General features: G+C 30.8%; 12 protein-coding genes, 2 long non-coding RNA genes and 1 pseudogene across 24 annotated transcripts in view; 7 read left to right on the top strand and 8 right to left on the bottom strand.

Moving 5' to 3' along the window:
* The window catches only part of LOC100779005 (sulfoquinovosidase), a 5,486-nt gene extending 2,414 nt beyond the window's left edge, over nt 1–3,072 (bottom strand). The window contains exons 1-4 of one of the 2 annotated variants that reach the window (XM_006576717.4): nt 1,740–3,072; nt 1,453–1,585; nt 537–752; nt 113–235 (exon numbers count right to left, since the gene is read on the bottom strand). In XM_006576717.4, coding sequence (XP_006576780.1) covers nt 113–235; nt 537–752; nt 1,453–1,585; nt 1,740–2,764 — 1,497 coding nt within the window. In that variant the 5' untranslated portion in view covers nt 2,765–3,072. Of the gene's footprint in view, nt 1–79; nt 236–536; nt 753–1,452; nt 1,586–1,739 lie in introns of both variants that reach the window. The other variant, XM_003521080.5, reaches the window with a different exon arrangement.
* A 4,932-nt stretch (nt 3,073–8,004) lies between these two features.
* On the bottom strand, nt 8,005–15,221 carry LOC100798643 (pentatricopeptide repeat-containing protein At1g80270, mitochondrial-like; annotated as a pseudogene).
* Nucleotides 15,222–16,482: 1,261 nt separating this feature from the next.
* On the bottom strand, nt 16,483–17,269 carry LOC100798114 (calmodulin-like protein 3). Its single transcript, XM_006576716.3, has one exon. The coding sequence runs from the start codon at nt 17,120–17,122 to the stop codon at nt 16,664–16,666; it is 459 nt and encodes a 152-aa protein (XP_006576779.1). The 5' UTR covers nt 17,123–17,269; the 3' UTR covers nt 16,483–16,663.
* Nucleotides 17,270–22,014: 4,745 nt separating this feature from the next.
* Nucleotides 22,015–25,530, top strand: LOC113001166 (uncharacterized). Of its 5 annotated transcripts, XR_005890722.1 has the most exons (11): nt 22,015–22,982; nt 23,065–23,134; nt 23,380–23,709; nt 23,807–23,881; nt 24,109–24,183; nt 24,283–24,304; nt 24,485–24,560; nt 24,669–24,738; nt 24,852–24,993; nt 25,145–25,198; nt 25,303–25,530. It is a non-coding gene; the product is annotated as an uncharacterized lncRNA (long non-coding RNA). The 5 variants fall into 5 exon arrangements; XR_005890723.1 differs by having other exon boundaries at nt 22,018–23,454; nt 23,555–23,709; XR_005890724.1 differs by having other exon boundaries at nt 22,015–23,709; nt 25,066–25,198.
* Nucleotides 25,531–29,334: 3,804 nt separating this feature from the next.
* On the top strand, nt 29,335–31,532 carry LOC100797585 (F-box protein At2g26850). Its single transcript, XM_003520443.3, has 5 exons — nt 29,335–29,787; nt 29,910–29,971; nt 30,315–30,490; nt 30,885–30,959; nt 31,339–31,532. The coding sequence occupies exons 1-5, from the start codon at nt 29,368–29,370 to the stop codon at nt 31,530–31,532; spliced, it is 927 nt and encodes a 308-aa protein (XP_003520491.1). The 5' UTR covers nt 29,335–29,367.
* A 6,019-nt stretch (nt 31,533–37,551) lies between these two features.
* On the top strand, nt 37,552–40,465 carry LOC100797044 (F-box protein At2g32560). Its single transcript, XM_003520442.4, has 5 exons — nt 37,552–38,061; nt 38,139–38,200; nt 38,366–38,538; nt 39,521–39,595; nt 40,272–40,465. The coding sequence occupies exons 1-5, from the start codon at nt 37,642–37,644 to the stop codon at nt 40,463–40,465; spliced, it is 924 nt and encodes a 307-aa protein (XP_003520490.3). The 5' UTR covers nt 37,552–37,641.
* A 5,820-nt stretch (nt 40,466–46,285) lies between these two features.
* Nucleotides 46,286–48,526, top strand: LOC100795992 (F-box protein At2g26850). 2 transcript variants are annotated; one of them, XM_014773731.3, is made up of 5 exons: nt 46,286–46,943; nt 47,045–47,112; nt 47,411–47,583; nt 47,727–47,801; nt 48,070–48,526. In XM_014773731.3, the coding sequence occupies exons 1-5, from the start codon at nt 46,476–46,478 to the stop codon at nt 48,288–48,290; spliced, it is 1,005 nt and encodes a 334-aa protein (XP_014629217.1). In that variant the 5' UTR covers nt 46,286–46,475; the 3' UTR covers nt 48,291–48,526. The 2 variants fall into 2 exon arrangements, with proteins under 2 accessions (XP_014629217.1, XP_003520488.1); XM_003520440.5 differs by having other exon boundaries at nt 46,295–46,943; nt 48,109–48,526.
* Nucleotides 48,527–60,695: 12,169 nt separating this feature from the next.
* On the top strand, nt 60,696–64,061 carry LOC100778469 (F-box protein At2g32560). The gene is made up of 5 exons (XM_003521079.5): nt 60,696–62,483; nt 62,714–62,793; nt 62,981–63,153; nt 63,317–63,391; nt 63,685–64,061. The coding sequence occupies exons 1-5, from the start codon at nt 61,800–61,802 to the stop codon at nt 63,876–63,878; spliced, it is 1,206 nt and encodes a 401-aa protein (XP_003521127.1). The 5' UTR covers nt 60,696–61,799; the 3' UTR covers nt 63,879–64,061.
* A 10,924-nt stretch (nt 64,062–74,985) lies between these two features.
* Nucleotides 74,986–83,398, top strand: LOC100777938 (ubiquitin-associated domain-containing protein). 2 transcript variants are annotated; one of them, NM_001255805.3, is made up of 8 exons: nt 74,986–75,108; nt 75,255–75,355; nt 75,895–76,035; nt 76,358–76,424; nt 80,136–80,287; nt 80,376–80,477; nt 82,355–82,480; nt 82,915–83,398. In NM_001255805.3, exons 1-8 carry the CDS (start codon nt 75,084–75,086, stop codon nt 83,080–83,082), a joined length of 882 nt encoding a protein of 293 aa, NP_001242734.2. In that variant the 5' UTR covers nt 74,986–75,083; the 3' UTR covers nt 83,083–83,398. The 2 variants fall into 2 exon arrangements, with proteins under 2 accessions (NP_001242734.2, XP_040869721.1); XM_041013787.1 differs by having other exon boundaries at nt 75,009–75,148; nt 82,915–83,373.
* A 1,616-nt stretch (nt 83,399–85,014) lies between these two features.
* On the bottom strand, nt 85,015–89,398 carry LOC100777410 (protein ARV 2). Of its 4 annotated transcripts, none has more exons than XM_006576713.4 (10): nt 89,243–89,398; nt 88,308–88,497; nt 88,152–88,199; nt 87,972–88,061; nt 87,276–87,321; nt 87,067–87,149; nt 86,877–86,971; nt 86,230–86,296; nt 86,022–86,097; nt 85,015–85,421 (listed from the first exon to the last, which is right to left on the bottom strand). In XM_006576713.4, the coding sequence occupies exons 2-10, from the start codon at nt 88,392–88,394 to the stop codon at nt 85,261–85,263; spliced, it is 753 nt and encodes a 250-aa protein (XP_006576776.1). In that variant the 5' UTR covers nt 88,395–88,497; nt 89,243–89,398; the 3' UTR covers nt 85,015–85,260. The 4 variants fall into 4 exon arrangements, with proteins under 4 accessions (XP_006576776.1, XP_003521125.1, XP_040869948.1 ...); XM_003521077.4 differs by having other exon boundaries at nt 88,308–88,470; nt 89,243–89,395; XM_041014014.1 differs by having other exon boundaries at nt 88,308–88,467; nt 89,243–89,377.
* Nucleotides 89,399–90,797: 1,399 nt separating this feature from the next.
* LOC102668317 (uncharacterized) lies at nt 90,798–94,161 on the bottom strand. The gene is made up of 4 exons (XM_041013943.1): nt 94,051–94,161; nt 91,875–92,171; nt 91,129–91,692; nt 90,798–90,947 (listed from the first exon to the last, which is right to left on the bottom strand). Exons 1-4 carry the CDS (start codon nt 94,159–94,161, stop codon nt 90,798–90,800), a joined length of 1,122 nt encoding a protein of 373 aa, XP_040869877.1.
* Nucleotides 94,162–95,795: 1,634 nt separating this feature from the next.
* Nucleotides 95,796–100,391, bottom strand: LOC100776877 (dual specificity protein phosphatase 12). The gene is made up of 6 exons (XM_003521076.5): nt 99,797–100,391; nt 99,649–99,701; nt 98,332–98,396; nt 98,160–98,238; nt 96,845–97,150; nt 95,796–96,382 (listed from the first exon to the last, which is right to left on the bottom strand). Exons 1-6 carry the CDS (start codon nt 100,201–100,203, stop codon nt 96,228–96,230), a joined length of 1,065 nt encoding a protein of 354 aa, XP_003521124.1. The 5' UTR covers nt 100,204–100,391; the 3' UTR covers nt 95,796–96,227.
* A 16,919-nt stretch (nt 100,392–117,310) lies between these two features.
* On the top strand, nt 117,311–120,237 carry LOC121174594 (uncharacterized). The gene is made up of 3 exons (XR_005890720.1): nt 117,311–118,191; nt 118,352–118,720; nt 119,790–120,237. It is a non-coding gene; the product is annotated as an uncharacterized lncRNA (long non-coding RNA).
* Nucleotides 120,238–125,065: 4,828 nt separating this feature from the next.
* Nucleotides 125,066–128,221, bottom strand: LOC100794930 (transcription factor bHLH106). The gene is made up of 2 exons (XM_003520439.5): nt 127,765–128,221; nt 125,066–127,087 (listed from the first exon to the last, which is right to left on the bottom strand). Exons 1-2 carry the CDS (start codon nt 128,071–128,073, stop codon nt 126,647–126,649), a joined length of 750 nt encoding a protein of 249 aa, XP_003520487.1. The 5' UTR covers nt 128,074–128,221; the 3' UTR covers nt 125,066–126,646.
* Nucleotides 128,222–140,190: 11,969 nt separating this feature from the next.
* Nucleotides 140,191–143,041, bottom strand: LOC100820506 (auxin efflux carrier component 1-like). The gene is made up of 6 exons (NM_001280563.1): nt 141,907–143,041; nt 141,006–141,276; nt 140,824–140,909; nt 140,571–140,728; nt 140,383–140,459; nt 140,191–140,257 (listed from the first exon to the last, which is right to left on the bottom strand). Exons 1-6 carry the CDS (start codon nt 143,039–143,041, stop codon nt 140,191–140,193), a joined length of 1,794 nt encoding a protein of 597 aa, NP_001267492.1.
* Between the last annotated feature and the right edge of the window lie 1,138 nt (nt 143,042–144,179).

Raw genomic sequence — 144,179 nt, 5'->3', positions numbered from 1 at the left:
TGATAAAATACAGTTTATTGAAGAGAACAAGTAAGCGAGTACAAATCTACAACATTTAAGTGATTCAGGGATGAATTACCAGAGCTAGACAAGGATTGCAATACGTCATAACCTTTATATTCTGAGAGCTAAGATCTTTGATAAGTTCCTTCCATCCCCAATACCTTTGTGCATCCACTTCCCAATTCCACCAGAGCTGTGAACCAATCAATGTTTCTCTCTGCCCTACCCAATCCTGTGCAGTTGCCACAAGTAAACAATGTAAATTTGAAACAGCAAAAAATTGCAAATTGTAATAGTTGCAAGTTTGAACTTTGAAGCCAAGTTTGAAACAGCAAACATCAGTCAAAAACAAAAATACACCACTTCAATTCTTGCATATTCTTGGTTTAAATCAAGAACATATAATGTCTATAGAAACAAACTGAATTGTGAATTACAAGTTTGTTGAAACTGCTGAGATCCAGAAAGTATATACAGCCTTGAAATACTTGTTTTTGCTTTTCCTTTTTTTAAGAATAGGGTTGAGGGATTACCTGCAACCAAAATGCTGAGACAGGAACGTCATAAGTCCTTAGTTCATCCCAAATGTGACGTACAGCATCTGTGCCACCCTGCATTCCAACTATAGCACCTGATATTATCCACTCTGGAAGCTCAGGTAGCCTTCCAATGCTTTCTGTGGAACGTTCAATCAGTTCACAAGGTGAGTTCCCATGCAATATCCGCCCTTCAACTGAATTTCCATGTATCTGCAAGCTCCAGTGTACAAAAAATTTGAATCTATACGCTTTAATTATATATATATCTGTAAAAAAAAAGATTTAACATTCAAGTCATGAATTCATTACATTATAATAATTCAGAATATTCTTGTTGGAGATCTCACATCAACTAATGATATGACCAAAATAGTCCACATAAGTAGGGAGCAATCCTCACTTTACAAACCGATTGAGTTAGACCTAAACCCAAATTCTAAAATAGAATTAGAACCTATTCTGCTGACTATTATTGGGTCTATTGGGCCACCCATTATTGAAATAGTTGCTGTCAAGTCCTACAAACATCTCACTCAAGATGTCCCATCTTTGACGTGAGGAGTGCATAAAGCATTTATTATTTATTTATGCACAATTATCATTCATAGCTTAATTTACTCGCTTTATTAATTAAATTCATCAGTCATCATATATCAATTCCTTTAGCTTTCAGCTATAATAAAATTTACCACACTTTTCGTGTGAGACAAATACTAACCAAAACACTGTTACTTTATTTTCATAAAGATCCGTTCATCCTATACGCAGTGCTCAACATTTTCCAATATTCACTACACAATTTCAGAATCTCTTTGCACTACTTACTCTAATTTTGAGCAGTTCATTCATATAGATCAATCCAGTTAACACAAAAAACTTGAATCATATCTCATAATTTCAGTAACGTTACCTGTATCTGTACTCTGTCAAGTCTAGTAAGATCGAAGACAGTATAATCATACCCTTCAAGGCAGACAGACCTCATTTTTGATGTTATGTAGAATGGAGAAGGAGCATAAGTTGTACTCCAATCACCTCCTGCCCTGCCAATAACAACAGAATGTCATCACTCATCACTTATCATTCACTATGTTGTCAACAATATATATATATATATATATATATATATATATATATATATATATATATACACACACAATGTTGAATTAGGCTTAAGAAGCTATAGCATTACCCTACCTGTAACTGATTAAGTTAGCAGCCAAGGTAATAGGTTGATCTCCTCTGCCAATACCTTGTTCTTGAACAAAGATTGGCACCCTTTTGCCCTTGAAATTCATGTGAGAAAACTGCTCACCAAAACCGTAAAACCTCTCATTCTCATCACTTGCATATGTCAACCACACTCTATTGAACTCTTCTGGTTTTGGAATATCCAAGTTTCCTATCTCTTCCTCCACTGAAGAAACTAGCACAAACCCTCTTGGCCTTGAAAGGTACCAACACCAATCTAGTCTCTTTTTCCTATTACTTAGCCTCCTCTTAAAGCCCTGGTACACTCCTGAAGCCTTTTTGGAAACTTGGTTGCGTGAGACGAAGTTCGGTTTCTCAATCTTCACTTGAAACCCAACCTCATGGTTGCCTTTCTGATTGAACAAAACCCAATACCTTGCATACACAGAGGGCCCTTTTGCTTCAAACTGCATAGTTGCTTGAATGCCATGCTTTTGAAACCTTTTACTCTTCTTAGACATATTGAAAAGCCTTCCAGTGATCATCAAAGTAGGAAGATGAATCTCTTGTGCATCACTTTTCTTTTCCAACCCTTGTGACACACAAGGAGAATCTGCAACTTCACATTCCAAATGATGATCAAATTGACTAATATCCTCAATCACCCTAATATCCTCAATGGTTTGGTGATTGCAAACCAAATGGACATCTTTGTCTTTGACAAGAAAGGATCCTCTACTTTCTTCAACTTCTGTGTCAACAAGTGCAGCTGAGACAAAAGCCTGTCCTGGAATCGTTGACCAAATGGGTCTGGTTTGATGAGAAAGATGAGAAATTGAGAGGTGTCCTCCATTGTTGGAGGTCCAAGAAAGATGAAAATCAGTGCCAATTGAGAAGGTTTGATCCGAAGGAACTCTTTTGGAATTGAAGAAGAGAGAGCCTTGGACATAGGGGATGGTGGTTGAAACTGAAGAAGGGAAAGGGTTGTTGAAACGCTTGTGGTGTTTTTTGGTTATCTTAAGGATTGCCATGACACAGAATATTAAAAAACTAAATGTTTGGTTGAAAGTGAAACCTTAAAATATGAGTCCTTGGGTTCTGGAGATACCTTTGAAGCTTTGCATAGAGTTTGTTCCTTTGAAGCATTTTAAATGGGAAAGTCTTTTGGCGTGTTTTGTATAAAACGGTCTTTGGTATGGTATGAACCACTGTGTTTGACTTTCCTTGTATTACACAACAGGACACAAAGCTTCAGCAACCAAAATTGTTTGGTTTCACAGCGGAGAAATTAAGATCCATTTCCTTCTTTCACATTTTGTTTTACCAAAATTGTATTCTCTCCAGAGAAACGATAATTGAGAAGCTATATCCTCTACAAATTCTCTTCTAATTTTTTCTAATATTTTATAAATAGTATTAAATGAAAAAAGTAAATCTATTTATAAATGATATTCACTTCTTTTTAATTTTTTTTATATTGATCTGTTGTTAATTTATTACCTATAAATGATTGCTCAAGTTCATCATCAAAGTAGTTGGCATTTACTTTTCTCGGAACATCATACTGTGATATATAAGAATAGTTTATACTTTTCTCATAAAACTATATTGTTTTTCTTTTTCTCATGCACCGATAATTATTCAAGTTAGTTCTTATCCAAAACTATTCTCAAAGCATATTTGATAATTTTCATTTCTGTTCTTAACCGTCAAAATCACAAAAAGGTTGGATAATAGGATTCGAGATTGTGGCATCTATGTAACATTCTATTTATATTTTTATAGAAATATTAGACCTCAAAATTTTGCAGCCCAAGAATCGTAGAAAGTAAAAATCTGTATCATTCAGCACAAGTCAGCTATATAATAATCGAGTTTATTTATTTATTTACTTTCTTTTTTTGTGTGAATAAATACCAGTTATATTAAGCTCTACCAATTATAAGTGTATTTATGCAACTCAATAATTGAAGGGGAAAAAAAGGACAAGTTAAAATAGCGGGAATAACGCTTGAGACATGAAATTGAATCTACCCTTCATTGTGGAACTATTCTTACTATGAATCTTCTTCCCACGTTATGGACTATTCTTAACTATGAATCTTCCCTCAATGTTGGAGAATGTTCCTAATACAGCATCTAGTTCTCAAAGGCACGTGATTATCTTTTTTCTGTTTTTTTGTTTGAGGTTTGAGTAGGGACGTTTTGTTCGGTATTTCCCTCTGGTCATTCATAGTGAATCTGGTCTTGTGACGAAGAAGATTCAACGTTTAATGATTCGACTTGAACATTGCGTGCACCCAAACAAGTCTTAGGACAAATTATTACAGACAATAATTCATTTAATTCACTTAGTTTTTAAAAGGAGTACTTTAGCCTATTAATAAAGATTTATACACGTATATTTACATATTTTTTAAATGGAATATTTTGAAAAGTTACCCCTAGCCTAAAGTGTATTTTAATAAAATTAAAGTTATGATTTATTACAACACTCATTCTTAAAAAAAAAAATATGTCGGGTGAATGTTAGCAAAGTTAATAGATTTTGTGAAAGTAAATTCACTTATCTTTTAAGAAAAAAAGTTATTTTTAAAAGTTATACTTCTGGTTTTTTTTTTACCAAATTAATCCACTTTGCTTTCAAAATTATTAAAATAGATTTTTTTTTTTAAATAATTAGCAACACTGAGTACGACTTCCTTTCATATCTGGTCATTTGTTATTTGTTAACTGCCTGAACAAAGTCCTACTCCTGATGTGCTGACTTATCCCATTCTCATATGTGTGGATTATTTGAAAACTGCATTTTTAAAAGCAATTTACACTAATTTGGCAAAAAATCCCAGTTTAGTTTAGTTTATTTTGTTGCAAATATTTTGTAAAATGAAAATATAGAAATACTGAAATTTGCAGAAAAAAATATAGAGATAAGAATTTGAAGAAAATAGCCATTGAAATTCATAAATAAGAATGTCTATTTATATACTTGCGACCGATTTAAAATTCCTAGAAAATTCTAACTTGTTATCAGATTTATTTAAAATTTAAATTTACTAATGAAACGTAACATAAAAGATAAAATCGGCAACAATAAAAAAAAACTATCTAAAACCTATTAAAAAATCAAATTCCAAATAAGAAAAAATCTCATATCTCCAACATATTTAGAAAAATAAAGTTATAATTTGCTAAAGAGAGAGTCTTTTTTTTTTTTGTTGAAATTGTATGAGTCGGTCTAATTATATTTTGGAATTAATAAAATGGTAAAATAATCATTAAAACGGTAAACTATCATGTGATGGCTTCTCCAGCAGTTGAATCATATCCACCACCAAACTAGAGAAATTTGGTCAAATTCGTCTTTCTAACAACATTAGATGACATCAATTAATGAAGGGACTAACTTGATTGACAATTTACAAATTCAATGTCCATTTTACCATTTTGTTCATTTTAGGGACTACTGATTTACATGTACAATTTCAAGAACTATTGTGACACACTCCTTTCAAATGTATTAAACATGAAACTTTGAAAAAACAAAATTATGGTACAAATTAAAATAAACATTGTCCTTGATTGTATATCGAATAACTCCAAAACTCTCAAATCATTCATTATTTGAATGTCCTTAATGATTTATTTGTGATATTAGTGCAGCAAAAATAATAACTAAATAAAATTTCTAGCCGAATTGCAATAAAACTTACAATTTTCTTCCAAATAAAATCACATTCTTTTTGTATTTATGTTGAAAGTCCAAATTATTTTTTAACACATATTTTTCAATATTTTTCTATACTTCTTTAATTATTAAATCCATAAGCTCATTAGCATGCTTGAAACAATATTATAACATCACGTCCATTTTAAGTTCACGTCAATGATGCCGAAGCTACTTGTTTTTGCTTCAGATGAATATAGAGAAAGAATAGTGTGGTTCACATAGCAAAATTCATTCCAAATATGTACTATAACACTCACAAAATGCACAGGTTTATATCCAATTTCACAAACTTTACGTACCACATCATTTTTATTATTTTAAACTTGATAAATTCTTTACCCCAGTCAAATAATTCTAAATAATTTCTTAAATAGATTTCATAACCTACCCTACAGTTTTCTAAAAAAAAACTACCATAGACATATATCAACTGCGCCCAAATTATTAAATAATCAGTGAGACTGATTCATAATGATAAATAAGTTGCTAAGCAACCGAGATGCTCTCCAATCGTGTAAAACATGTATTAAAGTTGCTTTTGGAGTTGCTAATAGAAGAGCAACTCTTGTTGAAAATGCACTAATTATAATTGATTTATAAGAAATCTTCAACAACAACAACAACAACAACAACGCTTTATCCCACTAAGTGGGGTCGGCTACATGGATCAACTTCTGCCATAATGTTCTATCAAGTACCATACTTCTATCCAAATCATTAAGTTCGAGATCCTTTTTGATAACCTCTCTTATAGTCTTTTTGGGTTTTCCTCTGCCTCGAATTGTTTGTCTTCTCTCCATCTGGTCTACTCTCCTCACTACACTACACCTACTTTATTCTCATGTTGGCTCTTGACCGCCCAACATTCTGTTCCGTACAAAATATTTTAACTTATTTATATATTATTTGTATAAGAAATCTTTACATTCCTTTTTTTTATATATTATTTTAAAAAATAAAATATTTTAACTTATTTTAAAAAAATATTTTAGCTATATTTTTTTATATTTTAAAGACTTAAATATATTTTTTATTCTTTAAATTTGAATAATTATTCTTTTTAGTTCTTCATAAAAAACATTTTTATTAGTCCTTCAAATTTTTTAAAAACTGTTTTTAGTCTCTCATTCTTTGTGTTAATATTATGACAATTTGTAATGATTTTACACCATCAGACATATTTATTTTTCTAATTTAATTTTTTTTAAATAATTTGTGATAGTTTAAAACCACCAAAATATGTAAATACATTTTCACATTCATGTTTTTATTTTTCTTCTTTAAAATGTCAGAATATAAAAAGTCACCAAAACATACCAGTAAAATATTTTGACGGTTTAAAATCATTATAAATTATTTTTTAAAAAAATTATAATAAATAAATTTTGGTGGTTAAAAATGATTACAAAGTGTGAAACTATGAATACAATAAAGGAAGAAGGACTAAAAATAAATTTTTAAAAATTTGAGAGACTAATAAAAATATTTTTTAAGGACTAAAAAATAATTATACAAACTTAAATGATTAAAAATATATTTAAGTCTATTTTAAAAGTAAATTTTTTATTAAATTCTTATATTTTATTTTAGATCCAAAGCAAACGAACCCATTTACTCCTAAGCATTCTTTCATTTCTTGATGTAGTTAATTATTTTGCTACCAAGAAAGCTGCAGAAAATTTGGGTGGAAAATAGAAGTAAATTCATTAAATTGCACCAAACGCCGTGATCACAAGGCTTCGTTAGGATGTCATTAATACCCTTCTTTCCTAGTGTGCAATGTGCACGACTTACATAATGCAATTGGTTAGTCCAAGGAGAGGATATTTTCACCTTCAAGTAAAAATAGTTGAGCTGGCTTCAACCCAATTTCTAGACAGGTGTGTTAGTCATTAATTTATTATTAGATTTTGTTAGTGAAAGAATTTAAACCCATGATTTCTCCCTACCACTTTTCCCATCAACAAGCATCTTCTTTACAAGTTTGCATTTCAATCGAAAGACGAAAGATATAAGAAAAATAACAAATCAAGCAATCACATACATACTTCTTAAAGATGAGTTTTTCTAAAAAAATTCAAATCAAAGATACTTAAATATACTTTTTAGGCAATGGAGTGGGACAAAAACAAATTTGATGTCACACGTCCCCATCCCCTATTCTGAATACCATCCATGTCAAAGAGGACTAATTTTTTGCATCCGTCCCCGTCCCTGTTCGATGTCAGGTATCCCCATCCCCATCCCCAATCCAAAATTCTATTTTTTTTATAAAAAAAATACAACAAATTTGATCAGATTATCATACCTGAATATGCATAATACAAATACAATAAGTGGTTTATAATTATACACACAAGCTACACAATGATAGCAATGTTCTAAGTAAATACTTGGCCAACCATTGACATTACAAACAAGATTCAAAATACCAATGTAGATAACATACTTTGCCAAGTGAATGACATTATAAGTTTATAACATGATTCATAAAAAAATAAAATCAAAAGTCTGTAACAAAAGTTTAGTTGAACAAAATGATAACATTCAATAATTTAGACAATCTTTATTCTCTTTACTTGTGTAACTCTAAGTAAGATTACATAAGTAATTTTATGTATTTGTGACTTAAGGGGGCAGGTAACGGGTACAAGTACAGCAAAAAATGGTTACCTGTCCCTGTCCCCATCCCTGAAATTAAAACTTGGGTATTACCTGTCCCTGTCCCCATGTCCAGTCAACTTGATTATTATCCGTCAAACTCGGACCGGGGGTATACGGTTACCGACAGGTAGGGGATTGCTTGCCATCCCTATGAGTACTCTTTGACTAACAACAGTTGCATGTGTATGAGTAGAAACAACACTGGCGCAAGAATCTGTTGGCCTCCTCAATCAAGCAAATCGCAGACTGGATTCTTCCTAAATCCATCAACTTGAACCAATTGGTTTACCAAATTTCTATTGGGATATATGCTATCAGCTTTCAACCTGTCCCTAATCCCATAGGCTGGAACCTTTGCATTTATATAGGCATTCATTAGAACTTGGTACATCTTTGCTTTAGATGTATAATCAGCTTGTTTCATTCTAAGGAAAATCTTCTCCGAGTTATGGATGTCACCCCTCTTAGCATACTGCTCCAAAATAGTTAGGTAGGTAGAAAACATTGGCTTCATCTGGCTCTGCTGGGCTGCCTTCTGAAGAACAGAATCTGCCTTCTCTACTTCCCCAGTTTGGACATAAAGTTTCACTATTGTGTCCCAGGTCAATGGGCCTATTCGGCACCCACCATCTCCGATTCGCTTCATAAGATCCTTACCCTTCATTAGCATCTCATTATTTGCATAAACCTTCAGCAGTATGGAACAGGTCTTGGAAGAAAGCTTCCATTTCTTTACCATCATCTCAAAAACTTTCTCTGCTTCATCAATTTTATTCAACTTTCCCCAAGCTTCAATTGCCCCCAGACACTCATCATACCGAGGGTTTGTCTCACAGACCTTCCAAATTCTTCCCACTTCATCCACCTTTCCTAGGTTTGCATAGAGGGGAAGCAAAATTCGGCATAGCCACCGATTCTGTTTTAAGTTTTCACCTTCCATCTGCTTCAACAAAGTTTCAACTTTATCTTGAAGCCCAGCTGAGATGTAATGCCTAGCCAAAACAGCCTGTGTGTTGATGTCTGGTTCAATGCCTTGAGCCTTCATTCTATCAACAATTTGATCCATTCCACCAATATCTTTGGACTGGCCTTTTGTGTCTATTAAGATTGAATAAGAATGACGAGAAGGTTTGATCTTCTCATTTTCCATCAACAATAACAAATCAGCTATTTTCTTCTTGTCATTCCTCTTATACAGAAATAGCAACTCATTGCAAGTAAATACTGTAATAGGCAAATCCAAGTCCTTCATTTTACTAAAAACTTCCTCTGCTTTCTTCACATTGTTCTGACTGACACAGTTAGCCAATAAAGTCCGGTACATTATCTCTCTACTACAAGATTCTGGAATAGTCTCGATGTAAACCTCTGCCTTATGTAAGCCACGCAATTTGGCAATTAAATCAAGCCGACTTGCATAATCTCTTTCAATAAATTCAAACTCCTTTTTTGACTCGAGCCATTCTGAGAGCTACATAACCAACCAGAAAAAAAGAGTAAATTTGCATTACCAAACATTCTCGTGTGAACTAGAAAATAAAAAAATATAGTAAATATATGGAGGTTTTAAATTGCAGTCACACTGTCCCAGAGACCTCCAAAAGCATGATATTGAAGCTACAATTGCACTTGTGGACCACAATTTAAAACCACACTAAGTTGATAACTACCAATCATTAAAAAAAATATAGAATGCAAGTCTAGAAAAATAATCAATGAGACAATAATTATATCTAATGACTGGTGAAAAACTGAAAATATGACCCAAAAAATATGTCTGCATTCTCAACAGAAGAACAATCCCCCATTATCATAACCATTTGTAACTGCTCAATATGCAAGACATGGATCTTCCTCCCTCCTCTGCAGCCCTGAATACTAAATAGAGTATAAATAATAAATTAAAACTAGGAACAATTCATGCTTCATCCACATCAAAAGGAAGGTTATTCCAATTCCATGGCTAATTATGTGGGAAAAAAAATAAATAAGTATAGCACTAGGTGAAAGAAAAAGAAGAGCACCAACAAGATTCTTCACAATAATCAGTATCAGTTCAGAAGGGAGATGGACACACAAAATAAAGTTGAAAGAGCACCTGGAAAGCCAGTGGCCAAACAACTGAAACAAGCTACTAATAATTTCTATGCTTACGTAATTTGAATATTTAAATCACATAGCAATTATCTAATTTTCCTCTCTTTTATTGCTTCTTTTGTGTTAAAACATTAGGAATTTAGCTTCTTTTGATTTTTTGTCCAGTAGATGTTAAAGTTAGTTAATTTACAGTGTTTTAGGGTGTATTTTTTGTAGAATTGCACACCAGGAGACCTGGAAGAGGGTTGAAGAACTGGAGCAGCGCACTCAGCACGTCAACAACCGCTCAGCGCGAGGAGCCAACTTGGAGGCCAAGCTTAGCGCGCATCTGGCGGCTTAGTCCGCATTTTGCGGGTTAGCCTGCATTTGGCGGCTTAGCGCGTGATCACTTATGCCAGCTGGACTTTGCATGCACGCTTAGCGAGCACATGCACGTTTAGCGCACAGTCAATGTTAAAAAACATGATTGTGTTGCATTTTGAAGGGGGAGAAATGAGAGAGTTCTTTTGGGGGACCAAAACAAGAAGCTAGAGCACGAGAGAAGAGAGAAAATCACTCACTTGGGGATCCTTTCCTCCATTTCCTTCCACACCTCTTGTTTTCTTTTTGTATTAGTAAGTCTCTCATTGTCATGAGAGGCTAAACCACTCATTATTAGGAGCTCAACAACCATACACTCTTGATGTAATAATTCTAACTATCTATTTAATGTTATTTTGATATTATTGTCTCTTTTATGTGCTTAATATCATGTTTATGGCTTGATCACCCATGCTCATGTAGTGTTATAGGATTTATGCATTGAAAAATATTTATCTCCTAAGAACTTGAAAAGAGCATCTAGATAATCCATGTCTAGGGATAGAATGATATTATTTAGCCTTATTTATGCATCTTTGTTCTTAAAGCAAATTATTTGATGTAGCTCTTAAGGGATTAGGAGTGAAATTAGGTAATTTAGGCTCTTTCACATGAGAGATCATGAAAAGGATAGGTTAGTGGATGAAGGCAATAATCGAAATAACGTTAAATAGTGAAAAACTCTTAATGTTGCATCAAGAGTAGTTTCGGTAGGCTGAGTCTCAACACATTCCGTAATTCTACTTTAACCGACAACTCACCCCTGAGTGTTTGTATTCTATCTCTTTTATGTGCTCTGCTTTTTTTTTTTTGCTCAGCAAAAATAAGTATATATATATATATATATAAATGAGTACCAGAGGTACTATAGTACATATAGATGCTATGAATACAGCAGATTCAGAACACTAAGAATCTGTCTGAAAACATAGGAGAAAAATACATGCCCTGCACAGATAATTGAACCTATTACACATATTATCACTCCCTAGAATTAGAAAGCTGCTTTGAGCTGTGAAGACCAGGAGCTAAATGGCACTGTGAATCCCTTCTCCATAACCTTGAGCCATGACCAAAATAGAAAAATGGCATCATCCATGACCTTGCTTCCATCAAAAGAGTGGTTATGAAATACTACCCCATTTCGATGCTTCCAAATGACCCATGTGAGCGCTACCCACCAACACTTCCACCTTCTAGCTCTTACTCCATCAGCAGAGCTGTTGTCATGTTGCAGAAAGTGATCTTTGGGATTATGTGGGAATGCACCCAAGGAGTTTATCCATGACTGAGTTTCCCACCATAGAGGTAATGTTTTTGTGCAGGGGAAAAATAGATGTGCTGCGTCTTCCTCCAAGCTATTACATAATGGGCATCTTGAGTCGTTTAGCTCCACTTGTCTAACCCGTAGGTTTGTCCTTGTTGGCAAACGATCTTTAATGTACTCTGCTTAATTATCTTCATTTATGTCGAATTTTATATTCCATGTCATTATTTGACCAATATCGAATTTAGTTCATTGATTGCTTAAAATTGGACATATACAAACTTTGAGTACAGTCAAAGTCTCTGTGGACTCGATACTCAGTCTTACCATTTTAAATATTACTTGGACAAATTGGTGCACTTGCCAATGAATTAACAACTACAAATCCAAAAGTTAAGCTACAATGCTAATTCTATCTAACATCATCCTTAATAAGTTAGAACTGATAATCTGGCAAGAATAGAAAAAAATGTTTTCAAGCAGTTATTTGCTAAAACTTAAACCATGTAAAATAATTCTTGATTGAAGGAACTGGAATATCAAATCTGCGTCAAGGAACATTTTTATCATTAACACTGAAAAACTTCACCTAGCAAGTATAAATAAACCAAAATAATTAGCAGTTGACGAAACCCCACTAAAAAGACCACGAGCTTCACACCATACATGCTAAATGCCTAATCTTATCTACAGATCAAGTTATGTACCAAAGAAGCATCCATAAACATAAGAGTTATGCTCCAGCCAAATGCATCAAATTGTAGCAAAGGTTGTACATTGGAACAAAAATATGACCTCTATACTATAAGTTATAACAAAACCATGAAAACTGTTGATACTTGACATTATGGGGTTGAATTATACATTGTGATGATATGTTCATATCATAAAACTTAGCACTAACCCTTTTTTATACTCTAATCATAATCCTAACTAAATTGGAAACAAATCATGAGATAAGGAAGTATGGTAACCAAATCATGAGATAAGGAAATATGATAAGTCAAACAGTAATACAGTATAATTTGAGACAGTATAATGATGGAATTAAGATGATTCTCTAGTATTGCCACAGGGTCAGTTGATCCCTCTGGTAAAGTCGTGTGGCCAGCTGATACCTCAGAGAAAGCTGTGAGGCCAAGCCAGCATGTTTCTGTGATCTCACAGTGTAAGATTCATCCATAAGGAGACAAATTGGAGTACCGGAGGTCTTGGGTCAACAAGAGAGTGAATAACCCCAACAGATCTTGAACTGTAGACAGAGGAGGCAAGAAATGAAAAATGTAGTGGCAGATTAAGAGTGAGGATGTCGAGGCAAATTTGGAGCAGGTAACAGCCGCTAAAAATGAGGCTCCACATGTCACGCAGGACGGGGAGATGCATTAGAATAGCTAAACAAGAAAGCATGTGCATTGTGTATGTAAGGGTGTGTGTAGTGTCTATTCCACTCAAGATCATCAGGGCTTAACCAGTCTTGATGGGGTGACTTAGATACAAGTGTTACCAGCTGGTGGTGGACAGTGGCAGTTGTCTGAGGCAAAGATGTGGCCGAAATGACATCACAAAAGAGGAGGATCAGAAGCGAAGATGAAGCCAGCAGAGGAGATGATCAGAATAAAGAATACTCTTGTAACTGCTAGAAGGTTGGCACAACAGCCAGAAAACTGTTTAAAACACGCCAAAAACAAAAGCACATAAGAAATCATAAATCAAAGAGAAACATAGGTGTTATGGCTCACCAAAGATGTCACAAAGGTGGATGGTGGCTGAAATGGACAGAGAGTGAGTGACAATATTTAATTGCAACAAACTAAGAGCTTAGTCAGGTTTAGCTTGAGGATGAGTGCTGGATTCTGTTAGGACTTAAGAGTATGATACAATAATTAAGCATGCTAGATGATTCTATTAGGAACTTGGATACACATCATATACTACCTCTGGTCCTTATTATAGGCAACAAGTGTAGTGTAACTTGTTGCTTATAATAAGGACTGGAGGTAATAATAAATAATTGGCCCAGGCTCGTGCCTCATACTAGATGAAAATGTACTTAATCTTGATTATTAGTATAAATAGGAGTATAAGTCTTTTATATCAAAACAACATTACAACTATTCATAGCTTCAGCAGTTAAATATATTAACTCTTCCTCTTTTCTATCACATACAGGGCATATGAAAGTCACTACACTTGGAACAGTCAATCAAAACAAGCATTGCATAACATTGAACAACAGCATTATTTTGCTCAGATTGAGAGTCAAGGAAATGATGGTTTGAAAACATGTTTTCAATTTTCATTTTCTGTTTCCACTTTTAATTACAAAAAGGCCACCCTGTTTTTATTTTGTTGCTTGTTTTCAAAGGTTTGTATAGGAAACAATAAAAACTTGTTTCTCAATACAAATCTTCGAAAAGAGAAAACAAAACAAAAATAAGATGACACTATATGATTAAAGGTTAAAACAAGAAACAGAAACAGAATGTTTTCTCAAAGTAAACAGGCCATCGAATATCCATTATCCACAAATATAAGCAATGACCAATGACAATTTAAGTTAGTAAATCAATTTCAAATTTCAAACATCAAAATGCATAATGTACAAGCAAATTCAAACTTAACCCAATTACCAGCAAAGCTCTCCCAAACAGCTTACGCTTCCTCTCTGGTCAGCTCATTCCCTTCTTCTAGCCACTTTTCCAAAACCAAATGAAGAGAGGTACACTGCGCATTCATGATCTCATGGAATAGCTTCGATTCAACCCTTCCACGACGTGGTCTTTCTTTCTCCTTGTGTGGCTCCTCAACATCATCCGATAATAGGTCGGCATAATCAGAAGTTAACAGATCGTCACATTCATTTCCATCGCCGGCAGGTGTCTCGAGCTCGGAAAACCCATCCTCCAAATCATCCTCCTCTTACGTCCTGCTCGAAGAAAGCGCGCGTTTCCCGACAGTAAAATTAAGCGAAGCGTTATGTCCCGAATGGTATCGCATATTTGGCGACAAAAATCCGCCATACGTCATTCCATTAGATTCATAGATAACAACACTCTCTTCTTCAACAGAACTAGTTCCCGCTAATTTGACCCTCGGGTCCTATGCAAACAATGCACAATAAACAATCACTTCCAAGCCTTACTGATATCAAATAAAGTATGAAGTATGAACTAATAAGATAATCTATGGCACGGACAAAATAGGTTAAAGAATGAAGAATGTAAAATTTCGATTGAAATAAAAGAAAATGGGGAAATCAAGTTTGGTTTGAAATGGAGCAGTTAGTGAATGAGTGGTGAATAGAGAGGGAACGTTCGAGAAGGAGAAGGGGTTACGTGAGAGGAACCGAAGCTCGACGAAGAGCCCACATGGGAGATTACGCTACGAAGGAGAAGAAACAGTGAAGCAGTGATAGAAGCGCTTCAACCCTAGTTAAAAAAAATAATTCAATCATTTTAAAATATATACTGTGATTTTAAAATAATACTGCAAACTTTGGATTATATACTGTGATTTTAAAATAATTTTATATTATAATTCAATCATTTTTAGATTGTTAATATATAATTTTTCTTCTCAATAATCATTTTGGTTCTTTAGCTTTTTTTTCTTCAGATTAATTCTTTTATCTTTTAGAAACTATTAAAATCTATTTTTCATTTAAATAAAATACAAAATTCATTTTTTATCCTTTTTATATATATTTTTTCTCACAATTTATAATATGTTACTTTTTTAACTAAGAGTAAAGCTTGATCAGTATACCATGACTTTTCACACAAGTCAATCTCTTATGGAACAATACCCAAGAAGATTGCAACGGGCTAGGCACGACAAGGGCTTATAATCTGAAATTGGATCTTGAGGAAGACATATTAGACATATACACTTGAAATAAATGTTTTAGGCTATAGGTTTCTCATTTCTAAGGACAACCTATATGAAAACACCAAGAAAGTTGCATTCCCTTGTTTACACTAATTTTATTCTCATGCTGAAGGATGGAAAAGTTATATTCACTTTTTTAATCCAACTATAACTTTCATTTTTATTTTGAAATCTACAAAATTATAAAAGTTAAGTAGTAAAATTTACAAAATAATAAAAATTTGATGGTAAAACTTGCTATTAAGTCAAGTTAATTACAAATTGTACTTTGATAAAAAAAAAAAGGTTTCATTGATGGAGGCGAATTTTAAAGTATTGGTTATTTTTTCTTTGAATTTTTTTATCGTCTTACCAAATTGTAAAACTTAAAATGCTGATTCAATTAATAATTCACGTATGTGTATATAATGAAAAACAATCCAACATATATAACTGGATTTCTTATAGTTTGCACGTTTTTATTTTTACTAGTTAACGATACTTGTTAGTTTTTGTTTGAATGTTATTAAGAGGATAATCTTTCAACTTTTCTTTTTCAATCATCAAATCAACCTTATCATTCTCAAAATAAAACTTAAAATATGCATGTGAAAAGCCACAAACTCGTGGCAATGGAAAAGATTGGTGTGACAAAAAAAAAAAGTCTTTGGTGGATGCGGACAAAGCAACTTTCATTTACACAACAACAGGATATATAGGTTCATTAGATTGGAAAATATTGAGGAATAACCAATATTCAACCGTACAAGATCGACTTGAGAAATTCTCATCAAACATATTCACCAACCAAGAAACCATTCCCCCAATACATAATATATTCTACAAAGGGTATCTTGATTATTTCTTCTTTTATGTGCAAAACTCCACCTATCCATAAAATTAAGAAAAAATGACTTACGTGCACATCCTCTAGCCATGCATGCATCAACTTAACGAAGCCGCAGCAAACCCCCCAGCCTTCATCATTTGCTTAAACTCTCTGTAGTTAACCATTCCATCACCATCCACGTCCACTTTCTTGATCATGCTTTTGCAATCCTCTATGGTTTTCCCATGCTTTAGGCCTAAAGAACACAACACCGCGCTCAATTCTTCTCCCGTGATGAACCCATCTCCATTTTGATCAAACACATTGAATGCCTCCTTCATATCCTCCTCCTCGTCTTTCTCGTCCATTATTGTTTGGTATAATTCGCCAAACTCGTCCATGTCAACGAACCCATCTCCATTTACGTCGATCTTCTCGATCATTAGGCTCAAATCTTGCTCCAAGATGGTGATTCCAAGGTTTTTTAAGGAGTCACTAAGCTCTTTTCGCGTGATACGGCCATCCCCATTTCGATCAAACATTTGAAAAACTCGTGCAAGCTCTCCTTGATCCATCGCTTTCAAATTGTAATAGACAGATTTAAATAGAGATAAGGAGGAGGAGAATATACGGAAAGCAACAATTGTGACAAAAAAAATGGAAATTAGGATCAAGAGAATTGAAGACGCTGTAAAAGGCTAATGTGTTATGCCGGTGATAGAAATGTGGGGGGAAAAAAAAGGAACTTTAGCCACGAGGGGGCAAAGGCTAATCAATATCAACAAACTTTGAGCCAAAGATGCTGTTGGACGTTGATGACAAATCCTTAATTGCGTTAAATCATTGGTTATTTTTGGTTTGTTATTTCAAAGGATGTTCCCTAAACGGTTTAGGTCCTGGGATTGGCTTATAGCCACGTAAAAATAAAAACAAATATATATTTATTTTAATAATTTTTATTTTGTGCATTTTTTAATTGGTAAATATATTCTTAAATTCTTTTTTTTAAAATATATTTCATTTAATTAGTATATAACTATATATCGTCGTAAGTCCCTTCCTAGAAATAAATTGCTTTGAGTGTTGAGAGAACACCAAATTTAACATTAGAGCACTCAGCACTATACATCTTCTATCTATATGGTTCATAAATACTACTAAATAGAGGGAGAAAATGTCTGAATCTGCTATATATTGCAAGAAAGTCAGTTTAATTTGAGTTTTTTTTATATATATATATACATAACCAGTAGAATTTTGCTTCCTAGTTCCCCGTGTAACCTTTTCCAAAATAAACCAAGAGATCTGCAATGACAATTTAGACTCAAAAACGAACAAGAAGCTTAGAAATTATATATAAGTTTTGATGTTCAGAGATAAAAAAACGTTTTACCTTAATAAATAAATATAACATACTTATATCAGAGATTATATATTGGATTTTAAATATATAGTGAGAGGAGAGATCTATTTATTCTAAAAGTAATTCTTCCATTTATTTTTTTAAGATTTAATGATAATAATGAGTAACTAATCTTATTCATTAGATTTCAAAATAAAAAAAGATAAAAAAAGAAATGATGAGAATGAAGCATAAATCTAAAAAATTATTCATGAATTGGATTCGTCCATGGCTAGAATTACTAGTTGAACTATCTTTAATTTATTTTTAAAAAAAATTAGGAAACACCCAAACTCACTCAATCAACATTTTAAAAAAAATGAAGATTGTCAATTAGGTCGCATGTATAGATATACATATATTATTATTTACTTACAAATGCTTTGAGTCTACAAGGACAAGCAATTCTCAGTTTTTTTGGCGATTAAAGAGTTAATACTTTAAATTATTAATTACATTATGTTGATGTATGCTTAAAGTCCACTGTTAAAATTGCATTCAAAGTGTGAGTTGTATGGTTGAGCATTGGCATCGATACTTAGTAGAGACATGAATGATATTTGGCATGTGGTGAGCTGTAAACCAACACACAATTAATCGGTCCCTTTATCCATTGATTAGTAGATCGATTGGGTTCAATCTTACCGTCATCCCAATAAAAAATCTTTTCAAGAACATTAACATTTATTTAGTTATATATATATATATATATATATATATATATATATATATATATATATATATATATATAAAAGAGAAGGAAATAGAAAATACTGAAATACCCATACTTAAAAGCTTGACACATGTACACTTGCAGTTGACAAAATTGGAATTTTAAAAAAGTTGAAAGATTGACAGGTGAAGTTTTATTTTTTTCATATAAGTTGCCCTTTCTCCTTCTTCAGCCCATCATTTATTTTTGTTGCTTTCGTCACATGTCGCTTCCTAATTGGCGGATTTAATGGTTGATTTAATTGTGCTTAATACTCTTTCTTTTCTCTCCTGAGTTTTCTCCATACGTTGCCCTTCCACCTTCTTCACTCCATCATTTTTTTGTTGCCTTCGCCACATGTCGCTTGCTAATTGGCGGATTTAACGGCTGATTTAATTACGCTTAATACTCGTAACTGTGTGTGTCTTCTCCATTACTCTTTCTTCTCTTTCCTGAGTTTTCTCCATTATTACGTTTTCTCTCTCTGTGTTTTCTCCCTCAATTTTCTCTTTCTCCATCTTTCTCTTTTGAATCTTCTTCTCTTTTCTTTTTATTCTTTTTGTTTCTTCCTTCATGCAGGCGATTCCGACTCCATGCCCGCAAGTTGCTGAGGACGAGTTTTTACGGCAACACATTGACCTCAGGTATTTCCTTCTTTTTTTCTTTTTTTTCTTTCACGACAGCTTGTATCTAATTTTTTTTAAGCTTCCTTTTCTCTGCGAGTATTTTCCGCTATGGCCAAAGAATTTGTGAATGGCTTTGTTCATCAAAACGGCATCGCTGTCATAACCGACAATCCCCCCAAAGGTATTTTCTTCTTTCTTTTTCTTTTTCTTTCACTGCAGCTTGGTATCTAATGTTTTTTTTTTTGTGGTGTTGTTGATTTGTTGTTTAAATAAGAAAATCTTCCCATATTGCATATGGGAGGAGAATATCTGTTATTTTGTTGTCTATGCATGAATATGATGGGAAGGGAAACATCACTTCTCTCCTGAGTTTTCTCCATTATTGCGTTTTCTCCCTCTGTGTTTTCTCCCTCAGGATCGTGCTACTCTTAGAAAGCAATGAGTAATCCCTTTGCAACGTGCTCACCAAGTGTTTGAGAATATCAACCCAAATTCACGCAGTGTGCCTTGCATGTCCATCAAGGCTGATTTGAAGGTTTATTTTAGTACTGAATCTTATTTAAGCAAATGGACAAAGATTGAATTAAATTATACTCATAAGATTTTAATGAATTAATTACATCAATATATTTCACTTCAAAAAATTACATAAATTATTAATGAAGTTACTAAATTTTATATTTGAATGCATGTTGTATTATTGGTTGGAAGCACGAGAACAAAATTGTCAGTTGTGGAAGTGACATTACATTATCAATAATGACATTATATATACACTCTAATTTATTCAATATTGATTAATTTGTGTACTTTCTTTTTGTTGATTGAAAATCCTACTCTAAACTTTGTTCCTGTGGCATTTGTTTTTACTATGGTGTGCAGTGGCCGAAAGAGGCATGGATTCTAGGTCAAGATGTTTCTGCCAGGTTCACTCCTAGCATGTATATTATTCTTTTCCCTCACTTCTGGCTCCCGCTGTGTGCTTTGCTTCACACTACTGCCTCTCATCCACTCCCTATCGCTGCAATTTGTAACTTTTCTAACTGTATTGTAATTTTGTTCTTAGGATTCCCGCTAAATGTTATTGTCTCCTATACACTGCATTTGTTATTAGTTGATAATTTACTCAATTCTTTATGAGATTGACACTACTGATTTTTATCTTGACATGATCCATGTGCATTTCCTAGGGGTCTATTTCGGTGTGAAGTATCTTGAATAGATAAGATGATTCAAATTTAAAAGTAATCATAATGCAATACCTTTTCTTTTGTTGAATTATGCCATACATAAATAGCAGTTGTATAAAGAATAAATATATAACTGCTCAGTGTTCTTTTACAACTTGATGAATAATAGCTAATAAACAAGTACCTTAATGATCCCCTATATAACTTTCTACTTTCAATGCGTAGTATATTTGTCATTTTGGTTCCGGCCTTGCCTCTTAAGCCTCTTAAGAGGGACAAGGTAGGCTATCTCCAATTTCTTTTATTAATTGACTTTTTTTTTATACTTAAAATTGCTTCTAAGTAGAATTCTTTTATACTTTTTTTGGCTTATGTTTCTACTTCTCTTATGTAGCTCATGAGTAAAATTGGCGTATCTTAATGTCCTGTGCTTATTTGGAGCCAATTATGGCTTGCACAAGTTGCTCACACTTCCATGATCTATTGGAAATGAACTTGCCAAGCGTTTGATGAAAGTGTGGTGACATAACAGACGAGGTCTAAGAGGTCCTTGGAAATTCAACAATTGAGGGAGCGTAAGAAAGAGTATGACTTGAAGACAGCAATATCTTTGGTTAAAGAGACATCTAAAACCAAGTTTGTAGAAACAGTAGCAGCCTATTTCCGCCTCAACATTGACCCTAAATATAACGATCAACAATTAAGAGCAACAGTGAGTCTCCTGCTACTTGCTTGATTAACTAAATTTGGATTCTCTTATTATTATTATTATTATTATTATTATTATTATTATGATGATGATGATTATTATTATTATTATTATTATTATTATTATTATTATTGAAGTCAAGTGACCATGACTATGCTAGGGTGTTGCCTAGGATATTTGTGTGATTCAAATTTGTCACCATGAGCAGGTCAGGACAACCACAGGATTTGAAAAAGTAAGTGTTCCTCTTATTTTTCGCTTCAATTTTATTTTATTTGAATTTTTCATGCTCTGGCACACTAACTGATCTTTTTTGTTTTTGGAATTTGGCAAGTACATGCACAAGGAATTTCAGAGTAAGTTTGTTTTTTTCACTTCAATTTTATTTTATTTTAATTTTTTCATGCTCTCTTACACTCACTTCGTATTAATTCGTAATTATCTTTTTTGTTTTGGGGATTTGGCAGACACATGCACAAGAAATTTCATAGTAAGTCTGATTTTTCACCTCAATTATTATTATTATTATTATTATTATTATTATTATGACTACTGAAGTCAAGTGATCATGACTATGCTAGGGTGTTGCCTAGGATATTCCCGTTATTCAAATTTGTCACCATGAACAGGTCAAGGACAACCACAAGATTTGAAGAAGTAAGTGTTCCTCTCAGCTTTGTAAACATTTGTATGAGTATTTCTTGGTTTCAATGGTTGTGTATTTGAAAAATGTAGCTATGGAGAGTATCATGTAATTTTGCATCTATGATTTACAAAGCTAACGGAACTGTTATTCTACAATCTGATTTTTCACTTTAATTATTATTATTATTATTATTATTATTATTATTATTATTGAAGTCAAGTGACCATGACTATGCTAGGGTGTTGCCTAGGATATTTGCGTGATTCAAATTTGTCACCATGAGCAGGTCAGGACAACCACGGGATTTGAAGAAGTAAGTGTTCCTCTCATTTTTCGCTTCAATTTTATTTTATTTGAATTTTTCATGCTCTGGCACACTAGCTCATCTTTTTTGTTTTTGGGATTTGGCAAGTACATGCACAAGAAATTTCAGAGTAAGTCTGTTTTTTCACTTCAATTTTATTTTATTTTAATTTTTTCATGCTCTCTTACACTCACTGTGTATTAATCTGTAATTATCTTTTTTGTTTTAGGGATTTGGCAGGCACATGCACAAGAAATTTTATAGTAAGTCTGATTTTTCACCTCAATTATTATTATTATTATTATTATTATTATTATTATTATTATTATTATTATCACTACTCAAGTCAAGTGATCATGACTATGCTAGGGTGTTGCCTAGGATATTCCCGTGATTCAAATTTGTCACTATGACGGAACTGTTATTCTACAATCTGATTTTCCACTTTGATTATTATTATTATTATTATTATTATTATTATTATTATTATTATTGAAGTCAAGTGACCATGACTATGCTAGGGTGTTGCCTAGGATATTTGTGTGATTCAAATTTGTCACCATGAGCAGGTCAAGACAACCACGGGATTTGAAGAAGTGTTCCTCTCATTTTTCACTTCAATTTTATTTTATTTGAATTTTTCATGCTCTGACACACTAGCTGATCTTTTTTGTTTTTTGGGATTTGGCAAGTACATGCACAAGAAATTTCAGAGTAAGTCTGTTTTTTCACTTCAATTTTATTTTATTTTAATTTTTTCATGCTCTCTTACACTCGTTGCGTATTAATCCGTAATTATCTTTTTTTTGGGGGGACTCGACCGGCACATGCATAAGAAATTTCATAGTAAGTCTGATTTTTCACCTCAATTATTTTTATTTTTATTATTATTATCATTACTCAAGTCACGTGATCATGACTATGCTAGGGTGTTGCCTAGGATATTCCCGTGATTCAAATTTGTCACTATGAGCAGGACAACCACAAGATTTGAAGAAGTAAGTGTTCCTCTCAGCTTTGTAAACATTTGTATGAGTATTTCTTGGGTTTAACGGTTGTGTATTTGAACAATGTAGCTATGGAGAGTATCATGTAATTTTGCATCTATGATTTACAAAGCTGACGGAACTGATATTCTACAATCTAACTTTTCACTTCAATTATTATTATTATTATTATTATTATTATTATTATTATTATTAATATTATTATTATTGAAGTCAATTGACCATGGCTATGCTAGGGTGTTGCCTAGGATATTTGCGTGATTCAAATTTGTCACCATGAGCAGGTCAGGACAACCACGAGATTTGAAGAAGTAAGTGTTCCTCTCATTTTTTGCTTCAATTTTATTTTATTTGAATTTTTCATGCTCTGGCACACTAGCTGATCTTTTTTGTTTTTTGGGATTTGGCAAGTATATGCACAAGAAATTTCAGAGTAAGTCTGTTTTTTCACTTCAATTTTATTTTATTTTAATTTTTTCATGTTCTCTTACACTCGCTGCGTATTAATCCGTAATTATCTTTTTTGTTTTGGGGATTCGACCGGCACATGCGTAAGAAATTTCATAGTAAGTCTGATTTTTCACCTCAATTATTATTATTATTATTATTATTATTATTATTATTATTATCATTACTCAAGTCAAGTGATCATGACTATGCTAGGGTGTGGCCTAGGATATTCCCGTGATTCAAATTTGTCACTATGAGCATGTCAGGACAACCACAAGATTTGAAGAAGTAAGTGTTCCTCTCAGCTTTGTAAACATTTGTATGAGTATTTCTTGGTTTTAACGGTTGTGTATTTGAACAATGTAGCTATGGAGAGTATCATGTAATTATGCATCTATGATTTACAAAGCTGACGAAACTGTTATTCTACAATCTGATTTTTCACTTCAATTATTATTATTATTATTATTATTATTATTATTATTATTGAAGTCAATTGACAATGACTATGCTAGGGTGTTGCCTAGGATATTTGCGTGATTCAAATTTGTCACCATGAGCAGGTCAGGACAACCACGGGATTTGAAGAAGTAAGTGTTCCTCTCATTTTTCGCTTCTATTTTATTTTATTTGAACTTTTCATGCTCTGGCACACTAGCTGATCTTTTTTGTTTTTGGGATTTGGCAAGTACATGCACAAGAAATTTTAGAGTAAGTCTATTTTTTCACTTCAATTTTATTTTATTTTAATTTTTTATCTAAATTGCTAGATATTATGTAAATTGCTAGATATTTTCATTTGGGCATCTTTCATATTATGTAAATTGCTAGATATTTTCAGTTTTTATATGGCAAGGTCAAGGCATTTATCTATCTTTGTTGCTTCTTCAGAACAGTTTCTACCGGTATTAGTGGTGCAAGCTACTACACTGGAACTTTCAATACTGTCAATCGCTCCGGATGGAAGGTATGTTGTTGTGATGGCATTTGCTTTTGCTTCTATTTGCCTGGTGCTTATACTTTTTCTATGCCTTCTTGCATAGTGTTTCGTAATAATTATTTTATTTTTTTCCAGCCATTCTGGCTGCCACGTAATAGAGCAGTTGCCAGAAGAATCCAGAACATGCGATGGAGAGCTGATGGTGGTCTGTGATAGATTATTCAATTTTTGTGATCTTGAAACTAAATTTCTTTGCGTTGCTCTATTTTCCCTTTTTTTTGCTAAATCATGTTCACATATTGGCTGATATTAATGTAGTGTTGCAGTCTTTGATATATCGAATTGGTTGCCTTGAGCAGCCAGTGTTAACATGCATACACGGGAAATGATCCTGGAAGGAAATTTTTGCTTGATGGAGAGGTCACTATTGACACAATGGCAGATGATGTGGAATTCACAGGTTAGATTTTGGAAATCCAAAGGAACGTCGATAACTAATCACTTACTAATTTGAAGTTTTTTTTTAAAATAGTGTTGATTGAAGCTCATTAAAATGTGTACATTTTTTGTTGCGGAGCTGCCTTCTCTTATTTTTAAAACTTATCATCTAGATTGTGACGGATAGTTGGACAGAGAATGCTGTCAATGGGCTGATGGGCAAGCAGGTATCAGTTTCATCTTATACATTTGTTAACCATGATTCATATTATTTTTTTCCCATTCAATGTTATTATATTCTGTGTTATGAAATTTTGGGTACTATATGCAGAACATGGTTATGACCGGACTGAGTTTTTGAAGCTCTCTAATAGAATAAAGTACACAATTCGAACTTGGTATCTTCTATAATTTGAGGAGTTGATGGTATCTATTTTTTGATTTGTCTGACATAATCATAGTTATTTTTAAGTTGTTGTAGATCCTTTATGTAATTTATTTTTTGAATTATGTTATGGAGTTCAGATTATATATATATATTTTTATTTACATGGAAAAATGTGGCTAATTTTTTCCTTATTATTTTACAGATAATGTTTTGTTAATTTTGATGTTTAAATAATTATTTAATTATTAATATTCAACTTTATTATGCTCCAGCATTATGTTTCATTTTATGCCTATGTTGCAAATAAAAAAAAGGTATACCTAATCGGTTAACAAATGACCGGTGCATATGCACGCGTTACAATCATGAACACAAATTACATATTATTGGTCTTCCTGCATTTTTATTTACATAGTATATCTTTTACTTTCTGTATATTTTAATTATTTCTCTTTATATTTATGAGTGAAAATAAATTATCCTCATAATTTCCTATTTTATTGTAATTGAACTAATTGAGTGACCCATGCGTACGCACGGGTTACAGATAAACATCAAGAAATATATTGTCCTTGCAAGTAACTAAAATTTAATCCAAATACGCTTAGCTTAAAATATGACATGTCACACATAGGAATAGGCAAATAGACGCCTCGGCATGATCATCATGTAAGTAACAAGAAAAATACGTCTCTTGACAAAAAAATAATACAAGAGCAAAACACAAGCAACGGTTTAATTTGCAATTCCTTTTCAACAACTTTGATCTTATCGTCTCTCTGTAGAGATATTCTTGGATGGGCATAAATCTAACATCTTATCCTTACACATAACCAATGAAAAATTAACAAGTAATAAAATATAAATTTTTATTATTATTTATTAGAATTAATTTAGCTAATTCATTTTAATAAAAAAATGATATAATTTGTTTCCTTAAATAAAAATTTGATCTTATGAAGATATATTAAATATTTAGATAATAAAAATTTGAATTTCTCTTGTTATCTTTTATTTATGTGAAATAAAATACGTAACTAACTAACAAAATGAGAAATCTCATAAATATATTTTATATAAATTTATTATTATTATTATTATTATTATTATTATTATTATTATTGTTGTTATTATTATTATTATTATTATTATTATTATAGGTTGTTAAATTTTAAAAAAATGCTGATTTTAAATTTGATTTTTTAATCAAACAAACTTTAAAAAATTTCACAATCTAACTTGTTAAAAATTAGCCTAGAACGCAGTAAATAAAATATAGAATAATCATTTTATATGTTTTTCTAAAATATTTATATGTATTTTAAAATTTGTATATAAATATATTTTAAAATATATGCATAATAATCTATTTGATATATTATATATATAATATAGTTTAGATAATATATTTAAAATATATTAGAGAAATAAAGAACCAAAAAAGTTGCATAAGAGAAATGGATGGGTCAAATTGCCACCTAAAAAATCAAGAGATTTAGTTTTAAAAAAAGTTCAAAAGAGAAATGGATAGGTCGGATTCCTTCTGTTTTACTTTAAAAAATTAAATATATTTAAAAATACATATAAATATATTAACAATAATATAATTGGCTTTAGATGAATACCTTGCGTACATGTAATTTAATTGGCTTTTCCACAGAGACATCGATCGTGGAGTTCAAGCAATTAATACTCTGTTAGATCTATATATAACGAGACCAATAAATTTACCCAGAAATGGTGAACAATGTCAAGAACCAAAAGGATGCTTTGGAGGAATTAGAAAGCTTCAGCATGACGAGGAGATCCAAAGATGGGAGAACTTTTTGCCACGGTTTTCTGTATATATATATATATATATATATATATATATATATAGTGTAGAATCTGAGTTTTATAACATCTTATGACTCCTCTTATGAGAAGAATGCAAGATAATAAATTACACTGATAATCATCGATTAAAAAATTAACGATTACAATTGTAACTAATTATAAAGTTTGTTATAATATACTTTTCTCATGATTCAATTTTTAATCAATGATTATGAACGAACTATTATTTTAAACTACAATAAAACTCAGCAATACCTTCCAATAACACAAGCATTTATTTTACATAAAATTATTTTAAAACTAACAATTTAGCATCGACCAAAACCCACGCTAATTTGAAACTAATGTTATCATTGCATTAGTAGCAATAATTTGAAAGATCTTAAATATTTGAATACATTATTAAGATCTTAAATAGTTAAACATATACATAGAAAGATTAAAATATACAAACAAAGAAAGATTAAAATAGTTCTTCCCCTTCATGTTTTAGCAAATATTTATACGGGTTTGAGTTGAGTTTTTCGACAACAAAAGAAGAACCTACCACATAGGTCAATTACTTTGTTCTTTTTTCTTCTTTTCATTTGACCTAAGCTACGCCATTCATCCCCATCCTTTCTACTTTCTACTTAAAGTGGCAATATCAAAATTAATGGCGAACGTATAAACAAGAGATTGAAGTTATGGGGACAATTTGTATTGGGGTGGTGGTTTGAGTGGTATGATAAATAGAATTGGCCTCAAGATGGTGCTACATTACTCAGCCTCAAACCAATGTTACGTTGAGTCATCTCTAGATGGTCACTATAGGTATCTACTTATCCTCAACTTTGTCTGATGCTATGTGAAGTGTCACTTTTTTTTTTACTAAATAATGACGTTAATGTCGACTTAACCTCGCTTTTGATCGACAACTCTAAAATACCAAATTCTTGTTGAGTAATGTCACAACTAGATCACAAGTTACAACAAGACAATGAAAAAAATATACTATATATATATCAAGTCTTCAGTAAGGTTTATTTAGGACAAAATTAGAAGAAAAAAAACCCTTCTAAAAATCAATGCTCTACAAAAATCAAATTTGGTTGGAGAGTTGATTACAGATAGAAAAAGTGTTAACATCCTACGACATATGTCCTATAAGGACTCTAGTTAAACGTTCAAAATTTAGACAACTTTTAAAAATATTTATTTTACCACTCAAATAAAAAATAAGATTATTTCTTTATGTTTAAATTATTAGTATTTTTAACAATTTCATTATAAAAAATATAATTATTTTACTTGTATACTTGAGTCTACAATTGGACAAGGACAAAAAACTTAGTTAATTTGGAGGTTAAAGAGTTAATTCTTTGAATTAATTACATTATGTTGATGTATGTTTAAAGTCCCTTGTTAAAATTGCATTCAAAATTTGCCAGGTTCGAGCATTGGCTTGGATACCTTGTAGACACGAATGATATTTGGCATTTGGTGAGGGTGAGCTGTAAATCAAGACACCATCAGTCTCTTTAATCCAAACGACAAATTGAAAAATAGGTTGTGTTTAATCTTGCATTCCATTTTTTTTTATAGCATGTATAATATTATATAATATTGGAAGAAATAATTTTACTCGAATCAAATAAGATTATTAATATGAATTGTATAACTCTTTTTTTAAGTATTTAACAAAATAATACTTAATATTCAAACTCAATTTCAAATTCAGTTGAAATAATTTCACATTATTAATTGAGCTCTACACTATGCACGACCACACAATGTTATAAATCTATAAATAAACCACATAAAGAAATATTTTTGTCCCTCGCAAGTAACTAAATTTCAATCCGAATATAACGTTTGGCTTAAAATATGATATACCACACAAAGGAATAGCCGGCCCAGCCGGCATGGTGAATGAGAAACATACATAGATCATCACGTAAGCAACTAGGAAAATGTCCCTTTAATATCTAACAACTGACAACAAATTAATCATTATAATAGTACATCATAGGATAACACAAGCAAATTAAAGGTTTCCAATTCCTTTTCAAGAACTTTTATATCTTATCTTCTCCTTTCATTCATATATACCTCTAATTAGGGTACTTAGGGAAGTACCCTAGCTTACCTACTTCTGTATCTAATATTCACCCTTCTTTTTGAACATACCATATGTCTCTCTTGAATTTGCCAGAACCCATATTGGATTGCATTCTAAAGCTCCTTTCACCAATGGAACTCGTTAGCATGTCTGAAGTGTGTACTTGTTTGAGGGATAGATGTCGAAGTGATCCTTTGTGGGAAGTCCACATAAAGAAGAAATGGGGTGGAGTCATTGGTGATGTTGCTTACAAGGAGTGGCATTGGCATATCACAACAACTAAGGAGAAAGGAATTAACCAACTGCATCAACAGCACAATATTCAGAATGGATCATTAGGGCCTTTCAGTGGTACTTGGCCTATGTTATATCTCAGGTCTTATTTAGAAGATTGTAGCCATCTTAATACCTCATTGGCAAATAGTTTTATGATGGCTTTGTATTTCTCTCTAGAGAATGGCAAGTTCTGGTTTCCAGCTCAAATCTACAGGGTGAAGTATCCTTTCTAATTAATTAATTAGCTCATGAGTTATATTTTTCAATTTTCAGTTTTTCACCAAGAAATTTTTTATTTATATGAAGTGAGATCTCTTATATATGCTTCTTCTCTCAGGGACTACTGGTTCGAGATGCCTTAGTAAGATATGATTCCAAAACAGATAAGTTTCAAGCAAGGTAAGGAGAGGGAAATATTTATTAAGGTTAATTTTTTTAACCTGAGGTTAAGAAATGAAAATATTACTATAAATTATGAAATAAAAAAAAGTAAAATGTATCAAATTTCTTTTATAAATTAAAATCAACTTTTGTTTTTTTTTTTAAATTAAACATGAAAATTTTATAAAATTTTAAGTGCATAAGTCCATTTTAATTTTAATTTATGATAGAAATTTAATACTATATATCTTATTTTTTATTTTCTATTCTATAAGTGTATATTGAGAAATTAATTTATTCATGATGTTAATTTAAGTATGACATATATATACCTCATGATATAAAGCACAAGTTTTTGTAGACAACAAAATGGAGGTTGGCAAGTAATGGGAAATAACATCCAATGGGATATCCTGAGAGCTCCACCAGTAGATACCCCTCCATGGAATCTACACGTGTCTGATTGCTTACAAGACTTAAAACCAGAGGATCATATTGAGATCCAACGTAAGCCAAGAAGAGAAAGTACACCATATGGTAGGTTTCTTGCCATATTGCCTTCTTGTTGTCAAATTTTAATTATGTATATATAGGATATTTTGGAAAGCATATCAAGTTTTTGTACAGTATATATAATCTTTTGTTAATTGCATGTTTACTTTCTACTATATATATTACAATTTCATACTGAATTTTAATAGAACTAAAAATTATAAATATATTGCTTTAAGATATGGCCATGGTTTTGGTTTGGTTAATTGATGAATATATAGTTAGACTGTAATGTAATGTGTAGTTATATCTGTAATATACTAAGGTAATATTAATTTGTCTAACTTATTTTAGAATTTTCTTTTCTTTCAAAAATAAAGTTAGGTTAAACAAATATAATTTTTTTAAAAATAGTAGTGTCTAAATGAATGAGTTGCAGATTGGTGGTATGCTGTTATTGGTCACATGGAATCATGTAATGAAAATCAGAACTTCTGCCGCTGTCGATACTCTGGTGAGAAATCTTTTTGTATTATTTGGGTTGTGTCACATTATCTTGTTCAACAGAATGCTTGATTTTTTTTTATTCCAATTAACTATGAAACTACCCATGTTGTAGGCAATAGATAATGTACTCTGCTATTTGTGGTTTTGGAAGCTGAATAACTCCATAATGACATGTTAATTGGAGTGTTTTAGATATAAAATCAGTCATGTCCCTTTAAGTAATTGGGTCATGATAATATAGTCTTATATTATAAGCTATAACTGATTTCTGAACTCCATCTTCAAATTAAATTAGAACAGTTGTTATTCGAATTAATTAAATTCTTTGGATGAATACTTAATTTATAATTATTTAAATATTAATTTGTTTGATCTTGACATGTCAGAGACATTAATCGTGGAGTTTAAGCAATATTCTCATGGATCAAGCATGAGACGAGTAAAGTTACCCAGAAATGGAGAACAATTTGAAGAACCAACACGATGCTATGGAGGAATTAGAAAGCTTCACAGTGACGAGGAGATACAAAGATGGGAGAAGCTCTTGCCACCACATCAAACTCCTGTATATATAGCTTGACCCACATAAAATACAAAAAAATAACTATTGATTAGAAAATCAATATCAAAATTGTGACTAATTTTAAAGATTGTTATAATATACTTAATTTTTATCATGATTCCTATTGTTAATTTTTAATCAATGATTATGAGTGAATTACGTTATTTAAACTATAACTACATACTTTAGAGGAGACATATATCCCTAAACAAAGAGGAACTACTCCATCCTTGTTTAGGTGAGCTTTACCATATGCAATACTATAGTATACTACTATATACACGTATAGATAGGCGAAGAGAATATAACAGTACATGAAGAAAGGAGAATTACACGGTATTGTGATAAAATTAAATAATATAATTTTCATGATTTCACATTAAAAATATATTGAATACAGAAAGATTTTAAATTTTAATATCAATGCAAAAAAAAAAAACAAAAAAAACTAAGGACTAAAAAAATATTTCCATTACTCACCTTATACAGGCGGCGCGTATTCGTCGGATCAGAGGAATAGCACGAGGAGTCCGTTTCCTGGCATAACTACATTTGTTGTTTGTTGTTCAGGTAAATCAAAATTTTCGATCTTAATATAGAGTATATATATAAAATTAACATGCAAGCTCATAGATAATATAAAAGAAAGTTGACTCAATTTGTTTGATGAAATGGGTTCTTAAAAATATTATATATATATTTTTATCAGTCCTTAAGAATATTATGTAATTAATAAAAGATTATTTGATGTTTAAATCTTGTTCAAAATATTTAATATATTCACATGTATAGTATTGCTTAACAATATGTTATTATTTATATTATATTAAAATTAGTAATAACTTAATTAACTTATTTTCACCGTAAAATTAGTTTTAATAATTTCATATATAAAAATTATATTGATTAAAATTTATATCTATATATAATTTATAAACATATTAAAATTAATTATTTTAATTAAATAAATTAAGTTTTACATTGAAATTGTATAAACATATTTTAATAATTTAATGAAATAAAAATTCTGTTAATTAATTTTTAAGATATGACTTATGAGTTGAGATATAATATCGAAGTATTGAAATTGAAGAACCACGTTTTAATTTGTCGGATACAACACCTGTAAATGAACAGTTCTAGCAACATGGAGAAAATAGAAAATACAATGTGAAGATATATGTTAAGTTTCAACAAAGTGTCGATGTTCGTATATCAACTGCGGATAGTTTTATTATAAATTATTGTCTTTGTTTGATCCAATTCATCATAGTCTTTTAATTTACATCATGGGTGATAGAGGCAATGTTGCAAAAATTAATTTGGTTCGTAGTAAATGTCTCTACTTATGTGGTGGGTCAATTTTGGAATGGTTTGGGGGTACAATAGGGTCTGCAACAATGTGTGTTTAAAGGTTAGAGGTAGAGTACACAATATTTATATGTTGCAGTCCTAAAAAAACACTTTTAACACCCGGTTAAAAAAATCTTTAACATCCGTTTTAAATCGATGTTAAAGCGAACATCATTGAAATGAACTAATGTTCATGTGCTCAAATTCTTGATTTAACCGAGTCTATTGTCGTAATAGACACATGCCAATAATTATTTTAATTTGTAACATACCTATTTTGAAAAAATGTTTATAAAAATTACATGAATGATATATGCAGTTGATGTAGTGAGCTGTTAATCAGTCTCTTTATCCTAACGAGCCCCCAAACTTTTCACAATTTATATATAATTATTTATATGTTAATTTCTTTTAATAAAAATTATAATATTTTTAAATTATATATATTAAAAATTATCTATATTTTAATAAATAGTTTTCAACAAAACTTTAATTTCTGTATTAATTTTAAACTATTTAAAGTTATTTATTAATTATTAATAATTTTAGTCATTGAATGAAGATATAGTAACACTATAATTGAAAATGATCTTTAGCTATTATTATTATTATTATCATTATAGATAATTTACGTTAATATTACATTTTAATTTTTTGCTTTTAATAACATTAGAACTTGTGGGTAATTTTACAAATCAATAATACTTTTAATACATGAACTTTTCCATTAGATAATTGTATTTTTATAACATTTTTTTTCCATTTTCCAAACTTATTTTTAAGACTTTTATATTCTCATTTTGTATAGGAAAGTTTATACAATATAATTAACTTGCAATTTTTTCTTGTTTGCAGATTTTTCTTGCAATATTTTAATGCAATTTTGTTTATATAAATTTTATGATTTCTTACGAATTTTTTCTTCAAATTTTGCTATAATTATGACAAAAATATGATTAATTTTTTTAAAAAATCCATTGAAATTTTGAAATGCTTTCTCTGTATTCTTCCACCAATTTTGTTTTGTATAAAATATCTTAATTTTTCTTGCAGGAGTTTTTCAAAAATAATTTAAACATAAAATTCTCTATTTTTTAATTTAGTAGCATACAAGGTTATAAAAGTCATAAAAGACTGAAGAGTGATATTAATAGAGTAAAATAAGATATACAAATATCATAAAAACAACTAATTAAAAATAATTAATATTATATAAAATCATTAATAAGTTAAAATTACCCATAACAGATAATATTATAAAAATTGGCAAATTTGTAGAAGTGGGATAATTTTTTAAGAAAATTACAGGAATGGATAGATTTTTTGAAAAGATTACTGGTAATTGTGTTTTAAAACACGACATCATATAAAGATGTTGTTTTTTAAAATACGACTTTAGAACATCGTAATTTAAAAAAAAAAAAGAAAAAAAAAGTATTTGAAGTCTTGATCTAAAACACGGCTTCAGTATTTTTTTTAAAAAAATATAAAATGTTTGAAGTTATGATTCAAAACACGACTTTATTATTTTTTTTTTAATTACAGTTTTAAAGTTGTGTTTTAATACACGACTTAGCCATAAGGTGTAATATTTTCAAAATCTATTAATGTAATTTCTTAAAAAAATTACCTTACTCATGTAAATTTGCTAAAAAAATTGTTACATTTAACTTATATATTATAAATTTAACTATTTTATCCCCTCCAAAATTGTTGGTCAAGCTCCCCACGGTTGAGGACAACATTGATTAAAAAAAAATAGGTTGGGTTCAATCTTGTGCAGTCCATATTCGTATATAAAAACAAAGAAATATTTTGTCCCTCTCAAGAAACTCAAATTTAATCTGAACTTACCTTTAAATGCGAAACATGCACCACATAGGAATAGCCGACCCGGCATGGTAACTGAGAAACATTTAAATGCTTCGAAACATGCAAATTAAATGCTTTTGCATTTCCTTTTCAAGAACTTTGATCTTATCCCTCTATCTATCTATGTATCTATATATATAAAAGCTAAATATGTAGAGATGAATTATATTCTTCTCTTTAAATGGTGAATTTGGCTCAAACAGTTTTTTTATTTGAGTATAAAATATATTAATGTAAAAGCTAAATAATTGTTACTCAGTCATTGGGTTAGTTTAGTATGAAAAAGATAGATCCAATAACCTTACCAATTTTAAATTAATTTTACTTAAATTGTTGGATTCACCCATCATCATGTCAATTCGATCTGAAGAACACCTTTGATAGCACCTAGTGATAGAAAGAGGAAAAAAAGTAATATATATATATATATATATATATATATATATATATATATATATATTTATATTTTGTTCTCTTATTATTTAATTTCAATTGAATTCTATTTTCTTTATCAAAATTTTCTTATGAGTAAATAATCATTTTTATTCCTGAATGTATAGAGCATTGACAAATTTATTTTTAAAAGATAAAAATTCAAATTTTAGTCATCGAAAGTGAAAAAAAAAATGCGATAAATTCATCTGTTCGTTAACTTCCGTCCTGAAAGAGTTTAAGTAACACATTCAAGGACGAATTAGCGCTCTATACATTCAGAGATAAAAATAACTATTTATCCAAAATATAATGTAATCTTCGTTTTTCTCCTTTTTTTTTAATCATTACAAGCATAACATTACAATAAACATTTAAAAAAATAAAAAAATAAATAAAAGTTAGAACAAACATAGGAATAAGCACAATATGTCTATTGTTTTAAAATTTATATTATGACAATATTAGGTAATGACAAAATCAAGTTGAATTTCTTTTTTTTTAAGGATTAACTTAATGATTATGTATTTTTATTTGAGTATCATATTTTAGGTAAGATACTGTCACATTAGAGATTTTTTTTTACGTGAAATTTAATTTGCTTTCCTGACAAGCAATATCCTCTTAGATCTACAATGAGATGAGAAAGGCTACTAAAAAATGGGGAACAATGTGAAGAACCAACAGGGTGCTATGGAGGAAATAGAAAGCTTCACAATGAGGAGATGCAAAGGTGGGAGAAACTCTTGATGTTAGAAAATGGGATATGCGAACTTAGATTATTATGATAAATACCATACATGAACTTGTACGTCAGGAATATAAAAAGAAAGACTAAAGCGTTTCCGTGTTCTTGGATGACATATTATTTGAAGAAGAAAAAATTCAACTTTATAAACTTTCAAGTCTTTATGCACAAATCTCTCTTGATATTCGCAAATGATGATATGTTAAAAAAAAATTGATGCATATAACTTTGAGGACCATAATCCTTTTATACTAGTTAAGTACTCTTTCATGAAATATTTTATCTTTTTAAATATTATTTTATTCACGAAGAGTTATAATTATTAATTTTTTTTTATTTCGTTCATCATAATAATAAAAATAAAACTTATGATATCTTCACATTATACTTAGTTTACACCAAATGAGAGACATTGTATATGCCAAATAAATTTATTCTTATAAAATTATTTTGATAGGAACTAACAATCTCTGATGTCATATTAAATTTTATAGTACAGCAAAAACATTCGAAAAGTCTCCTTAAAAAATAGTTTATAAAGGAATGGTCTATCCAACTATATAAACACTTATCATGTTCATGAATTATCCGATGTGGGACTATTCTTAACACTTCCAATAAAAAAAATTGAAAAAAACTCAATTTTTTTTAATAGAGTTTAGGTTCTGATTTTTAATAAAAAAAATATTATCTTAAAATTTTAATATATTAAAACTTTTATTTTAATCCACCAGTGGAGAATGTTGAAATCTACTGTAAAAATGAAAAAAGTCGACTTGAGGTTGTTTTTGACGTAACCTGGGGAATCTGATTTCCTGGTTTCCTATTCAACTTTTCCTAGATAGACACAGAAACAAATAGATATTTTATACGTTTTGATATGTTAAGTGAAAAAAAAAACTTTTTACTTATTTTTTAATATATATATATATATATATATATAAATAACATACACAAGTGGAAAACAATATATTCTGCCACTCATTTTAAATTAATTATATGAGAATCAATGTTAAAAAAATGTGAGATAACATTTTCATAAATGAAAGACAATTTTTTTTAAGTCAGTTATAATTACATTGAATTGAATGTGAGATAACACAAAATTTAAATATTTATTAAGAATCATAAATATATTTTAGTCTAATTTTAACTGATATAAAAAGTATTTTCATCGTTAAAACTTTAACCTATGTTGGAGGTTATCATTGTTTATAACTATTAGTTTCATGTGTATAGATATTGGTGAATTTTTTATGTTGTTACTTTTTAAAATTTTATTTAATTTCTAATTGTAAGGTTATTTTTTTGAGTTGTACAGTGAAGTTTATTTAATTTGTTCTTCTCAAGTAACTAAAATTGAATCTGAATATATAATATATAACTCTTAGCTTAAAATACGACATGCCACACATAGGAAATATATAGCCGGCACGGTATGGTCAGATAGAAACAATATTTGACATAGATCATCACGTAAGCAACGAGAAAAAATGTCTCTTTAGTGACAATTGACAACAAATAATAATAATACTTGAGGAAAACAAAAGTAAGACCATAACTTTAAATGCTTCGATAACAAGCAAATAATTAAAGGTTTCCACAATTCCTTTTCCAGAACTTTGACCTTATCTTCTCCTTTCATTCATATATCTAATAGAAGCACAAAAAGAGTAGTACCCTAGCTACTATCTAATATTCACCCTTCTTTGACCATACCACATGTCTCTCTTGAATTTGCCATATCCCATATTGGATTGCATTCTAAAGCTTCTTTCACCAATGGATCTCACTAGGATGTCTGAAGTGTGTACTTTTTTAAGGGATAGATGTCGAAGTGATCCTTTGTGGGAACTCCACATGAAGCAAAAATGGGGTGGAGTCATTGGTGATGTTGCTTACAAGGAGTGGCTATGGCACATCACAACACCAAAGGAGAAAGGAATTAACCAATTGAATCAACCCAACAATCAAAATGGATCAATGGGACCTTTCAGTGGTACTTGGCCTATGTTATACCTCAGGTCATATCTTGAAGATTGTAGTTATCTTAATTCCTCATCATTGGCAAATAGCTTCATGATGGCTTTGTATTTCTCTCTAGAGAATGGCAATTTCTGGTTTCCAGCTCAAATCTACAGGGTACACCCTTTCTAATTAGTTCATGGGTTATGTTTTTCCATTAATAAATTCTTATTATGAAACGTTTTTTATTTCAGGGATTGTATTTTCGTGACGCCTTAGTTAGATATGATTCCAAAACTGATAACTTTCAAGCAAGGTAAAGGCAGAAGGAGAGAGAAATATCTTAATTCAAAATACTGAATAATTGTTTCTCGAGTAAATGAGATGATTTAATAAAATAAAAAAATTTAACATGAGTGACTTTATATATAAGTTAATTTGCGTATGATACCTTATGATATAATGAACTATTTTATTGTAGACAACAAAATGCAGGCTGGAAAATAATGGGGAACAACATCCAATGGGATAAGCTGAGAGCTCCCCCAGTTGATACCCTTCCATCTGTTAGATACGTCTCTGATTGCTTACAAGACTTAAAACCAGGAGATCATATTGAGCTCCAATGGAAGTCAAGTAGAGATATTCCTTATGGTTGGTTTATGTACAATATATACTATATATCATAATTTGGATTGTATGAGGTACAATATTTATAAAAAAAGATAAATTAACTTGATATCATATTTTAATTTAAAATTTTAAAATCTATATTTATAGATTTTATCTTTAGGTGTTTAAATTTTTTATTTTTATAGATGTAACTTTACATTTATATTTTAATGATATGTTTTTTAAAAATTTAATGAGATTAATTATCTTAACTTTATAAAATTGACTGATAATATAATAATTTTTCTTACTTATATATTTTATTTTGATATTATATCTCTAATTAATATGAAATTTGAAATTTTCTGTTTAATCATGTCACTGAGTTGGTTTGAGTTAAGAAAAAGTTAAATTTGAGGCAAACCAATTATAATTATTTTGCTTAAATCCAATGAATATCCTTGATAGCACCTAGTTATAAAAAGTGGAAAAAGTTTAGATACAGTGGGGCAATATGATGTAATAAAAAATAATAAAATATTCAGAATGAAGATGTGTCTATCAATAATTAAAATGATTGAATAACTTTAAATTTTAAAATTCTTATCTTTAGAATAGGTTGTTTGGATAATTATATGTTATAAATGTAAAATATTTATTGATTTTATGCTGAAAAACTTTGATTAATCACTTTTAATAATATCTTTTTTTTAATCAATTTTTTCATTACAATTAAGATTAACTTAAAGTAAATACTTTATTTAAGAAAATCAAGCTGAGTTCTATTTGAACCAAATACTTAATTTTGTTACTCTTTACAATAACTTTCATGTTATAAAAGAAATTGACCAAACATTATCCCAAATTAAACATGACTCCATTGCAATTACGTACTTTTCTCTTCGGTATACATATCATTATTTATATTCTTCTCTTATTATTTAATGTCAATTGAATTTTATTCTCTCCAGCCACCAAGTTTTATCAATTACTATTACGTAATGCCTATATGAATGGGTTGCAGATTGGTGGTATGCTGTTATTGGTCACATGGAATCATGTAATGAAAACGAAAACTTCTGCCGCTGTCGTTACTCTGGTGAGAAATCTCTTTTGCACCATTTTACTAGCATGTGTCACTGTTATCGTGTTCAACTGAATGCTTAATTTGATGATTCAAATTCGGATAATTATTCTTTCCATTTAACCATGAAAATAACCCATGTTCTTGACCACAATTAATTTACTCTGCCATATGTGGATCTGGAAGCTGAATTATAACTCCATAATGACAATACTTATTGCTTCTAAAATTGTGTCTATCTTTTATTTTAATCATATTACTAATGTAACGTAAGGAGGTCTGATTTTTTGTGATGATTAATTTTTATTAAAAAAAACTAGCTGATCAATGTTAATAGAATCTCTTCTATAAATCACTTTTTATTTTATTACAAGACTCAAACCTAAATTTTTATTTGTGGAATCTTGAGTCTAATTTCATTTAGATAAAAAATATGTTGGTCAATCTTGTATGACTTTAGCATGTTAGTTTGGAAACCTGGAAATTTAACCCTAGTAACATGGCATGTTAATTGGAGTGTGTTAGATATAAAATCAACCATGTCCTTTTTAAAATTGGTTCACCGCAATATAAACCTATAGCTGATTTGTGCATTCCCTTTCCAAATTAAATCAGAACAGTTTCTATTCTAATTAGTTAAATTCTTTTGATGAATACCTGTTGCATATAATTTAATTTGCTTTCCTGACAGAGACACTGATCGTGGAGTTCGAGCAATACCCTCTTGGATCTAGAATGAGACGAGTAAAGCTGCTAAAAAATGGGGATCAATGTGAAGAATCAACTGGATGCTATGGAGGAATTAGAAAGCTTTATAGTGAGGAGGAGATTCAAAGATGGGAGAATATCTTGTCACGGGGCATGGCCGGAACAAGAGTAAAATAACTAAAACTTAAACTTTAGATTTATTAATATTTGTTATTAGTTTTTTAAAGTAAAAAAGTTACACATATTAAATAAAATGTCTCATATATTATACTTTTCTTTGAAGTAAACAAAGTTTTTATCAATTTCTGTTTTAGGTCTAATTTTGTGTTGGACCTAATTATCAATCATCTTTTGGTTACCAAGAATGCATGATAAATTGCATCATTAAATATTGATGGGTAAATTCTGACCGCTAAAATTATAATGATTTAAATATATTTTTATTCTTTTAAATTTTGTGATTAGTCTTTTTAACTTCTCCAAAAATAGAATTTACTTCTTTAAGTTCATCAAATTCACGAAATATTTTTTTAATTCTCCTCACTGATTTTTTAATGTTTAGAGGCATAATTTGTGGTAGTATTTTACTGCATAGGAACAAAGAAAAACTATTTTGCGAATTTGAGTGGCTAAAAAAAAAAATTTAGGCTAATTTGTGATTTTAGTCCTTTAGTTTTTCAAATCTATGATTTCCTAGATTTTAATTGTAACATTTGATCTTCTAATTTTATAAATTAATAATTTTGATCCTCCTAATAGATTATTAATAAATAACTACAATCAATTGACTTATACAAATGCTTAATTTTTTATCATATATCTTTTTAGTCAAGGCTAAATTGTAATTTTTAGATTTAAAATGTATAATATTAATACGAATAATTACAATTAATTGACTTATAGGAATAATTAATTGACTTATTAATTTTTTAAAATTATCAAAATTTATAAATTTAAAATGTATAATATTAATATTTTTAATTTTATGTAAATAATTAGAGTAAAAATAATTTGTATATGAAAATCAATTTACAAAAAAAAATTATATAAATAATTTACGTATTAATTTATGAAATTTACGTATAAATTGGTAAAATAAAAATAAAAAATATAATTTTTAAAATTAAAGCATTTAAAATGATATAAAATAAAATTAAAAAATATTTATATATTAAATATTTTTTAATTTATAAATTTTGATAATTTGAAAGAAAAACTAATAACTCTTAACTAAAGATACATAAAAAATAATTTTAATATACTTAACTAAATAAAATAAGTATGTTCACGGTTTATTATCTTGTTTATGAATAAATAGAAGTAAGTTCAATTTTGTTTAAGATATATTTTATTTTTTTACTAGAAAATTAAATGTCTTGATTTAAAAATAATAAATTTAAAATTATAAGAGATTAAAATTATAATTTAACCTTTAATAAATTATTATCAAGCAATTTTATTATCTTAAAAGATTCATAATATATCCCTCAACAGAGAGGAACTTCATCCTTGTTCAAGTGGGCTTACTTGTGCAACACTATATATTATTCATATATATTTTGTTGGGGAAGATATTGTAAGAGTACACGAAGAAAGACGAAACATATGGCGAAAATAATATAATTATTTTCAGGATTTCGTATATACCTACTCTTCTTTACCAAAAAAGTATCTACCTATTCATATGCTACAAATTTAAATGCACATTGAAGAACCTTTTTATGAGTTATTCATGAAATAGATCATTTTTAAAAATTATTTTCACTCATTAAACTAAATTATTTATCTTAATCTTATATTTTGAGTAGTATTTATTTTTATTTTTTCTTAGTCATCTCAAATCACTCTCCTTTCATCTTTATATGTATACTTATTTTTCTTAATTATTTATCTCCTTCATTTTATTTTTATATTAAATTCTAATAATTTTTTAAAATTAATTATCAATAATTAAAAATAATATTATACTATAATATAAATTATTCTTTGTACATTTAAAACATAATATACATGTTAAAAATATTGATTTATTATATTTTTAATTAACACATTTGTTTTTTTAATGATTGGTAGTTTAGTTTAGCATAACAATTATTTGCATAACTCACTTTATTCAGAACACGTCTTATATATGTCGGAGTGGAGCCATGCCACGACCACCAAGGGGGGGAGTCTGATTCCGCTAACTAGAATTGAAGTTGTTACTAAGGTAAGTATAAAATTCTAAATTGTCTTGTTTTGTTGGTTACTAAAACCAGGTGAATAAATGAGATCATACGTACATATGGTAGATGTAGCAATTGGAGAAAATAATACTAATTGGAAATCAGAATCGTTGTCATTATATGTTCTCATTTTCAAATTTCAATTCAGCTTTGTAACCAAAAAAAATTCTGTGTTCAAATCTTATAAAAGTCTACTCTATTCTAAATCTAACTAATTTCCAACCATATTTGTTAACTTATTTTAGTTTCTGTAATTTGTGTATTTTGTGCTTATTACGGTAGTTCTTTAATTTTATAACTAAAAATAGTTCTTGCCGAGTTCTCTTGTCTGATAAGAGTGAGTTATCTTGCATGTTGGAGAAACAATTCTTATAGAACAACCCGAAGAACTGGGATGAAAAAAAGAAAAAAAAATAGATCGAACCCGCAAAAAAATAAGTTAAGAACCCACATTCACTTTGAGCAAGTAAGATGTAATAGAGAAAAATGATTATATATTGATTGACACTTTTATATCATTGTTTTCCTGTCACAATTTATTATATATTTATTATATATGATAAAATTATTGATTTTTATGATAATTATTTTAAAAATCATATTAATAGTAATAATGATTGAATAATGATATAAAATTATTTTATATCATTAAACTCATTGTAATAAGTGTTCTTAAATGTAAGGCCACAAAAAGTAAAATAAGAATCCAATTTGAGTTGTAGGATGGCTCTAAAAGTGAAAACTTATTTATATGCACTAAAATCATATTTAAATTTTTTTTTCCTATTATTCTTCTTAACTTATTTTACTTGGAACACATTCCAGGTCTCCAATTCATCGGAAAAAAAATTAAAAGTCTCTTTTTTTTTCTTGCTTGATGATATTATTATTTATTCACTTTTACAGAATTGTTCTTTAAGTTTTTGTTTTTCTTTAAATTTAATATTAATTGTTAATTTGTTAGTGAAAATGATTGTTGTTAAGTCTTACAAAAGAGAGCACTTTTACTTGTCATGCACATTGAGCTTTATATCTTGAAAACTTTCATTCTCTTATTAATAAAAGTGCATAATGATCTATCAAGTAAAACCAAGTGCTAATCCTATTAAAAAAACAACCAAGTGCTAATCTGCAGAATTCAAAATATCTCACAATTTAAAGAAATTAATGATAAGTTGAAAACCCTGGAATAACCATACTATCCTCCTTATATGGCATATTGACTTAGTTTATATATAGAGAGTAAAATAATTGAAATCTAAAATTCACATAAGGATTCATAAAATGGATTCCTTGGGATTTTCTCATTGATTCATGTCGGATGTCTTAGCAAGAAAAGTATTAAATTATAAGATACACATATATTTCTGATCTAATTAATAAATTAAATGATTTCCACGTTAATGCTAATTCTTTTTACTTGCCACTTTGTATATAATTGTGATTGTGACAAACTATATGTACTTTCAGATGCTCCTTCAACTTTTCTGATATACCTTCGCTGCTGTTCAAACAAAAATGTATCTTTTGGATTCACAAGAATATATCTTCACTCGGACAAATGTATATGTACCAGTAGTATTTATCAAGGCAAATGTAATTTGAATTCATTTAATCATAAAACTTGGAAAATTTTCAGCATTAAGTTTGTACTTCTCCCCTAAAAGCACATTATTACCTTCAACCCAAAATCTTAAAGACATAAGTTTATAGATCTTTCTCTCTTATCAACTTTTTGAGATTTTACTTTCATATTTAAACTCCAACACCTGATTCTACTACCATTGCGCACTCTCGCAATTTTTATTTTAAGTAATCCTAATAAGAGAGATAATTTATTACTGCAATTCTATTTTAACATGCACTAAAATCACCAATGACAGCTAAAGTAACTAATCATATCACAAACCTAAGTGTGCCAAAATAGAATTTGTTACATATTGATCAGTTGGTAAGTTGTAATTAGCAAAAACGTTGTTGCACTGGCTAGTTGGAAGTAACCAATAACAATGGCCAGAGTCTTTAATGGAGGGTATAGAAGACGACACAGGTAACGACTGTGATTCCGAAAATTAAGTCTGAGAAAATATTTGAAAATAGGCCTTATGCCAAATTGAGATTAGTTGCCTCAGTAAGGTGGCCAAAGGATAAATTGAGCATCATTTTATTTTCTAAAGAGTATTCAAGGTCAACATCATGTATCAGACAATGACAAGGAGAAAAAGATAAGAGTAAAAACCTATCCTTATTTTCTTGTGCGAAACTATGTTGTTTTCATGATGTCATATTAAAGTTGGCAATCTGTTACCTCAAACATAAAAGGCCTTGATCTTTTTTCTACCTTTGTTTCGGTGAAATAATTAGATCTTTCTTTCCACCTAAAAAACTAAAACTCATTTTCATTCAACTTCATATATGTTGGCGTGAGTTAATGCCTGATTTGATTTTAGGAGAAAGTTATGGAATACATTCTTTAATTGTAAAAACTCTTCCAAAAAATCTAGTGATACTTTGAAATCTCGACGAATTTGACTTCTCTGTTGTCCCTTTTCTAATCATTCTCTCCCTTAAAAATCATACATTTAAATTGAATCACAAAATTAAATATTAATAAAATTAAATATTAATACAAACTAAGTGAATAACACCCGAACAGTTAAAAAAAGAAAAATAAAAAAGCCAATTTTAGTTTGAACTATCTAGCTATCTATCTAATTATTAAGATAGACTTGTTTACTCTAACCCCCAAAAGATTAATTATTAAACTTCCCTTTTCACCAAAAAGAAAAAAGAAAAAAACTTCCCATGTTAGTATTACGTAACCGCCCTTATGCTAAAGATCAACAACCAAGAGTCCATAACTGGAATGTTGGATGAATAAAACAATGAAAAATGACGCAGAAGTCATCGAAAACATGTAACGGTGCATTCCAAGGTGTCTATATTCCTGACCAAGTCTTGTACACTTCAAAAATTAGCTTTTTATTTTATAAAAAAAATTAACTTCTTGACTCTTATGTTTAATTATAATCGAAGAAAAAATAGAAATAAATCATTTTCATAAACTATTATATAGAATTTATTTAAAAAACTGTAAATAGTTTATGAACATATCATAAGTTATTTTCATAAACTATTTTCAACACTTACCTAAATACTTATATCACAAAATAACCAAAAAAAACACTCTTAATCCTTTCCAAGTTTTGATAAATTCCCATAACATGTATATTTAAAGTTATATGCTATTTTTAATATATTTTATTTTAGATATTTTCTCTTGTTATTTTAACTATTTTTTGTTAAATATTTTTAACTGATTTGATATTTATAGCAATTTCAATACATCTTTACTAAATATTTTTAAATTTTTTAATAAAGCTTCATAGATAAGGACTAAATTAAGGGCAAATGATACTTTTGTCAAAGTGTAAAATAGTGATAATTTAATTCATGAAAAAACAAAAATTCTGGAATAATAATTAAAAATGTAAAAAGTACATAAAAATGTGTCATTAAGTGTGGGGAACTTCATTAACTTTAATTTATTCATCTATTTCGAGAATCAAATTGACATTTAATATGGGGAACTATTAGACGCAGAAATACAGGATGATAAAGTTAATGTTCCACATCTAATAATAGGATCTTTTTTACGCATTTTTTGTATTTTGGACTATATTAATAAAAAATATTCTTTTAGAAACTAAATTATTTTTGCATTAAGACAAAAGTGACAATTTATGAACTAAATTAAGGCGTTAATTCTTAATGTAGACAATGACATAATTTGACTTGCCAAAGCTATGTTAATCAGCGAAACTTTATTGCTTCCTTTCTTCCAGTTTTGGGTTTGTATGGTTGAAGCTGCAAAATCCTTTCAAACTATCTTGGTATCTTTTTTTTTTTTTTTTATGCAATTATCTTGGTATCTGTAGCCTTTAAGGTTTCAACAAATTATAATGTCATCTGAGAAGAATTATGCATCAAAACTGGATAAGCAAAAAGATTGCAAAGTATCTTCTCTCTTAGATTTGCCTGAGTGGACCTTGGATTGCATTCTTGAGTGCCTTCCACCACAGGATTTGTGCAGAGTGGCACAAGTGTGTACCAGTTTGAGGGATAGAATCAGAAGTGATGCTTTGTGGGAGAAAAAAATCAAGCACAAATGGGGTAGGCTACTTGGTGATGTTGCTCACCAAGAGTGGCAGTTGCACACAACAAAGATAAACACACAAAGCTTCTTGTTGTTACAGCAGAATCAGAGTGGATCCTATGGATCTTTCAGTGGTGTTTGGCCTTTCCTTATCTTTCATTCTTATTTGGAAAATTTCATTGACTTGATTAGTTTGTTTAAAAATTGTTCAAAAATGGCTTTGTATATCTCTCTTGAGAGTGGCCTTTTTTGGTTTCCTGTTCAAGTGTTCAAGGTAACACTAGTTAATGATTAATTGCTACTATTCTAATTTTTATAATTTTATCCCTTGCTTTAACCTATAGTTAAATCATGTATAACTTAATTTGGTTGTAGATTACAAATCTATTCTGTTATGATGCTATTGTCAGCTATGACTCTAGAACGGACACCTTCAAGTCAAGGTATAGTTTCACTCCTTGAGAACAATAATTAATGATCCCCCATTATTCCAAGTTTTGTCTGATGTTGGTTTAATTTGGAGCACAAGTCAATAATTATGTTGTTCTTCAACACACAACTTAATTGGACATATATAAAAGAAGAGAAATGCTAAGAACACACTTTCTGACACACGTTTTCTTTTCTGAGTGTGTTCCTAGCACTCCTCGTAAAGAAAAGTCTAACCGCAATACAATGATAGCTTAATATGTTGTTCTGATTATGGCATATATCATATCATATATGCTTTATATTTTACAGGTCTCCAACTGGTGGATGGCGAATGATTGAGGGAAATATTCAGCGGGATAGGTTGAGATTAGCACCAGCTGAAACATCTCCAATGACTTTTTATATGTCTAACTCTATGAATGATTTGAAACCAGGAGATCATATTGAGATTCAGATTAGAAGACGCAAAGAATCCCCTTATAGTAAGAGAATATGTTCCATTTTACATCATTTCTTATTTATTATAACATTATATCTAGAATTTGACATTGATTAGCAAATAATCAAATAGTACTTAATCATTTGTGTAATTAATTTATTTACTTCTCTTTTGAATGAGCTATAGATTGGTGGTATGCTGTAATTGGTCATTTGGAAACATGCAACCAGAATGTGAATCATTGCCATTGCCAATATAGTGGTAAGATTTTACTTTTTTTTTTTATCATGTTATTGGTATGAATATTCATCGATTTTATTGTGACTAATTCCTATCGAAAAATCTGACTGATAATTTTTAATGAAATTCTATCTTTCTGATTATGTTTTTTTCATCCACGAAACTTAAATTCGAGACCTTACTTAAGGGTATCGAATCCAGTCCCTTTATGTGTACAAATGAGATTTCATTTTAATTCAAGGATAGATATCTTGCTTATATACTTGACAAGTTTATTTTATTGCTTTAGACGGGTCTAATATGAAATGTTATTGCTGCATTGTTGAAGATTCGTTGGTAGTGGAGTTCAAACAATATCAGCCCGAGAATAGAATGAGAAGAGCAATGTTGAATAGAAACGTAAATGTGGAACAGGGTTCTACATTTCGGCTTCGCTGGTTCGGTGGAATCAGAAAACTATATAAGGAAGAGGAGATTGAAAAGTGGAACAACCTCTTAGCCTCTAGATAACTAGATTTTGTGCACCATTCATATGCATGGACCAATTAATACATTTGCATAGCACCTTTGTCCTGTATGTGTAATGCAGAGAATTAGAATATGCTATTTACTTTAAGATGGAATTTGTGTTTCTCACATCTTACACTCTGGTTGATCTTCTATTCCTTATTAATTTGAAAGGAGGAGGGGGAAAGAAGCCATGTAAGATGAATTTGAAGGGAATTTGCACAAGACATGATACATTACGTAGTTGACAATAGTAGCTTGTATGTGGTAATTGGTCTTATTGCTTTGAAAAGGAAAGTAAAAATTGACACCAATTTAATGTGTATACACCTTATTGAGTAAGACATGGTTAGGAGAGGGAGAAAAATAGTCAATGTAATAAGTGATATGATAGGAAAAGAGAGTGTAAAAAAAAATACATGGAAGTAAAAAAAAAAGTGTCAAAAATTAAAAATATCAAAGTTTTAAAACAATAAATTTATATATACACCCTTAATTATATCTAGCTTTCTGAACAAAAGCAACCTTTAATCAAACTTACAAGGAAAAGGAAAAAAATGCAAAAACTTTAATATTTTAATTTGACAGTTGCAAAAATCTCAATTTCCCACACTCATTGAGATTTTTCTTTAATACCCCAAGCTTTGATTTGAACTATTATTACTCTCACATATTTGGTGGATCACCTTCAAGTAGATGAGAGCATCTGTGGTGATAAGATCCCCTAGCTTAATAGAAATTACATCACCCGGAACAAGAATGATTACAACTGTCTTAATCCAATTTTTATTTTTTATTTTTATCTCGAAGGACTTTAGCTTTAGACGCTAGATGAGCCATGACAACTACTATATCATTACCAACATTGTTCTCCTCTAACGAAATTTATTGTTGACTTGATAAGATGGAGAATGTTAATCCCAACCATGTCTTGTCAATTAAGAGATTTACCTTCTGTATTTCTCAAAGCAATTAACATGATTGTTGCAACTTCCATGACCCATGAAAACAAATTCCACATAAAACTTCAAAACCTTGCTCTCCTTCTTCTCCTCGAGTTTGTTGTCGCCAAAAGATGGCCAACCTTTCCTTAGAAACTTTTGTTGTGGATCCATTTGAATCTCACCTCTGATTCTGATCATACCCCCCACAAGTGACACATTTTTAAAATTCACAATGCAACTTTCTTTTAAACAACATTAAAAAAACATACGTGATTTTTTTTCTTCCATTCTAAGGGAAAATATTTATGTCTCATTTAACGGACATTAGCTCATATCCAGAAGGATTAAATATGGGGCAGCTCATATATTTAAAACACGAGGAGTATTTCATTTCTAACATTTGTCTCACACTAAAAAAATGATTTATCTCATGCACAAATAAAACATCTGAAATATATGTAGTACTTTAGGAAGTTTCAATACCAACAACTTATTTATTTTTTTACATCGTACACTTTCTTCGTTCCTAGTGGTGACTTTGGGGGTAAATAAGACTTACTCAATTCCTTGAAAAAACTATTTTGAGTCATGATTTGTGCACTCATTGTTTATAAACTATAACCTCTTTATTATTGCTTCTAGAATAACAAGTAGCGGCAAATAAATGTTTCTTATTTTATTCTTTATACTCAACAACTTAGACTTACGGTCCATGTTGGTTCACTTTATTTTTGCAAACCTTCACCACATGCCTTACATTTAATGCTCGGTGTTAACCAACCAAAAATTTAGTATGAATGTTCTTCATGTAGTATGGCAAAATAGAAAATTATTTTTTTTCAACCTCCTTCTTTATTGTTTTCTTACTCTTTATTTCCTTTCTTCCCACCAAATGACTTTTTTTCTTTCAAAAACTACTCGTTATATCCTCTATTTTCTTCATTCATAACTATTGAAGAAATCATGAAATGCTATAAAATGTAAATTCTTCCTTTATATAATACTAATATTTTCGTTTCATTCATAATTTATATACAAATTTACAATGGAAATAATATTTTATAATTTTTGTCAAATCATTACAAAATGAAACAAATAAAATGAAATATTTATAATATTTATAAAAACAAATACAGCCTCCATTCTAGATTATATGACATTTGAGAAGAAAAAGATTATTTCAAAATATGTCATTTTTCAAAATCAACACACATTAATATTATTTTTAAGACTATCCTTAATCAATATTTAGTAAGAATAATATATAGGAAGAATAAATAAATCATTAACTAGATAAATAAAGGGTATATCAAAAAGTTGTTTAATATTTTCTTTGAAATTCGATAAATTAATTATTGAATTTAATGTTTATACACTAGTTTTATATTATCATTCAATCAGAAATCACAGTTTAAATTATTTTAAGGTAATTATTTTAAAAGTCAATAAATTTATCATACATAATGAGTTGTAATTAGACAATTATATAAAAAAAATTTACACTATTAATACATAACATTTTTTTCTTAATTATATTTTTTAATAGTTGTGTCAAAACCTTAACGTTCAATAATTTGAACCTCAAAGTAAAAAAATAAATAATAGATATTTCTTAGGCTCACTAAGAAAAATACTCCTAATAAGGAACAATGGCCCAATGCAAGTTCTTTTGCCATACTTGTTCAAGCTTTCAGATATAAAAGCGTTGAGTCAATCCAAGCAACTGGTTTGAAATAGTTGGAGTTGGAAACAAACACCATTAGGGGTTTCCCTTGTGCCATATCTTGTGTGGTTGAAAATGTCCACGCAACCTTCAAATCTTGGTCTGGTGTTCCTCACCAGTCACAAAGCAATTGGGTATCCTATAGCCTTGTTTCCTTGTGCTAATGGGCATCCATTTCGAACTCAAACGCAAAGAAGGGTCCTAATCTCTTGTTTGTTTTGTCCCTCTCTTCTGTTGAAGAAAAAGTCCACGTAACAACATAGGTGTCTTAATCTCGTGTTCCTCACTCCCTAATTATTATTTGACGGCCATTTATTAGTCTTCTTTTCTTGTGTTGATGGCATTTATTCCATAGCCATAAAAGATTGACCAAGGGTAGCAGAATGCAGGTGACAATATGAAAGGATCGCATTGGAACGTCCCAAATTGAAACTTTAAATTCGAATTTATCTTATTAATTTTAAATTCTAAAGTTTTTGCATTTTTAAAAAAAATTATAATTACAATTTTTTTTGATAATTTTAGAGCTTTATAAATAATTAATTTGAGTTTTTTGAATCTTAATCAATATTTTAAAACAAATGATCAATTCTACATCTAAAAGTTAAAGATTAAGGCACTAATTCAAGTAAACTCACATTCTAACCCAACCCAGAATTAAAAATTGGCTTGTGTCGAGTAAAAGTAATAAAAGATAGTAATTACTAGTTCGATCAAGTCAATAATTGAATCATTAAATTTTAAATTCACTCAGATTTTTTCGATGTTAATTTTAAATCACTGTTTTATCACTAAGAGGTCAATGTTTACAAAGTTATCTTTTATGTGATGTGATAATCCAACTCAAATCAAACAACTTGAGTTTTGTAAGACTGGTTTTGTTTGAATAAAACTATTTTTTTTCCAAAAAATAACCTGATTGGAGCCTATTTAATTTAATTGGTCTGATCTCTTTTTTCCCGACCAAACTAATCTCAGTTAATTATTAATATAACAAATCATTTTTTATAAGAAAATTATAATCATTTTTATTACTCCTATCAAACTAGTATTTTAGCATGTGTAATAGTACACAAAATAAATACTTATTATATAATAAAATTTTATAACCAATAGATATTTTAATATATAAATTATGTTATACTTAAAATTTATAATAAATAAATAAGTTTGAACATATAAGTATTGTTTTAGATTTATAATAAATAATTATACTGTGCTATAAGATTATTTTTAACTATTTGATAAAAAAATTAAAAACATTGAAATTTAATTTAGAAATACAAATAAAAATATATTAAAAGAAATTAATGATTAAGAAAATCAAACATACATATAAATCTACAAAAGAAGAAAAAATAAAGACCGATTGAGTTAGATTGATTTGAGATTCCTAATTCTAATAATGACAATTATATAACTCACATTTAAAGTAGATTTTGTCTTTTTAAATCAAGTATTTTTTTATATACACTATGAGATAAACAAACTTACGTTGACATGCTTAAAAAATTCTTTCATCTACGAATTATGTTAGATCTTATTTATTGTAACCTCATAATTTTATTAAAGAAAAAATAAATCTTTGTTTGTGATAATTTAATTTAGTGTTGATTACAAAGTAGTCCCTAGGCCTCTTCCCCCACAACACCACTCTTCTGCATCTTTTTTTCCCATCTCAAATTAAAGAAGAGAAAAGAAATACCTTGCAAGTTGCAATTTGTTCACGAGACACTCCTATACCAAAATTGGATTCTGGACCAGTAGTTATTTATGTTGGTTTCCTTTTACAATTGCTTTTTGTATCCCTTTATGCGTACGTTGACACCTCAATATATAACATTAATGCGTCCCAAATCCAACAATGCTACTTGGGTCTCTTTTTAGTAAAGTAGAAGTTTGCCTTAAATTTTGGGAATATATTGGAAGTGCTTGGTTACCTAAGCAAGCTAGTGCTCGATCCAAAAGCATGGAGAATTTACAAAAAAAATGAAATATTTGTTTTCTATGAAACACTATGAATCCATTACTCATGCATGCTCATTTGTCGTTATGAGCATACATATATGCCCAATATCAGTGGAAGCTTTAATCATCAAAATTAAAATATATACTTATTACGGTTAGTTACGTGCGTTGTCCGATACTTATAACGGTTTCCTTAATTACTTTATACTAATTGTTGTCATCAAAATACTTATAATAAAGTAGTAGTGGATACTTTAATTCTGTGAATGAAGTGTGACGACCCATTTTGCTTACCTTGGCAATTAAATTCTCTTACCTAGCTAGAAGTTGTTTTTGTTTGCCTGACTTTGAATATAAAAAAACAAAGAACTGGATATACAGAATTTGATATATAGAATATGCATGTTAGTAGGACCAACATGATATGTTTTTCTTTTCTGGGCTAGATGAGATATCGCACTCAATTCTTTTTCCTTTCGGCTGATTACCTGAAAAACATTTTGAAGCATGCGTATGCAACATTATATATTTAACCTAATATGTAGCAGCCCTTTATTGTAATTATTTTTTTTTGGTTTGTTCTTATTCTTTACAAATTTCCAGCACCACAAACTGATCGATACTCATACATTGTATGTTAGCAGTATATTTTGTTCTTTCTTTTGGTTCCCTATCAATCAACCCTTCAGGATATGTGGAATCAGATAGGCTCAAACAAAGAATTTATTCATTTTGATCCCTCCTCCGTTTTGATAATTATTTTTTGTTTTTAAATAATGTTCTTAATTATGTTATCTATACCACTTTCATGTTCACCTTTTTTTTATTTAATGTTATCTATGCCACTTTTTTCTGTGTTGATTCTCAATTTAATTAGTTTTGGTAATAATGTCATGTGTATACAAGCATTATCAAAGATTACTAGGTCTTAGACTAAAGATTAGTTTTATAATTGACTTAATTAATAGAAACTTGAGATATGATTTTATTAGTTAATAACATAAACACTAACCATATATTAAAATTAAATTATTGATCTTCTTCACTATCTAAAATAAAATCTTATAATGATAACTATAAGATAGGGATACTTGTCAATTTGTCATTAAGGAAGAAGAAAAAATATTGACAAATTATATCCCTATGCCAATGTCTCATGGCTTCATTGAATAACCTGTTAAAGCAAACCCTGATAGAGGAGTATTAGGAGCATATTTTTTTAGCATACTTTCTTAACATATATTTTGATTGATTAAAATTTATAAAATTAAGAGGGAAAAATAATATTAAATATAATGTGAGATATATAAAATTTTATTATTTTTAATAAATTTTAATCAATAAAAAAATTATGTTTAAGATCAGAAAATGCTTTTAAAAGAATGTGTTACAGTGATATCTCTAAATTGATTCATGACATCAAACTTTGGGATTTTGATTAGAAGAAAGAAAAGTTCCACTTGGGTGTTTTCTTTTCAATATTATGTTTCATGTGGATTCCATCTCGAAACTCAATAGATGACATCATAGAAATTCTGAAAGGTTTTGGTGGGTTACTTGCTAGTGTGTATGGTGGCCTACTTGTCTTTTACTCTTCATATATAATATGAATAACTCAAAGATATGGGGCATCAAAATCAAATTTCGGTTTCTTCAATTCTTTAACATGGTTTTCTTGCTAGACCAGGATCCCCAAACTCTTGGGTCCCCCACCAAGCCCTATATTATTTACAAAATCCCTATATGCGATTCATGTAACAATTCTATTTTATTGAACAAAGTAGGTACGGCATAATATTAGAAGTTGTTAACAACCTTATGTGGAAAGATGCCTTAAAGAATATAATTGGTAGAATTCTCATTATCATATTACTATAAGGCTTATTCATTTTTTATTACTTATATAATTTTTGTTTTGTTTTTCATATATTTTATTTTTTGTCAATTTTGGTCCATTTAATTTTTTTCTAGTCTTTATCCTTGCTAAGTGATGACATATATACCTGATAGATAATGAAAAATTAAACAAGTTTGATGTTTCTTAAATAACATAAATTAAAATTAAAATCTTCAAATATTAAAGCAACTAGTATAAATTTTCTTTACAATTTTATAGAGACTAAAACAGTGGTAACATTAAGGATTAAAAGGAAGAAAAACAAATTTAATGAGAAACGAAATAGACTAAAATTAAATAATAATAGAACTATAGCAAAACAATTTTATATTATAAGGATAAAAAATATTTAATTCCAAATTATAATTATTTTTCTTTGTATCATTGCCTTGAAAGTTCCAATATAATTTTGGCCATAGAATTTTAGATGTAACAATATGATTAGTTGATTACACAAAGGTAGTTGGCCTAATAGATGATCAGAGAAGTGAGGAGGTTATCTTTTAAGTAGAAAGTTGGTCACCCAGACTAACCAAGAAAAATAAATTATTAAATTGAAGGAACGGATAAAATGAACATTCGTTGGGTCTCTTCTTAAACCTACTTTTCTCGCATCAAATTAATGCATGTCTCTCTTGTCTATTTTAATACGTACGTTGCCATCAACTACAGTTTATTAATGACTTAAATGGCTGAACCATTATAATCTTAAGAGATACATTTTACACATTTTATCTGCAATTAGCCAAAATACATCTTTGTCAATCATCTCAAACTATTTCATTTTTATTTTTTGTCTGCTTGTTTGAATTTCTTAACCGTATATCCTTTTTAAATTACCAGCAGCTCATATCATAATACTCTCTTTGAATGTATTAAAATAGCTATATTGAATGAGGGCATTTTTATGAGTCATTATTCAATCAGAGCATTTTTAGGAATTCTTCTAAATTATCTTTTTTTACAATATCAATAGTTAAAATTAAAATAGCTTTGTATCACAAAATAAATTGATTATCATAAATCTAAAATATATTTTATATTTTAAAATATTTATTTATTTTGAATTTAAATTATAATATAATTTATAAATTTAAAATATTATTTATTATAATTTTTAATTGTATAAAATAAACATCTGACTTGTACATTGCACATATCAAAATACAAGGAAATTTTTATTATAAATCTAAATATAATTTATATAATTAAAAAATATTTCTTTATTATAAATATAATTATAATTACATAAAAATAAGTCTTGATCATCATGTGCATTAATTCAGGTTTAATATTAGTTTTAATTAAATTATTATTTTTTTGTTTGAACATAGTACCTTATATATCCATTTTTTTCTTGTTTTATTATCTCCTTCTTTATTTTATAAGAAAATTCATAAATTAATTATACAAATACAAATTCTTATACCATATTTTTATCGACATTGTTATGCCTATCCAATTGTTCTAATTAATTCAACGTTTGAATGTTCAAGATAGTATGCTCAGAATTAATATGTTTTATGATATAGCATTATCACCTACTAACTGCGAGGTCATGTCATCTCTACGTACATCTTAAGTGATAAAAAATATATATACAAATACAAAATAGACGTTTAAGTGATTTCGAGGGGGGATTTTAATGGTTGTCCTTATTGCAGAGATTGAGAAAATAAAAGTTAAATATTTAAAAAGTATTTATCATATTAAAATATAAATAATTATTCAATATTTATTTTTAAGAAACGCAATAATATTAAGATGATTTAACAAGTATTATGAAAATAGATTCATTTAAAAATAAAATATTTAATATTATTATATCATCAATTTTACTTGTTTACAAAAAAAAAATTGAAACTTTATGCAGCAATAGTTCTCATTGAACCGGTGGAATAAATATGTAAACCAAGTTTTGTCTCTCTCTCTCTTTTTATATTCGTGGGCATCTTTTATGGCAATGATGGAGTGGGAAATATTTATAATTTAATACAATTGGCTTTTCTTAGTGAAATTCTTTTCAAACAAGATTAATTCAAATGTAGATATCTTTATAATTTTTATTTTATATCTTATCTTTATATAAATTATTAAATTACTAGATGATATGATATATTTAAGGCTATCAACGAGACTACGACACGATATATCAAAATAGTTCTAAGAGGACCACTTACAATGTCAATATTGACGTTTTGTCAATACTTATTGGTTTGTATTTATATTATTTTTAATTTACTAGTTCTCCTATGTGTTTTTTTTTTTTTACTAAGGGTGAGTCACTTGATAAGGTTCTAGGTCTAGTAATAGACTTAAGTTGTTTTTTTTTTACTGCAAGATTAACGCTTTTCTTAGAAACTAGACTAAGGATTTATATAGTTTATTTATTTCAAAATGTCAAACTTTAGACTATTAAAAAAATAATTAGGCTTAAAAAGCCAACTTATTTTAATAAATATTTATTTTTAGTATTATTGTTATATTAAATTTTTGTTATGTATCACATATTAAATTTGTTATAACATATTAAAATCATATATTTATTTATCTTTTTAAATGTTAAGCATATTAACTTACACAAAGAGTAAGTTTATAAATTTATTCATAAATATGTTTTAAATAAGTTATCATAATTAAATGTCATATTAGACTTTCAAAATTGTTTATATCATATACAAACAATTAAGTTAAACTTGATTAGGTAACCTCTAGTACACCTACTTTTATTTCAATTGATGTTAAATTATCACAAAATATAATCTTAAATAAGCTTGTACGTTAAGTCATGTCTTTAAAAAGGACCTATAACAAATAAACACGTCAAAACATAGATAATATATTTTTAACTAACGTCAAGTTTAAGTCTAATCTATCTTCACTTATGGTACGATTATAACGTTTGTTTAAAACAAGGAAATGTTTACTTTAGAATTTTTTTTTTACCTTCTCCTTAAAAGGAGAAAATAGAGCCGAATACATGTTTTTAATAGAAAAGGTTTAAAAATAGTAATTAGCTTAATTTTTATAAAACAAGAGAGAGAGAGAACTGTCTAAAAAATAATAACCAGGTGAAGAGACTTAAAAAGAAAAGAAAAATAGCTTCTCTAGTAATTCTTTCTCTTCCTAAACCACACTCTCTCTTTTTCTATTTTCAATTCTCTCTCTCTCTCTCTCTCATGCTTTCTTTTAAGGTACAAGAAATAAAAATGGCAAAATAGCTTCTACTTTCATTTTTAGAGGTCTTTAGAACTTTAAAGTAATTTTCAAATAAAAAATTGAATCAAGCGTGGCCCAAGTAATGTGTAGATATGGCTTTAAAAAATAGTTGAAAAAGAAATCAATATAATTTTAAAGGATATAATCATTAAAATAAATACGAGAATAACTTAGATACAAAAATTTTAAAAAAATACAAAAGACAAAATTATTACTTATTATTATGACCATAATTTTATTTTAAAGTGTCAGAAAAGATTAAAAAAATTAATAAAACCATTACAATAAATTTTAGAAACTAACAATATAAATTAATGATAAATCAAATTTATTTATAATATAGAAAATTTGTAGAAGTCTTAAGCAACTAGTAATGAGTATGGATGTAGGGTTGTTTTAATTTAACTAATAATAATCTAAAATATGAATCATGCAAAATATATAGTTAAGTTAAATATTTGGAGGAAATAAAAAAAATTGAAGATTTTTTTTTTATCGTCTATAGTAATTTTTTTATAACAAGCAAAATTATCTCTATAAAATATACTTACGATCTTTTTTTTATAAAAAAAAAAAACTGAAGTGACTCGCTTATTTTGAGTATCTCCAATTATACATACCATTAGAGTTGTTTAACTCCTTCTTGATAGATTTTATTGTGCTTATTTCAAATCAATTTTAAGAATTTTAGCAATTTTAATTTTCACTCTAATAGTACAAGTTTTCAAAAGCTTAAAATAAGTCTCCCATGTTTTTATGTTTAATGAGTTTCACGTGAAAAAATCTTTTTAATATTTGAGTAAAAAAAAGATCTTTTTAATATTGAGAACATTTTCTCGTAGAATACTTGTACTTATAGTCCTATATCATTTTTCCTTGTTCTCTCATCTTCTTCTTTATTTTATAAAAGTATACAAATTAATTATACGAATACAATTTCTCATACCATATTTTTATCGACTTTGTCTTGCCTATCCACGTTCTAATTCAACCATTTGCATATGTCTAAAATGGTACACTCAGAATTAACTGCTTACTGCGAGATGATTTTTTTTTTAATTTTTTTTTAATACTGATGATATTGATATAAAGTAATTTGCAGTCACTAATATTTCTCAAAAATTGTAAACGCACACAAAAAAATTATGTCATTTCTACATCTTAAGTGATAAAAGAATATGTATAAACCAGACGTCTAATTAAGTAACGTCGTTGTATACTTAATTAACAAGGAAAGCGATTTTGAGGAGGTAATTTAAATGGTTGTCATTGTTGCAGTGATAAGAAGACACAAGTTTCTTTCCTAAAAAATACATAAGTTTCCTATAAACAAATTAAGTTAAATATTTTAAAAATATTTATGATAAGATCATTTAGCAAGTATTAATAATACTCTTTCACAAAATACTTATAAGTAAAATGTATGTATGAATTATTACGAAAATTTCATCTGAGTCACATGAGTTTCGTTTGATAAAAAAAGAATTATAAAAATATTTTAAAAGTGTATCAATTATTATTTTTATAACCAATGCACCAGCATACTAATAAAGAAAAAAATACAATGAATTTATTATAAAAAATTATTCATTATATAAAAATATAAAAAGAGTTAATTTATACTTTCCTAAAAATATTTAAAATTTTGTATTTAAATTTTCTCAATTTACTCAACACTAGCATTTTATCTTATACATTACACTAGGTAAATGTTTATTTTTATATAACTAATATTTCTAATAAATAAATATTTTGAATATATAATTAAAATTTATAATAATTATCTTTCGTTATATAAATTATATATTGGATATATAATGAAAAAAATTAAATTATAATATAATGTTACTTTTAACTATTGATAATTTTTTAAAATATATATTAAAATTTAATTTAAAAATAAAGATATAATTTTATTGAAAGAGAAATGTGTTAAGAAGATCAAGTATACAAAAGGAAAGAAAAGCAGTTTGAGATGTGCAAGAGATAATATATTTTACTAGTCGTGAGAGTAATTTTGAAATGTACATCCAAAAGAGAGAATATTGAAAATATTTAAGTAAAAGAGTAAGAACTCATTCTCTAAATTATGTATTTTAATTTATGATATAAAAATAAATATTTATGATCTGTTATGAATTATGAATATAAGAAAAAATTATTTAAATTAGTTAACATCATATAATATTTGGTTATATTTATGATACTCTCATAAACTCTTTTTTAAATATATTTTTTTATTGATATTTAGCGTTTGAGAGTATCATAGATAATAATATTTGTGCTTTTGTTTCTTTTGCCATAAAAAATTATCTTAATTAAAGAATTCCAAGTATGGAAGCATTTATACTAACAACTTTTGGTATATCAATAGATTTATCTACGACAAAAGTTTTTTCTTCTTCTTATATTCGAATAGGGAAGAAGTATTTTCACTTGCATACAAGACTAGTGTCAAGAAGGTTACTTATCAGAGCATTTTCATTTTAGGCAGGCAGGGATGATTGAATATTAATGCAGTGAGAAACAAAGTTGAAGGACATAGGAAATATCACATAGAACAAGGCCCCGTGTCCTTTCCGCGAGCACAGCAATAAATATGATCGATTTTTATGAGGTCTTAATCAACCCAAGGACACAATTTTGGTTCTTGAGAAATCCCACAAAATCCCTTGTCTGAGTCTTTTTGGGTGGACAGTGAGTACTAGAGTTTGGTGGGAGTTAGGCTAAGGAACAGGTAGAGACTTTTATGGCACCACCCCAGCTGTGTTGTTGTACTAATTCATTAAACCCCTCAGAACCCATCATTCATTCAATGTTCAGATAAATGTCCCTTTCCTTCTCCTTCTTTAACTTAACCACCCCATAATGGGGGACTTTGTGTGATTAAACTATGGGTGAATTTAAGAGGACCCCACTTGCTAGTATTTTTTTTTGTCCATAGGTTAAATCTAAGATTTTTATTTTAGTTAAAATAACTTACCTCAGTTAATTCACGCGCTGGTTGCTAGTATTACATTCTCATCTAAATAATTGTGCTAATTAAGCTATTTGTTTTGTTTTGTCGTTTTTCTTTTTTCATCTTGAATTTGATCGGTGGGTGCATTTAATTTATGCAATTGTGCAACAGCCTAACACATCCCACGTGGCTCATACATTTCCTAGATTTTCAGCTTTCTATTCCCAGCATCATGTGATTAAACAGGCCTCTATTGGTTTTTATATTTGGATCCACCATGCCTCTTTTTGGTGCCATCATCATCATTGTAATCTAACCAATACTATAATAATGCTTTGCTTTGTTTTGCTACCCCTCCTCCTCCTCCTCCTCCTCTCATAGCCTCTCTCCATCAAATGATCAATCACTTAACAGCTGCCTCCCACTGCCCGTACATCTTGTTTCTCTCCTTTGTGGGAATTCACTGTGTCTAGATGCTACTAACACATTTTTAAGGAGCATCATTCATCATTGTTTTTGTGTTCAATGTGGATAAGTGCTTTAACTAACCAGCTGTGAAGGCTTGTCGGTTGTGTAGTAGTAGTTTACAACTTTACATACATAAGTGATAAGTCCTTCACTGAAAGAAAGCACTGCATTAAGGCCAAGTCACCACTCTCCTCTTCCATTGGTGGATCTTTTTTTTTCTCTCTTTTAATAGGGAAACCATTGGTGTGTGTTTCAGCTTTGCTGACCCTTCTGTTGTTTCTGCCAATCTCTGTTAGTATTTAGACCCTTTTGATATACGAAGCCTTCAATTACAATGCTTTACTTCCTCATATCTTTCGTCTCCTTTCTCATCCTTTCCAAGTCTTTCACCAGCAGGCCTTTCTCATCAGGGGAGAGAGGGATCAAACCAGGGTCAATTGGGTTTTGGGGGAGTCTTTCAAGTTGGTTAGTTTCTAGGCTCAAGAAAGGAAGCACAACAGGCACCACCCCTTTTAGTTTTTTTCAGTTTTCTCTTGGCATGTTATTGAAAAAGAATAGTTTAGTGTCTAAGGTGGAGAATGAGGAGGAGGAGGGGAATGTTTCTCTCTTGGATTTGCCTGATTTGCCATTGGAATGCATCCTTGAGCACCTTTCACCAGCTGAATTATGCAGGGTGGCAACAGTGTGCACATCTCTGAGGGATAGATGTAGGAGTGATCATTTATGGAAGAAACACATGGAGAGGAAATGGGGTAAGGTGTTTGGTGATGCTGCTTATAGGCAATGGAAATGGCATGTAGCTTCCAAGAACAGAGAAAAAATCTCCTCCAACCAGCACAATCAGAAAGGAATATTTGCTTTCCTTCGTGGTGGTTTTCTCCCCTTCATATGGATCAAAGCAAAATCAGAAAAGGGCACAGAGTCAAGTAGCTCATTACCAGAAGATTCAATAGCAGCTTTATATCTTTCTCTTGAAAGTGGCAAATTTTGGTTCCCTGCTCAAGTCTATAACCGTGAGGTAATTGGAGCCACATAATCTGATTCATGACTTTTATGCTTCTCTTAATCTCAATGACTAAATACCAATATTATGTGGAGATATAAGGTGAGTTTGATGGTTAAGGGAGAAGGTAAGAGAGAAAAGGTCGCGAGTTCAATTCACTCTTAACAAAAACTAACACTAACAAGCTAACATTTGTCTTCCTTTTTGGGAATTTTGTGTAATTGTTTCACACTTTCCCTTTTCAGAATGGTCATGCTGGGTTCATGCTCTCATGTTATGATGCCCAACTATGCTATGATTCTCGATCCGACACTTTTCTGGCAAGGTATGTGGAAAAGTTGACTCCTTCAAAGTTGAGATTAGATACCAAACTACTTGTCTATGTGTACATGCCCTACTATTCCTGTGGTTAGAATTTGATGACATACCAAAATCTTAACAGCTTAACCTTTTATTGGATGGCTTCTTTTCCTAAATTTTTAAAGGTTAATAAGTCCATGCTTTTGTGGCAGGTACTCGCCTCATGGGAGATGGACAACTGAGGAAAACATACAATGGGACCGGCTAAGAGTGCCACCAATTGCTACTTCTCCACATGCTCTTCACATCTCTGACTGTTTGGATGACTTGAGACCTGGAGATCACATTGAGATTCAGTGGAGAAGAAACAAAGAATTTCCTTATGGTATGTCTCAGCCTTGTTCACTTGTTGGACTAATTTATTAATTATCTCCACTAAATGGTTCAATCATACTTTTGTCAAGAACTAATATTAATATTAAATTTGGTCATGATATATATGCATTGGATTATTTTGATTGAATAATTTTTGAGGTGTTTTATTGTAGGTTGGTGGTATGGTGTCATTGGTCATTTGGAACAATGTCAAGGACATGGGAACCATTGCCATTGTCACTATAATGGTAAGAGAATTCACTTTTACATTGAATTGTAACTTGTAGTAAACAGAATTAAACAGCTTTTCTTATATTTTTCTGAAGTTCAAATCAAGGGTATAATAGAATTTGGGCTTTCATCATACGGAAAACAAGAACAAAGTTGCAAATAAGGCAAAATTATAAGCTATTATAGCCTTATGTTAAGAACTTTTGGTCTTATAAACTCATAAAGAATGTGTTACCCCATCTGGTTGTGCTACTTGCAAAACGAAGTTTTAGCTGTATAACTGACAAAAGGAAAGTGTTGCTGACAACAGATATAGTGATTTTGGAGTTCACACAGTACACTGCTGGGTCCAGATGGAGACAAACCGTGATAAACAGAAAGCATCATATAGAAAAAGGCAATGAAATAGATGGTTTTTATGGAGGAATCAGGAAGCTGCATAGCAAGGAAGAAATTGCAAGGTGGAAGAACCTCTGGCCAACTAAAATTGTGATACATGATTGACTTGATTAGAATTTTTGTAAATTAAGCAGTCACCCTTCCTAAAATGTGAAGGATTACTTTTGTCACAGAACGATGTCATTCCTAACAATAGGTATAAACTTGGAAAGAGTTTATGGAAGAATTTTCAGAGGCTGTAACATCTGTAGCACGACATAACAAATAGTGGATATGTTGCAGCTTTCTTATACGTGTCTATATATAATTTTATAGAAGAACATTGGTGCATAGTGCATACTCCTGTTTAGCTGAAGCAGAGAGAAGGTTCATTAGCTCCTTGATTGTGATTAGTTTTCAAGTTGGCAAAATTGTGTAGCGGTTTGGCTCTTACTCGGAGAACAAAATTAATTAAGCGAGATAATTAGAGATGGCAAAAATATCCATATTTGTGGATAATCATGATTTTTTGTGTGTCTAATTTGCTTAAATGCTCTTTTATTAATATAGATATTCTTTTGTAACAAGGGGAAAAGAAGAAAATAAAAAACATGGACCATATGCAAAGTCATCAGTGCTTGTTGCAACATGACTAAGCATTCTGATCTAGCCCCATTTTTTCTAAAACATCATAATAAAAGTTACATTCTCTTAAGAGTATGCAACAATAGAATCATCCAATCCTTTTCCAAAAACTTACAAATAATATCATGATTACAGTTGCAGTTAGTTATAAGAAGTTATTTGAGTAGTTAGTTGATTATGGCAGTTAGTTGGTTACTAGAAGTTATTTGAGTAGTTAGTTAGTTATGACAGTTAGTTAGTTACTAGAAGTTATTTGAGTAAGTTAGTTGATTATTCAAGTTAGTTATTTTTTGTCTTTGTATAAATAAACCAACTTTGTAATACTTTGATGAATGAATCATAAAATTGTTTTTCATCTATCTTTCATTTCTGATATGGTATTAGAAGTTTTTGCTTTTGTGCCTCTTGCTTCCTATTGATGCTATTTCTTTTTTTTTTCTCTCATGGCCATGGCTGCCATTGATGATTCTAATCCTTTCATTCTACATTCTTTCAACAATCTTGGCATTGCCTTAATTTCTCATCCTCTTACCGGTGAAAACTACAATTCTTGGAAGAAAGCAATGCGCATGACTCTTCATGGGAAGAATAAATATGGGTTTGTCAATGGTTCAATTCCTGAACCTGCTTTGGGTCACTCAACTCATGCTTTGTGGCATCACAACGATAGTATCGTTTCTTCCTGGCTCCTTAATTCTTTATCCAAAGAAATGCAAGTAAATATCTTACATTGTTCTTTTGTCAAAGCAATATGGGATGATCTTCAAGAACGTTTCGAGCAACGAAATGGTCCTTTAATTTTTTAACTTAGCATGACTTGATCACTTTACAACAAGGTTCCATGTTTGTTTCCTCTTTCTACTCCAAGTTTCGTTCTCTGTGGGAGTCATTATCAGAACTGAAGCCCTCACATAGTTGTACCTGTGGAGGAATTAAACCTTGGTGCGATTTTGAACAAATGGACTATGCTATGCAGTTCTTGATGAGGCTGAACGAATCCTTCTCTACTATCAGAGGTCAAATTTTATCCATGGATCCCTTTCCCTCAGTAACTAAGGTTTTTGCCTTAGTTGTTCAAGAAGAAAAGCAAAAGGAAGTTGGTGCTTCCACCTCTGCTAGTGAAGTTTCACATGTTTTTTGCTTTGAAGACTTCTTTTGCTGCACACAATCATCCTGACAATTGCTTCAAAGGATCTTTCAAGAATCGCCTATTGTGTGCTCATTGTGGTATGTTGGGTCATACTCAGGATCGTTGCTTCAAGTTGCATGGTTATCCTCCAAATTATAAGAGGACTGGTTTTTCCTCAGAAGCAAAGAAACATTCTTCTTCTTCTGAACCACCACACAAAGTTGCTCAACAAGTATCTGTTGATATGTCTCACTCATAACCTTCCTCTGGTGACTCGGGTTCCAGTTTCAGCTTACTGCCAAGCAATATAGCCAATTGACAAATCTTTTAGAAAGTCATGCTACCAATGCTGTTGTAACATCCCATTTTTTCGTAAATAAATTTAAAAAGATGTTTAATAAAAATAAATAAATAAATAAATAAATATAGAGCAAATGATAGACTGAATACCCTAGATATAAATAGCTATGTTAAGTCAGGTGCCTCCTCTTCGCCTCCTTTTCATTGTTTTCTTTTCTCCTCTCAAAACTCTCTCTTTTTTCCGCAGACCACTAAATCTGTCTCAGAAAAACAATGATCTCGGACTCATTCACCGTTGGATTGTTGTGAAGTTTAAGCACCAGGTTCGAAACCCAATTCCAAAAATTCTCACCGTTGGGAATTTTGGTATCATGTATGAGCTGAGAGAAATACCTTTCGCATTGTAGTTTTTTCCTTTCCCGCAGAAACCCAAAACGGTCTCAGTAAAACTACGATCCCAGTTTCGTTAACCGTTGGATTTTTATGAAATTTTAATATGTAGTTCAAGATTTAGTTCCACACACCTGCACCGTTGGGATTTGCTAGATAATATTCACAGAGAGAGAAAAAGGAATCGCACGAAGACAGTTTAAGTGGAGGCTTCAATCCCTTCTCAGTCTCTCTGATGTTTGGGAACTCTATCAGAGCAGGAAAAAACTGGAGGAATTTCATGGAACCACTGCTACCGATGTCTGAAGACACATGAGCCCACTTAGAGGTAAGGTATGAGTTATTCATTATTGGGGATTAGTGAGAACATGTGTAAGGATCCTTAGAGTATCAATTAGAATGAGTTTTGAGGTGTTTCCGTCATTTTTTATTCTATCCTTATAATTATAATTATAAATTATATATGTTTGACAAACCAATTGTTGTAAAATTGATATGCTATTGTGTCGAGTGTGAACCCTATAATTCAAGCATTTTTCTAATTAGCATGAATTGATGAAATAAAGTAAGGAGAAATTTAGAGTGAGATATTGATTTTGTATTTTCTCTTTTTCATGCTTTTTAGGTTTTTTTTTATAGTTTAAAATTAATATAATAATTGAAATTGACCAAAGTGTTCATATAATTATTTAGAATTTGTGCATTGAAAGCTTACTTTGAAATTCGTGATCCAATATGATGTATGCTAGTTTATATATATATATAATTAGTTATATATTTATTTATATTAATATTTTATGTAAATAATATTGTAGAGTTGTTATAGTATGATTCCAAAAATTATTAAGTGTTGGAGTTTGAGAATATTATGGTTAGATTTGATAAACATGTGTATGTTGTACCTTATAAATATCATTAGAAATGTTATGAGATGTTAAATTGTAGGTATGATATTTGGTTGTGAATAAGTGGATGTGTTTAACACTTGATGTTACAATAATGGTATTGTGAGTTGTGAATTATACAATAACCCGATCAATGTTTATGCGCAGTGTTAAAGAGAAAATGTAGGTTCCTAGTTAGGAATCAGTGTTAAATTATAGCACAATATGTTGTATGGTTTAAAACACGAGTGTGAGATCGTGGGTATTGTATAATTCATTAGCAATATCTATGAATGAAATATGTAATGAATTGTGGAATGACGTGTTGTTTTGAGATCACAATATTGATATTGAGATTGAGTAAAAGTGTAAAGTAGAATAGGTGTTGAATTGTGAGATACGTGAAAACATGTGATGGTGGATTGTGATATTATGAGATGTGAAATTGTGAATGAGTTTTGGTTGTGAATAAGTGTGTGATTAACTCTTGATGTGACATTATTTGTGTTGTAAGCTGTGAATTGTACAATAACTCGACCAGTGTTATCTTGAGAAAAGTGTAAATGCGTAGTGTTAAAGAGAAAGTGTATGTTTCCTATTTAAGAGCCAGTGTTAAAAAGAAAGTGTAGATTTTCTATTTAGGAACCAGTGTTAAATTGTAGTGCAATATGTTGTACGTGTTTAAAACATGAGTGTTAGGTCGTGGGTATTGTATAATTCACGAGCAGTGTCTGTGTGCTAAAATGATGTTAGGGGTTGGACCTGAATTGTTAGAAAATAAAATAAAAATGAAAGAAATAAATACGAAGAAGATGCACAGTCTTGAATTAAATAACAAAATAACAGTAGCAAAATAAATTTAATTGACAGCACATGAATAATGCATTATAACATACACTAAGCACAAGGAAAAAATAAATTAGGGGAAGAAAGATATAGCCTGGGTTGAAGCGCGTAAACACTATCCTTAAAGAGAAAACGCCCCACTGCACTGGTAGGAAAATTTGATTGCGCTCCTCTCCCAAGATACGACAACCCGTTGGTTTTGATCGTGTGCAGGGAAAAGATCCTCGAACCTTCTGAACATCAATGTTCATGCTCTCACAAAAATAAGTTTTTTATAGAAAAAGGATGAGACAATTTTTTTTTGGGAGAAAGAAACCAGACGTTGCTCTGTCATCTTTTAGAAAGGAGGAAAGATATATATAGATATATATATATATATATATATATATATATATATATATATATATATATATATATATATATATAGGTACAAACCACCTTGTGCAACAAACAAAATATGACCGTTAGAAATGTGACCGTTGGAAACTAACCTACAATTGTCAAAACAAACATAACAAACTAGTTGACTCATTAAAACAAAATCTAAAATAAATATTTTATTTTATAAAATAGAATTAATATTATTAATATATATTTATAAATTTTAAATTAAAACACCACCATCAGGAGGGAGAGGCCTTGACAGACTCTTCGGAGTGTAGGTCTTGGGGGTCACCGGGTTTGAGTGCTCCTTTAAGCCTATGCTGATCCTATATGGTTGGAGCATTCTCACAAAACATCGTGACCCTGACTGGTCTTTCTATGATCTTACTTAGTGAGAGTAACCCGACAAACCCATTGTGTGGTGTCTTGTTATGTACTCCTAAGCACCCCAGGGTGGTTTTTCACTAACATGGTACCACATTGCATATAAGCTTGAGTCTTAGCATAACTGTCTCATGCGCTTGCTAATTGTTTATTATGAAATTGATGTGTTATTATGTCTTGATCAGAGCGTGTGATTCTTGTGTAATGTGATTGATGATTGAAAAGTGTGATTGATGGATGAAAAGTGAACTTTGAATGACAAAGTGGCGGAATTACGTGAGTTACATGTAAGTAAGTTTTATTTGGTTTATATGATATGTATATCTAGTTGTCTTGCTTCTCTATTAGTTAGGAATGTGATAACTCACTCCCCGTGAGTTGTTTGTGTTTGGATCATGTGATGATCTTGAACTTTGTGTTCAGGGGAGCAGATGAGTAGGTGAATTGCTTTAAGGAACCTTGTGCTGAAGGATGTCGAGACGCAATGCTCTGATAGGATGTGGCATTGGGGTATAGGGTTTTATATTAATTGTATGAAGTCTTAGACGACCTTGTTTGAACCGAGATGACTTTATTATTTATTTGGACAAGTTTGAATATGATGTAGAAGAAAGTGAATGTGAGCCTTTTATCCCTTTAAAAGGCTTGTATTTAAAAATGTTTTAAAAAAATACTTTTCATTAATATTTGAATTTTTATTCCTTTGTTAGTATATATGTGAGGGGTAGAGGGTGTCACAGTTGTCATCCCTCAAGGTGTTTCTTCTGCCAGTGGTATGATCCTTTCTACATCCACTTCTAATTTTCTTCATGATTGTTGGCTTTTAGATTCTAGTGCCAACATTCATATTTCTTGTTCCTTTCATCATTTTCGATCTTACTAACTTGTTTATGATAAAACTATCACTCTGTCTAACAATGATGTTATACCTATCCTTGCCATTGGTTCGGTTTGCTTAACCAATACCTTAATCTTGCATAATGTTGCTTACATTCCTAAATTCTAATTCAATTTAATTTCAGTTAGTGTTCTTCTAAATAATCCTAATTTGTCCATTTCTTTTTCTCAAAATGAATTTAATATTCAGGAGAAGCAAGCTTGCAAGAGGATTGGTAAAGGGGATCTCATCTAAGGCCTTTATGTCTTAGATCTCAAGGGCACTCTTGATTGAAAATTTACTTTTTCTGTTATCAATTCACATACAAATTTCATTCCTTGTAAAAATGCTCATATTTGGCATTCTAGATTTGGTCATATCTCAGACAAAGTTTTCAAACATTTGAATAATAAAATTGGTTTGCACCTTTCTCCCAATTTCTCTTCTTCTAATTGTTCTATTTGTCCTCTAGCTAAATTTAGAAGATTATCTTTTCCTAACTCTAACCATTTATCTGAATTACCATTTGACTTAATTCACTGTGATATATGGGGTCCCTATGCTCACCCTACCTATGAGGGAAGGAGATTTTTCCTTACATTGGTTGATGACTGCTTAAGATTCACTTGGCTATTTCTGCTTAAGCACAAATCTGAAGCTTTAATCTATGCGCAACATTTTTTCACCATGGTTCAGACTCAGTTTGGTGTATCTATCAAATGCCTCAGGTATGATAATGATAAGGAACTTGCCCTCACTTAGTTTTTGGCTTCCATGGGCACTCTTCATCAATTTTCCTGTGTTGAAAGGTCATAACAGAATTTAGTAGTGAAAAGGAAGCATCAACATTTGCTCAATGTAGTTAGAGCTTTGTTTTTTCAGTCTAAAGTTCCTATCTCATTCTAGGGTGATTGTGCTACCACTGCAGCTTTTCTCATCAACAAAACCCCTTCACCATTACTACAACATTGCTCACCCTAAAATATTCTATTAAAAAAGGAACCTGACTATCATGCCTTAAGAAGTTTTGGCTGTTTAGCATTTGAGGAACAAGTTTTCTCCTCGAGCAGTGCCTACAATTTTTGTTGGTTATCCCCAAGGTTATAAAGGATACAAATTGTATAGCCTAAACACTAAGAAATTTTTTGGTCTCCAGAGATGTTGTCTTTCATGAATCCATTTTTCCTTTTCAAACCATTTCACAGCCTCAAGTCATTCCTGATCCTTTACTTGATTTGGTTATCCCCATTTCCATCACTAATATCTTACCTAACCCTGACCAGACTCGTAGCCAATCACCACGGCCACCTAATAGCTTTAACCATGACCCAATTGATTCACCCTCAATCCCTGCCTCAGATCATCCTCACACTTTGCCCTCTATCACCTTAAGAAGGAGTACACGTCACTCTAAGCATCCCTTATACTTGTTTGATTATGTAATATCACAATCTCAGGCTGCATATCCCATCCAGCACATTGTTCTTTGTTGCCTCTTAGCCCCCCTTACAAAGCTTTCATTAATCACATCTCATCTGTCTATGAACCTCAGTTCTATCATCAAGTTGTTCCTTATCCTGAATGGCATCGAGCAATGCATGAGGAAATCCAAGCTCTTGAAGCAAATTCCACTTGGACACTTGCTCCATTACCACCTGATAAGCACTGTATAGGATGTCGATGAGTGTAAAAAGTTAAATACAAAATGGATGGCTCTGTAGATAGATGCAAAGCTCGATTGGTTGCCAAAGGTTATACTCAACAAGCTGGGATTGATTTCTTTGATACATTCTCTCCAGTAGCCAAACTTACCACTGTTAGAGTTCTACTTTGTGTTCCTGTTGCTAGAAACTGGTGCCTCCTCCAATTGGATGTTAACAATGCCTTTTTGAATGGAGATTTGTTTGAAGAAGTTTATATGGAACTTCCCAAGGGATACAAGTCAACCAATCCTTCATTGGTATGCAAATTGAACAAATCATTAAATGGCCTAAAACAAGCCTCTAGACAATGGTGCTGTAAGTTCTCCACTACTCTTCTTAGTCATGGATTCCATTAATCCAAGCATGATTACTCCCTTTTTCACTATTGGCTCAGGAAATTCCTTAGTCATTTTACTAGTATATGTAGATGACATCATCCTGTCAGGACCCAATCTTGCCTCTGTACAAGCTGTTCATACCAAATTACAGTCTTTGTTTCAATTGAAGATCCTTGGCCCTTTGAAATATTTTTTTGGCTTAGAAATAACCAAATCCAGCAGAGGTATCTCACTATCCCAATGGAAGTATGCTCTATCTCTTTTGGAAGATACAGGTTTCTTGGCCTATAAACCTTCCAATATATCAATGGATCCCAATCTGAAACTCAATCTTCATGATGGAGACTTACTCCCTGATCCATCAATGTACAAAAGATTAATTGGTAGATTACTTTATTTGACCGTCTCACGACCTGATATCACCTTTGTTGTGAATCGCTTAAGTCAGTATATGAAAGCCCCTAGAGTTCCTCATCTACATGTTGTTCATCATCTTCTGCAGTATATCAAATCTGCTCCTGGACAAGGTTTCTTTTTCCCTACTCAGAACTCCCTCAACATCACTACCTTTGCTGATGCTGATTGGGCCAACTATGTTGATACCAGAAGATCCACTTCTGGCTTTTGTGTCTTTCTAGGAAACAACATTCTTTCTTGGCATTCTAAGAAACAACCCATTGTTTCAAAATCATCCACTGAAGCTGAATATCGTGCCTTGTCTTCTGTTACTATTGAAATTGTTTGGTTAAGCAAGTTACTTTTTTACTTTGAAGTTCATGTGCCCTCTGTAATGCTATTTTGTGATAATAAATCTGCTATAAGTCTTGCTTCAAACCCTGCTCATCATGAACGATCCAAGCACATTGACATTGATCATCATTTCATCCGAGAATATGTTCAGTCCCAAGTATTCAAGCTTGTCCATGTCAAGAGCTAACACCAAGTTGCAGATGTTTTTACAAACGCACTTCCAAGCCCGGTTTTTGGTAAATTCATTGCCAAGTTGGGAATGATTAACATATATTCACCAACTTGAGGGGGTATCACGATTAAGCAGTTATAGTTAGTTGGTTATGACACTTAGTTGGTTACTAGAAGTTATTTTAGTAGTTAGTTGGTTATGCCAATTAGTTAGTTACTAGAAGTTATTTGAGTAAGTTAGTTGGTTACTCAAGTTAGTTATTTTCTGTCTTTGTATAAATAAACCAACTTTGTAATACTTTGATGAATGAATCATAAAACTATTTTTCATCTATCTTTCAATTCTGATACATAACTTGGATGTCATTAGCATAGAAATGACGCATTTGCACTCCCTCGTGGATAAAGACTGATTGCTATAACATTATCACACAACAATAACTGATATTTAACATTGGTTAAAATATATCAACTACCTGAGGCCATAGTTAACATCAGCTCATGAGGCCACAATGCACTTGTATCCCAACATCAAGGTTCAACCATGGTTCACAATCCATTTCAAGAAATCATCAATCAAGCAACACAACACATAACATGCTTCCAACTCACATATAGACATATCAATGCCACATACTTCACACCACAGTCCAGAGGCACGCACAATCATCATCAAAATGGCAATCTCTACAATCAATAGTTCATTGTCATGGCAAGTCAAAAGAAAACAAAGACAAACTTAGTACTTTAGAAGATGTTTTTCTCACTAAGAGATATTGAGTTTTCTGCCCAAAACAACAGCAATAGAAAATGCCAATGATCTTTTTCCAACACCCAGTGGTCTGGCTAAGAAAAACACAGGAACCCTTGCAAGTGGTCTAAGCTATGATGCATATATACACTTAAATTAAAAGCATATTAATTTTCACTAAGCACTAGATAGTTGCAGACATGGTAACAAAGTATATGGCAACCTTGTGAACTGCCACATATTCAATTATCCATTGCTTGGCCTTCAGCTATTTACTAAACCATAATGATCCAATCCAATTGCTTCGGCAGATCTTAAGACCAATCTTAAGTCCAATTCAATTTCAATCTCTTATCAACCTTTTGCCTGAGCAGATCACCAAGAAGCTCTAGGCAAACCCATGAACTATTATACATCTTTATAGCCTCCTAGGTTAGAAATTTTAGAAAAATGAAACTGATTGTTCCTACAAGTTTGTAAAATCATTTTACCCAACATTTATAGCAGCAAGTAGTTCCCCAAAAAGATTTATCATCACTATGCCAAAATATTACCCAGTAACTTAATGTAAAATTAGTCCCTTGAACTTTATAATTTAATGTCAAAATTATCGTAAAAAATTTACAACTTAATATCAAATTAGTCTTTAAATATTATAATTTAATAAAAAAAATGATGCAACAAAATTTAATCACAAAAATGTAATTATCATACTTTTTACGCATTTGATAACTAAATGAGAATGTTCATTCTTTTCCGAACTAAATTGTCATTAATTTACACGAACAAACAAAAGTGATCATTTACATAATTTACTTTTAACATTAATTATTATTTTTATATATTATAAAATAATACTATATATGTATTATTTTTATTCATTATTTTCTTGTATCCTTATATTTAAATTAAATTTAAATACTTTAAATATTATTAGTAGTTAAAACAATCTTATAGAATAATTTAAATTATTTATTATAAACTTAAAATACAATTTATATATTTAAAGATATTTATTTATTGTAAATTTTAATTATATAAAAATTTAAAATAAGCTTTTGTCCTGTATAATGACTAAGCTAAATTACTAATTATACTTTATCTTTATTAAAACCTGTTAAAAAATATCAACAGCTTTAGATTTAACAAAAGTAACAATAATCTTTTAGAAAGTAACAAAATTCAATTTGATTTTTCACTGGCATAGACTGATATTACCTTCAATAATATTATCTCTTATATAACTTTAATTTAATAGGATTATCTTTTTTTGTTTATTATGATATTAAATATTTTTTTTAATATGATTTATTCTATCACAAAGATAAAATTTGACTCCGAAATTACATGATAAAGAAAGATAAATTATTACCATTTGTGTCAATGGGTTGTTAATTTAACTAGGATTATAAGAATAGATATTTAAAAAATAAATAAAAATTCATTTTAAAGATTTACAAATTTCAAAATATAAAATGAGTTGTGTTTACTTGATAATTGATACCACTTAAAAAAAAAGTAAGCCGCCTACCAGAGAGGCTATTAGACAGAAGAGAAAGATTCCAAAGAAGTCATTCATTCACTTTTATTTTCTTTTCCATTAATTATTATTCAAATTTAATTAATTAAATGATTAAATTAATTTGATTGAATATATACCAAACTGTGGGAAAACTCAAACAAGAAGCAAACAGCGACGAGAAGGCAAAAAAAAAAAAAGAAAGAAAACCCAGCAAAAACTCTGAAGAAAAGTTCGTTGCTTTCTGCTTCACTGCGAAGATGAACGGTGGTCCATCTGGTTTCAGTGCGTTAATTCTTTTTCCCGAGCCAAATAATCATCTGGGGTGTTCATTTTTCACATCCGTTTGTCTTTTTCGTGTCTAAGTTTTCTCCTTTTTGATTCCAATTTATGATGTTCCAATGCTTCGTTATGTGTGTCTTTGTTCGCAGCAAATGCTCCCGTCACAAGGGCCTTCATCATCGCTTCGGCGCTTTTCACAATCTTCTTTGGGATCCAAGGCCGTTTCGGCACTCTGGGGTTGTCGTATCAGGTGCCGCCCCTTTTTCCTTTTCTTTTTAATTTTTCGTTCTTTTTTATTTTTATGTAAGAAATGGTGATTAGGCACATTGTGTTTGTTTTAAGAATGTGTAACTGGGTTTTCATGTGCGTTTAGGACTTAAGGAGTGAATTGGGTTGGTCATTTGTTTTGGAGATTTTGATTTTGATCCTAAATTAGTTTGAATCCCTTTTTTTAGGTAATGATTTGGATTTATTTAAAATTGCCTGGCATGATATGTCAAATTTGTTATGATAAGGGTATTTAGGACTTAGGAGTGATCCATGTGGTAAAATCTACATTGTTTTAAAATTGAGCTTCAGATTCATTTCCTTATTTCTCTTGGAATTGTAGTTAAGGATAATGCCATTAATGAACAAATCTGGAGTGAATATTACTTGTTCATTATATGCCTTTCTAGAGTATTTAAACACTAGAAACACTGGAACTGTGTTATTTATGGTGCAGACGTGAACTTATTGTGCATTAGCTATGTAGTCTAACACTCTAACCCATTATTTTCTCTGTGGCAGGATATTTTTGGAAAGATTCGCCTTTGGAAGTTGATCATGTCCATATTTTCCTTCTCGTCAACACCAGAGTTGATGTTTGGACTGTATCTTCTATATTACTTCAGGGTCTTTGAGCGACAGATAGGTTCCAATAAATACTCAGTAAGTAATTTGTATTTTGTAAGTTTATATTCAGGAGTTTATGTGCCATCTTTAGATATATTTTTGGAACCAAGTTCTGGCTAATAAAAAAAAAAAGGTATATGATTAGTTAGATTGATTTGCAACATTTTCCCCTGTTCAAAATAACCACCTATCCATCATCATGTGCCTTGATGCATTATGTTCATTTTTGAAATACCATATCTACCTCCATCATTGGTTCTCCATACCTTACGAATGCACGTGCACACAGTAGAGGGGGAAGGATGCTTTTCTGTACCTTGTATGCGGTTTCAAATATCTGTGTGTGCTCTTTATGCAGGTCTTTATCGTGTTCTCCATATTAACTTCACTACTGCTTGAGGTCCTTGCTGTAGCACTTTTAAAAGGTATTATTCTCAATATTGGTCTTCATATGCCTTTCTTTTAATCTTTTAACTTTAATTAATCTCCATATATGTTTTTTCTTTCAATACATTTTGCTTAATTTTTTGGTTGTGCATGTCATGCCCGTTCATGTGGTGAATTTTCCTTGACTGTTTTTTGTCTCATGTTTTGACCCTTTTTATGGCATTTGGTGACCTTTTTCTAATACCGATTTAGTGAGGAACACGTATAGCAGGATATATGGTTCACAGTTTATGAGGCACCTCCCTTCATATGAGATTTTATTGCCAATATAACTTTGTGCTTTCTTAGTATGAACCTCTTTGGTGCCTTCCTTTCTCAGTACCAATAACAAAATGTCTCAGTGCTATTTAGGCAATGCCAAGAAAACGGCTTGACAGTGCACATTTTGGAGTACATAAAGTGATTTCTTTTGAGTTTGACCATAAAGAAGTTAGAGTTTTGCATTTGAAGTTTTGTTTAAAAATTTAATTCTTCAAGTTATTATAATATTCAAAACAATTCAATTTCTTTTGATTTAAAGGATCAAGGATTGTTGTTTTGTGTCAATAGCTTGTATCATTAGGTGAATGAATTTCAGGACATTTGGCATTATGCTATCGGATTTGTTCGATTAGTTATTCCTTGAATCTAATACTAATATATGAAATTATTTTGGTATTAATTCGGTAAATTATTTGACTACCAAAACTGTGCCTTAATCATGTTACTATTTTACTTCAAAATGCCTACCATCAACTTGTTAACATTTTCCGTTTTAATGAGTTAATAGGTTTGGAGTTTACTGTTGACACTACTGTTTTTCTTTCTGTAAACAATATCTTAAACATGTTAACTATGCTTTAGTTCTGTAAGTTCATGTTTTTTAATTTTGTTTGTGAATGGTCCTATATCTTAACTAGTCCAATGACATGAATTCATTTACATCAATACAAGAATGAGTTACATTAGGAGGGTAGTTTCTCTAATCTCTAGTCATTCCATTAAATCTAATTCTGGCTAAAAAGATGGTTTATGACTTTATGCCAGTTCAGATGACGAGATGTTCTGACAGAATGTCAAAACTCTCTGTAAAAGCTAAAGTTTGATTTTAATTACAAAATTTTGAGGAGTGTCAGTTGGTGCTTTTGTAATGGGGTACTTGTGTTTATGTTCATGAAGTTATGATTTTGTTTTCCTTTAACTTCTCATCAGGAAAAATAAGGTAAGTAGCATTTTACTGAAAAAGGGTAGTTATATGAGATTGCTCTGAGAGTATGGCTGCTTATTCCTGGAACACAAGGCAGATCAGTTTTTTAGCATCTGATTTTAACAGCATCACATGAGTTATTCATTTGTGTATACTACTTTGAGTGGGAATTGAAAGCATCTAATGTGTATTGGTGTCGTGAAGCTAGTGATTATGGCTCTTCCTTAATGAATTGTTTGTTTCTGGGAAGACAAGGGTAAGCTAGTGACTAGTGGTTTCTATGAGCCAAACAATTGCTAGAACTCAACAAGTTGGCTTTGCTTATCATAAGTGGAGACAGAATAAAGCGTCCATAATAAAGGCACTTTTCATTTGATACTACTTCCACTGCAGTGTCTGAGTAGATACTCTTTGACATTCTCTCGAACCATAGAAATGAATTGAATTATTTTATTTCTCTAATGACTCAAGAGATTTCACTATTGTGTCCAAGTAGATACTCTTTGAATTGTTTATCACCTTTTCATTTGCTAAATGAGGCAAACTGGCTTATCCATACTCTTTCAAAAGATGGGTTGTGTTTTTCCAAAAAGAGTATGTAATTTGAGTCCTAATTTCCTGTAACCAATATCATTTCATCATCAATGTCAAATTAAAGACTAAGCATAATTCACGTGTAATTTTCACTGAGTCTTTAAGCCTGTTAAAATTCTGTGGGGGTAAAGGATGTTAGAAGGCATTTTCAAACCTTATTTTTTAATAAAAGAGAATTTTATTATGAAGATAGAAAAGAGAGGCAGAAAAGCAAGAGGATAAAAAATCCTTGAGAACTAAACCAAGAATAGTAGGAAAAAAGACTAAAAAACCAGTAGTGAGAAACATGCAACACATCACCAATCAGTTAAACATGGGAAAGCAGCCCGTTTGATCAACAATCTGGATTTTTTTTTTTCTTGCTTCAATTCTTTTTGGAATTGATGCCCAGCTCATTGTGCAGTTGATTGATGCTTTATACACTCTTCAAGCCCAAAGGGTGTTCACATGATGGAGTGTTTTAGAAATGAAACAATTCTAAGGCATGTTCCTAACTAACATACCACATTGTTATTTATCATAGGAACTGGTTGGCTCTAATATCAGAAGTATCATGACAATTGACAATCCTGTAAATACCAAATTATCTTTATTTGAAAAGTCATCCTTTGGAAGGCTTGAAAGGTTACTTCTATAGGGTTACCTCAACCGTCCAAGCATAAAATCTTGACTCCTCAGACTCTACTCTCAATCTTCATACTGTGAACTGGCTTTGTATTGAAATCAACACCCAACCCATGATTATGATATCTTCCGTCAAGAAGTTTGAAAACTAGGAAAACATATTACTTGTTTATTGTAGATGATTTGCCTTATGGCAACAGCATACTTTTAAGTAGCGGTGCAAATGAGTCAAGCCAATCTGAGCACATGAAGCCCAAACTTGGCTTCAAAACAATAGATGCTTAAGATTGACTCTTTTATTTAAAGGAGTCAAATATAAAGCTTGGGTGTTATTAATGTGAAGCTTGAGCTCGACTTTTTTTAACTCATTTATAACGTAATTATCATTTTTCACTCTATCAAATTTAAAGTATTTTCTAAGTTTATTAATTTAGTATTTAATAGACATTTCATGCTAGAATATGAAATAAAAATTTAAATGAAGAGTTAAAGAATCTTTAAACATGGAGGTTAGGAAATGATATTGTTTTAGATAAAATTACAATTTACTAAGTACATTATTTTTCTCATCTAAAATTAATACTACCTATAGTCCTTTAAATAAGAAACAAATGAGAGCATTTTTTGGTCCTAATTATAAGAAATGTAAGCCACTTTCAAACGCATCAATTGCTATTTTTCTTTTATACCATTAATTTATTGTGATGTCTATTAATGAGACATCCGTTCATTTTCCACAAAAGTGGATGTATTCATTGAGCTATTAATAATATAATTCATACTCATTGGTTGAAGAAATTATCCCTTGAATTATGAGAAGTGTCATTAAATGTAACCATCATTTAAACCATTTAATTCTATGGGTATTTCTGGAATAAATATTAAATTTATGACATTATTAATTAAATTTACTAATTTAACTACTTCTATTGATCTTGATGAATTAAGTACTTGTTTCTTATATAAAAGACCAGGATCATTATGCAAACACATAAACTCACAATCTATTCATGGGCTTTTAGTGGCAAACTTATAAAGTTTGAGCTTGACTTATTTATATAATTTAGTCTATAGTCAAGCTTGAACTTGTTAGTTTTGTAAATAAACAAGTTTGATTGAGTATTCAACAAGTTAAGCTTGAATAACTCAAATAATTTTTCTCATTTACACTCTTACTTGTAGGAATGCTGAATGATATTGAATGTCCTGCCTTCTTTTTTTATAGTGGCAAATGAAATGTACATATTATTTTAGAATTTGATAGATTTATGTCCACTATTTGCAGATCCTACAGCAAACCTAGTCACTCCTGGACCATATGGCCTTATATTTGCTTCATTTGTACCCTTTTTCTTTGACATTCCAGTTTCAACACGGTTTCGTGTGTTTAGCTTCCTCTTCTCAGACAAGTCATTCATATATCTAGCTGGTCTTCAGGTATTGTTGAACTGAATTATGGGTGCTTATATCATTTACGCATTTCTAGAATCATTCAGTGTCTGAAAACTAATTTAAATTATTGTAGCTTCTTTTGTCATCATGGAAAAGGTCTATCTTACCGGGGATGTGTGGCATCCTTGCTGGTTCCTTGTACCGTTTGAATGTCTTTTACATTCGCAAAGCAAAGGTAAATTTAAGTCTTAAATTTGAGTTTTTTTTTTTAATTTTAGATTTTAGCAATTATGTATCAGTGCAGGTGGCCAGTAATATGTTTAGCTTTTATTGTGGATGCAAGCTTTCTCTTAAGGAAAATATGTATATAAATATATTGTGTCAGGTTTAATTGATATTGTTAACCAAAATCAATCTTATAATAACATTTTATCAGATGAGTCTTTCAATAGTTATACCGTTGGATTGGAAGGTTCTCTCCCACATCTTCATATTAATTGAAGATTGCTTTGTATTCCATTCATCCATTGATATTTGATGTGTCTTACAATTAACAAACATTATAATTTTTAAGAAAAAGTTTTTACCAACTTTTTAATCCCACAAATTTAAATTAAAAAAATGTGGTGAGTCTAATGCCCTGACCAACGTATCAATTTCTTATAATGAATTAGATTGATTTAAGTGGCCTTCTATATGGAGTTATATCTATATATTCATACCATGGCAGTAAGTATTTCTCGAATCACGATACAATACCTGTGATTTGATGTGATTCGGAGGACCAGCGATGCGAATCGGACTGCATATCGTTCTTGTAGCTGAACCATTACCTGAATTGTGTGAATTGCATGAGAATTATGACTTCTGTTTGAATTGCATGATTCTGGAACAAGTTAGGTCGCGTTGCAGAGTCCGCTATAATGGTAATTGCAGCCGCACCTTATACGCCATGGGTTTGTGTCACATCATGAGTGTTGCATCGTCGATCAGGCACAGCACAGCTACAAAAAACTTTGACGTGTTGCAGAAGAAGGCGGTGTTTAGGGTTCAGCATTCAGGAAGAAAGGGAGGGAAAGAAAACCGTGTCAGGTGTGGGTATTGGGTATTGGCCTTGCTGGTTGCCTTCAAAATTTACATGGCTTGTAGATGCCAGGATAGTTAAGTTGTGGTCACGTGAGTTTTTAAAACTCCTGCTGCAGTCCTTCTCTGTTAAATCTAAATAGTTAATTGGGCTGGCAATTATAAACTAAAAAGCCCAACAGATAGTCTTGGCCCTTGAGTTATGTTAATAATATATATATAAATATTATTGATCATGAATCTTACGAATCACGATATGCGATTTGATTCGGAAGCTTTCCAATACATGATTTGTATCCTGATTCAATTACCTTGATTCATACATAATATACTAGTGGCTGTTTATGTTTCTAAAATTTGGCATACAATGTTGATATTATAAATACAATTTGTGCTTAAATTAAGCACCTTCTATATACACGCGCGCGCACGTATGTCCAAACAGAGATTAAGTTCCTTATGAGTGGCATTAGTTTACTGTCTTTATTAAGAACCATGGGACAGTTTTAAGGATAGAACAGCGGAACTTTTCATTTTTGCAATGCATTCCATGGGTTGGGCATTGTATAGGACTTAGAGATTAGATGCTGCCTGCCCTTTTATCTGGAAACCAAAATGCTAGCTGGTGATCTTGTTCTTGTTTGAGGTTGATGGTGATAAAAAATTTAGATTTTGTCTAATTATCAATATGACTCCACAATGTGCTTCCTGCATTCAGTGCCATTGTTTAGGTATATAGATATCTATCTAGTCTCTACTCTCTACATGCAAGTCTGCTATATGATATATATCCATATTTATCTTGTTACAGTCCATTATATTGCTATCATTCATCTAATATTATTTAGTGTAACTTCCATGAAAAACTATTTTTAATGTTTAGACTATCTAGTTTTTCCACTTTTTCCCACTTTTTCTCATTTTCCCGTAATTTGAATGTATTAATTTCAAACACTATGCATTATATTGTTATACCTCAAGTGATTACTGGGAAGTTATTTGTTTTGCTTATGTGATCCTACACTGCAGTTCCCAGAGATGATCTCATCATTATTTTCAAGAATTTCGTTGCCATCTATGGGGAGTCCACGTGCACCATCATCAGCAAGGAATGTTGTCAGGAATTTACCTTCCTATCCAACTCACCAAATGGAGGCAAGTTTTACTTTGTGCTTGTAATTCTTTTATGGTTTGATTTGCATATCTTAGGCAGCTATGCATTTATGATTTTGATGACCCTATCAGCTTTCTATGCAGCCGCAATATTTGAAGCTGGGTGTGTATGTATTAATCTCACAAATGAAGCCAATTCCCTTTTAAACACAAACATTAATATTCATATGCATATTAGCTTGTGTAGCAATAAAAATAAAATAAAATATGCACATTAGCTTGCAGCTCCTGTCAAATCATTTGCCACTGTTGAAAATATAATTGAATCAAAGCAAGTTGGTTTTAAAGATTTAGCTGAAAAGTTTGTCATGCAATTTAATGTAGTGATTTATTACATTCAATATGTCAACATTCCTTGAAGCAATATGTAGAGGATTCTGTACCTTCTGACAATTAATACAATCTGTTGACTTCAGAGAAACTACCCTGCTCCAATGCAAGCTGCAGTAGAGCCAACGGAGGACTCGATCACTACCCTTGTCTCTATGGGCTTTGACAGGAATTCTGCCAGACAAGCCCTAGTGCAGGCCAGAAATGATGTCAATGTGGCCACCAACATCCTACTGGAGGCACAGTCGCACTAATTCCATAAATGTAGCGCATAAATGAGAGCCGGATTGTTCTGAATTGATAGATGGAATCCTAATCAATGAAGGATTAGAAATTCACTAATCATGATGTGAGGATGTTTGTGAACTTCAGGCATTCCTATATAGTATCATCCTCAAGGACTCCTGCTTTCTGAGGATCATTTTTCCCACCTTAACTTGAATCTTTAGATAAAATATCTTGAGTACTGGCATTGATAGACAAATGAGTTAGGATCCTGTACAAAATACTTGCAACATATGGAAAATTATGCACATTTTTATGAAGTGTGAATCAGATATTTGTAGTTGCAGGTTCTTCTGTGCCACCCACAAACTAAATTAAAAATCATATTGCAAATTGTTGAGGTTAATTTTGTGTCCCAGAAAATTGGGTGAAAAATTGTTTGAAGTATTATATGTAATCCTTCTGGTAACAACTAGGAGTTTATAAGCCGATGTCGAATTGGAAATGTAATTCACTGTTTCACACTGAGATGAGATTGACCGCAAACATTTAATGCCCAAAATGTGCTCTGTTGTGATTGTCGTGCGGTAAATTACATCAATACGTTTTGTGAATTATACAAACATCTTTTTAACTATTAAAGTAACCTTTCTTGTAGGAAAAGATAGTGTAATATATGAGTGTCAATGTAATGTTTTCAGACATTAAGGGGCATTGGTATAACATATGAGATGTTAGTGTAATGTTTTTAAACATAAAAAAATTAGTGTAGAAATAGAAAAATGAATAATATTATGTGGAATTTGAAAAAAGTTAAAAAAGAGTGTAATTTGCTGATATAATTAAAATAATGTTCTTTAAGTTAGGAAAAAGTGATATCTCAGTCCAATTATACTTGGAAAATTTGGATGCTTTATTTGCAGTTTACTAAAATTACTAGTGATGTTTCATCCTTAATAAACCTTCCTTTTAATCCTTAAAATTACAAGTGTTTGATCATTTTAGTTATTAACTATATAATTTTCACTTTAATTCTTAGCTTTATGTAATGCCATTTAGTTTTTTTCATTTTTTTTTCAAAATGATATTGGAAAATCAAATAAATATTTAAATGAATGCTTTTTTATATATATTTTAAGATTAAAGTGATAATTTAAAAAAAAAATGTTTTGAAGTGACACGTACAATCTCGGGAACCAAAACAAATATGTATTTTATTTTTCTTAAATATGTTTAGTCCCTCAAATTAAAATATGTATTCTTTAATCTTTAAAATTTGTGAAATACTTTTTTTAGTTCCTTTTATATTAAAAAATTACTATAAATTGTGCATCAAATCTGCCAAAAATCAGTTGGGAGAGGCTAAGAAAATATTGTGAATTTGAGAGACTAAAAAAAATATATCTCCAAATTTAAAGGACCAAAAATAAATTTAATCTTTTTTTTTCTTGTGTAAAGCTAGGAGAGGTTGGTTCAATCAAAACTAAGAAGGGACTAAAATTGGGTTAGTTTTATTTCCTGGAAAAGACAATGAAAAAAATTACAATTAATCGTTATTATATTCAAAGATTTGCCAGATCAAAATAGTTTTTTTAAGGAAAAACAATTCTTAAAATAGTAATAGACAAAAAAGTAATCCTCATTTATATTACACGAAGAGAAACATTCACATCAAAACAAGACTTATTTAATGTAAATTTAATTTTGGAAAACTTATTTGATATAAATATCTTTAAAACAAATTATGATAATTGTGATAACAATAATTGAGATGAATAACATAACATTGAAGGAGATACTTCATTAAAATAAATCATGTAATATTAAATAAAATAGTATATGAAATTTTTTATTATTTTTTTTATATTGAAAAGTTTACATGAGTTAAATTTCGAAATCTCACTAATCTCCCTATACGCTCAAATAGTTATTGCAAATAATATTCGAAAAAATGCTGCAAGTTAATAGGAACAACTTGTTTATCAGATACTTCTAAATGTTTTCCGATGGGTACATAATGGCAAAAAAGGTGTCAAGAAATGAATTAAGCAGCATCGCAGCAGGTTCCACGAGCACGCTAGAAGAGTTCAAGCATCAAATTAAATTAAAGAAATTTAAAAAATGTCAATGAGCATATATACAGTTCAGAAACACTTGCCACGAAATTCTGCTTCTAAATTCTAATACATTAGCATGAGAATGCTAAACTAAATCATGGTGGCTTTAGAGAATGTGAATGGCATTTGACTCCAGCCTTGCATTAATTGCCCCAACAATATGAGCTCCAGTATTCGAGTGACAATAAATTTTATAGCATATGCACTGAAGCAGGTCCAAACACATCGACGCATAGTTGACTCAGTCATCACTATTTGACAAAAAAAATGTTCATCAGTGCTCAGCAAGAAGCATTATATGATCAATCATGCTGTATTTAAAATACAAGCAGCAACCCTAGAGCCAATTTTCCAAAATGATCACACATGCAGCTAAGCAAATGCAGTTTTGATCATGTGGACACACAACTACATTAATACAACCACATGCAAATTGACTGAATAATAGTTGGATTTGCATTCTAAATGATATAAACAAAACCCATGATCAGTGAAACACTCAAATAATACTTCCATTTTATCGTTATTCCATTCACCGACTTAATTCTTGTACGAGACACATTAATTTCATTACTAGTTTACTACCACTGGCTATTCAAACTAAGACATAAATACACTCACTACCATATGTGTGAAAGAACCTAAGCAGAAAAATGGCTTATTAAAAGTTTGAGATGGAATATACAAAATTGAAGGATCAAGGATACCATAGATGTTGCTGAATTTTCTATGAATCCAATAACTGCTAACGCCAAATCATGATGAGGAATCAAACAGTTGTCCAATGCTTGCACAATTTAAATGAGTATAATAAAATATTTCTCCAAGGATTTGGCAACATGATTACTAACCTTTCAATGCCGCAGCATTAGATGATAAACAAAATAATTCAATGATGAAGATCACAGAAGATGGAAAGTCCCAGACCTAAGTAAGGACACATACTTTAAAGTTAAAGATATGTATTGCATTTAACATCATAGACATTAGACAGGCACGGGAAGTCATCAACAATAAAACTAAAAGAACCAACTTAGATTTCTTCATTGCAAATATTACCATCATGGCAATAAGAAAAATCTTGAAGTAACTTGAAATCATGAGTGTAAGCAAAAGGTCAATGCACCTGCATAGATGAATAATTTAAGCTTAAGTGATCATGATGGTCCAGAAACACCAAACTGATATATATATATATATATATATATATATATATATATAAAAACCTAAAAAATGCTTCCATAAAATTAAAATGAGAAAAAATCGTCCCATACTCTATCACGCATCATCTTTTCTCATCCCATTAATTACAAAGCTTAAAAGACAGAACATTATAGCATATCATTAGGCCTATCAACCTGTGTGGCTGTGCTAGTCGTTACAAGTCAGTTTTACAGCAGTCCTGAGCTAGGCAGTTAGTTCAGTTGAAGCCACTTGCAGTGGCTATATAAGCTACACTTGCAGTTACTTCTAAATCTCTCTCAGAACCCATGTATAGAAACACACAAACCCAAAAAAGAATCTTTAATTCAAAATTGTGATAGATTCATGAAATTCCTAATGGCCCATTTTGGTACTAAAGCTTTCTTCCAATTGCTAAAATAACAAACAGATTGTTACTTTTTTCGGGTTAGTTAAATGGGAAGTGTGTTAACTAATCGTCCTTTCTTCATTATAAGCATGACAACTAAATAAAAAATTTATACCTGGAGATGGTGATCGATACATGGAAAAACATCTTAACCATAAAGAAGAAAGTTAAAAGAAACATCAAATTCCCAATTATAACATCCATCAGCACCTGCCAATGAAAACCATAAAACATTCATCATAATTGGCAAAAATCCAGACTAATTATTTTGAGAAAAAGGGTGATTTTAATATAGATATCTGAACCTTCCAGCATATTGATACTAATGAAGAGACGCTATTAGAGGAACCCAATTTTCCCTTGCTGCTTTCCAAGATCAAACATCTGTCTTCAACAAATGATAAAGTCCTCATATGCAATATATAGTTTAGTAAAAGTAAACCAAAAGCTGGAATTTTAGACTTTATGCACCTAAAGCATTAAAAAAGGATAACATCTACAAAAGAATGCATACAAGATTCAAAAAGAAGAAAAATGACAGCCAATTTCCAGAGTAGTCCCTGCAAAGTTATGAAAAAGTATCTCCTTGTTAGTGCTGGAAAAGGTAAAAATGAATGAGTATAGAGTACAGGTAAAAAATTGAAGATAAATTGAATCTCATTCTCATTATTCTGAGTATTACACATGCCATATGTTAAAACAAATTTTATCAGCATCTGTTATTAAAATCATTATTCTGTTAGAAAAGGCACTCTCACATAGATTCATGCATATTATTCAAGTAAATTCTAACCTGATTATAAAACCAAAACAAATACCTCACGTGCATTGATAGGGCCAAAATGCAAGTAGCAACTTTAGTATATAATTTGTTTATTAAATATCCAAAATCTATTGAAGAGATATTTTTCATATAAAGTTTAAGAATCCCCAAAAGTAACAATGTAAATCCAGTTGGAGATTCTAATTATCCAGTTCAAAACTGATAATGCTTCATGTTTGTTATTATCAGACAATAAAAATACAACTGCTCATTATCATCAAATAAAACACTAATGTCAGCGATAATGCTAACTGAAAGTCATAATTGCAATACTCAGAATTGTAAAACAATTTAGTGTTCATTAATGATACATAAAAACAACATTCACAATGATATAATTATACAGGATGGTAGTGCAGGAGGAATAATGGAGGAGCTCAACCATACATGAAACTTCATTGTTTCTTGATTGATGACATTGTGGAGGAGATGTCTATAGGCCTTGGGCTTGTGAAGTATCAAATCTATTACAAGTATCTGCAACAGGGAAGGGGAAACAGGGTAATCTCAAAACAAAACTAAGAGGTTTCAACTTATAAACCAGTGGCATAAGGGAGTACTAGGCACCATGATTTCACATTCTATGTATTCGTCTGCAACAGCCTTGCAATTCTCCTATAACACAAAGAGGTCTCAAAATCAGTTCATTAACTGGGAAATTCAAAACAAAATAGAATGAACGATCATGGATTTCATTTTTTTTATGTAAAAAAGAATACCTACACATTTCATCAAGCGAATGTTGCCAGGAGAATACTGCACGTAAAGTGTTTTGACAGGACACCAACACTGAATGCATCTGTAACCCATTGGTGATGAATTTATAATTCAGATTCGATCAAAATAGCACCTTCATAACAGCCAGCATCCAGAAAACACCCATCTTCTACAAACAGAGACAAAGGCACCTCAACTGTGAAACCCAACATGAAAATTGAAATAGAAAATGTATTAAAATTTAAAATTATAGGATGATGCATTTTTCTCTCAAGGAAGGTTAATCAAGTCGCAAATTAACTCTTAAAACAGCCAAACAAAAATGACTGCACAAGATCAAGTACACCAATAAAATTGAAAAGTCTACACCATGATAAGAAAGACATACTACATGCATCATCACAGTTTACTCAGCCCCTAAGTAAAGAAACAAACTCTGGTTCCTTATCTAAGAATAACCCAACAAAAGGGAAATTAGTCAAAAAAACGGAGACTTAATCATTATGTCCAATTGTCCAAATCACAACCACTAAACAGAAAAACAACCTAATTCCCCCTTTGTTCACACAACAAACACGAGCTTTTATTGAAACACAAAACCTCCAGCAGTAACAGTGATGATCAAACACACATAGCAATTCCAAATTCCATGCATAGTGTAGGGTGAAGTAAAGATCTCAAGCGAATTTCGTGTGATTAACCACACATAATTTCGTCATGTCGGAATATTAATTAACAATAGGTTAGAATCCGAATAAGACCAACACATGCAACTCCATGTTTCTGTTTCAAAGACGAATTGAATAAAAAAAAACTAAATTGAAAAGAAATTGCAAGCATATTGTATGATCTAGAAATGAAGGTGATATTATTGAAGTCCAGTACCTACAACATTACAAACACTGAAAGAAAATTAATGAATCAGCAGAGTGCAAGCTTACCTCAAATAAACACAATCATATGAGAAGCAATGCATTCAAATTGTGTCATATATGGAGAAGCGGAAGAAAAAACCCAACTTCTGACTTCTGAACTGCTAATCCTTTAAGAACTTGCTTGCCCAAGGTTTGGGCTTTGTTTTTGTTTGAATTTTTTATTTGAAGGTTAAATTAAGAGTATTGCTAAGTGCACCCAACATTGTTTTCCTCTTATATATTAATAAGAATCCTTTTAAAGATATTATTTAAGGTTATTTTATACATATTAATAAGAATCAATAAATACATAAAAAATAATAATAAATTTATAAAATTAATATTATCATCATTAATTTATTTTTTATTTTTATAATTAATCATATCATTAATATTATAAAGAATATAAAAAAAATAATTAGTATTATATTAAAAATTAAAATACTAACTACTTTATAATACATTTTTTTACATGATCATTAGTATAAGTGAGAAAATAGTAATTATAAGAGAATTTAAAAATATTAGTACGTTATATAAAATAAGGATCTTAGATAACGAATGATGTTCATTTTTTGTTTAATTTTGTTTTTACACCCTTTTCAACTTCTTTATTTCAATTATATTTCAAATTATTTTTTATTAATTGGTAAACTAAGTTAACTAGACCATTTATAATAATTTACATATACTATAACTAAGTTAACTAGACCATTTTAATAACACGCGTGTATATAGACACAAATGAAATACACAATCAATGGAAATAAATAAAACTAACATTACTAATGAAAATAAATAAAACCAACAATACTCATGAATTGAGTTCATGTACAATATCTGTATATACATGGAATATCAATATAAAATATATACATAAACTACGCCTGATCCGTGCGTCGCCTGCATCTAGACCTAACATATACTAGATGGTCCTGTGTCACACTCCTGGCCAACCTGAGACATTCTTCGATCACCTTATGTGTCAATGAGCCAGGCGTGACCACCCCTAGACTCAGATGACGCTCCAACCTGTTACATACAAAACAAACTGATTACACAAATTATTATGCAAATATTGAGGTAAATGACGTAAATTATTAGTATTACATACCACTGCATGTCTAGGCTCCTCCGCAGATGTCGACGATGCTCCTGGCTCCGGCACGTGAGGGATATCCGTCTGCGGGGCCTGAGGGACGACTCGGGGCTGCGGGGCATAACCATGAGGCAGAGGATCTAATGCATGGCCTGGTGTCATGAAAGGATGGGAGATGCGGAAGAACCAGTCCATGTAGTCACTGGAACACTGGCCTGGCACAACGCACACCTCACCTGCTGGAACGATATGATCCTCGTAGTGCATCCACCTATCGTGTATATCATCATACGAGACCCATGAATCGACAGGAGGAGCAAGAATGGTCTGCATGTAGCCAAACTGCCGCACGACCCTCTCCGGTCGGTAATAAACAGCAACAGGCCCCCAGCGCAAGAGACCGGAATAGCATGATCTGACATGGAAGTCCCGAACCTCCCGGTGCTCCCCATAAGGGATCCAACAGACATCCGAAATCCGGAGTCAGTCCAGGCGCTCCCTGTATGCTGGCATACGAATGCTCTTCACGGTCTTCTTGGTCGCAATCCACCTACACGCACGCGGAGAATCCTCGTCGTACTCTTGATCAGCAGTGGAGTCCGCGATTGACGGAAATTGCTCATAAATCCAGCACTACAGATGTAGCATCAAAATTATAAACATTAATAATGAAAGTGTAACAAAATTTAAAGTTGAATATTGTTGAGGCTGAACGAATGAAAAACATATTTGTTACCTGTAGCAATGTGATGTAACTGCCAAGCTGTCAGCTGTGGCTCATAGATGCATCGTTCAGCTGGTCGTACATATGCACCAAAGCAGCCACTCCCCAGGCGTACCTCTCTGTCATACTGAGGTCACGAAGGGCCTCCAAGTAGACAACATGGACATTGGTTGCACTCTTGTTAGCAAACAAAGTGCAACCCAGAAGATGAAGAAGATATGCGCGAGCTGCAGCTGTCCAATGACCTTCCTGGCATCGGCGCTCATATATATCACGTACCCATTGCAGGCGTACGTACGGTCCACGACATTGGGCTGTCTCAGCCCTAGCAGACTCTGCAGAGACCATCAATAAGTCCACCAGCATTTGAACCGCATCGTCCACGTGCAAGGGCTCAAAAGCGTGTAAGTCGCCAATCACGGGAAGATGAAGAAGCGAGGAAACGTCGTTCAGCGTGATGGTGAGCTCTCCCACCGGGAGATGGAAACTAGACGTCTCCCGGTGCCACCGCTCGACAAACGCGGACAAAAGTCCCCAATCGCCGGTGTCTACCGAACACGCGATCAGAGGACTTAGTCCTGTACCAGCAACAAGTCCCTTAATGGCAGGGACAGGCCTGCCTAAACTGTGGACCTTCCTCCCATGAGATGATAGCTTCAATTCAGGACGCTCATGAATTGAAGTATAAAGGAACGCAAAATTCGTTAAAATCATCATTTAAAGGAAAATTAATTTCAATCATAAAGTATAATTTACAAGTAACTAAAAATAAATAGTATAAATAACTCTCCCGTCCATATGCTGTAAGCAATGTGATCCGCATACTGGATCAACACGGATGGGTTGCTCGGACCACCCGGAAATCCCTCATCCTCATCCTCAGCAGCCTCTGCACCTGTGTCCGCAGGAATGTCTGCCACAATTTCCTCTACAACAGCTGGTGCCTCCATCGGGTCATCCTGAACATTTGTTTCATTGTGTGCCGCAGTCACAGCGACTCGCTGCCTCCGTGCGGATGCAGTAGGCTGTTGACGCTGTGGAACATCATCGGAATCATCATGATCTCCTCTGCCCACACCTCTGCCAGTGACCTGACCTAAGGCACGACCTAATCCTCTGGTCCTTACCATGATCTGCAAATGAGTACCACAAAATCCATCACTCATTTCATTTTCTCAAATTTCATGCGTCTAACGCATATAGGCATTATGTTTTTTCAGGCACTACTTGGTAGAAAAAGGATATTCGAACTTTGAAATTAAGATATATGCATTGCTTATAAGTGACACTGATTTGGGACAGCAAAGCACCATCACCCAATGCTTGTTCAAGCATTTGGTTGACTCAATTCAATTACTCTAATGGCCACTTGTTGTTTTATCATATGTTTTACTTATTAGAGAGAAATTTGCTGAGCTTTATGAATCTGAGAAACAATGGTCAACAGCATCTCAAATGCTTAGTGGTATTGACCTTGATTCAGGAAGGTGTTGTTTTGTGGTCAACAACATCTCAAATGTGTGTGGATAAACAAACTAAGCATAAACAATGGTCAACAGCATCTCAAATGCTTAGAGAGAAACTTGCTGAGCTTTATGAATATGAGAAACAATGGTCAACAGCATCTCAAATGCTTAGTGGTATTGACCTTGATTCAGGAAGGTGTTGTTTTGTGGTCAACAACATCTTAAATGTGTGTGGATAAACAAACTAAGCATAAACAATGGTCAACAACATCTCAAATGCTTAGTGGTCAACAACATCTCAAATGCTTAGTGGTCAACAACATCTCAAATGTGTGTGGATAAACAAACTAAGCATAAACAATGGTCAACAGCATCTCAAATGCTTAGTGGTCAACAACATCTCGAATACTTAATGCTAAGATAGTGTTTGATGTGTGTGGATAAACGAAATAGAATCAAAATATACCATTTCTCAACACAATATTGTGTTTTGTTCTATTTTTATAATTCACCAAAGCTAGAATAGAACCCATTGGTTATGTTCCATTTTGTAACTTCTGTTCTAATATGTTTACCAAATGCTACCTAAGAGTCTAACACTTACCAAAAATATATGATTGGATTCCTAGGAATCAGCATTTAGGACTGTGGAAGGTGTTGGTGGGGGTGGCATCTTTGTGCCCGTGCTTACTCTAGTTGTGATTTTTATCTTTGTAATAATGAGACTAGTTTTACTAGCAATATTTGGTTTGGAATATTTGGATAATTTCATACAAGCACTAGGTATCTCTTGGAATTTTTTAAATGAAGTAATTCATGCTAATCATTCAATGCTAATAAGCTGATGGATGATGCGCTGTTTTTGCATTAGCTGTGGGGCATTAATTTAGGAGGGCTCACAAGCCAAAGGGTATTGTTGATGTATTCTTTTTTGTAGGGTGGATCACATCAGTCCGAAAGTAGCATCACATGTGGATCCACTAGGATTTTTATAACACCTTGTAATTATAGTACCTCTGGTACTCTTTTATTAATATATATCCTATTTTGCTGATAAAAAAATGCTAATCAATATATACTATTTGGATAATTCCCTAAAAGAGGATATATCTATATATATAGAAAAGTTTATCTAAATAGACCCATAAATGTAACCACTGATGTGTGTTTTATTCTATTCATCATATACTTTATATAACAAGCCTAACTAATATGTATGTCTACGAAAAAGGGATATTAGGTGCTAACTGGGACAAGATTTTTTCTAATGTGTCCAAGAAACAACCAAAAAAAGCTAATTAAAGGGGGAGCATTGTCAGTAATTACAATGTTCAAGTTCAACAATATTGAAACAACCAAAAACAAAATAAGGCAAGCAAACCTAATTAAAGGGGGAGCATTGATTTGCAGGCAATGATTGTACTGTCTAAATTAAAATACCCTAATTTCAAAAAAAGCTCACAATGTATCAAATATTTGGCATTTTTTCAATTAAAATGAAACTGTGACTTTTACGGATCAAGTGATCCGTAAACAGCCCAGCAACTTTCCGATAGCGGTTTTCGCCATCGTCGGCAACAATGGTGGAAAAAGCAAAACGCGAAGAAGAAACGAACCTCGAAGAAGAAGCAAAAACGCGAAGAAGAAGCAGACCCATAGTCCTAATCACGACAACAATGCGAAGAAGAAACGCAAAGAACAATGAAGAAGCAGAAACGCGAAGAACAATGAAGAAGATGGAATCGCGGCGCAGAAGAAGAAGACTGAAGAAGCAAACAAATGAAGAAGCAGCAGACTCCGAGGAAGAAGAAGCTGAATCGTGGCACGGGAGAGAGAGAGGCGAGAGAGTTGTTTTTTTAAAAAAAAAAATACTCAAGGGCTTAAAGGACTTTTCCCAATAATTACTGGGTGCACCTAGTAGGGTCAAATATTAATTAAGATAAAAGATATAGAATATCTATATATATAGATATAATTTATTAATAATTATAACTTTCTTTTTTCTTAAAAAATAAAAAAAAGTAAATAAAAAGATTTCCAATTAGCTGTTTTTGTATTAATTGTTATTTTATTTATTTTATTGATTAGTGTACCTGTTGTATTTGCTTCTCCTGAAGGTTGGTCGAATAACAAAAATGTTGTATTTTCCGGTACATCATTATGAATTGGATTAGTGTTTCTTAAATTAATCATTTGATCTCTTTTATTTGAAATTGAAACTATAGGCAGAAAGTAATCTAACCTTATTTGAAATACATCTCTTTTTTTTAATGGCTTCTCTGCTTTTTTTTATTATATATAATTACTGTCAAATTAAAATATTAATAATAGAATAACTACAAAAATAAATATCAAACTTCTTACTTGAATTTTAGTGGTATCCTTACGTGAATTAGTTAATTATATTGTCATAGTTTTATATTAGATTTTTTTATATGTTTTCGATATAATCTTATAAATTGTGCCACGATCACATGATTCACAAATTTAAAATTCCCTTATGTTAAGTATAAACTCACAATATTAGCATTGTTTAATCACACGTTAGTGATGTGATTTTTCACATTAGCATAGATCATGATTGCATTTTCACATTAACGCGTGTATTTCTCTCTTTTAACCTCTTTTTCATGTCAAGGGCACTGCTTTTTGTAGCATCTGCTGGATCCACATCTAGGGGTAACAAACATGTTATCAAACATATTGTAATAAAAATCATTTATTGTAATTTGCGTGTCCTTAGGTGCAAAAACTACTATAATCGGTATAATTTATTCTAGCAATGCATTTTTTAAAAGCAACACACTTATTGTTTGGATGAATTTTATAAAATTGATTTTGAATGAAACTGGACTAATATTTAGTTTTAAAGTGAAGTAATTTATGTTTTGATGTTTTTAATTTAACACAAACTACCTGAAATTGTTTCAATTTTTTTATGGAAAAAATTGTTTCAACTTAACCAATATTGAATCTAGAATTAACTCCTAATATTAACTACAAAAATTGTTCCAGCTTTTAGTAGATTGGTGCAATAAAAGAAATTCTGTGGGACCACGCCAGCACATTTTGCAAGAGACCTGATAATGTCTGATAACCGTGACCTCACTTAGAGTAGTTATCAAATTCTGATCCAATTGCCAAGTGGGAAATGACCAAAAAAAGAAAAAAGGGAAGGAACATAGGAATGAGAGGCAAGAAATATATCTGCATTCAGGTCATGTGGATGTATTCATCCATTAGATTTATATTCTTGTGTCTGTTTCAACTAGTAGCCAATTTCTTCACATCTAAGAAAAAAATTTGTATATTGAGAATAATAGAAGAAGGTACAATGGAGAACACTCATTTTCTTTTGACGAAACAAATATTATGGTTGCTTACGGTAGAATCATCGAGGGAACAAGCCCTAATATTGGAATCCTAACTCATGCTTCACCATTTACTAGAAAGCAGTAATAATCTACAATCACAGCTCCAAAAAGTCATTCTGGAAGAAGCACAAAAAGTGTAAAACTATAATAATCCTCCCTTCCATATAACTGCATTAGTTCAGCCTGGAAAACTTGAGCATGTCAAAAGAGCAAGACTCCATTCCTTCCTTCCACAACTTCATTGTTGGCAGTGGACCAGCTTGGAGAATTTGAGCAGAATATAAGTCCAAAAACAATGACAAAGAATTTGGCAGTGGCATCCCTTAGGCATAAAATGGCGCAACAATGATTACATGGGACTCACATCTATCCAGCTTTTGTGGAGTTGAAAAGCTGGAGTTATCCAGCTTCCGCAGCTGCATTGTATGCCTGACCAATTGAAGTATCCCAAACGGGCATCACAATGAGCACAGGACAGCTTTCCCTCCATTGCACCTTCCTCAACTGAGTTACAAGAGATATCAGTTAAAAACTGTCACTTCTATGCATATTTATTTGTATAGTAACTGTATACCACAGTATATCACCAAACAACCTTACATGCATGTGTGTGTGTGTAACCATTCTACTCAAATGTACTCCCTACATTCTAGCTCGTTTAATAGAAGTATTTTAGTCGAAGAGGATCATTTTGTCATAATAATTGATGCAATTGATTTTTTGTATATAAAATGTGTGCATTACTTTAAACAACAGACAATCTGAAATGTAGGGAGCAGTCAAGAAAAAACAATTCAGTAAATGTTCCAAAAGAGGCAAGAAAAAAGTGGTAACACATTTCAAAATATCATAGAAGACCATTCTTGATCTCTTGTACAAAATTATGGGAACATTCTGCACAAAAAGTGCAGCATGAATTCACAGCTCGTTGGAAAATTAGAGACATTGTAGTTGAATGTTTCTTACCAGCTTTCATCCACCGTAGAGGCTCAATAAATACAGATGAACACTCAAATTCATCAGATTTGTTGAAAGGGTTGCCACCTCTCCGTTTGTGGAACTCAAAGGCTCTCTCACCCTCACCAGGAACATGGTCTATGACATGTTCTTGCAATGCAACAAGTCGTCGGCACTTCTTACAGCGATATGTAGGACTATGATTATTTTCAACTTTAGTAGTTTCTTCTGCCTCTGAAGAAATTTCAACAGGCATGCCAGGATCTGCACCAAGTTTGGAACTGTCTATCCTCAACCCTGAGAAATGATTTTCATCTGAAAAAAGAGACATGTGTTTCCTCAGATGCCATAAATTATCTCATTTTCAATGCTCATAATAAACAAAAAGATTGACACAAGCACAAAATAAGCATAATACCAGAACAGCAGCTAGCAGGAAAAAGTTAAGTTGAAAATGGGATACAACTACCTAGGTAAAAAAAATACAAAGAGATAAAGAAAGAATGAGAATAAGCACTTAATTTTCTTGGTCAAAGTTGTTTCTGTATAGAATTTGGGAGAGGGGAAGCAACTCTTAACATCTAACCCATGATTCCTATTTTCAAAAAATTTATAATGGGCATGGTCCGCAGAATGCATGGTGCCTCTTGATTTATTTATAAAAAGAGAGAACATGGTAAAGTGATCGATGGGTACTAAATTAATTACATATGGTGGTGAGAAATGATAACCAAAACTTTTCACCTCTTCAAAGTGATTAATAATTTAATACTGCCAAATAGTAACCAACTGATATTGGCTAACAAAACTAACAAAATAGCATTTGCCGATCAAAAAGAAAAAAGAATGGAAATTGCTTTACAGACAAAAGTCTAAGTTGGAAAAATAACATAAAGCCACTAAGCCACCCGTGGCCCGAGAAAACGAAATGATTGGTTAAATATTGCCTCTGGTAGCAATCACTCACAACACAAGTATGCCATGTAAATAAACAAGATATTTGACCTTGTCTTCAATATTCCACATAAGCTCCAAAAAGAGACATAAAGTTAACGTAGCAAAATAAAGATAACAATGTGAGTTGTACTTGTATCATTCCAGTGGCAGTGATGACATGCGACAAAGAAGTAAGAGGGGTATCATACACCCCAAAATAATAGAGGGTGTAGCTTAGACCCACCTTTTTTTTGTTTTCACATTGGTAGTGTTATAACAAAACATTACTATCTCTCTATTATGTGCCATAGCACCATTAAACTAAGAAGAATGATAAGATGTACCACAAGTCCTCTACGATATATAAGCCAGTGGGATGAAGCCATACATAGTATTTTTAGACGAAAGCGCTTGTATATAGGGCTGGAGTGATCAACCTTGAAACCCATCCCCTCAAACATTTTCAACTAGGATTGGAGAGAAAAAAAAAAGTCATAATTCTGATTGGTAATTAAAAAAGATATCTGCACCACTATAAAAAGAGACCCTTCACAACACACCTGCTCAAGAAAACCATCATTGGGACAAACAAATTCACAGCTCTGCCTCAACGATTCAAGGGCATCTGCAGTACAGGAAAATACATACGAAAAACGGAAACATATAAGTTCCACACGCAGATAATTCAATTTACTTCACTTCTAAAAGTAAAACAAAAGCTACTCAGTCCATTTTGAAAAAATATACACATATCAACATTTAGCAACGGCACTGAACTAATGATGATGATGATGTAAATACGCTAAGCACTATTGAGACAATCTGGTAGTACAATCTCAGTTTGCTGAAGTAAAACCACCGTAGTAGTACTTAAAATAGCTTATACAGAAATTTTTCAAGAAATTTTTTCAACTTATTCTAATAAGGTTTAATTACTCATTTGGTTCTTATATCTATACAATTTTGAAGTTTTAGCCCTACACTTATACTTGTATTAGTCCCTACAAATATACACTTTTTAATCCATTTTAGTCCCGTCCAAAATTGTAGGTACTAAAAACGATTAAAAAGGGCATGTGTAGGGACTAAATCGAGTTCAAAAGTATGTGTAAGGGCTAAAAGAAGCTGTTTCTAGACATAAGAACTAAAAATAAACATTGTGCACCTAAAGGGTTCAAATGACTTTTAATTAACTACACAGGTATAGGGATGAAATGACATATGCTTGCTGAAGTTGATAAGTTAACTGAAAAACTAAAAACTTATACGCTTGCTGATATGGTCAAACTAGCTTATATGCTAGTCAAAGAAACTTATAAGCTCCAATATTGCCTTACTAAACATGCTCGAAAAAAAAATTGCTTGGAAAAGATATCAATTGCGAAGATTCCAAGAAAAAATTATTACTTTTTATGATTACACCAAGGAGTACTCCGGATTAGGAATATAATAATTGGATTTCGAAATCAAATATCACCTCATCTATAAAAATGGAAATATTTTTAAAAAACTTATTTTTCAAAAATATGTCAGAAGGTACACAAAATAAATAAGAAATGAGGAAAAAAAATCAAACTGTTTTAAAAAAAAAATTTAAAAAGAAGAAGAAAGAACAAATCCACTTTACAAAAGCCGTTCGGTTAACCGACCCGCTGTTATAGAGTGTATTGAAAATGAATCTGTTTGGATTTTTAAGAAAATCAATTTTTGCACAACCCTAGCTCAAAGCTTATCACAATAAGCCTTTTTTTCAAGTTTATTTAACTCAGGTTCAAGGTAAAGCTTATAAACAAGTTTTTTTATGGAACAAGTGTTTATCCAAATGCAGTCTCAGAACACTCTAAAAACAGTAACGGTTTCATTTTCAGTATTCACACCTTCTACAGATAGACGTTCGGTTCTCATCAAATACGCCGTAATAATCGCCGCGCTGCAACAAACACACGCAAAACCCTCAACACTCGGAAGAAAAAAACAACAATAGCAACAAAATATTAAAATATCAAACGCAATTTCAAATAGAACCTTCTGGAAACTCCGGCGAAACAGTGAACGAGAACGGAACCTTCCTTCCGACCGCGATCAATGAAATCGATGCAGACTTCCAAGTAATCGAGCAAGTCATCTTTCTCGGTGTCTCTGAGAGGCACGGCCATGCGCACGAGCTTGAGGTCGCGGCCGGCGTACTCGAGCGAGTAGAGGAGCTTCTCCGGCGGGAGAGCCGATTTGGCGGCGGCGTCCGCCACGTGGACTTTGGTGATCTCCATGGCGGGGATGGAGAGAGTGGTTTTCCATTCGGAGAAGAAGGAGATAGAGGCGGAGCTGAGGACGGAGAGGATGTGCGTCACGCTCTGAGCGGCGCCGTTTTCGAGAATCTCCGCCGCGTCGCCGATGTTCCCGATCGAGAGGTTCTCTCGGACCGTGTAAGGCATCACAGGGAAGTTGAAAATGAAATTCAAATTTAAACTCGATTCGGTTTGGAAATTGGACTGTGTAAGTCTCTGATGAGAAACGAAAGAGAGTCACAAATTAGGGAACCGAAGAAAGACGAGAAAGGTTTCACTATATAAATAGTGACGGCGTGTCGGGACCCGCGTGCGTGTCCCTATTAATTTACGGGTTATTTTAGTCAATTACTGCGTAGCCGTATCAACAATTTTTTGTCAATTTTCGCGTGATAAAGTAATCAATTTTATGAGAAAAATTAATTAAAATCAATTATATTTAAGTTATTATGAAAAAATAATATAAATTATTAAAAAATTTAATGTGAGTAGCTAAAGTTATTTTTTAAAAAGATTAATTGAAATAATTATTTTTTTAGGAATTTATAAGTTTCTTTGACTAGAGGTATAAGAATTTATTTTTCATAAGATATTTTCAAGTAGACTATATTTAAGCTTTATTTATTAAAAAAATTTGGTACATCAAATTATTTTTAATAAAATATTTGAAATAGGTTATGAAAATAAGTTAATTGAAATAACTTATGAAAAATAGCTTAAATTATAAACTACTAGTTTTCTTCTTAATTTTGTTTTTATTTTATTTTAACCTTTTATTTAATTTAAAAATTCTCTTTTTTTATGGAAAAAAAAACTCTTATATCTAATTTTACATTCTTACATGCACCACACACATCATAATTAATTAGTCAATTTTCATTTCCTTAAAGTTAGAAAAAATTTCAATCATATCAACTTTATAAATTTTTGCCTAAATTATTTTTATAATTTTTTAATTATATAATCTAATTTAATTCCTTACATGATTTTTATTTTATTAATTCAATTCATAAAAACAAAAATATATCTTATTTTTTAAGATAATATGTTATTAAAATAAAATTTAAATATTAAAATATTAAATATATATTTTTATATCATTTAACATTTATTAGTCAATTTATAAGTTAATCTTATTAAATATTTTCAATTAAATCAACTAATTTATGTATTAGTATTATTAGGCATACCTTAAGATGTAATGTGAAGGGAAGTCTGTGGTAGGATTTTGTGCTTATTGTAATTTGGTCATTCTGCACTTTGGTTTCTCTCATGTACTTCTTGTACCTGTGTTGAATCCTATTAATTTTTGTTTGTTAAAAAATATTATAAATTATTTATAACTATTAATAAAAAAAATATTTCTTTTGATGTACATATTTTATTAAATAATTTTACTTTTAAACCACTTCTTAAATTTTAAATTTTTCTTCAAACTTACATTAACTTCCGTTATTTTTATATTATTAGTTTTTATATTTTATTAGTTGTATTTAACTTCTATTTTTTTTAGACACGGATTCTCCTAATATGGATAATGGAAATACAAATTTAGTCTTATTATCAGAATAATTTTTTATTTCAATTCAAAAATAACATCAAAACTAGTTAAAATATTACACCTTAGTTTTATCCTTCAATTTATTGTGTTTGAAAATTATACTCATCCATAAATATCTAGTCGTATTGAAAAATCTCATATAGTGGGGAAGGGAGGATTGGTAATAGCGCAATCTTCTGTGTACCTTGGTGTGTGGGCCTGTTATCTCCGCTCTGTACTAATAATAACTTGAAAGCAATGATTCATAAATTCATGATCACTGCAAAGTGTGATTAATAATTAAATAGGGAGGATTTATGAATAGTGATAATTAAATATCGTTATTAAAGTAAAAATTAATTATTTTAAATAAATTAACTTATTGGCGATTCATAATCACCGCAAAGTGTGATTCATAATGTAAACACTAACATTGACCCTTCACCAAAAAGAAAAAACACTTTCATTGACTCAAATTTAAAGAAAGAATTAAAATGAATCTTAAAAGATGAAAAACTAGAACGAATAAGATAAGGCCCAAAAGAATGAATAAGATAAAGCACAAAAGAATGAATAAAATAAAGCACAAAAGAAAACTATGCATTGGATTGTGAAAGTTAGACACTACTTATTTTTACCTAAAATGGTAGAATGAGGAGTCATTATCAATATTCAATACTACTAAGCAAGACATCACTGAAATACTAGAACGGATAACAGACAACCTTAAGAATCATTACACAAACATGAATCGCAAGCAGATTTATCCAATTATAGCTACTTGATTAGCTATTAGGCGTCAAAAGTTCCTTTTAGCTCAAAGAAATCATTAAGTAATACAAGACTATCACATGTTCATCATTTTAACCAATCTCTAAGTGACACATTTAAATTTTTTTTTCAATTTATGAAAATAAATCAATAACTATTAGCTATGTGTTAAATAGAAATACAATGATATCAAACTACCTAATAATTTCTCTTGGTTTGCAAATGATTTTCCATCCTACCTAACATATATGATCCTGGAGTTGGATTTGGATTTGTTCATTTTAATAGTAGTAGAACAATCCATATAGGATCGTCATGTTTATGGAAATATCAAGCACCAACAAAGGTTTTAGTCTTTCACTATTATAAAAAAAGTTTTTGGCGTTAGTTTCTGAACACATTTCATAACAATTTTCAAATCATTTTTTAAGTCGTTGTCGTGAAAAATGTTTACTTTTTATGATAGTTTTCCAACCATCTTCGTATGTTGCTTTCTAAGATGATTTTTAGTAATAAACCGTCTTAGAATGCACATTTTTGTGATTGCTATATCGAGGACGTGAATCATCTATTTGTCACATGCAATGTCTCATATCAACTTTGGTGCAAAGTCTATAAATGATTAGGACTGTCAATTGTGATGCAGACAAATATATTAAAGCATTTTGAGGAGCATTGGGTATGTTGAGGGGCAAGAAGAAGCGGAAACTATGGTATGCTTTTTGGCATTGCATGGCCTAGTGCATTTGGACAACACATAATAGAGATCTAATTCATACTGACACTAAAAAAAAGCGTATTCCCGATGACAGAAATTCGCCAGAAACCTCAAAAATTCATCGGTAATTCAAAAATTTTGACGAATTTCCGAAAGACAAAAATTCGTCGGAAAAATGATCATAAGAAATTTTAACCAACGGATTTTTGGTGTTTGTTAAAAATTTCCAATGGAAATATCCGTCGGAAATGTTCCATCGGAAATTTCTAACGGATGCATCCATCGGAAATACTATTTTATAAAAAATTGTTTATTTCATTTGTTTTTCATTTTTATCATTTATCATCAATAATTTAACAATTATTTTTTGTATTTATATTTTTTAGCGTCAAAATTTGAATTAACACATATATATAATTAACGAAATACTCAAATTTATAAATCCAAAACAAAGAATAAAATACATAAAAAATCTTATCATACCTATATTTTGCTCTATTTTTTCTATCATTCATGTCTCATATCACAATAAATGTCTATGAAACATTATCCATATAAACATGGCCGTTAAAGTAGTAAGGGATATTGAAAGCAAGTTACACCTATGCATAAAAAAAATTACATCAAAAGGAGTACTAGTATTTAAGATTAAACAAGGGTTTTGAAGGTGCTAGGATAATGATCAATTAATCCAAACTCTTGGATATAATACTTTGATTTAGATTCCTTTACTATTACTTCTAAATATACTTTTCCATTGTTGTAAAACAAAATACTTTGCCTACATCAAGACACACCACAATTTTTTTATGTAGACAAAAAGGGCAAAAGGCAAAAATAAACAAAATTACATAGATGAAATAATTCTTGGCATAATAGTAATATAAGCAAACTTTCTATTCTTTCAAGTTCATACTTTTTAACTCTAATGAACTTATGATTATAATCTATCAAATTTACCTTGTATACTTCATTTTTAAAAATATTGGAGATAAAAAGACTTAACCCCAATATTTCAAAACTTCATACTACTTAAGATGATTATAATCTATCAAATTTACCTTGTATATTGGTCCAAAGCCTCTTTCACCTATCTTATTTGTTGGGTCAAAGTTATCAGTAGCAACTTTAATTTGTCTTAAACTGAAATAATATGTTTTCAGACCTAGAAGTTCTGCAACAAGGCAAATGTAGCTACTCAGAAATAAAATTTATAATTGAAAAGAAAAAGTTACATAAAGAGAGAAATTAGAGAATTGTTTTTGAGAAACTAAGTGTGCATTTTCTGTTACCTTAAAATTACCACAATTTAGATCTTTGCAATAAATTTCATGTTGTTATATAATCTAATATTAATATTTATATAAAAAAAGTCATGTCTATTAGTATATTACAAGATTCTAATAGATGTATATGCATCGTGCTTGACTGCAAACCAATCTGAACTTTGTTCCAACAATTGTTCCAGTAAAGAACCCATGTGCATAAACTTTAAAGTCTACAACAAAGTGAAAATGCTTACAAAACATTAAAGGACAAGGTATTTGAAAGAGATGACACCAATATTATGAAAACTACTTACTTGAGGTCACAGTGATAATAGATGTGAAATGTCTACATACACCTCTTATAGGAATGACATTAGTTCCTTCCCCTGCTCAGGATAAGTGGATTTCCAAGGTGTTGTCCATAACATTAACATTAAAGTCCTTAGTGATTTCCTTACCAACTCCACCAGCTTCTTTCACAATGTTAAAATCTTTCAAATATTTAAAATCCTAACAATGTACAGTAATGAAAATATCTACCTTTAGAACTCGTGTTATTGGAGAACCAGATACAAAATATGAGTAGAATTTTAGGAGGAACAAAAAAAAATGTAACAAATTCAAAAACAAAAAACAGGGAAAGAAAGAAAAACAAAAAAACAAAACTTGTTCTCATACATGTTACTTCAAATTTCAAAATTTCAAAAAACAATGTTGATTATTTGAGTCTAGACACTCTCTGTTAACTCATTGGCAAATATACCAAATTTTTTTACAAAGGTAAAAATAATAAATCGCATTAAGATTAAAAATGCATGAAATAGACTAAACGAATATCAATCTATTTCTAATAATGATTTTATTAAGATACCCTTTCTCAGTTCTTTAGAAAATAATCATTTTTCAATGCATTATCCCCTAAACACTATATGGATAATCAGACCATAATAAACAATTAAGCACAGAAAAGAGAAATAGAAACAAAATTGCATTAGATAGATAATAAGAAAGAGTTACATTACAAGAGTTGGTCTATCAAGCTCCCAACAATGGGATTTAGTCTCTCATTGAGAGGCTTTACACTTTAGGGGATGATGTGAATAGAAGAAGGGAAAGGATGGATAAAGAAAGAGAAGAGGATAATGGACATAGAGAAAGGGTTTCCCCTATTAAAAATACTTAGTCTTAGGATGCATTCATTAGAGAGCTCTGAGTCTCGGTCTCTCGATGTGTAGGTGTGTCTTTCTCCTTTTCCTACTATTTTTATAGGCCTACCTAAGGTAGCTTAATTTCCATGCGACCTCGTGCTTAGCATGGACTTTTGCGCTAAGCGCGCCTATGGCCTTCTTCGCGCTAAGCATGAGCTAAGCTAAGCGAGGAAACACGCTGAGTCTGTCTTGTGCGTTAAGCGAGCTATCCCAATCTTTAATTTTTTCTTCACTTTTTTGCATTAATTTTCCTCAAAAGCACTTGAAATTTTCTTCTTTTGATTCCTGTTTATAAAAAATTACAAATATATTAATTTCTTCATTATTTCATTAAAAACAACAAATTATAATCATTTTTAGCCAAAATTGACTATCAAATTAACTCAAATTCTGCAATTATCACTCACACTGAGGTTTTCCTGAACAAGGTTGGCCCATCTTCAAACAAGATATTCTACAAGATATAAATTAGTTTCAACTGATGATTCAAAGCTGATATTATAGAACTAAAACTAGTCCACAACAAGGAACATACGAAGTGCTTGTTGAGGGAGAGAGGCTTGAAGCTAAGTTCATGTTCAATGATAATATCATGCTTGGTATTGGCATAGGTGAAATGCTTAAATAATTTGTAGACAAAAAGAAGCTTACACATCCAACATCTAACAATTATTTGCAGAAGTCTCTGTGAAATTGTTCAAAGATAAATCACTGAAAGAGATCATAAAGTAAGAATAAATTTTATAATTCAATGAGTGCTAACTAAAGACTAAGCATAAGAAAAAGTATAAGCTAAATTTCGACCTAAGTGCATCTAAAGTATGTAATTAAAGGGGTGGGAAAAATTCAAGAAAATATGCTTACATGTGTTGTTTTATGCTCAGTATCCAATCAAGAATTGGTCCACTTAGAGAATTGTTAGTTAGAAACCTGCATCCATCATGAATATTTCTCATTATAAAAAACAACCAACATTCTTGAGATCAAATTAATATGAACATCGACATCCTTTCAATTAATCTTCTTGCTGGCAAATGAAAATACACACTTACAAATAATTTAGTTTTCCCAAGTCTTGAAATGAATCAGGGATTGAACCTGTTAGCATGTTGGAGCTCAGATCTCTAAAAGAGAAAATGGGAAATTACTATGATGAAGTAATGGCACATGCCACATCCAAATTCTAAAAACAAAATATAATGGAGGTAATTTCAAGTTTCCAATAATTTTTATTTTTTTTCTTGTTGTTGGCATTTTGAAACACAACATTATAGATAATAATTTGCACAAATGATGAATACTAAAATTTATATATGCATCTTGGTGGGTGCATTGTCATTATACTGGTATAACTAACCAACAAATCACAATCACCTTTAAGGACATGCCCCCAATGATTACACAAACAGTTGAAGAGTGTCCAAAAATATCTAACAATGATTAGTTGATTACCAAAGAGGCAAAGAAGTGTTAATCACAAAATTAATTGGATTCAAATTATTTCCTAAATCCTGATCTTTATAATGTAGAAATTCCATACTCATAAAATTAATCTAATGAAGAATAGAGGGAGAATAGGTGCTACCTAATAATATAGGTGTGAAATTAAAATAAACACAGACGGTAAAAATCAAACAAAAAAGGAAACGAAATGGTGATGGCGACCACAACAACAACTTCGCGGTGGCTTACGCGGCGGTGGCAACGTGTGTGATGGCGGTAGCATGACCTTGACGACGAGCTGGTGACGGGGCCTTCATGATGGCGAGCTGGGTGTGTTGAAAAGTGAGTGAGGTGAGAGTGAACATAGAGTAAAAAAATATTTGAGTGGGTTAATTTAAATTTCTAACGGAATATGGATCCGTTGGAAATGCTTTCGGTAATTTCCGACAAACCCAAATCCATGGGTCAAAATCCTTTGGTAACAAAGGTTCTCCAACATAATATTTTTTTGTCATAAAATTCTATCAGAAACTAATACTTTTCCAATGAAAATGATTATGTGGGAAAAATTCAGTTGAAAATCATGATTTTTCTTGTAATGAGGTATAATTTTTGCAAATTGGTGCAATGAACCATTGAGGTGTTTAACTCTTTGATGGTTCATGAATCATGATACACAACAACATAAGTTTATTTTTTGAACAACTCTGATTATAAGAGAGAATGAATAGTTTCTAACACACAGAAACTAAGAGAGTATATTTTTTGAGTGATTGATCTCTTACACTGGATCCTATTTATTTATTTGTGGAGGATCATCCTTTTGTATTTATTCTCACAAGGGATCACACTTTGTGACCTGTAAATGAAGTTATACTTCGCAATATTTAAAAAAAAAAAAACCTCATAATTTATTCCTAGTAAAAAATTCCCCACCAAACAAAGAAATAGTGTCAAGGGTTGGAACCTATACTCATAAGTCACAATGGTGGGAGTTTGTAATTTTTACCTTTGTGTGGTAGTTGGATCGGATGCATGGCATTGACTAATAATTTAAACCAAAGATCATGACACACAGATTTTGTAGCTATATATTCTATAATGCAACATATGTGGATAATTTTCAGTGGAAGATGGTCATTTTCGCTTCCTCCAACATATCACCAATATATAAGGAACATGACCAAGGATCATAGAGCCATTTGTTTCAAACTTTGAGGTAGCAATGCATGACCAAGGAACATGACCAACTTCTATGACAGTTCATATACGTGAGGAGACAAAATATTATGTCCTATCATTTATAAAAAAATTAAAAAATATTACATTATATATATATATATATATATATATATATATATATATATATATATATATATATATACGGATCCAAAATATTTCTTTAGTGGGAGAAAAAATTTGTCTATAATATTTTCACAGATGAAAAATATTATTAACTTTTATAAAATACCCAATTTCATGATAGAAAATTAAAATATTTAAGTTTTTACAAATTTAAAAGAATAAAGTTGATACAATTAATATCAATTTATTTTTTCTTTTCTTTTTTTAATTTTTTATATTCGTTTTATAAAAAAAAGTTATTTTATAGAGACGACATCTATTATTTTATGGAGAAAAACACTGATTACTTAAGATATTCAAGTAAATAAATTTAGTTAGGGGCTTATTGCCCCATAAATAGCAATGTAGATCCGTCTATATATATATATCCCATTGCATGACACCAGGGTGTCCACGTCAAGCTACCAAATTGCACGTATCTCTCTTGGCCAATAATGGTATAGGACACAAGAGTTGGAAGCAATGAAAAAGTCAAGATACTTGGTAATTGGTATGGTGTATATGAATGTGTGATTCGCGAAACCCTATTTATATATGATGAAGGGATAAACCTTATACGACATTCCCAAAACTGATGTTATATCTTTAGTCATCAGGAGAGAAAGGATCCAAAATTCGTTGAACACATGCACGACCTTTCAGCTCCTTAGGAGGCTTGGGAATCCACCCTGGTGGTCACACCTTCCCTTATAAGGGTCCTCTACGTAAAATTCTAGCAAGTGTGCCAGTGTCCACACTCCACGAACCACAATTGCTGATCTTTTTTTAGGTTTAAACTTTAAATACATTAGTTTATTTTTGCATGCATTATATTGTTATTTAGTTATACATTACTCTTTTTTGGTACTATATTATTGGTATGGACTGAATCCAGTATTACTCCCAACAAATTTATTGTACATGGTCATTTATAATTAAATAAAAGTTTAAATTTTTTCACACTACTATACATCAATAGGTTTTGATCAAACGCACCGAACTGAACCGGAAGCACATGCAGTAGAATATTTAGTCACATATCATGTATAAAAGATGATATCACAAGCTTATATAAATTCAATAAGTATCTTCTATATTGCTCAATTACTTTTAAATATAAATAAAATGAAAATATTTAAGAATTAATCCAATTTAATTAATACAATATTATATTACTTGTGATAAAAAATCTAAAAATTATAAGTATTTGAAACTTTTAACTTTGAAAAAATTAAAAGCTATTTTAATTTATATAATTGTTTTTTTGTACAGGAATTTATATAATTTTAGAGCTTAGACGTTTGTCATGCCAAAATCTTAAAATATTATTAAATATTAAGACTTAAATGAATTTTTTTATGAAAAAATAATGTATATGTATTTTTTGGTGAATAAAAAATAATGTATGTGTAATCATCTTAAAATAAATAAAGCGTCGATCTAGTAGATAAGTATAAAATTTACACATCTTATAGCGTCTTAATCGATATGAATAGTTTGCTTACCCTAAGCGTCTAACGAATATTCTATGACTATTCAAGAATATTAATAAATTATAAAAAAGAAGACAAATTGTATAAGAAATAATTGAAGACTAATTTTAATCCTTTGAAAGAAATGTGATTAGTTAGACTTTACCTAAAACGCTACTACCATATAGGAAGAAAAAACCTTTTTCATGAGGTTATGAAAGCAACTTATCTTTGCATTTCAACATTAATTAAGCAACGTATTCTCTGAAGAAGAACAATCTTCATCTCCAATGGTTAGGGAATGTCTTGCGCTAATACCAGAACTTGGAATTTCAAGAAATTCACATACCTTGAACATTAATTCCTTCAAAACTTCGTTTCTTTGCTTTTTGCGCATAAAATACTATTTGTATTTTTCAGCTATCATCTAGTTTTATTCTACGTTTTCCAAATAGCATTGAATTTTACCTTCGGGGTTTTTAGAAGTGAGAAGCCTAAAAATATTGCTTGTACAAGAATACTGAAGTTAAAAGCTTAATTGAAGAGACCCTTTACAAAAATACTTGAGAAATAATGAGAATTTTTTGTCTTTATAAGAAAGAAGTTGTCAATAAAAATCTCAATTTTTTTGCCAAGAATTAAACGTTAGCTTATATTGATAATACGAATCAATATAAATCCTTATAGAGCTTGCATACATCAAATTAAAAAAAAAAGTGTATAAAAATTTATTTTACTCTTTATAGTGAGAATATTTTAATTATATGGATGTTTTATTCGATTGCTTGAAGCAGTAAGCAATTCTGATCGAACATGTACACACTACACGCTGTCTGAAGATTAAAAAAAATTGTACTTAATTAAATCCTTTATGCTGATGAACTGGCCATAGATATGAAAATTCATGCTTAAGTACAATAAATCATTAAATTATGTGAAATTATTATTTATTTCTTTATTTTCTTAAAAATTTATAAAAAAAATAGTATCTTTTTTATTAATTTATTAAGATAATTCAACCTATTAGAATCGGTTTAGTAATAGGAGTTTAGATAATATGTATGTGCAAATATGACTAATATATATATATATATATATATATATATATATATATATATATATATATATATATATAAGGGTTAATTCAAATATGAATGAATCATATATCTTCAAGGTTTTTTTCTGAATAAATATTCTTTACAAAATCTTCCTACCAAATTAAGGAATCTTTTTCTAACGATTCAATGACAAAGTTCTTTCATAAGCAGGCTTATGAAACAGTTTCCAAAACAGTAGATTTAAAAACATGAAAGGAATAAGAACAATTTCAAGTCAAACCAGTCACAGTTTTCAAAAAAGAGATGCTTGGGAATTTAATTCTTGACAAGAAGTATGGCACAAATGCTGGTTGAAAGTAATAGAAAGCGCATACACATGGAAACGTGGGTTCCATTTGCATATATTGAGTCAAATAATAGTAGAACAACAATAGACAAATAAATAAATAACTTTTTCTTCCATTACCTTTAAAATTGGTGGTGCTAGGCTGCTAGCCATTTCCAACATGTAGTCCCTTCTCAAAAATTAATATCAACTGGATTCAAGTGTGACATTGAATGTGACTAGAATGTCTTGTCATTTCCAAATCCAATAAAGTTGACCTAATTGATAAGAAACATATTTATATGTGAAAATGATATAAGTTTAGTTTTTATTAAGATATAGTTGATAAATAATATGTAAATATATTTGTAAATATTCAGTGAGTCTTAAAATTTATTTTAACCCTGGTGAGTTTTTAAGATCTAATTTATATCTAAATTTTTAATAATGAAAAAATAATGTCTTCTCATGTGGATATCAGTTGGAAGATTAGAAAAAACTAGTTAAAATAGGGTAAGGAAGCACTAAACAGGTGGCCATTCACAAACTACAAAATGTTACTCATCAACCAACACATCACATGCACACATTAATTATTCATGTAGTCTTATGAAGGGTAATGGATTTTGATTAGCAAGTGTCAATACAAATCAAAATCTGCCACTTTATGCAGTTGTCGAGATCAATAAGTGCGTAAGTAATGCCCTGAATAGATGATTAGTCCCATTGCTTGATGAAAATTAATTAAGGGAAACATGTTACATGCATATGCAAAAAAAATTCTAATTAAATATACTTATTAGGCAGATAAGGTTGGAAAAAGGTGGTGTGCGCTGACAAGGCGTGACCTCCATGGAACAGTGACACTACACTCCTCTCAACCCTTATCCCCTCATCCTTTCACATCCCTTTATTCTGTTGAATTTATTTTAATTTAAACAAATTTGTAGTGTTCATATAATTTGTTGACCATTTTAATAAAAGTGTGTTTAGTGTTATGATTATTAAGCCTTAAGGAATAATGGAGACCGTGGAGATTTTATTTTAAATCTTGCGTATCTTTTTGCTTCTCTTTAAAACTGTCAATAGGTTTACCATAAAAAAATAAACCAAAAGTGGAAAAGAAAACTTACGTGTTTTTTCACCACTAATGAAAATATAAAAATATCATCCAGTATTAGGATAAAATGATAATTATTACAATTTAACTAGTAATATAGAATTTGAATTTTGAACATGAATAATTAAGTTAAATATTTAAAAGAAGAAATTTATTATCCATTATAATCTTATAATTTAAGTATGATTGTCTCATGTAGAAAATATTTGTAATTCCTATGAAAAAAGTAAAAGCAAAAAAGAGGAAAGAAACATTAAAGAGATCAAAATTTTATCAACATTCTAATAAATAAAAAAACTCATAAACACCAATCCATATGTCTTTAGTAATACTCTTAGTGTGAAAACCATAGAATTCAAAATCCTTAAAGGTTTTAGAATTATGAACTTGTATAAAATTCTATCTTACAATTATTGATGACTTCTCATGGTATTGTTATTTATGTTGCACGAAAAAATTTAATCATAGATATCTTTTTAGGTGATCATTAATTAGGTGTAAACACAATTATTCAAAAGAAAAAGTGCTGAGATTTTAATAAAAGTGATGAATATTATGGTAATTTTGACGAAACATATAAATAACAATACCATATGTACATAAATTGTAACGTACATATATATAACATGATATATTGTACATATTCCTTGAAATTCAGCATTTTTTTCCTGCCTGAAAATCACAACATATGCACACAATATATAATGTTTGGCACACCCAACAAAATGTTTAAATGAGAGGCAAAATTGCAATTTTATACATATAGTTGAGTGTAGGTACAATGTATATTTATCATTATGGATAAAATACATTAGAGACTGCTGCATAGCGAGCTAGCATGATTGTTATTAAAACTGTTCCTAAGACTTAATGAATCATGTGGAGATCAAAGAAATCCAATTCGAGGCAACTTTACGTATGGAGTTGCACAACAAAAGTAAATGGTATATATACATTAAATCTTCATCGTACATGTTTCATTATAGGGTCTAAATTTAATTATTTCATTTTTATATAAGATAATTTCATCTCATGATATAACCAAATATATACGATCAAAATTATATATATATATATATATATATATATATATATATATATATATATATATATTTAATTATTCACATGAAAAAGAAAGCTTTTGATGAAAGAACAAAAAAGCATGTGATTAATGGTTATTTCATTGAGAATTGATAGTTCAACCCGAGTGAAGAATCACTAAAGGTGAATATTTGTGAGACTTGCACAAAAACTTCTTATACTCAATTTTTTTATTTAGATTGGTTGTTCTTAGGACTCGTTTAGATCCTAGCTAGTTAGAAGTGATTTTAAAGGCTTCTTTATTAGAAATATAGAATTTTTTTTTCAGTAGAGAAGTTCTCAATAATACTTTTAGCCTTATATCCAAACACGCTCTTATTGTTGTATCATAATTACACAACATGTAGAGATAACAATAAAGTGTTAGATATTTGGAATAAAAAATGTTCTTTAGGAATAGTTTTAATTTAAATATGAGTGTAGTGTAATGTCCCAAAAATAATTTGGAACACAAGGTAATGGAATTTATTTCTTGGGCATCTATAGTAGAGAGTTAGATGTATATTGAGATATGCACTTGGCTAGATATTTAGCCAAATATGAATTTTGTTGGAATGTTTGGTAGGTGTCAAGGTAATCTGTGCAAAAATAGTCCTTAAGTATTTTACAAGGCATCAAGGATTACATGCTTGTGTATAAAAAAAAAAAAAGAAATTACTTTGAAATGGTTAGTTACTCATGTTTAGCCTATGTTGGATTTAGATTTGAGGAAATTCACATTTGATTACATCTTCCTATTTGAGGAAATAGTTTTAATTTCTCATATATAAATAAAAGTTTTGATGTATTAGAGATCCAATGCAATCTAAAATTTATTAAGGATCTAAAATATAAATTGATCATTTATGAGGGACCTAAAAGTCTAAAACATATTTTAGTATATATATATATATATATATATATATATATATATATATATATATGAGAAATTGATGCTTGAGGCATGACAATAAAAATAGAATCTATAGATACCCATCCGACCTGACTTGAATTTGATGGGGGAAAACCACTTGGATCGAGGTCGAAGTTGAGTTTTCCTTAACTTGGGGAAGCAGGGTCGGGGCGGGTATGTCACACAAATTCCTCCACTTTGATGTTTATATTCTTTTTTTCTTTTTTCTTTTTGACAAATTGATGCTCATATTCTTTTAATATTTTCTTCTATACTTTTCTTGTTTGTCTTGTTCAACACAAATTAGGACATTTCCTATATCCACTAGGGGTGAACACGATCAGTCTGGGTCAGAAAATCCCAATCTGAGAAAAACCAACCAATGACAAATCTGGCTTGCCACCGACAGTATAAACCTTCAAATCAGATCGTTTCGGGTTCAGATTTGGGTTTGGATTGAAACAACTGCAAGTAAGGCGGGCAGACTATTTCAGATCTAGCACTCCAACACAGATTATTTCTTCCTTGGTGCTCAGTCATTGGTCATGTTTTTGTGCAAGCATCTCTACCAAGAAATTGGAGGGACTTATTCTATTGCACTAGATGAGGTTGGTTTGGCTTTTGTCCCTAGCAAAAAACCAAATAATAAAACCCAACAATGAGTTTTGCTAGGGTTTTTGAGCATAGTGAGTCCTCGAAGGGAAAACCTTCCTTAGAGGAGGAGGAAAACCTCGTAAGAAGCACAAAAAAGTAAAGAATGGTTTTGGTGGCAGATCAAAGACAGAAGGGAAAGGTTCTTATGCCTTGACCTCATACAAGGATAACCTCCAAAGACATAAGAAGGATGTGGTAACTATTGAAGATGGCTCTGATGGCGAAGTTGATGAAGGTTGGAAGATGGAGAAGAGAATGTTTGACAACTTTCCAATTGCAAACAACACTTACAACACAAACGAGTTGGGTTGGAAAGTATCCTTGTCGGATAAGGAGTGGGAGAAATGGTCGAAGCCATGGAGGAAGACCTTGGTTGTAAAAGTGCTTGGAAGATGTGTCAATTTTTGGGTTCTAGAAGCTAAACTCCAACGAAGTTGGACGAAAGGAGGATCTATCAATGACAAGTCTGATGATTTCTACTTAGTCAAGTTTGCTATAGAAGAGGACTACAACTTAGCACTCTTTGAGGGCCCTCGAATGGTGGCGGATCACTACTCAATCGTTCAAAGGTAGAAACCTTTCTTCCTGAAAATATTGAGATGACATAGAAAGTAGTTGTGTGGGTGAGGATTCCCTATCTACCCATAGAGCTTTACAACTCAAAATTCCTTGGGAGGATAGGTAATACTCTAGGCACGATGCTGAAAGTAGATAATTGTTAACTCCTTGGAAGTTGTACCGATTTGTCAAAGTAATATTAAACGATAAGACTGAATGTCGAGTCCACAGGGACTCTGATTGTACTCAACGTTTGTATATACCAAATTTTAAACGAAAGAATGATTGAAACTAAATATTTTTTAGAGTGATAATGCAAAAATGTAATTTCAACAATAGTAAAGTTTATAAAAGCAAAGCAAGATGCAAGAGACAAGAAAAACAAACACTTGGATGTGGAGAATGATACTTGGCGCATATTTTTATAGAAGTGTTTGGTGTTTGGCTTACCAAAAATACTCTTGATGCAATTTTAAGGATTTTTCACCATTTTAAGTTATTTTGACTATTACATTCATCAAGTAAACTAGTCTAACCATGATCCCTTGTGTGAAAAAGCCTAAATCACTTTCACTCCTAATCTCTTAGAAAGCTAAATCAAGTAACTTGTTTTAACAGTAAAGATGCATAAATAAGGCTAAAAAACACCATTCCATCCCTAGACATGGGTTACCTAAAAGTTCCTTCAAGTTCTTAGAGTAAAAACATTTCCCAATAATTAAAATCCTATAACATACATGTAAATGAGTGATTGAACCATAAACAAGACAATAAACATAGAACGGAAGTAATAATATTGAAATAACATTAAATGGATAGTAAAGATCATTGCATCAAAGAGTTTTTGGTATCCAAGCCTCCAAGAATGGGTAATTTAGCCTCTCATAGTCATGATAATGAGAGGCTAAACCCCCTTTGTTGGGAACTTGGTAGTCAACTACTATTGATGTAATTTATCTTTCTATCTATTTAATAATATTACTTTTGCATTATCCTTTCCTGTGCTTAATATTATTGTTGGTGGCTTGATCACTCATTTGCATGGTAAGTTTTATGGGTAGCGTTGAAAAACGTTATTTTCTAATAGAAGTGGGAAATAATATATAAATAAAATCATCACTAGAGATAGGTTGATATTTGTTTAGTATGTTATATATCGTTATTCTTAATGCAATTTATTATTTTAGCTCTGCAAAGGAATTTAAGAGAGAAAATAGATAAATTAAGCTCTTTCATGAAAAAGATCAAAGTTAGAGTATGCTAGTAAATGCATGTGTAAATTGCAATAATTATAAATAGAAAAAAAATCATTAACATTGCATCAAAGAGTAACTCTAGTGGGCTAAGTTTCTAACATTTTGATCTTCTGAATCTCCTACTACAAGGATATTGGATTTTCTTATCTCTTTTGTCTTTAATTAATTAATTTAAATCTTTGTTTAAATTCACCTCTTGTTTGATTTAACTTATTTAAATTATTATTTTTCTCATAATCTCTTCAAAATAATTTTCTTTAATTTCTTTTATTAATAAAATATTCATCTACCTAAGTACAAATAAAGTGTATATGAATTTGACACTCGAATTTTTGTTTTAACTTTACTACTTAGGTCAAATTAGCATACTTGTCAATCCATTAACAACGGTGATTCACCCATGAAAAGTTTGGTGATTTTGTAAAGGATAATTGGAGGACTAACAATCAATGGAATCAAACTATATGGAATTTTCAACACTCTATTCAAATGGGGAATAAATATGTTTTTGGAAACATTGAGAGACAAAAAAGAAAGCTTTTGCGGAGGCTGAATGGCATTTCGAGATCTTTGGCGCACAATCCACTTAATTCATTCCTCAAAAACTTGCAAAAGGATTTGTGGAGTGAGCTGGATTCTATTCTCCTTAAGGAAGAAATCATGTGTTATCAGAAATCAAGGTGCAAATGGATGCACTTTGGAGACAAAAATACTCGTTATTTCCATTGCACTACGTTATTTCCAAGCTTATTGCACTAAAAATGAAAGCTGTAATGGAGACTTTGATCAGCCCAGTTCAATGTAGCTTCGTGCCTGGACCGTTTTTGTAACAGTTGGGTCATTTTCTTTTGGGAGGAGAAGGAGAAATGAGTTCATCTTCGCAGACAAATGGATTCTTAATTCTGTTTTACTGTTTAAAGAACAAGCCATTGTGTCTGATATTTTACAATCCAACAAGGTAGTTGGGGATCTTTACGCGCCAAACCAGAACTATGTTGTTCCTTGGAAACCTCCTCCTTTGGGCTGGTTAAAGTGAATTGTGATGGAGCTTTCTCATCAAAAGGAGCTGCCTGTGGAGGGTATATATCTAACCATTCTGGAGACTTAGTTATGGTTTTCTTCTCCAAGCTGCTACAAGCTCATTCGATCCTCCAAGTGGAGCTTTGGGCAATCTTTCATGGTCTTAGAGACTGCCTTTAGCTAGGGGATTCGTAAAGATTGCTGTTGAAACTGATTCGGCCTCAACTATGTCCTTGGTTTTAAATGGTTTCTCTCAACACCCGGAAGAAACTGGCTCAACAAGCTCAAGATGTTGCATGCTTCTCTGTTCTTAGGGAGTCAAATGTTGTAGCTGATCTCTTTGCTCAGTTTGGTCTTTCGCTTCGTCAAGAAAAAAAAAAAAAGGAGGTTAGTTTGTTGATTTTGATGTAGTACAAATACAAATAATCCTCTATGAAAGTGATTTGAATTTTTATAGTCAAGCAGTACTTAAAATATTGTTAATCACCTTAGAATTTGTTTGCAATTTTCAAATGTTTGTAAATTCATGAATGTATGCATTGTGCAGTCCCATTTTAAATAGTTGATCCTAGAGCATGCACCTCCACCTCCAGCAATAGCAGAGTATGCTACTGCTAATTTAATTAAGATGGGTTTCCCACAACGGTCAGCTGAGGGTTCTGTATGTCATGAAAGAGGTCAAAACCGGAGGGGGATACACTTGTCCAAGATGCAAAGTTCGTGTCTGTGAGCTTCCCACTGGATGTAGTGAGTGTGTGTGGATTCACCCTTATTTCTTCACCCCATTTGGCAAGGTCATATCATCATCTATTTCCTATAGTGATGTTTGATGAGGTCACTCCATCATCTCAAAATGATTGAAGCCGCAGTTTTCACAATACTTGTTTTGGTTGTCAACAAAGTCTTCTTAGTCAGGGTAAGTTTCTTCCTGCATTTCCAATTTTGGTGTTGTTCAATTTTATCATGTTGGTCAACATATATATATATATATATATATATATATATATATATATATATATATATATATCAAATATAGAAATAATCATAAAGATAAAGAGATCTGTAATTTCACAAGTAAGTTAATATATTGGTAATGGAATTTGTTTTAGATCTCTTTCTGTCCAACCTGGTTTGTTTATGTATTATTATATCTTACATTAAAAGGATCTCACCATATTAAAAGAAAGTAGCAATAGACTTTTTGAGATTTGGAATTGGCTTTCAATTCAATCTATGTTACATATCCAAGCTTGAAAATTCAATAGTACTTCCATTGTGCAGCCTAAGCAGACAAAAAGAAAATATCTTATCTGTGATAAACATCCCTATTAACCATCTAGAGAATTGAAAGTAGTAACATATTATGACCTGTAGAGTTTTGACTATGGTGGCTTCAGTTTTTCAAATGGCTGTCCAACTATTTATTCTGCAATATGCTCCTGATACAATGTGTCTTTTTGCTAGTATAATTCTATCAACTATGGTATCATGTTCACGATAATAGGGAAAATTTTTAACCAAAGACTTCTTCTCATCATGATGATGCATCTATGGTTTCAAGCTAGAGTTGATTAAGTTATGCAATAGATCCCTAATTTTAAAAAAGCACCTATGGCTGCTTAAGGAAAGTGTAGACAATGTTGGATTGGATTCTAATAACAATGTGTATGCTTAAAGCATGCTAATTACAACTACCAAAGAATTTGAATTTTTTAAAGATGGTTGAGTGGTTGTGGTCATATTTTTTGAATATGACAGAAATTGTTGACTTCTTTTGGTCAAGGGTATTTATGCTCAGTGTGATATTGATTGGTTTACTTATATAAGCTCACTACTAGAAATCTTCAGTTGTACAGTTAATGCTGTAAAATTGCTTGGCATTTATTTCTCTTTTCTTCCAAAATAGTATTGCATATAGAATATGTTGTTGCTCAATTTTCCTAAGCCCCCTCCATTTACTCATGAGAGCTTACATAACTGGCCAGGTTGTGAGAGTTCCAGGCATTCTAAGTCTGTAACTGCTTCTCAATGATTGCCAATCTTCTGCCTGTGACTTAAAATTTCCATCAAAATGGGGTTCTACATTGTTTCCTTCATATTGCTATAATACGTCCACCCACTGGACCCATGAATAAGTTTCGGTTCCAAGTAACTGACTAACATTATCATCTGCTCATTGATCACAATCGTTTGGTGCTTGATCAGTAAATGCTTTGCAGGACAGACAACAGAAGTGATATTACTTATACAAGGGTGACATTAAACCAACAACTTCTGATCATTTTCCTTCTTTCATTCTTTGCTGGAAATTAAGGCTCCTGTAAAATGTCTCCATTGTGTTTTTTTCAATCAGTGGGCTGACACCATTCTTGCTGGCAGATAAATATTGATCATTAAATTATTTGTATGAGATATTTATGCGTGTTTTGGTTTCAGCAATCACAGTTTTGAACTTCTGACTTCAGCTAACATATTTCATTACTGTGGTAGGATCGTATATAATGTGTGTAAAGATACTTCCATGCATTTGTGGTAGGAACTAGGAATAAGTGTTGAGCAGAATATTTGATTTTCAAAGAAAGTTATACATTCTCATTTGGGGGGCCATTTGAAAAAGTTTATCGGGAATTGATTAGCACTCTAGTTTAAGTTTGTTTTTTTTTTTCGTTTATTTTAACAAGCATTATAGTATAATTTAGGATATAAACTCAATAAGCTCTTATAACACGTTTTCCAAATGCCACACCAAATGTTAAAGTGGCTTCTAAGATAACACCAAATAAGAGGCTTCTAAAATAATTTCAAATGAGGAATTTTGCATAATGCCTGCACTAGGGGTAAGAGAGCAAGTAAGGCTGTACAAATCCATTTGATTTAGGATTCGTTAGGTAGAGTAGAAAGAAATGGAGAGAAAATAAATTGAAATGAAAGTTTTAAATTAGAGTGTAAAAATGTGAGTTTCATATCATTTTACTGTTTATTTATTTATTTTGTTTTCTTTCCCCTCAAACGAACAGATCCTAAAGGGCATTATTTATCTTCTTTTTCGCTTTCTTTCTTTAAGAATTGATGTATCCTTATTTGCTCACTTTAGAAACTGATTTTAGAGATGTCTGACTGTCCATATTTCATTTTAAAGTTAATTTTATACACAGTATCTTCTGTTTCGGATTCAATTAGAAAGAATTTGTTGAGAAGAGAAAGTTGCATTGATGATTATCTTGTGAAATCAGAAGAATGTGGAGGGAATAGGATCATCGAAAGAGTGACCTTGTTTCCTGTTTTCTCTGGTTGGTTTGGGCATTGGAGATAACAGTAAAAAGGCCCATATAGGCAACAAAAACTGGACTGTAGTTGCTGCTACCACACCCCCTTAAAAAAAGAAGTTGCCAATGTCATAACTAGAAGAAGAAAAAAGCATTCACAAGAGAGTATTACCGATGTTAATTTGACCCTAGTCAAGCTAGCATTTTTTTTATGAAAACGTTTTTTATTATTATTTACACAATTAAAACAGTTTTTTTGTTAAATACCAACACAGTTCTGGTGAATATCAATTTCCACCTAAATATATGATGAGATAAAACTCCTTTCTGTCATAATTGGGTCATGGATTATATAAATTGTGTTCGAATTGATTTGATTTTTATTTCTCACTGTTCACTGTTTTTAAAGTTTTATAAATAATTGGTGAAAATAAGTTTTTTTTTCACTTTTAATTTATAGTTAAATTCGAGTAAAAAGTAATTATTTGAGAATTGTTGATGATTATAGTAGAACTACATGTACTACTATGTTTTTAAAAGTATTATGCCTTCCCGTCTGTTTGGTTCTGCGTCTACCCTCACAAACTTGTTGCCAGTTTTTTAGTGACTTTTGGAAGCTATTAGTAAATTTTGTGGTAAAAGTGACTTGACACAGCTCTGCACACATTAAAATAAGATTCACATGATTTAATCTTAACACTAGAATCTAAATATACTTATGCGCATTAAAATTATAGAGTAATTGAGTTTTTTTTTATAACAAAATTGACGTTTAAGAATTAAATTTACATTTTTTATAAAATGAAAATTTAATTTTAAACGTAAAAAAAAATATAACTCAATTTACTCTATAATTTTACCTAAAAAAATTACATTTTAAACATTAAAAATCAAATTAACAAATGGCACTAAATTTTAGAGACTAATTAAATGTTTTCCTCAAATAGTGATGAGTTGATCAAGGGCATTGTTAGAGAAATATAGAATTATAGAGACGCGAGAGAATTCAAGTAGGATTTCTAAATTATAGCCAAATGAACTAAGGAAACAATGGAAAGGCTTCACATGCTAATTTAGGATGGTGCAACTTTTATCTGCAATTTTGCACATATTGAATTTTATGTAGAAGGGTGGGGAAAAGTTAATATATAGTGGCAGGAATGATTGCATTACCATAGGAGGAGCAAGCATATATGTGTGCCTTTGTGAGTGAGATATATATATATATATATACATGTAGCTTGTGGTTTATGGAGGAAGAGGAATAAGGCACACCACACAACAAGAATGAGAATAGAGGCAATTTAATTAAAAAGGGATAATCACAGTCTGGAACAAAAGAGAAAGTATATGCTAATTATGGACGTCTCCGACAAATCACCCGATGCTCAATGCATTTTGTCTGGACTTTGGGTGAAACTTGTTCATGTTATTTAAAATTTAAACCTCTGTAATATATTATTATTGGTAATAAAAAAGACACTCCGAACTTGAAAGTTATTTATATATATAATTAGGTGTAATTTGTTTTAAAATAAAATGTAATTTATAGTAGTTAAAGGTAAAAACGTTTAAATAAAAGAATGACATCAAATAAGATTATTTCTTTTATAATAATCATGAATTATTATTATTAATATGAGAAGTGATTATAAAAATTTAATCATGGACCCCACTTTAATACATAAAGTAAACCATTGCTCGATTAATAAGAAAAGTTTTATTAAAAATAATATAAGAACATATTTAAGAAATAAGGAGTTTATTTTTTTGCATCTTAATAAAAAAAGATTAGTTTTTAAGATACTGATTAGTATTTATCGTTAGGACACTAGTAAGGATTTGTTATTAAATTATGTTTCATTACTTCAAACTCCTCATACCTACTGCAACTAGCAAAATATATTTTTTTGTTTCTCATTATATGATTTTTGCTATGTTCCAGTCCCCACTCGTGCTACCTTTTGTCAGCCTCCTTTATGCACACTTCTACCTCGCGTGTTCTTTCTGTGTTTATATATATATATATATATATATATATATATATATATATATATGAGAGAGAGAGAGAGAGGGATTCTAGGGTACTATAAGAGCAGGAGAAAGTTAATAATTAGTTTTGTATAATTGAATCAATGTATGCCATATAGGTTATAGTATATTAAATATAAAAGTGAGACACAGCACAATAATGATTTACAAAGCCGATATGACACACGCTTGACCTGAAAAATCTGTATCTCTATGACTCTGCATACACACGTGGACGATGGAGAAGGCTAGCTATTGACCTTTTCTGCTTAGTGATTGCTTTGGTTTGCATTCATTTCCCACCAGTCAAAGTTCATTCAATTCACTTCAGAGATTGCTAGTCTTCATTCTTTATAATATGAGACAAACTTTTCTTTCTTTCTTTGTTTTTATCTTGTTCTAGTTACAAACATATAATAGATTTATTAAATTTTATAATAATTAGCATAAAGTCATAAAATAGTGACCATCGTAATATAAAACTATTTTATATTATATTGAGTGTTAAGAAATAAGGAGTAACCCATCTTATTTTACTCCTTATTTTTTAATAATAAAATTAAAGAACGAAAAGAAAGTTTGGATAAATGCAGGACATTTTTGCTTAATAGCTAATTATGAGATTTAGCAATTATTTTTTTCCATTTTATGTACTGTATGATATTACTTTCTTTTTTTAATCATTCCCTCTACTTGTCTGTTTATAAACCCATTATATTAGAAAAGGAAAAAACAGATAAGGCAATGATCAAGCTAGCTTTACGTATCTGCAGATTTCTAAGTACATGCCGCGAATTTTACATTGCAGCACTACTTTTCACCGCCACAAGACATGGATTTGATATATTGTTATAGATTTAATGGCCGTGCAAGACAGCAAGACAATGCAAGTTTTCCAAAAGGGAATCATTTTTAAATTATACATTTTCATAAGTTTTCTTCACTTGTTTTCAAAAATACATATTAAAAATTGTATTTCTCTTGTAACTTATATTAATTGTGCATTAATAACACCATTCATTTTAAAAATAGGAATATAATTCATCCAACACCTTTTTTATAATATCTTTTCCTCCTTTTATCATATATTATTTCACACCTCTTCTTATCACTCTTTATTATAAATAAATCATATTATAAATCGGTTGCATAGATATAGTTTTTCTTTTAAAGATATAAAAAAGTGAGTTGTAGAATTGTAAAATCTTTTGAATGAGTCAAACCCATATCTACATCAACTTATATTGTTGTTGTTGCGGTGGTGGGGATCATCTCCAGCTAGCTAAAACCATCTCTTAATTAATAATTTAAATTGTAACATTTGTTATGAATTTGAGAAGCATTATTAATAAAATTATAATATATTTTTTCTAACATACTTTTTTTTATTGATCAAAATTTATTAAGTAAGGAATTAGACCTGCATTTTTTTCCAAAAAATATTATTTAATGGTATAAAAAATTTATTATAAAGAATTTGTCATGTGCATGTTGCTAGCATTTCAATGTCAGTTAAATATATACTACTTTAGATTGACCCCCAAGTGGCCAAGCAATTTTTTCTTTAAATAAGGTTTTGAGCCGAAAGTACTTTGCCCTTCGTAAATGGACCCATCCATTTTAGATTTAGATATGTTGGCTGAAATTTCATATATGGAGAACCTTGAATAAAAGAAAAAGCCTTCAGATTAATTAATTTCACCCATACATTATTCAAAAAAAAATTGATGAAATTTAGTAACCATGTATGTGTAGGAGTTTGGCAATGAATAAAGTACACCTATGGCATAAGGATATATAGTAGATTAGTAAATAGTAGTATCACAAGTCAAAACTCAAACCTTTTAATTAATTAGTTTCTTATTACATTCTCAACTTCTCAAGCCGTCTTGACCAAACCAACTATTTTTAGATAAATTATCATATAGATAATAAGCTGCACTTGTAAGCGATAAAATATAACATATCAATTAGATATTTATCCATTTATAGAATCATTTGTATGTGTTACAGTAAACAAATTGACAACAAAATTCAAAACACAGTACAATCTCTACACTGACATATCTGAAGTCCCGGGCAAGACTACAATTCTTTGTCAGTTTTTTGTTTTCTTTTGCTCTGAACAAATATATTCCGCCCTTTAACTGACCAGAGAAATTATGCACTCAAATTAACTAAAAAGCCTTTTTAACATCTATGTATGAATAACTACCTTCTGAGCTCTGATTCTTTGTAATAAGCTTGCTCTCTTTCTCCGACCGTTTACAACACTTTTTTTTTCCTTTTTCTCCCCCCAAAAAGCATGATTTGGGAACACAACACAGCACATTATTCTTCCGGTTCCGGGGACCGAAACCCCTGTCCATTTATAACCCCCTTGTTATTTCATTGTCACACACATAAACAACTATTGTTGTTACTATCTACACTATATGAAATAGTTCACAGATAATTTTATCTCCTAATAAATTATGCATTTGTATTTATTTGAATATAAGATTAAAAGTACTTTTGAGAACTTAAAAAAACTCTATTTTTAATATAGAAGTTTTCAAAAACATTTTTGTGTTATATCCAAACAGGCCCCAAGACAAGAGTTTGATTCTTATATATCAGTTTATAATCAAAATTAAAATATCTATTAAAAAAAGTTAATCTTTTAAAATGAATCTTATTATCTATTTAAAGAATTAGTCCTTTGACATTGGAGTGAGAAATATCATGTTTCACCCAGAGAGCTAGTACTATAACTAAAACTTCAACAACATCTCAATATTACCGGAACAAACCTGAGCAAGAGTCCAACCCAAAAAGACCCACTTCCCAACAACCATATTCCATCTTTTCCCACCCAGTTCCTTCTTTAGACTAAGAGGAAAAACAAACCACATACAATCACAAATACCACACAAACCTCAGAGAAAGAAAGTGCATGAAAGAGAAAACGAATATGCCATTTTCTACATGCTTGGAAACTCACAGAAGCATTGCTTTTACAGAAAAAACAGACTCCTTTCCCTCGCTGTCACAAGCCACAACTTGCACAGCACGTAATTAAACAAAAACTCCATTCCCTTCCCCATTACCCTGCAGCAAGATTCCCACCCCTCTTGTTTCTCCTACTTACATGCAACTCCAAGTTCACATGCAAAGATTCCAAACACATCACACAAACCCTAGCTACCTAACTAACTCACTACCATGCATATAAAATAACAACCTAAACTAATATAAGTAAAAATAAGTTATGCACTAAAAATTTAAATTAGTTTTACACTTTCATTCAATCATAAATTATTAAAAATAATAAATTTATTAATTTTTAAAATAATTATCTTAAAAATCATATACTAATACTAGTTTTTGATTGGTTAATAAAGTAAAACTGATTTCTGACTAAGAGTGTAAAATTGATTACAGAGTCATTAAACTCCTAATCCATCCAACTTAATTTCGCTTTACATTACCAAAACCTGCAAACACATAAACCTATTCGAATTAACCAACATATTGCATGTGTAGCAATGGAAACAGTATCCGGTTTAAGACATTAGTCTTCGGTCTAAGCCACGGCGTCGTTTCGACCTGTCGCCGGAACTGGACCGGTCTAGAAGGGACTTGAGCGAGTTCTGAAGGAAGTGGATGGATTCAATGCTGTGTTCTTTGTCAGCAGCGACGATGAGAACGTTGCGAGTTCTTCCTCCGAGAGTTGCCATTTCGGCTTTGAGGGTTTTGAGGTGAAGCGAGTTGAGGATTTCTATGAGGTCCGGGATGAGGTCAGAGCGGTCCTCGCAGCACAGCGAGGCCTTGAAGATGAGCCTCCCGTCGTCACCACCGGAGGCGTAATCCCCTCCGGTGGTGGCGAGCACCGTGATCTCGTCAGTCTCCGACGGGACGGTTTCGAGCTCGGTGATCTCGGATGTTTGTTGCTTCAACTCCTTCACCCGCTGAACAACCTTCGCCAAAAGCGAAGCCTTGTCTGTCTGAACCAAAATCAAACAACAACAACAACCATGGAAAAATTTAATACACATATCATATAGTACTGTATAATATGATATTAATAGTATAACTTATCATTGTAAAAGCAAACTCACTTTCCCAAACTCAATTATGTGTCAATGTCTTTACGAATCAAGCTGGGGTTTCTTTTTGGAAACATGAAATGAATACGAATCTCTTTTGAAACTTTGGATTTTATGAGTTCTTCCTAGAAATTAATCTAGCTCATCCTGCTGTATGTACATATTCCATGAAATTAAAGTCTAGTCAACTAGAAGACATAGATTTAACTTTGTTGGTCAAAAAGTATGCAACCTTTGAGATCAAAAGAAGGAACAAACCACTCTCTATCTTTCAAAAACAACTGGCTAGCTAGAAAGAAAAGGTGACAATTACACTCATCAAAACCAAAGGAAGAATTAACAATGAAATAAATAAATAATGCACATATACATATGTGTGAGTGTACAACTCTATGTGTGTCTTTTTATTTTTTAATTTCCTAACTGGAAATTAATTGATTTCCAGTTATATATGTTTAAGGGAGAAATTAAAGTTATATATGTAGCAACTAGGTCACACCCACAGCATATTAGTTAGTTAGTTGTGTGTATCGTTAGAGTATAAGTATAAGGTGAAATCTTAGACGTATATATACCTTGGAATTGCAAGGGAGAAGAGTGCGAAGCTGGTCGAGGTGGGAGTTGATTCTCTCCCTCCTTCTCTTCTCAGCTTCCTTGTGGTTCTTCATGGCAGCGAGGGCTCTATCATGGTGGGAGGGTGTTTCGGTAATTTGGGAGAGGTGGAAGGGGTAGGAACTAGTATTATTGGAGGAATTAGTAGAGAAGGTGGAGTGAGTGTGTGGTGGTGCATGGTGGAAGAAGGGGGTGTTGTTGGTGGAAGTGGTGGTGTTGGGAAGGAATTGGAGGAGGTGAGAGTTGTCCATGGCAAAGGCGAAGTGGTGCATGATGATAGGGTAGGTGTGAGGGGGGCTAATAATAAGAAGGGACTGAGTGAGTGTGGTACAGTTTTTCAGTTTTTGTGGTCGTGAACGTGAAGTGATGCTTATGATTGCTCTTTTTGACTGACCCAAAAACCATTCCAATATCACTGCAAATTCAAATCAAATAATCCCCTTCTACTTCCTATTCCTGCCTTTCGGTGCCCATTTCCTTTTTTTTCATTTTTTATACAATTAAATTATTGTTTTCGAAAATTATAATACAGTTATTTGTATATAATTAGTAGTATGTGATTATTGGTTAGGTTCTCTCCATTTTTTTAATGAAAAAATTATGCTGAGGAAATATGGACTTAATCCAATGATTAACTATTAATTTTTCAAGTGGAAATAATATAAAATCTTTGATTTTTTTCATTAATTATTAAATTAATCTTATAACTCCTAAAGAAAAAAATTATTTAATAGTTTAAAATTATATAGTATCAGTAATCTTAACTCATTTTCACATGACATGTATTTAATTTTTTTTATTTATAAAAAAATTAATAACACTTAATTATATGTCATGAAATGATTAATGTTTAATTAGGAACATGAAATTATCCTAATCCATCTACGGATTAATCATTATATGTCATGTAATCATTAATGACTTCTCATAAAATACTTGCAAAAATATTTGATTTTTTATTATTTATAAGAATTAAATTTAGGTATAAAAATTTTATAACTACTGATATGCATTACTCATGAATTAATTAAATTAGATCTCTTATTAGTTTCATTGTTTGATACTCTTTATAGAAAAATATTTATTAAAAAACAATTTTTTAAACAAATTTTAGTAACTCGATAAATTAGTCTTTAATCCTGTGCCGAAAATACCTACTCACCCAAAAAAAAAAAACTTGAAAAACATTTTAATATAAATTGTCTTGTATATAAATGGTAAAATTTGTCCTTCATTATTGATATGGTAATCAATTTACTTCTCAGACTCCCGTCCCACCTCTTCTCCAGTTTACACGTGTATGTGGAATCCACTTTAAATAATAATCCACATTTTTTATCCACACACGATAATAAATATTCTTGTATTCAAATTTAAAACAACAAAATTGTATTTAAATTTTGCATTTATTTCACTCTCATTTATATTAAATAAGCAAAATTTATATTTCATATTTATATTCATATGGAAATTGCTTGCTGGTACGAAAAAATATTCAAACGAATTACTATTACTGTGTATTTTAACTCTTGCTTTTTATTTTTATTTTTTAATATATTATTTGTATTCAATAGAATTCAAATATTTTTGTTTTGTGCTGTTCGTGTGAATTGTTTCCTACTATTTAGCATTACTCTAATCATATTTATGCAAAATTTTATCTCTATATATAGACCATTTTTCTACCAAAGAATGGCAATGACATAGAAGCATCAAAGATTTCTCAATATGGTAGGAGGAGTTAATTTTCCACATATATCCACAGCTCCACAACCCTAGCTAGCTCCTTCTTTATTATTGGATGCCATTAGTTTAACATTGTTGTCCCTTAATCTCTCTATTTAACCTTCAGGATTAATGATTGGTTTCATTTCCCTAAAAAATTGAAGCTTTGGATAAAAAAAAGTTTAAAATCAGTTTTGCTTAAAAAAAACTTATTTCAAAACTGGTCAATTAAAAAAGTTTTAAATTTGATTTTGAACAGCTTTAGAATTAAAATTGGACTTCTAAAATTGCTGGATTCAAATCTGATTCTCGTTTAAAAATTGATTATTAATTAAAACTATTTTTTTATAAAATCAAATGAATCTAGTTTAAACTTGATTTGATTAAAATCGTCTTACTTTAAAAAAAAATGTGATTTGACTTTAAAGTTCAATTCAAATAATTAGCTCTATAAAATATATTTCATTTGCTTTTTCATAAATTCAAATTAGACTCCCATAGCCCCATCCACTTCATGGTAAGTTGCTAACAGTGGCCAAAATCAAAAGTTTGTCTTCTAGGACAATTCTTCTACATTGACTATTATATTTAAATAGAAAAAAATATTTAATCACCCGAATGTTTTTTATACCTTGAGAGAAAAAATAAAAAAATATAATTACTATAAGTGATATAATATGATAAAAAAATAATTAAAAATTAAAGATCTTGATAAAATATTTAAAAACAAAAAAATGTTCAAACATATCGTTATTATTTGTTAATATATATACTGGACATTTAAACTACTATTCAACACCTCGTGATAGAGAGAGAATTTTGTATATGCATTACATCATTTATATGTCATGCAACAAGGGGATGTATGATAGAGGGCTCGTCTTACCTTGCGAGAGGTATTCGTGCATCTCTGTTGAATTGATCGTTTAGTTTTCCACTTTCTTAGGATCCATTCGGTATATAGAAAAATATTTTAAAAAATCAAATGAATTAAAATAAAGATTTTGGATTAAAATAAAAACTTAAATATATTTTTTTATTTCTGATTTATATATGAATTTTGTATTTGATTTCTAATAAATTTTTTCGTTATGATAAATTTCTAATATTTGAAAAGTTTTGCATGAGATCTTTATCATTAAAAAAATTTGTTAGTGACGGATGTGTCTCTTAACTCTACACATAAGTAAGTTATTTATGATGCTATGTCAGATTAGATGTGACACGTAAGTTGATAACATGTCGTTTGACTTAACATCATATTTGAATTGAATTAAAATTAAATTAAAACAATTAAAAATAGAGGTTTCATATAGGGACCTAATACAAGATTTGGAATTTAATAAGAACATGATCCAAAAATTATCATTACTAAATATGTTCATACAAACTTGTGTTTATAATAACTAAATACCAATCCCACAACCTTAAATTTGATCACAACATATTTTGAATCAGTACATCTCAAAAAACAACAAAACAACAATTTGTATTATCTACTTAATTGCAAATGCAATGGTGATAACACATAACAAACTCCAAAGGAAGACCACAATGTATCCTAGGACCTTCACCCTCTTTCTCTCAATGTTTGTCTTCATCTGTTACTTTACTATTTCTTTCCATAGTTCTTCAACACCATTGGCATATTCCCGAGATTGAGTCTCTTCTTTTGCAAGGATCTTCTTTAATTCTTGAACTAGTTTATCATACAAATGAATTTTTTCCTTATGTGATGCAAGTTTCTTTCAATTGTTATAACCTTATGCTTCAACTCCTCCACTCGTGAAAGATAAGGATTAACCTCCACAATACTTCTAAAACTTTGGTTTAAATATTTTGGCAAATCATCATCACAGACTCAAAAATTACACCTCTTATCTTCCTACACATTATACAACAGTCACTTGGAACCCTAAAACAGAACACAATAAAAATCAAAACACGGTAGAAACCAACTATGTCAAAAGTAACATTTTTTTACATTTCACTCATCGCATTGCCAAAATATCTTGTTTGGATGCTTCTTGGTTCGAAATGTTAGTTGAATCGCCAGCTTGTTGCACCAACAATGAATGCATAGGGACCCAAGTGATGAAAAAGAAGCTCACATGAATGTCATTCTCTTTTCTGGACCAGAGGACATTTAACTCGCACAAAAACCCCTCAATGAAGCCAACCCAATGTTATACGGAGGTGCACTATTACGAATCTTAGACTGTTAGGCTCCTTTTCTCTATGATGATAACCAATGCTAGGGGAAGAAGACACAACCTTCATTCTATTCTCAAACAACAATTTTCATTATAAGAAACTCTAATCTTCTATTTTTTTCATTTTAATTTAATTAAAACATGATGTCGTGTCAAACGACACATGATTAGCTCACATGTCACATTTAATTCAACATGACATTGGAGATAGCTTGCTAGCATGTAGAGTTAACAATCATATCAGCAACTAATGGATCCCTTCTAACGACAGAGACCTCGTACAAAGCTTTTCAAGTATGAGAGATCTATTGCAAAGGAAAAATTGATTAGAAACCAGATATAAAATTTGAATATATATTAGAGATAAAAAAACATATTTAAGTCTAAAGTAAAATATAAAAGTATGGATCACATGTTATTTAAGTTTTTATTTTTTTTCATTTTCATCCTCTTTCTTTCCAAACCTCCTAAGATTTGGGTTGGATTTTTCAAAAATAATGTCACTTTTAAAAGTTTCATTTGTTTATTATATGACATTTAAAAGTATTACATGTTTGGCCTACCCTTTTTTACTGAAAATTAAAGCATCTCGCATATTTTTACCATAGAAAATAAATACAAATATTTTCTAAAGTTAATAACTTCAAATAAGCATAAAACGCCTTTTAATTTTTTACTTTACATGTTTTTTACTTCAGAGAAGTTTAATCCTTCTACAATTAAAAGAGAATAATAGAAAAATGGAAATATTTTCTAAAGTTAATAACTTCAAATTAACAGCAAATACCTTTTAATTTTTCTCTCATTATGATAGGATATTTTCAAAGCCTATAGTCCTTTTTTTCTAGAGTTAATCGTCATCACTCATCAATTTGCTTGACTCCACTCATAAGTCATGATATGTCACTATACCGGCCGGTTATGTTGAGTAGAGGGAAAAACAATATAACGTTTTTTTTTTTTTAAAAAAAAAAACTTTTAATTCAAACCAGATAATAGTGTTTTCATCATTGATGCATTTTGATTGATTAATATGTATATACGCAGGTATATATAATAGTGTATGTTCAAAGAAGAAGAAAAAAAAATTAAAAGATAATGCTTTTTTCCTCATAATTAGGGCTATTTATCTATTTTTTTAATTACATGTACAAATTATCAAAAGCAAAATCTATAATGAATCAAGATATTTTTGGAGACCCTCCTCCACGTTTTTTTCTTTTTGGTAGAAAGAGACCCTCCACTGACAATGGATAATTGTAATGCCATATTAGCCTTTTAGGGTCCATATTCCCATATTGGCTAGTGGGCTTGTAATCCATTGATAACCTCATAACGCTGTCCTAGTGCCTCAAATTTGGGAAACAGCCATATGTCAAAGACCTTAAAATACAGAAAGAAAAAAAAAAGCATTATCATTAGCATTAGAAGTTTATATTACAAATTTAAAACTTGAACCTATAATCTGCTTTGTTGAGTCAATTTTTAAGCTACATTAACTGTTATTTTAGTTCAAGTAAATCACTTCATTTTCCTTACATAGATCAAACAAGAAGAGGGGAGAAATGGAGCTGCATATGTAGTTTAAGCTTTTTAATTTGAGTAATCTATATACCATATGCCTTTAAAAAAAATACCATATAAATAAGTGATTACAAATGAAAATGAAACACTCATACCCAATTAAGTAAAGTGAAACTTTTTTTTTTTTACCAAAACTTGATATAACCATAAATGGAATAAGCAAATTAGTTAAACAATATGGATTAGAAAATTAGTTTTGTCTTTCTAAATTCGGAGCTCTTTTTTCAAACAAAGATAAACTTTGAACATTCTTTTTGTGGAGAGAGAAGACACGAACAAACAAAAGGGCAGGTGTTCAAACTTGCCATCCCAAAATCCCATTCCATCCATCCCCTTACCCTTTGACCAAATTGAAAAAGGGAAAAGGCCTTAAACACCACACCCTTTATGTCCACATGTGAGAGGGACATTTTGTAAAATTTAACTAAAACGATATTAATAAAAAAATAAAATAAAAAAGTTTAGCCACAGGTATAGTTTTTCTAAAACAAAATATTCTCTAACTCCATAATTCGCAAAGTGAATTGTCTCTTAAAATACAATCAGATAGATGCTACAATGAAGATCTTTTGTGACATTTTTTTCATACACGTGAATCTTGAAATCAAACCCAAAATTCAAAACCTAAACATGCCCATAAATGTAGGGTTAATACTTTAATTACTTTATGTAACTACATAAATTTTAGAAAGAAATCAAAATTAAGAAATATATGTTATCTGAAAAAGTCATATTAATACAACTATAATAATTCAAATAAAAACTCTTAAATTCAGTATTAAGCTAATCAAAATATCATATTATATGAAGTAAAGTGAAGTTTAGATTTATTTTTTTTCGTCCAAAGTTGAGTTAATTCAAAATGGGATTTTTTTGTTGTCTAAAACAATTTAATTCAATTGATTGAATAAGTGTGTAAGTTATTATAAACTTTATAAATCTTGTCTTTAATTTTTATAAATTTTTATCAACAAATATTAATTTTATTAACAGAAACGATAAGATCCGTAATTTTTGTTTAACCTTCTTCCTTAAATACATGTAATTCACTTTGTATCTCTCAAACAAAAATGAGACTTGGAGGTGCAGATCTAATTAATTTCGTGCCACATAGAATCCTGAGCACCACAGACTTAGGTACATTAGTTGCTCAAATCCACGAGATTCGACGGTGCCTCTGTTTTTTTTTTTTTATAACTTTTCCCACTGGTTGCAGAGAAATAATTTCACACAGTACTAACCAAATTGTGTTCTTTTATAAACTGTTCGTACGTTCAAATTAAAGTTACTCTTAAATTTACAAGAACCTAAAATTTTTCGGTTCTGACCAATCATCAATGCATTTCATTATTATTCATAAATCATAATCCATCTCTCTTTTGTCAACATTGTGAACTTGAGATCTACTCCACTTAAGCTCTAAACCAATTATTTACACTTCGATAGCAACATTTTCATTAGTGCCTGCCTCATTATCGTTTACTTTCATTCTTAATTAATTATTTTAATACCGAAACATGCATCTTCTTTCCACCAGTATATATATGTACTAGTGTATAATTTATTTTATAGAAAGTTATATTATCTTTTATAATTACCTCAACTTTTTTATAATTCTCTCCATACGACATTTGTTGTATTTTTTCTTTCTTCTCTTCGTAATTGGGCAATTGTATATGCATATGAATTTTGTACAATAAATAAAGAGATAAGGGTTGAGTTTATTTAAATTTATTTCTTAAAAAATATTTTAATAAAATAAACAGTTTTTTTATTTTTGTAATGTGTTTATCTAAATTATTTTTACTTATTTTGATAAAACAAATCTTATCTACTTATTAAAAAAACATTAAAAACATTTATTTTAAAATTGTTTTTTAATTTAAACAAACCAACACAAGATCAAAGAAGAGATTATATGAATTAAGAAGATTGATATGATGAAAAAATTATTATAAAAAAAATGTTGTATGAATTTATTAACTATATGATTCATAAAATTTCTCTTTGGAACCTTTTTTTCTTATCTGTTTTTTCATGGTCTTTACATTATACAAGTTTTCCCCTTTGACTTTACAGCTCCTTCTAAGCATTTTTCTAATCACTAGAATAGCATTGGCTGGTTGTGCTTCATCTAACATGCCAATCAAATAGTTCCACTTATTATTCAACAAAGTAACTTCATTACAAAACAAAAACATTATGAACAGGAGGGAGAAAAAAAAGTGCCTAAGCCTGATGAGTAGTGATTTTAAGTGGCACACGCATGTGCTGCACATTCTTTGAAACATCACTAAAAATATGAGGGAAATGAAACTGGTTTCATCATTATATTCATAAGCTTGTAATAGTTTATTGAACTTTTTCTCACTTGAGCTAATCAAAAGAGAGGGCAAAAAAAGTTTATGGCCCTTTTATATATACCTGCACGACAGACAATACCTGCTTTGAATTTGATTGAGATTGGTTCATACACACATAAAAAGCACTTTTTAGTTTATCACTTTCAGCTATCATTGACTAAATTTGCGGGCGTGGAGAGGAATTACGCAATTGAATATTGCTGTTCTCACTATATATCGCATTCACATTTATTTGTTTATGATCCTTGTTTGTTGGTTCATGAATTCAGCTTTTCTTTAACAGAAAATGCGGCCTTTCAGAAGGATTGAAATGATTCAACATCATGAAAGTGGCTTTAGTGAGATGTAGGTATTATTGCTGAAGAGCAAAGTAGAGACAGTAGCAGAAAACCATAAAGATTTTGGAATATGTAGGTTCATCAAATTAAACGGCACTGATATTATTATTATTATTATTATTATACAGAAAAAGTTGAGCACAAATTTAAAGACTTTTCAGCATAAAGCTTTTTTAAAATTAAATGGGATATTAAACGGATAAGTATATGTTTAAGCAGGCTATGTTTGATTACAGTTAGAGATATATAAAATATCAGTTTATTTAAATTGATTGATTAAAAAATATTTATTTTAATAAATAAGTATTTTCTATTTTGTTTTAGTATATTTGTCTAAATTATTTTTACTTAAAAATATGTTTTTTTGTTTATTTTGATAAGTAAATTATATTTTTTTTATTAAATAAACATTTTTTAAGCCTTCAAGTGTGATTTTTAGGTGTCAATCAAGAAGCTATTCATTATTACTTATGATCATTTTGATGTGATTTTTCCATTCATAACATATTTACGAAACACACTATAAGATATTTAATATATAGTTTAACTAACTTAACACATTCAATAATTTAACAATGATTAAACCATAGCTAAAACTAAATTATATTCTATCAAAATGAAAATATAATCAATCACAATTCAATTTGCATCCGGTTCATAAATCAGCTAGTAAGAATAGTTCTATTTTAACTAGCTTGTAATCTTAATTCGGGTGATACTAAAAAAAAGTTTATGACTCTTAAAAATTCAATCTAACTTTTAAATTTGAACGGAATGAGTCAAATCAAATTTTTAGGACTCTTAATGGTCCAATCTAACTCAAGTTTAAATATCAAATATAACTATTTCTTTTTTCTTTTATTCTTACTCTTTCTGACACGAGCCATAGCATTGATATTGGGTCTCATCACTCTCATGAGGTTTGTTTAATGTATGTTTATGGATAACAACATTATCAAATATTAAAATATATGTTAGTGACTTCATTTTTTTAAAAAAAAAGTGAGTGTGTATATGGATATACTAGAACAAAAAATGTCAAATAAGTCCTGAAGATGTAAACCCACAATCACATTAATTCAAAAATAATAATTGTGGCTTAAGTTTAATATAAAGTAAACATTTATTTATGGACCAAAATGATACTATGAACTAGGGATTTATTTGACATTTCAATGACTTATTTGATATTGTTTTAGTTCCCTGGACTAGTGTGATGTTACCTTTCAGTTGTTGAAACTAAAGTATTTACTTAAATATCGTCAATTCTTCACCACTTTCGAATTCTGCTTACGAAGGTGGGTTTTATTTTTCCCTTAGAAACTACTGTCCTAAATTGAGGTTAAAAAAAATAACTCGTAAAACCGTCAAATATAACAAAATCATTCATGATGTTGTCCGACTTATGGAAAATCATTTGGTTAAAAATATTTTCTGCTGACTTTTTTTTTTGGCTGACGTTGTAATATGGGTTGGTACCCCTTGTACATTCATCTATGAAAACCTTTTTTTGCTTGATAAAAAATATACTTATTGCATTGATTTAATTTTAAACAAGTTGCGTTAAAAAGTAAAACTGAAATTTACGGCCTACATAAAATTTATTTACTAATAAAATACGTCTAAATTAATTTGTAAGTTTCTACATTATTTGAGAATTCTTTTAAAAAAATTATAATTAAATTCCTAAACTTTGAAATCATTTATAATTCAATCCTCGAACACATTTTTCATTGAGATTTCATAAATCTAACTAATTTTTTTAAAATAGTTTAAAGATTAGATTGCTAGTCTTTTTTTAATTAAAACATTACTTGATTGTTTGTTTAATCATTCAGTTAGTTTTTAAATCGTTTTAACTTTTTTAATTAGGTTTTTTTATGAAGCTAATTTATACTTTATATATATATATATATATATATATATATATATATATATTAAAATAACACTAAAATATTTTTTATTTTGAAAACTAAGAAATACTAATTTCTAAAATATTTTTTTAAAAGCACGAAATAGTTTTAAAAAATAACCAAATATGTCGCAAGTCCTTGTATTTAACAGAACTTTAATAGAAATGTGATTAGAGACCCGATAATAAAAATAACTTATAAATCAAGGGGCTTAATTACAAACTTTTAGAGTATAGATTAGGAACCTTTTCAAAAATCTCTAAAATATATGCTAAAAATCTGTTGAACATATATTACTAAATTTTAGTATTATAAAACGTACAGCTGTTTACAGGTTAGAATAGTTTTAATTTATTATTTATTATTTTAATTTAATAAACATTAAATCAACCCTAGCAAATAATGTACAATTCAGTCTAGCTCTAACTATTATATCAGGATTTATCCATTTGTAGTAAAAAAAATATTAAAGACGCGCTTAAAATAGTAAAATCCGTAAAGAAAGGAAAGGCCTATCTCGCATTAATCATTGGACACAGCTTTGGACCCTTTTGGAAATAATTCCCTAACGTTTCAAAAAAGGCAAAAACAATCCATCTTTCAGTGCTTACTCCCTATGCTCTTGTTATAAATGTCCTTTCTATAACTTATGATCCTTACTTAACACATGATTATGCAAAGTTTAAGAAACATTTCCCATACCACCCACCCAAAATTATTAAACCTTTTCTAGTAATTTCCTTATAACAAGTCTTTAAAAAAAATTAAATTACTTATTTGATCCTTATAATTTGAAAATGATTTTTTTAATTTATATAATTTACTTTTTAATTTTCTTTTAGTTCCTATAATTTTGAAAGTGATTTTTTTAATTCTCATAATTTATATTTTAATTCTTTTTTAGTCCCTATAATTTAAAAGTGATCTATATTTTATATTTTAATTTCATTTTAATCTTTATCATTAAAATATGAATAATATTATTAATTACAATTAATTACAAAAATATTAATAAATAATTCATAATTAATTTATCATAAAATAATTTGTAATAAAAAATAATTGATAATTTATAAATAATTTATAGTTAATAATTTTTATATTTTTTATAATAAGGACTAAATATATCTCTTTTAACTTATAAGAATTATAAAAAATTAAAATATAAATTATAAAAACTAAAAAAAACACTTTCAAAACTATAAGAACTAAAAAAATAAAAATCATAAAATTATAAGTATCACATATGAATAATTTAACTCAAAAGTAAATAAATACATCAAGCGTGAAGTATGATTAGATCATAAAAGGAGACAGAGAGAGTATTTATGAAGGATCACTAAACCATGGTGCAATAAGTGCTATTGTTCTCTCAAGGGATCCAACAACGTGATGTGCAATAACTATAAAAGATTATTTAGGTAAGTAAAGAAGACCCTATCCAGGGTGCAGAAGCATGTGCAATCTTTACTTTAGCAAGCTGTGATTAGCGGCTAGGCTATGTAGTAGTAGTGGTATAGTAGTAATTGCAAACAGCAGGGACCATAATAGCAACCTTAGCCATAGCCCTGCAATAGCTTCAATTTCCAACATTACTCAATAAATTAAAATTTGTGGATGACAACCTGTGCCATTCAAAAAGGATGTTAAATGCTTCAAATAAAAAACAGCACCAAAGAGACAAGCAAGCAAAAGTTTCTGTTCGGTCCCACTTTTTTTGCCCTAGAAAAATCACTTGTGTTGGTTGATAGATATATATTCTTATACACTTTGCATGGCATAGGATAGAGATTGAGATTCCCAATCGGCTTCATGCTCCTTTTGGCCTTAGAAAAAGTAGTAGTATAGTACTTGTGAAAAGAAAGAGAAAGGTGTCGACAACTACAAACAAGCTTCACTTTCTCTTTTTTCCATTAAAACGAAGCAAAATATATAATAAAAGAGTTGAGTGGGGTTCACAGTAAAAAAGGCTAAAACCGCCAAAACAAAAGTTTCCTAGTAGTAGCCATTAGCCCTAAAATATACCATCTCCTTGCCTTCCCAACTCTCACCATTGTTTGTGTTTTGGAGATTGATTAATTACAACGTCACTCCCCCCTCTCTCACTAACTTCATTCCGAAATTCTACCATTGTTAGAGGATGCCAAAAAAATTAACCTATAAATATAACAAAAGGGTAGTGTAATATCCACTGCAATTAGTCTCTTTTTTTTCGTGACTTGGTGGTTCCTTTTTTCACGTCCTCAACATGCTTCAAAGTCCAAGCAAAATGTAGTAAACTAGAGTAATAGGAAGAGCAATTAGCATCCCAAATATAACCCTGCAACAAAATAAACAACCAAAAACAAACGTTAGTAGGAGCATGATAATTAATTCACTATTAACCAGTTCAAGTTCTATGATAAAATAGCAAAAGCAAATGAAGAAGAATACAGGAATACAAACCCCGTGCTTAGTATGTCAGGATGAACGTTATATTCCTTAGCAAACACAAAAGGAACAATCCCTTGAGGCAGAGCAGCCTAAAAATACACACAATAAATATACATTAGAAGAACTATCAAGTCTTAAAACCACAAAAAACTAAAGACCAAAAATTACATTAAAGAAAAAAATGTTGGGACCCCTTTTACCTGTACGATAGCAATGTGCAACAGAACTCCCCTGAGCCCTACTACGATTGAAGCAACAGCCATGACTGCAGGACCAGTAAGAAAACGAACTGCCATAGCAAAGGAAGCAACCGAGTTTCCACACGCAATAATCTTTGGCTGCAATGCCATGAATAACCCTACAAAAACCGGCCAAGGAATTCAAACCTCAATACAACAACACTATAACCAAACAAGACAACAAAGCCAAACTATTTTATCTTATTGAATATACCAAGGCTAAACATTGCCATCCCAAGACCAGCATCAGATAAAATTGATATCGATTTAGCAACAATTGCTGGCATAACAACATTCCATCTGCAACACATACACAACACAAAAACATTAAAACTTGTATAACTAAAACCATTGAAACTAATAAATTAATAAAACAAGGAAACATTGATTGCATACTTGAATGAGATCAAAGACCAAGTGAGACCAAAGAGGCTGGAATATGTGTTGGGGTTCCTAATCAGCTTCCTCCAAACCATAATCAAAATGAGCCTTGTCATAACACTTGTTGGTGGCATGGAAGTAGGTTTGGCTTCACCTTGAGCTTTAGGGCGAAGCTCAGCTGTGGAACTCGAGCCAAGCTTTGAAAGCACTGGCCCTTCCTTGTCAACCCCATTAGCAACGGTTCTGTTCCCGAAGCTAAACTCATCGTGACCAAACTCATCATAATCTGACCAACAACGTGAAAAAAACACACCTCCAATCAAAACAAAAGAAAATCACAAGTTCCAAACAAAACATTACCATTATTGGATCCAGAAAAGACCAAATAGTAGATGATACACAACATGATTAACAGACCAAAACTATTGTATTAGACAAAAGGCAACACAAGGAAAGTCCAAGGCAGTCCAGGTGTTCAACAAACCCCACTCCAACTTTAACACCAACAACAATTAAAAAGAGACAAAAAAACACCCGCAACAAAACTAGGAAAGTCACATTTGAACAAGATTACAGGCCTGTTTAGTAAGGTCAAAAGAAAACAAATATCGCGTTCATTAAAATTAATAATTATAACTCTCACATCCCAAACGTGATTTCTTGTTTATTTAACAAGTTTTTGAACACCCAAATAGAAAAAAAATGAAACATGAAAAAAATAAGGAAAATTGTAATATTTTGAGCTTTTAGAAGTCAAATTTTCTCCTCTCTTTCTATTTATTCCATTTTAACTAAAACACATACTACTATCAAACAAGTCCACAAACTTTGAATGAACACCAAACAAAACATAGTAACAAACAAACAACCTGTGTTTGAAAACAGAAAAAAAGTCAAAGGACGTAAAAAGCAAAACCTTTCTGGTGAGCCACCCCACCAACAGGAAGCTGGTCACTCCCATAATCCCCACCACCACCTCTGAAGACATGGATTCCACCTTCCGACACCGGCGAAGCACTCGAACTCCACACAAACATGTGGAGATCCTTCCCTCCACCACCACTCTCACCACCCTTCTTCTTCGCCGCCACCGGAGAAAAAATCCCCGCATTCGCAGGCCCAGGGTACCCACCTACACCAGCACCACCATTCACCCTCACACCCCCACCACTTTCTTCATCAAAGCCTCCAAAATTACTCTGCCTCGGACTCATACTCACGTTGTTGTTGTTGTTGTTGTTGTTCTTACCATTCACCATGGAGTAAAAATCCGTGTGGTTAAAACTCGAGCCTCTCGGAGTCGGGTTCCTCGAGCTCTGCAGCGAGTAAATCTCCGCATTGGTCAAATTCGAAGGCCTCGGAGTCAACGACACCGAGTTGGGGCCATGAGAGCGCCTAGAGAAAATCTCCGACCGCGAACTCGCCGACTTCCTCACCGTCACATGAAGCTTCCCGTCATCACCAACCTCCGCCTCCGTCTGAAGCGGCTCCTTCCCATCCAACGAAATAATATCCGAATCAACCTTGAATGAAATAATCGAAGCCGCAGTATCAGGAAACTGCTCCACTATAAGAAGCCTCGCGCCCCTATACTCAAACAAAAACAGCATAAGGGTGTACCAAATAATACACTGAAGCACCACAATCTGAACCATGAGTGTTCCCGAGGCATCACCGTACATCCCCTTCAGCAATGGGATACCCATTACCAACGTGTTGGGGAGTGTTGAGAGAGAGAAGAGTGTTATGGACCATTCAAGTGAGCCTCTTGAGCTAGTTCTTGACCACACCAAGAGCACTGCGAGGACTATGGCTTTCTGGAGCGAGTCTGCGGCGATGAACTTGTAGTTCATGGCATAAGGGTTGTTGGTGGAGATGAAGTGGAAGGAGAGGAGTGGGACTGCGAAGAGTGCCACGAAGCGGTTTATGCCGGAGCATTGGTCAGGGGTGAAGATCTTCCACCACTTCACGGACCCGTAGGCCAGGATCATCGCCACGTAGAGCGGCACCACCGCGGTCAGAACGTGGTACAAGTCCCACAAAGTTATCATCGTTATAATAAGGTTTAAGAGAAGAAGATAGCGGTGGCCGGAGAAAAGACAAGTTGGAAAAGGGCTGAGTTAAGTTTAAGGCATTATCAAGGAGTAAAAGCTGGGGGCTTTTCTCAAGCTTTTATAACTCTTTTCTGCTGCTGCAAAGACACAATGAACCTCCTCCTCCTGCTTTCTATTTTCTTAAACACCATATTATTTTAAACATTTTATATCTTTCCATGCTATGCCATTATAAACTTTATTAACCTTATATTTTTTCTATTTTTTTCTCGTGTATAGATTAATATATTAAGTGTTTATATAACATTTTTCTTCTTTTAATTACAATACTATTTTCTATTTTCTTTGGATAAATATTCATACATTTTTAACCTTTAAATGTGATATGATAATAAATTAATCTTTTAAAAGATAAAATATATAAATTTAATTTGTGAATGTATAAAATATAACAAATTATATAAAATTATTTAATCATTAAATTGTAACATTTAAAAATGAATTTAATGATAAATTTTATTTTTTAAGGTTATTTGAAATTAAATTATAAAATTTATGGATTAATTTATTATTAAAGTATACGTGAAACTAATTTTTTAGGAGTTGAATTTAATTTTTTTTTACCAGATCAGTTTGTCAGCGCTTTATATTTTTAGGATAAATTTCACTTTTTATTATACAGCTTTTCATTTTCTTTTATGATTTTGGGTTTTTGTTTTTTAGAGGTTTGTGTTGGGCGAATGAAAAGGGAGTTCAATGAGAGGGAGAGGACCAGGGGGGCATCGCAGAAAAAGGAGAGAAAAAGGGAAGAACCAGAAGGGCTTCTAAAGATTCTCTTAGCTTTTTGCAGTTTATATGCTGTCTTCTTATGGCACATGAGATGCAAAATAGAGAAAAGAAAACCAGCCATGGGAGAGAAAAAGAAAAGAAAATTCTTCTGTCTTTTCGTGGATTCATTTTTATTTTTCTGTCGGGAGAGGGGAACAAAAGGCTTCACTGGGAAATGGGATTGGAGCTTCGACACCTTTTTTTTCTTCTTCTGAAAAGATAAATTTTAGGTACAGTATTTAAAATATTTTTCTATTAATACGATTTTTCATCTTGATAACTGATGTTAATTAAAAAAATATTTAAG

The sequence above is a fragment of the Glycine max genome, chromosome 3, assembly GCF_000004515.6.
Source record: "Glycine max cultivar Williams 82 chromosome 3, Glycine_max_v4.0, whole genome shotgun sequence".
In the NCBI taxonomy this organism is placed as follows: domain Eukaryota; kingdom Viridiplantae; phylum Streptophyta; class Magnoliopsida; order Fabales; family Fabaceae; genus Glycine; species Glycine max.
Note: the sequence above shows the minus strand (reverse complement) of the source record. Positions and strands in the feature narration are given on the sequence as shown.

Bases quoted from the DNA above. Each gene is read 5' to 3' on its own strand.
- LOC100798114 (XM_006576716.3), bottom strand. From the start codon at position 17,122: ATGGATCAAGGAGAGCTTGCACGAGTTTTTCAAATGTTTGATCGAAAT.
- LOC100797585 (XM_003520443.3), top strand. From the start codon at position 29,368: ATGTCTCTCTTGAATTTGCCAGAACCCATATTGGATTGCATTCTAAAG. The intron at 30,491-30,884 runs GTAGGTTTCTTG...AATGAGTTGCAG, and splicing joins AAGAGAAAGTACACCATATG to ATTGGTGGTATGCTGTTATT. The intron at 30,960-31,338 runs GTGAGAAATCTT...TTGACATGTCAG, and splicing joins CTGCCGCTGTCGATACTCTG to AGACATTAATCGTGGAGTTT.
- LOC100797044 (XM_003520442.4), top strand. From the start codon at position 37,642: ATGTCTCTCTTGAATTTGCCATATCCCATATTGGATTGCATTCTAAAG. The intron at 38,539-39,520 runs GTTGGTTTATGT...AATGGGTTGCAG, and splicing joins AAGTAGAGATATTCCTTATG to ATTGGTGGTATGCTGTTATT. The intron at 39,596-40,271 runs GTGAGAAATCTC...CTTTCCTGACAG, and splicing joins CTGCCGCTGTCGTTACTCTG to AGACACTGATCGTGGAGTTC.
- LOC100795992 (XM_014773731.3), top strand. From the start codon at position 46,476: ATGTCATCTGAGAAGAATTATGCATCAAAACTGGATAAGCAAAAAGAT. The intron at 47,113-47,410 runs GTATAGTTTCAC...TATATTTTACAG, and splicing joins ACGGACACCTTCAAGTCAAG to GTCTCCAACTGGTGGATGGC. The intron at 47,584-47,726 runs GTAAGAGAATAT...AATGAGCTATAG, and splicing joins ACGCAAAGAATCCCCTTATA to ATTGGTGGTATGCTGTAATT.
- LOC100778469 (XM_003521079.5), top strand. From the start codon at position 61,800: ATGCTTTACTTCCTCATATCTTTCGTCTCCTTTCTCATCCTTTCCAAG. The intron at 62,794-62,980 runs GTATGTGGAAAA...CTTTTGTGGCAG, and splicing joins TCCGACACTTTTCTGGCAAG to GTACTCGCCTCATGGGAGAT. The intron at 63,154-63,316 runs GTATGTCTCAGC...GTTTTATTGTAG, and splicing joins AAACAAAGAATTTCCTTATG to GTTGGTGGTATGGTGTCATT.
- LOC100777938 (NM_001255805.3), top strand. From the start codon at position 75,084: ATGAACGGTGGTCCATCTGGTTTCA. The intron at 75,356-75,894 runs GTGCCGCCCCTT...TCTCTGTGGCAG, and splicing joins CTCTGGGGTTGTCGTATCAG to GATATTTTTGGAAAGATTCG. The intron at 80,288-80,375 runs GTATTGTTGAAC...AAATTATTGTAG, and splicing joins TATATCTAGCTGGTCTTCAG to CTTCTTTTGTCATCATGGAA.
- LOC100777410 (XM_006576713.4), bottom strand. From the start codon at position 88,394: ATGGGTTACAGATGCATTCAGTGTTGGTGTCCTGTCAAAACACTTTAC. The intron at 86,297-86,876 runs GTATAAATTTTT...TCATCTATGCAG, and splicing joins GTATCGATCACCATCTCCAG to GTGCATTGACCTTTTGCTTA. The intron at 86,098-86,229 runs GTAATATTTGCA...GTCCTTACTTAG, and splicing joins TTTTTCTTATTGCCATGATG to GTCTGGGACTTTCCATCTTC.
- LOC102668317 (XM_041013943.1), bottom strand. From the start codon at position 94,161: ATGGGTCTGCTTCTTCTTCGCGTTTTTGCTTCTTCTTCGAGGTTCGTT. The intron at 91,693-91,874 runs GTGTTGATCCAG...CCTGAATTGAAG, and splicing joins GTGGTCCGAGCAACCCATCC to CTATCATCTCATGGGAGGAA. The intron at 90,948-91,128 runs GTGCATATGTAC...CTACATCTGTAG, and splicing joins CCTGGGGAGTGGCTGCTTTG to TGCTGGATTTATGAGCAATT.
- LOC100776877 (XM_003521076.5), bottom strand. From the start codon at position 100,203: ATGCCTTACACGGTCCGAGAGAACCTCTCGATCGGGAACATCGGCGAC. The intron at 98,397-99,648 runs GTGTGAATACTG...CCTGTACTGCAG, and splicing joins CGAACGTCTATCTGTAGAAG to ATGCCCTTGAATCGTTGAGG. The intron at 96,383-96,844 runs GTAAGAAACATT...CTTGTAACTCAG, and splicing joins TCTACGGTGGATGAAAGCTG to TTGAGGAAGGTGCAATGGAG.
- LOC100794930 (XM_003520439.5), bottom strand. From the start codon at position 128,073: ATGCACCACTTCGCCTTTGCCATGGACAACTCTCACCTCCTCCAATTC. The intron at 127,088-127,764 runs GTATATATACGT...ATTTTGGTTCAG, and splicing joins TTCTCCCTTGCAATTCCAAG to ACAGACAAGGCTTCGCTTTT.
- LOC100820506 (NM_001280563.1), bottom strand. From the start codon at position 143,041: ATGATAACTTTGTGGGACTTGTACCACGTTCTGACCGCGGTGGTGCCG. The intron at 140,729-140,823 runs GTATATTCAATA...CGGTTTTTGTAG, and splicing joins GATGGCAATGTTTAGCCTTG to GGTTATTCATGGCATTGCAG. The intron at 140,460-140,570 runs GTAAAAGGGGTC...GTGTATTTTTAG, and splicing joins TGCACATTGCTATCGTACAG to GCTGCTCTGCCTCAAGGGAT.